This window comes from Balaenoptera borealis (genome assembly GCF_965194805.1).
Source record: "Balaenoptera borealis genome assembly, contig: HAP1_SCAFFOLD_754, whole genome shotgun sequence".
NCBI lineage: Eukaryota > Metazoa > Chordata > Mammalia > Artiodactyla > Balaenopteridae > Balaenoptera > Balaenoptera borealis.
Window position 1 is genome coordinate 156164 of NW_028123447.1, and position 144179 is coordinate 300342.

At 43.3% G+C, this 144179-nt stretch overlaps 17 pseudogenes across 17 annotated transcripts; all 17 read left to right on the forward strand.

Moving 5' to 3' along the window:
* Nucleotides 1-3422: 3422 nt before the first annotated feature.
* Nucleotides 3423-4850, forward strand: LOC309621598 (E3 ubiquitin-protein ligase makorin-1 pseudogene; annotated as a pseudogene). The gene has a single exon. The product of its transcript is annotated as an E3 ubiquitin-protein ligase makorin-1 pseudogene (transcript).
* A 4921-nt stretch (nt 4851-9771) lies between these two features.
* LOC309621616 (E3 ubiquitin-protein ligase makorin-1 pseudogene) lies at nt 9772-11199 on the forward strand (annotated as a pseudogene). The gene has a single exon. The product of its transcript is annotated as an E3 ubiquitin-protein ligase makorin-1 pseudogene (transcript).
* A 4921-nt stretch (nt 11200-16120) lies between these two features.
* On the forward strand, nt 16121-17548 carry LOC309621596 (E3 ubiquitin-protein ligase makorin-1 pseudogene; annotated as a pseudogene). Its single transcript has one exon. The product of its transcript is annotated as an E3 ubiquitin-protein ligase makorin-1 pseudogene (transcript).
* Nucleotides 17549-22468: 4920 nt separating this feature from the next.
* Nucleotides 22469-23896, forward strand: LOC309621602 (E3 ubiquitin-protein ligase makorin-1 pseudogene; annotated as a pseudogene). Its single transcript has one exon. The product of its transcript is annotated as an E3 ubiquitin-protein ligase makorin-1 pseudogene (transcript).
* Nucleotides 23897-28817: 4921 nt separating this feature from the next.
* LOC309621597 (E3 ubiquitin-protein ligase makorin-1 pseudogene) lies at nt 28818-30253 on the forward strand (annotated as a pseudogene). Its single transcript has one exon. The product of its transcript is annotated as an E3 ubiquitin-protein ligase makorin-1 pseudogene (transcript).
* Nucleotides 30254-35166: 4913 nt separating this feature from the next.
* LOC309621620 (E3 ubiquitin-protein ligase makorin-1 pseudogene) lies at nt 35167-36602 on the forward strand (annotated as a pseudogene). The gene has a single exon. The product of its transcript is annotated as an E3 ubiquitin-protein ligase makorin-1 pseudogene (transcript).
* A 4913-nt stretch (nt 36603-41515) lies between these two features.
* LOC309621619 (E3 ubiquitin-protein ligase makorin-1 pseudogene) lies at nt 41516-42943 on the forward strand (annotated as a pseudogene). The gene has a single exon. The product of its transcript is annotated as an E3 ubiquitin-protein ligase makorin-1 pseudogene (transcript).
* A 5300-nt stretch (nt 42944-48243) lies between these two features.
* Nucleotides 48244-49670, forward strand: LOC309621621 (E3 ubiquitin-protein ligase makorin-1 pseudogene; annotated as a pseudogene). The gene has a single exon. The product of its transcript is annotated as an E3 ubiquitin-protein ligase makorin-1 pseudogene (transcript).
* Nucleotides 49671-55112: 5442 nt separating this feature from the next.
* On the forward strand, nt 55113-56354 carry LOC309621609 (E3 ubiquitin-protein ligase makorin-1 pseudogene; annotated as a pseudogene). Its single transcript has one exon. The product of its transcript is annotated as an E3 ubiquitin-protein ligase makorin-1 pseudogene (transcript).
* A 5256-nt stretch (nt 56355-61610) lies between these two features.
* On the forward strand, nt 61611-63038 carry LOC309621624 (E3 ubiquitin-protein ligase makorin-1 pseudogene; annotated as a pseudogene). The gene has a single exon. The product of its transcript is annotated as an E3 ubiquitin-protein ligase makorin-1 pseudogene (transcript).
* A 5258-nt stretch (nt 63039-68296) lies between these two features.
* Nucleotides 68297-69724, forward strand: LOC309621612 (E3 ubiquitin-protein ligase makorin-1 pseudogene; annotated as a pseudogene). Its single transcript has one exon. The product of its transcript is annotated as an E3 ubiquitin-protein ligase makorin-1 pseudogene (transcript).
* A 5257-nt stretch (nt 69725-74981) lies between these two features.
* Nucleotides 74982-76409, forward strand: LOC309621631 (E3 ubiquitin-protein ligase makorin-1 pseudogene; annotated as a pseudogene). Its single transcript has one exon. The product of its transcript is annotated as an E3 ubiquitin-protein ligase makorin-1 pseudogene (transcript).
* Nucleotides 76410-81666: 5257 nt separating this feature from the next.
* LOC309621614 (E3 ubiquitin-protein ligase makorin-1 pseudogene) lies at nt 81667-83094 on the forward strand (annotated as a pseudogene). The gene has a single exon. The product of its transcript is annotated as an E3 ubiquitin-protein ligase makorin-1 pseudogene (transcript).
* A 5256-nt stretch (nt 83095-88350) lies between these two features.
* On the forward strand, nt 88351-89778 carry LOC309621613 (E3 ubiquitin-protein ligase makorin-1 pseudogene; annotated as a pseudogene). The gene has a single exon. The product of its transcript is annotated as an E3 ubiquitin-protein ligase makorin-1 pseudogene (transcript).
* A 5256-nt stretch (nt 89779-95034) lies between these two features.
* LOC309621594 (E3 ubiquitin-protein ligase makorin-1 pseudogene) lies at nt 95035-96462 on the forward strand (annotated as a pseudogene). The gene has a single exon. The product of its transcript is annotated as an E3 ubiquitin-protein ligase makorin-1 pseudogene (transcript).
* A 5258-nt stretch (nt 96463-101720) lies between these two features.
* LOC309621622 (E3 ubiquitin-protein ligase makorin-1 pseudogene) lies at nt 101721-103148 on the forward strand (annotated as a pseudogene). Its single transcript has one exon. The product of its transcript is annotated as an E3 ubiquitin-protein ligase makorin-1 pseudogene (transcript).
* Nucleotides 103149-108405: 5257 nt separating this feature from the next.
* LOC309621599 (E3 ubiquitin-protein ligase makorin-1 pseudogene) lies at nt 108406-109833 on the forward strand (annotated as a pseudogene). The gene has a single exon. The product of its transcript is annotated as an E3 ubiquitin-protein ligase makorin-1 pseudogene (transcript).
* The last annotated feature ends 34346 nt before the right edge of the window (nt 109834-144179 follow it).

The following is a 144179-nucleotide window of genomic DNA, read 5'->3' on the forward strand; positions in this document are numbered from 1 at the left end:
AGAGAAGTAATGAGACATAAACTTAAAGGGCTTTTTCCTGGCACATTCCATTCTAGTTTACAACCTAGAACACCACTTCCATTAAGGCTCTGTTGCATTAGTAACCAGATTTGGTAAAGGAGAAATGCTGCCGCCTTGTGGCCGTTTCCCACAAGAGCGGCTTTACACCCACAGCTAATGGTCATTAACATTCAGAAGGACTCGGGGCCGTAAAGGACACCTGCCCTCAAAAATTGTGCTGAGGTAAGGAATGGACAAAACAATTCAAAACAGGCCAATTTTTCAAGAAGATAGTATGAAGAGTGAAGTTTTACTCCCTCTCTTTAAAAAAAAAAAGGAAAATGGATAAAAGCTCAACCTCAGGAAGTATTAGACTCATGCAATCTAATCTACAAAAAGGTTTCAACGCACACCAGTCGACTGACCATCAGCAAAAAGTCTACAAACAATAAATGCTGAAGGGGCTTTAGAGAACTCTGTACCCTCTACCTGCTGGTGAGACGTAAAGTCGTAACAGCCAACAATGAGAACAGAAAGGAGCTGCATTAAAAAGTAAAAATTGAGGTACCATTTAATCCAGCAGGCACGCCACTGGGCCTCTCACCTGAGAAGACCAGAATCGAGAAGACATAGGCTGCAAAAGCTGCACTGCAGCCTTATTCACAATAGCCAAGACAGTGAAGCAACCAAAATGTTCTTCAACAGGTGAATGGATAAAGAAGAAGTGGTCCATGTACACAATGGAATATTAGCCATGGAAAACAATGAAACACTGCTCTTTGAGGCACCACAGGTGAACCTGGGGATAATCACCAAACATGATGTAAGTCGGAAAGCAAAAGACCTATATCCTATGATATCACTTACAGGGGTTAGCTAATAACTGACACAAATGAACATATTTCCACAGAGAAAGACGCTCACAGAATTAGAAAACAAACTATGCTCATGTAAAAGGAAAGGTGGGGGGAATGGATAAATTAAGATTAGTGTTACTATACGTATACAAATACATATTATATACATTTATCAAAAAGACCGACCATATAGCAAGGGAGGTCTACAGAAAACGCTGTAATATTTTACATGGGAAGAGGATCTGTACAAGTGTAGACATATATAATGTACAAATGAACCAGATTCTGTACACCTAGGACAAACAATATTCTAAAATTTACCCCGATTAAAAAAAGTAAAAAAAAAAAACAAGAAGAAGTAATGAGACATAAACTTATGGGGGTTTCTCCTGGCACATTCCATTCTAATTTAAAACCTAGGAACACGACTTCCTGGAAGGCTCTGCTGCCTTGGTACCCAGATTTGGGAACGGAGAAATGATGCCTCCTTGTGGCCATTTCCCACAACAGCAGCTTTAAACACATTGCTAAAGGTCACTAAATATTCACCAAACTTGCATTTATTTAAATGACACCTGCCCTCCAAAAGTTCCTGGGGTCGAAAATCGACCAAAATTTCAAAAGAGGGCAACCTTTCAAGATGACAATTTCAAGAGGTATACTGTACTCACATTTTTTTTAACAGAAAACAAAAAGGCGAGGAAAAATGATGAATTTCAGGAATTTTTAAAGACATGCAAACCCAAATTACAAAAACCGATCAGCTCACAGCAGTCAGAATGGCCATTAGCAAAAATGCTGCAAACAATAAATGCTGAAGTGATTGTGGAGAGATGCTTACCCTCTCTTCTATGGGGGACGTGGTAAGAGCCACTAATGAAAACACAATGGAGGTGCTTTGAACATTGAGCTACAGGTCAATCATTCACACCCAGTGCTGGGCGTAACCCCTGAGAAATGAGAATCAAAAAGTCACAGGCTGGCAATCCTGCACTCCAGCAATATTTACCATAGCCAACACTTGGAAGCAACGAAAATATCCATCAATACAGGAATGCACCAAGAAGAAGTGGTCTATGTACACAATGGAATATTACTCCAATAAAAACTATAAATTAAATTTAAAAAACAAACAAAAGTAAGGAGACATCCGCTTTTGTGGGTTTATCCGGGCACATTCCACTCTAATTTATAACCGAGGAACACCACTGGCCGGGAGAGCTGTTTCCCTAGTTACCAGAGTGGGGAACGTAGAAAGGCTGCCATCCTCTGGCCGTTACCTGCAAAAGCAGCTTTAAAACCTGTGCTAATGCTCACTTCATATGAACAAGTATGGCAGGGCTGTAAATGAAACCTGCCCTCAAAATGTTTAGAGGGAGGTAAATGGCCAAAGCATTTCAAAATGTGACACATACTTTAAGAAAACACTTTGAAGAACTAAGCTGTAATCACAGATTGAAAAATAAAAGCACGTGCCTTAAAGCTCAATTTCAGCGGATTATGAGACACATGCAAATTCAACCACAAAGAGGTATTATCTCAAACCAGTCAGAATAACCATCAGCAAGAAAACTATAAACAATAAATGCTGAAGGTGTTGTGGAGAAATGCATACGCTCAACTTTAAGAGGGACGTAACTTGGAAAGAGCCACTAATGAGAACTGAATGGAGGTGCCTTTAAAAGGGAAATATTGAGCTACCATATGATCCAGCAGGCCCCTTCCTGGACCTATAACCTCCGAAGACAGAACTGGAAAGACACAGGCAGGCAAAACTGCACTGCACAGTATTACAATAGCCAAGATATGGAAGTAACCAAAAAGTCCACCAACAGATGGGGGGACAAAGAAGAACTGCTACATGTAGAGATGGAATATTAGCTAGCGAAAAAATGAAACAATGCCATTTGCAGCACCATAGATGCGTCTAGAAGGAATCACGCAACTTGTAGTAAGTGAGAAAACGAAAGACACATATCCTATCCTATCACTTGTAGGTGTTACCAAAAAATTGATACCAATGAAGATATTTCCACAGAGAAAGGCAATCACAGATTCATTAAACAAACTGATGGTTCACTAAATGGAAAGGTGTGAGGATTGGATACATTACGATATTGGGGTTAACAGAGATATACAAACACATGTGAAATACAGAATCACCAAAGACCTACAGAATACCAAGAGAAGACTACTCAACATTGTGTCATAACCTACATGGGAAAAGGATACGAAGAAGAAGAGATATATGTATATGTGTGAAAGAACCACATCTTGCACACCTAGAGCAAACAAAATCTTGTAATCAAATTTGCTGTGATAAAAAATAAAAATTTACTTAAAAATACGAACAAGAAGTAATGAGAAGGGGGTGCTCGGGCTCCGGCCCACAGTTCGAGCGGCGAGAGCACTCAGAGACACGACGCGGGCCAGAGGGGAGTGAGCGGGCGCCTCAGTGTCCTCCCCCTTCCCACCCTTCGCCTCGCCGCCTTCTCCCCCCTCAGCCGGACCGGAATTATGTGATCCCGGAAGTTCCGGCGCCACTGCTGTGTGGGATAAACAGTAATGGCGGAGGCTGCAGCTCCGGGAACAACAGCCAAAACATCAAGAGCAGGAGCGGCAGGGGCGGCGGTGGCAGCGGCCTCCCCCACCCCTATCCCCACAGTTACCTCCCCGTCCCTGCGGGCACGGGATTTGGCAGCGACGGCAGCGGCGGCGGCTGGACCAAACAGGTCACCTGCAGGTATTTCATGCATGGGGTTTGTAAGGAAGGAGATAACTGTCGATACTCACGTGACCTCTCTGAGAGTCCATATGGTGTAGTGTACAAGTATTTTCAGCGAGAGTACTGTATTTACGGAGACCGCTGCAAATATGAACACAGCAAGCCATTGCAACTGCTACAGCTCTAACTGCAAAGTCACCCCTTGCTGCTTCCTCAAGTCTCTCATCAGTAGTTGGACAGATTGGTGAAATGCATATGGGCGAAGCTGAGTCAAGAAATTCAAACTTTTCAACTGTAGGAGCTGGTTCAGAAGACTGGGTGAACGCCATTGAGTTTGTTCCTGGGCAGCCCTACTGTGGCCGTACTGCCTCTTCCTCCACTGAAGCACCCCTGCAGGGCTCAGTGACCAAGGAAGAATCAGAGAAGGAGCAAATTGCAGTGGAAACAAAGAAGCAGATCTGCCCCTATGCTGCAGTGGGAGAGTGCCGATATGGGGAGAACTGTGTGTATCTCCATGGAGACGCGTGTGATATGTGTGGGCTGCAGGTCCTCCATCCAGTGGATGCTGCCCAAAGATCACAACACATCAAATCTTGCATCGAGGCCCATGAGAAGGACATGGAGCTCTCGTTTGCTGTGCAGCACCGCAAGGACATGGTGTGTGGGATCTGCATGGAGGTGGTCTATGAGAAAGCCAACCCCCGCGAGCGCCGCTTCGGAATCCTCTCCAACTGCAACCACACCTACTGTCTCAAATGTATTCGCAAGTGGAGGAGTGCTAAGCAATTTGAGAGCAAGATCATAAAGTACTGCCCAGAATGCCGGATCACATCTAACATTGTCATTCCAAGTGAGTACTGGGTGGAGGAGAAAGAAGAGAAGCAGAAACTCATTCAGAAATACAAGGAGGCAATGAGCAACAAGGTGTGCAGGTATTTTGACGAAGGACGTGGGAGCTGCCCATTTGGAGGGAACTGCGTTTACAAGCATGCGTACCCTGATGCCATAGAGAGGAGCCACAGAGACAGAAAGTGGGAACATCAAGCACATACCGGGCCCAACGAACGAACCACTTCTGGGAGATCATTGAGGAGAGAGGGAAAGGCAACCCCTTTGACAACGACGAAGAAGAGGTTGTCACCTTTAAGCTGGGCGAGATGTTGCTTGTGCTTTTGGCTGCAGGTGGGGACGACGACCTGACAGACTCTGAAGACGAGTGGGACTTGTTTCACGATGAGCTGGAAGATTTTTATGACTTGGATCTATAGCAGCTTTGCTGGGCGTGTGAACTGGTCTGCTGAGCCTCAGACGGCAGCCCTCCCCACTGGTGGCAGCAGTGCCCGTGGTTCTCTTCTAGGCAGGCCTCTCAACTCCAGGTGCTGTCGTAATAATTTTTACCCAGGGCCTGTCTTCTCAATCCCTCACCTTTCCCCAAGGAGTGTGTTGTTTTCTCTGTTTAAAAAAGTTACAAAAATGAATCTTAAAGTTAGTTTTCTTGTAACATGAATTTAACGGTCAGACAGCGTGTAGGTTTGCTGCGTCATCTGTTTTCAGCCAGATTCACACGGTTCAAGGGTAGCATTTCTGGATTTCCAGTACTCATTTTTGAGGACCCCAGGTTCAAAAGTAACAGCATTGGCCCTGCTTTTGGGTCCAAGAATTGGGGTGATAGGTGAAGGATCTGAACTGTGGCGTGTAGCCTTCTGCTATAGACTTAGGCGGATGCTTGAGGTTTCTGGTGAATTCTGCACATCTGTGTTTCTATATCTGTCCCCTGCCCTGGAATCCCCACCCTGTGCACTCGTTCTGTGGTTTTCGTCTCTTGTTTAATTGCACACAAGTACTACTGCTGGGTAACCAGAACCAGGTGCGACTGTGTTGAGATTTTTACTGTGTTTAGCCTGATAGGAAAATGGTGAAAGAACACATATAAAGATATAGCGGAATAAAAGAAATGCAGAGTTGGAAGTTGACTCCCAAGGGCTGATAGACTTGGTACGTGTGAGTGTGTAACAAGCTTCTCTTCCCTGCATAGATGCAGTGTCTGTAGCCTTGGTGGAAAAACTCAAGTTTACTGGTTTCAGCCTCGTGTGGCAAATAGATCTTAAAGGACAAAGCAGTATATTGGTAGCTGTTAATAGAGCAGGGCTAGCTCTGTCTATATAAATAGGGAAATGGGCTTAGCCATAGAGGTTCAACTATCTGGTTATCTCATGGATTAACACAAACTGGGTCTCAGTTATACAGTTGTATTTAATGTTTTATGATCTCCTAGACTTTCTAGTCCAGGCACTTTTTGACAAACCTTTGTCCTCATTTGAGGGGTTTTGTTGTCGGGTTCTTGGGTCCGTTTGTGTGGGTATTTGCCTCATTCCATCCCTGAGCTTTGCAGCTAGACAGGTGTGATTCAAAACTATGTTCTAAGGTGTTTCCTGTAGTGGAGTAATTGGCTTGCAGTAGTAAGTCATGTTTTTCCACTAAAAGGGGACGGAGGGGTGGTAATCCACGAGATAAGCTAAAGTTAAATTGTTAGAAGAATTCCTTGATCAGAAAATATAAATTTGCGTTTTGTTGCTCTATTTCCTGAAAGTGACTTGGAGATGCCCCTGATTTGTCCATCTACTGCTTTGATTCCTTGGATACCACTCATACTTTCACGTTAAGCAAAAACAAGTAATTCTTGCAGGGGTCTCTGTCTTTTTCAGCAGCCCTTTTGTAAGACGCACTTTTCCCATATAAAACAATTTTTAACCGCCCCCCCACCCAAAAAGAGAAGTAATGAGACATAAACTTAAAGGGCTTTTTCCTGGCACATTCCATTCTAGTTTACAACCTAGAACACCACTTCCATTAAGGCTCTGTTGCATTAGTAACCAGATTTGGTAAAGGAGAAATGCTGCCGCCTTGTGGCCGTTTCCCACAAGAGCGGCTTTACACCCACAGCTAATGGTCATTAACATTCAGAAGGACTCGGGGCCGTAAAGGACACCTGCCCTCAAAAATTGTGCTGAGGTAAGGAATGGACAAAACAATTCAAAACAGGGAATTTTTCAAGAAGATAGTATGAAGAGTGAAGTTTTACTCCCTCTCTTTAAAAAAAAAAGGAAAATGGATAAAAGCTCAACCTCAGGAAGTATTAGACTCATGCAATCTAATCTACAAAAAGGTTTCAACGCACACCAGTCGACTGACCATCAGCAAAAAGTCTACAAACAATAAATGCTGAAGGGGCTTTAGAGAACTGTGTACCCTCTACCTGCTGGTGAGACGTAAAGTCGTAACAGCCAACAATGAGAACAGAAAGGAGCTGCATTAAAAAGTAAAAATTGAGGTACCATTTAATCCAGCAGGCACGCCACTGGGCCTCTCACCTGAGAAGACCAGAATCGAGAAGACATAGGCTGCAAAAGCTGCACTGCAGCCTTATTCACAATAGCCAAGACAGTGAAGCAACCAAAATGTTCTTCAACAGGTGAATGGATAAAGAAGAAGTGGTCCATGTACACAATGGAATATTAGCCATGGAAAACAATGAAACACTGCTCTTTGAGGCACCACAGGTGAACCTGGGGATAATCACCAAACATGATGTAAGTCGGAAAGCAAAAGACCTATATCCTATGATATCACTTACAGGGGTTAGCTAATAACTGACACAAATGAACATATTTCCACAGAGAAAGACGCTCACAGAATTAGAAAACAAACTATGCTCATGTAAAAGGAAAGGTGGGGGGAATGGATAAATTAAGATTAGTGTTACTATACGTATACAAATACATATTATATACATTTATCAAAAAGACCGACCATATAGCAAGGGAGGTCTACAGAAAACGCTGTAATATTTTACATGGGAAGAGGATCTGTACAAGTGTAGACATATATAATGTACAAATGAACCAGATTCTGTACACCTAGGACAAACAATATTCTAAAATTTACCCCGATTAAAAAAAGTAAAAAAAAAAAACAAGAAGAAGTAATGAGACATAAACTTATGGGGGTTTCTCCTGGCACATTCCATTCTAATTTAAAACCTAGGAACACGACTTCCTGGAAGGCTCTGCTGCCTTGGTACCCAGATTTGGGAACGGAGAAATGATGCCTCCTTGTGGCCATTTCCCACAACAGCAGCTTTAAACACATTGCTAAAGGTCACTAAATATTCACCAAACTTGCATTTATTTAAATGACACCTGCCCTCCAAAAGTTCCTGGGGTCGAAAATCGACCAAAATTTCAAAAGAGGGCAACCTTTCAAGATGACAATTTCAAGAGGTATACTGTACTCACATTTTTTTTAACAGAAAACAGAAAGGCGAGGAAAAATGATGAATTTCAGGAATTTTTAAAGACATGCAAACCCAAATTACAAAAACCGATCAGCTCACAGCAGTCAGAATGGCCATTAGCAAAAATGCTGCAAACAATAAATGCTGAAGTGATTGTGGAGAGATGCTTACCCTCTCTTCTATGGGGGACGTGGTAAGAGCCACTAATGAAAACACAATGGAGGTGCTTTGAACATTGAGCTACAGGTCAATCATTCACACCCAGTGCTGGGCGTAACCCCTGAGAAATGAGAATCAAAAAGTCACAGGCTGGCAATCCTGCACTCCAGCAATATTTACCATAGCCAACACTTGGAAGCAACGAAAATATCCATCAATACAGGAATGCACCAAGAAGAAGTGGTCTATGTACACAATGGAATATTACTCCAATAAAAACTATAAATTAAATTTAAAAAACAAACAAAAGTAAGGAGACATCCGCTTTTGTGGGTTTATCCGGGCACATTCCACTCTAATTTATAACCGAGGAACACCACTGGCCGGGAGAGCTGTTTCCCTAGTTACCAGAGTGGGGAACGTAGAAAGGCTGCCATCCTCTGGCCGTTACCTGCAAAAGCAGCTTTAAAACCTGTGCTAATGCTCACTTCATATGAACAAGTATGGCAGGGCTGTAAATGAAACCTGCCCTCAAAATGTTTAGAGGGAGGTAAATGGCCAAAGCATTTCAAAATGTGACACATACTTTAAGAAAACACTTTGAAGAACTAAGCTGTAATCACAGATTGAAAAATAAAAGCACGTGCCTTAAAGCTCAATTTCAGCGGATTATGAGACACATGCAAATTCAACCACAAAGAGGTATTATCTCAAACCAGTCAGAATAACCATCAGCAAGAAAACTATAAACAATAAATGCTGAAGGTGTTGTGGAGAAATGCATACGCTCAACTTTAAGAGGGACGTAACTTGGAAAGAGCCACTAATGAGAACTGAATGGAGGTGCCTTTAAAAGGGAAATATTGAGCTACCATATGATCCAGCAGGCCCCTTCCTGGACCTATAACCTCCGAAGACAGAACTGGAAAGACACAGGCAGGCAAAACTGCACTGCACAGTATTACAATAGCCAAGATATGGAAGTAACCAAAAAGTCCACCAACAGATGGGGGGACAAAGAAGAACTGCTACATGTAGAGATGGAATATTAGCTAGCGAAAAAATGAAACAATGCCATTTGCAGCACCATAGATGCGTCTAGAAGGAATCACGCAACTTGTAGTAAGTGAGAAAACGAAAGACACATATCCTATCCTATCACTTGTAGGTGTTACCAAAAAATTGATACCAATGAAGATATTTCCACAGAGAAAGGCAATCACAGATTCATTAAACAAACTGATGGTTCACTAAATGGAAAGGTGTGAGGATTGGATACATTACGATATTGGGGTTAACAGAGATATACAAACACATGTGAAATACAGAATCACCAAAGACCTACAGAATACCAAGAGAAGACTACTCAACATTGTGTCATAACCTACATGGGAAAAGGATACGAAGAAGAAGAGATATATGTATATGTGTGAAAGAACCACATCTTGCACACCTAGAGCAAACAAAATCTTGTAATCAAATTTGCTGTGATAAAAAATAAAAATTTACTTAAAAATACGAACAAGAAGTAATGAGAAGGGGGTGCTCGGGCTCCGGCCCACAGTTCGAGCGGCGAGAGCACTCAGAGACACGACGCGGGCCAGAGGGGAGTGAGCGGGCGCCTCAGTGTCCTCCCCCTTCCCACCCTTCGCCTCGCCGCCTTCTCCCCCCTCAGCCGGACCGGAATTATGTGATCCCGGAAGTTCCGGCGCCACTGCTGTGTGGGATAAACAGTAATGGCGGAGGCTGCAGCTCCGGGAACAACAGCCAAAACATCAAGAGCAGGAGCGGCAGGGGCGGCGGTGGCAGCGGCCTCCCCCACCCCTATCCCCACAGTTACCTCCCCGTCCCTGCGGGCACGGGATTTGGCAGCGACGGCAGCGGCGGCGGCTGGACCAAACAGGTCACCTGCAGGTATTTCATGCATGGGGTTTGTAAGGAAGGAGATAACTGTCGATACTCACGTGACCTCTCTGAGAGTCCATATGGTGTAGTGTACAAGTATTTTCAGCGAGAGTACTGTATTTACGGAGACCGCTGCAAATATGAACACAGCAAGCCATTGCAACTGCTACAGCTCTAACTGCAAAGTCACCCCTTGCTGCTTCCTCAAGTCTCTCATCAGTAGTTGGACAGATTGGTGAAATGCATATGGGCGAAGCTGAGTCAAGAAATTCAAACTTTTCAACTGTAGGAGCTGGTTCAGAAGACTGGGTGAACGCCATTGAGTTTGTTCCTGGGCAGCCCTACTGTGGCCGTACTGCCTCTTCCTCCACTGAAGCACCCCTGCAGGGCTCAGTGACCAAGGAAGAATCAGAGAAGGAGCAAATTGCAGTGGAAACAAAGAAGCAGATCTGCCCCTATGCTGCAGTGGGAGAGTGCCGATATGGGGAGAACTGTGTGTATCTCCATGGAGACGCGTGTGATATGTGTGGGCTGCAGGTCCTCCATCCAGTGGATGCTGCCCAAAGATCACAACACATCAAATCTTGCATCGAGGCCCATGAGAAGGACATGGAGCTCTCGTTTGCTGTGCAGCACCGCAAGGACATGGTGTGTGGGATCTGCATGGAGGTGGTCTATGAGAAAGCCAACCCCCGCGAGCGCCGCTTCGGAATCCTCTCCAACTGCAACCACACCTACTGTCTCAAATGTATTCGCAAGTGGAGGAGTGCTAAGCAATTTGAGAGCAAGATCATAAAGTACTGCCCAGAATGCCGGATCACATCTAACATTGTCATTCCAAGTGAGTACTGGGTGGAGGAGAAAGAAGAGAAGCAGAAACTCATTCAGAAATACAAGGAGGCAATGAGCAACAAGGTGTGCAGGTATTTTGACGAAGGACGTGGGAGCTGCCCATTTGGAGGGAACTGCGTTTACAAGCATGCGTACCCTGATGCCATAGAGAGGAGCCACAGAGACAGAAAGTGGGAACATCAAGCACATACCGGGCCCAACGAACGAACCACTTCTGGGAGATCATTGAGGAGAGAGGGAAAGGCAACCCCTTTGACAACGACGAAGAAGAGGTTGTCACCTTTAAGCTGGGCGAGATGTTGCTTGTGCTTTTGGCTGCAGGTGGGGACGACGACCTGACAGACTCTGAAGACGAGTGGGACTTGTTTCACGATGAGCTGGAAGATTTTTATGACTTGGATCTATAGCAGCTTTGCTGGGCGTGTGAACTGGTCTGCTGAGCCTCAGACGGCAGCCCTCCCCACTGGTGGCAGCAGTGCCCGTGGTTCTCTTCTAGGCAGGCCTCTCAACTCCAGGTGCTGTCGTAATAATTTTTACCCAGGGCCTGTCTTCTCAATCCCTCACCTTTCCCCAAGGAGTGTGTTGTTTTCTCTGTTTAAAAAAGTTACAAAAATGAATCTTAAAGTTAGTTTTCTTGTAACATGAATTTAACGGTCAGACAGCGTGTAGGTTTGCTGCGTCATCTGTTTTCAGCCAGATTCACACGGTTCAAGGGTAGCATTTCTGGATTTCCAGTACTCATTTTTGAGGACCCCAGGTTCAAAAGTAACAGCATTGGCCCTGCTTTTGGGTCCAAGAATTGGGGTAATAGGTGAAGGATCTGAACTGTGGCGTGTAGCCTTCTGCTATAGACTTAGGCGGATGCTTGAGGTTTCTGGTGAATTCTGCACATCTGTGTTTCTATATCTGTCCCCTGCCCTGGAATCCCCACCCTGTGCACTCGTTCTGTGGTTTTCGTCTCTTGTTTAATTGCACACAAGTACTACTGCTGGGTAACCAGAACCAGGTGCGACTGTGTTGAGATTTTTACTGTGTTTAGCCTGATAGGAAAATGGTGAAAGAACACATATAAAGATATAGCGGAATAAAAGAAATGCAGAGTTGGAAGTTGACTCCCAAGGGCTGATAGACTTGGTACGTGTGAGTGTGTAACAAGCTTCTCTTCCCTGCATAGATGCAGTGTCTGTAGCCTTGGTGGAAAAACTCAAGTTTACTGGTTTCAGCCTCGTGTGGCAAATAGATCTTAAAGGACAAAGCAGTATATTGGTAGCTGTTAATAGAGCAGGGCTAGCTCTGTCTATATAAATAGGGAAATGGGCTTAGCCATAGAGGTTCAACTATCTGGTTATCTCATGGATTAACACAAACTGGGTCTCAGTTACACAGTTGTATTTAATGTTTTATGATCTCCTAGACTTTCTAGTCCAGGCACTTTTTGACAAACCTTTGTCCTCATTTGAGGGGTTTTGTTGTCGGGTTCTTGGGTCCGTTTGTGTGGGTATTTGCCTCATTCCATCCCTGAGCTTTGCAGCTAGACAGGTGTGATTCAAAACTATGTTCTAAGGTGTTTCCTGTAGTGGAGTAATTGGCTTGCAGTAGTAAGTCATGTTTTTCCACTAAAAGGGGACGGAGGGGTGGTAATCCACGAGATAAGCTAAAGTTAAATTGTTAGAAGAATTCCTTGATCAGAAAATATAAATTTGCGTTTTGTTGCTCTATTTCCTGAAAGTGACTTGGAGATGCCCCTGATTTGTCCATCTACTGCTTTGATTCCTTGGATACCACTCATACTTTCACGTTAAGCAAAAACAAGTAATTCTTGCAGGGGTCTCTGTCTTTTTCAGCAGCCCTTTTGTAAGACGCACTTTTCCCATATAAAACAATTTTTAACCGCCCCCCCACCCAAAAAGAGAAGTAATGAGACATAAACTTAAAGGGCTTTTTCCTGGCACATTCCATTCTAGTTTACAACCTAGAACACCACTTCCATTAAGGCTCTGTTGCATTAGTAACCAGATTTGGTAAAGGAGAAATGCTGCCGCCTTGTGGCCGTTTCCCACAAGAGCGGCTTTACACCCACAGCTAATGGTCATTAACATTCAGAAGGACTCGGGGCCGTAAAGGACACCTGCCCTCAAAAATTGTGCTGAGGTAAGGAATGGACAAAACAATTCAAAACAGGGAATTTTTCAAGAAGATAGTATGAAGAGTGAAGTTTTACTCCCTCTCTTTAAAAAAAAAAGGAAAATGGATAAAAGCTCAACCTCAGGAAGTATTAGACTCATGCAATCTAATCTACAAAAAGGTTTCAACGCACACCAGTCGACTGACCATCAGCAAAAAGTCTACAAACAATAAATGCTGAAGGGGCTTTAGAGAACTGTGTACCCTCTACCTGCTGGTGAGACGTAAAGTCGTAACAGCCAACAATGAGAACAGAAAGGAGCTGCATTAAAAAGTAAAAATTGAGGTACCATTTAATCCAGCAGGCACGCCACTGGGCCTCTCACCTGAGAAGACCAGAATCGAGAAGACATAGGCTGCAAAAGCTGCACTGCAGCCTTATTCACAATAGCCAAGACAGTGAAGCAACCAAAATGTTCTTCAACAGGTGAATGGATAAAGAAGAAGTGGTCCATGTACACAATGGAATATTAGCCATGGAAAACAATGAAACACTGCTCTTTGAGGCACCACAGGTGAACCTGGGGATAATCACCAAACATGATGTAAGTCGGAAAGCAAAAGACCTATATCCTATGATATCACTTACAGGGGTTAGCTAATAACTGACACAAATGAACATATTTCCACAGAGAAAGACGCTCACAGAATTAGAAAACAAACTATGCTCATGTAAAAGGAAAGGTGGGGGGAATGGATAAATTAAGATTAGTGTTACTATACGTATACAAATACATATTATATACATTTATCAAAAAGACCGACCATATAGCAAGGGAGGTCTACAGAAAACGCTGTAATATTTTACATGGGAAGAGGATCTGTACAAGTGTAGACATATATAATGTACAAATGAACCAGATTCTGTACACCTAGGACAAACAATATTCTAAAATTTACCCCGATTAAAAAAAGTAAAAAAAAAAAACAAGAAGAAGTAATGAGACATAAACTTATGGGGGTTTCTCCTGGCACATTCCATTCTAATTTAAAACCTAGGAACACGACTTCCTGGAAGGCTCTGCTGCCTTGGTACCCAGATTTGGGAACGGAGAAATGATGCCTCCTTGTGGCCATTTCCCACAACAGCAGCTTTAAACACATTGCTAAAGGTCACTAAATATTCACCAAACTTGCATTTATTTAAATGACACCTGCCCTCCAAAAGTTCCTGGGGTCGAAAATCGACCAAAATTTCAAAAGAGGGCAACCTTTCAAGATGACAATTTCAAGAGGTATACTGTACTCACATTTTTTTTAACAGAAAACAAAAAGGCGAGGAAAAATGATGAATTTCAGGAATTTTTAAAGACATGCAAACCCAAATTACAAAAACCGATCAGCTCACAGCAGTCAGAATGGCCATTAGCAAAAATGCTGCAAACAATAAATGCTGAAGTGATTGTGGAGAGATGCTTACCCTCTCTTCTATGGGGGACGTGGTAAGAGCCACTAATGAAAACACAATGGAGGTGCTTTGAACATTGAGCTACAGGTCAATCATTCACACCCAGTGCTGGGCGTAACCCCTGAGAAATGAGAATCAAAAAGTCACAGGCTGGCAATCCTGCACTCCAGCAATATTTACCATAGCCAACACTTGGAAGCAACGAAAATATCCATCAATACAGGAATGCACCAAGAAGAAGTGGTCTATGTACACAATGGAATATTACTCCAATAAAAACTATAAATTAAATTTAAAAAACAAACAAAAGTAAGGAGACATCCGCTTTTGTGGGTTTATCCGGGCACATTCCACTCTAATTTATAACCGAGGAACACCACTGGCCGGGAGAGCTGTTTCCCTAGTTACCAGAGTGGGGAACGTAGAAAGGCTGCCATCCTCTGGCCGTTACCTGCAAAAGCAGCTTTAAAACCTGTGCTAATGCTCACTTCATATGAACAAGTATGGCAGGGCTGTAAATGAAACCTGCCCTCAAAATGTTTAGAGGGAGGTAAATGGCCAAAGCATTTCAAAATGTGACACATACTTTAAGAAAACACTTTGAAGAACTAAGCTGTAATCACAGATTGAAAAATAAAAGCACGTGCCTTAAAGCTCAATTTCAGCGGATTATGAGACACATGCAAATTCAACCACAAAGAGGTATTATCTCAAACCAGTCAGAATAACCATCAGCAAGAAAACTATAAACAATAAATGCTGAAGGTGTTGTGGAGAAATGCATACGCTCAACTTTAAGAGGGACGTAACTTGGAAAGAGCCACTAATGAGAACTGAATGGAGGTGCCTTTAAAAGGGAAATATTGAGCTACCATATGATCCAGCAGGCCCCTTCCTGGACCTATAACCTCCGAAGACAGAACTGGAAAGACACAGGCAGGCAAAACTGCACTGCACAGTATTACAATAGCCAAGATATGGAAGTAACCAAAAAGTCCACCAACAGATGGGGGGACAAAGAAGAACTGCTACATGTAGAGATGGAATATTAGCTAGCGAAAAAATGAAACAATGCCATTTGCAGCACCATAGATGCGTCTAGAAGGAATCACGCAACTTGTAGTAAGTGAGAAAACGAAAGACACATATCCTATCCTATCACTTGTAGGTGTTACCAAAAAATTGATACCAATGAAGATATTTCCACAGAGAAAGGCAATCACAGATTCATTAAACAAACTGATGGTTCACTAAATGGAAAGGTGTGAGGATTGGATACATTACGATATTGGGGTTAACAGAGATATACAAACACATGTGAAATACAGAATCACCAAAGACCTACAGAATACCAAGAGAAGACTACTCAACATTGTGTCATAACCTACATGGGAAAAGGATACGAAGAAGAAGAGATATATGTATATGTGTGAAAGAACCACATCTTGCACACCTAGAGCAAACAAAATCTTGTAATCAAATTTGCTGTGATAAAAAATAAAAATTTACTTAAAAATACGAACAAGAAGTAATGAGAAGGGGGTGCTCGGGCTCCGGCCCACAGTTCGAGCGGCGAGAGCACTCAGAGACACGACGCGGGCCAGAGGGGAGTGAGCGGGCGCCTCAGTGTCCTCCCCCTTCCCACCCTTCGCCTCGCCGCCTTCTCCCCCCTCAGCCGGACCGGAATTATGTGATCCCGGAAGTTCCGGCGCCACTGCTGTGTGGGATAAACAGTAATGGCGGAGGCTGCAGCTCCGGGAACAACAGCCAAAACATCAAGAGCAGGAGCGGCAGGGGCGGCGGTGGCAGCGGCCTCCCCCACCCCTATCCCCACAGTTACCTCCCCGTCCCTGCGGGCACGGGATTTGGCAGCGACGGCAGCGGCGGCGGCTGGACCAAACAGGTCACCTGCAGGTATTTCATGCATGGGGTTTGTAAGGAAGGAGATAACTGTCGATACTCACGTGACCTCTCTGAGAGTCCATATGGTGTAGTGTACAAGTATTTTCAGCGAGAGTACTGTATTTACGGAGACCGCTGCAAATATGAACACAGCAAGCCATTGCAACTGCTACAGCTCTAACTGCAAAGTCACCCCTTGCTGCTTCCTCAAGTCTCTCATCAGTAGTTGGACAGATTGGTGAAATGCATATGGGCGAAGCTGAGTCAAGAAATTCAAACTTTTCAACTGTAGGAGCTGGTTCAGAAGACTGGGTGAACGCCATTGAGTTTGTTCCTGGGCAGCCCTACTGTGGCCGTACTGCCTCTTCCTCCACTGAAGCACCCCTGCAGGGCTCAGTGACCAAGGAAGAATCAGAGAAGGAGCAAATTGCAGTGGAAACAAAGAAGCAGATCTGCCCCTATGCTGCAGTGGGAGAGTGCCGATATGGGGAGAACTGTGTGTATCTCCATGGAGACGCGTGTGATATGTGTGGGCTGCAGGTCCTCCATCCAGTGGATGCTGCCCAAAGATCACAACACATCAAATCTTGCATCGAGGCCCATGAGAAGGACATGGAGCTCTCGTTTGCTGTGCAGCACCGCAAGGACATGGTGTGTGGGATCTGCATGGAGGTGGTCTATGAGAAAGCCAACCCCCGCGAGCGCCGCTTCGGAATCCTCTCCAACTGCAACCACACCTACTGTCTCAAATGTATTCGCAAGTGGAGGAGTGCTAAGCAATTTGAGAGCAAGATCATAAAGTACTGCCCAGAATGCCGGATCACATCTAACATTGTCATTCCAAGTGAGTACTGGGTGGAGGAGAAAGAAGAGAAGCAGAAACTCATTCAGAAATACAAGGAGGCAATGAGCAACAAGGTGTGCAGGTATTTTGACGAAGGACGTGGGAGCTGCCCATTTGGAGGGAACTGCGTTTACAAGCATGCGTACCCTGATGCCATAGAGAGGAGCCACAGAGACAGAAAGTGGGAACATCAAGCACATACCGGGCCCAACGAACGAACCACTTCTGGGAGATCATTGAGGAGAGAGGGAAAGGCAACCCCTTTGACAACGACGAAGAAGAGGTTGTCACCTTTAAGCTGGGCGAGATGTTGCTTGTGCTTTTGGCTGCAGGTGGGGACGACGACCTGACAGACTCTGAAGACGAGTGGGACTTGTTTCACGATGAGCTGGAAGATTTTTATGACTTGGATCTATAGCAGCTTTGCTGGGCGTGTGAACTGGTCTGCTGAGCCTCAGACGGCAGCCCTCCCCACTGCTGGCAGCAGTGCCCGTGGTTCTCTTCTAGGCAGGCCTCTCAACTCCAGGTGCTGTCGTGATAATTTTTACCCAGGGCCTGTCTTCTCAATCCCTCACCTTTCCCCAAGGAGTGTGTTGTTTTCTCTGTTTAAAAAAGTTACAAAAATGAATCTTAAAGTTAGTTTTCTTGTAACATGAATTTAAAGGTCAGACAGCGTGTAGGTTTGCTGCGTCATCTGTTTTCAGCCAGATTCACACGGTTCAAGGGTAGCATTTCTGGATTTCCAGTACTCATTTTTGAGGACCCCAGGTTCAAAAGTAACAGCATTGGCCCTGCTTTTGGGTCCAAGAATTGGGGTGATAGGTGAAGGATCTGAACTGTGGCGTGTAGCCTTCTGCTATAGACTTAGGCGGATGCTTGAGGTTTCTGGTGAATTCTGCACATCTGTGTTTCTATATCTGTCCCCTGCCCTGGAATCCCCACCCTGTGCACTCGTTCTGTGGTTTTCGTCTCTTGTTTAATTGCACACAAGTACTACTGCTGGGTAACCAGAACCAGGTGCGACTGTGTTGAGATTTTTACTGTGTTTAGCCTGATAGGAAAATGGTGAAAGAACACATATAAAGATATAGCGGAATAAAAGAAATGCAGAGTTGGAAGTTGACTCCCAAGGGCTGATAGACTTGGTACGTGTGAGTGTGTAACAAGCTTCTCATCCCTGCATAGATGCAGTGTCTGTAGCCTTAGTGGAAAAACTCAAGTTTACTAGTTTCAGCCTCGTGTGGCAAATAGATCTTAAAGGACAAAGCAGTATATTGGTAGCTGTTAATAGAGCAGGGCTACCTCTGTCTATATAAATAGGGAAATGGGCTTAGCCATAGAGGTTCAACTATCTGGTTATCTCATGTATTAATACAAACTGGGTCTCAGTTACACAGTTGTATTTAATGTTTTATGATCTCCTAGACTTTCTAGTCCAGGCACTTTTTGACAAACCTTTGTCCTCATTTGAGGGGTTTTGTTGTCGGGTTCTTGGGTCCGTTTGTGTGGGTATTTGCCTCATTCCATCCCTGAGCTTTGCAGCTAGACAGGTGTGATTCAAAACTATGTTCTAAGGTGTTTCCTGTAGTGGAGTAATTGGTTTGCAGTAGTAAGTCATGTTTTTCCACTAAAAGGGGACGGAGGGGTGGTAATCCACGAGATAAGCTAAAGTTAAATTGTTAGAAGAATTCCTTGATCAGAAAATATAAATTTGCGTTTTGTTGCTCTATTTCCTGAAAGTGACTTGGAGATGCCCCTGATTTGTCCATCTACTGCTTTGATTCCTTGGATACCACTCATACTTTCACGTTAAGCAAAAACAAGTAATTCTTGCAGGGGTCTCTGTCTTTTTCAGCAGCCCTTTTGTAAGACGCACTTTTCCCATATAAAACAATTTTTAACCGCCCCCCCACCCAAAAAGAGAAGTAATGAGACATAAACTTAAAGGGCTTTTTCCTGGCACATTCCATTCTAGTTTACAACCTAGAACACCACTTCCATTAAGGCTCTGTTGCATTAGTAACCAGATTTGGTAAAGGAGAAATGCTGCCACCTTGTGGCCGTTTCCCGCAAGAGCGGCTTTACACCCACAGCTAATGGTCATTAACATTCAGAAGGACTCGGGGCCGTAAAGGACACCTGCCCTCAAAAATTGTGCTGAGGTAAGGAATGGACAAAACAATTCAAAACAGGCCAATTTTTCAAGAAGATAGTATGAAGAGTGAAGTTTTACTCCCTCTCTTTAAAGAAAAAGGAAAATGAATAAAAGCTCAACCTCAGGAAGTATTAGACTCATGCAATCTAATCTACAAAAAGGTTTCAATGCACACCAGTCGACTGACCATCAGCAAAAAGTCTACAAACAATAAATGCTGAAGGGGCTTTAGAGAACTGTGTACCCTCTACCTGCTGGTGAGACGTAAAGTCGTAACAGCCAACAATGAGAACAGAATGGAGCTGTATTCAAAAGTAAAAATTGAGGTACCATTTAATCCAGCAGGCACACCACTGGGCCTCTCACCTGAGAAGACCAGAATCGAGAAGATATAGGCTGCAAAAGCTGCACAGCAGCCTTATTCACAATAGCCAAGATAGTGAAGCAACCAAAATGTTCTTCAACAGGTGAATGGATAAAGAAGAAGTGGTCCATGTACACAATGGAATATTAGCCATGGAAAACAATGAAACACTGCTCTATGAGGCACCACAGGTGAACCTGGGGATAATCACCAAACATGATGTAAGTCGGAAAGCAACAGACCTATGTCCTATGATATCACTTACAGGGGTTAGCTAATAACTGACACAAATGAACATATTTCCACAGAGAAAGACGCTCACAGAATTAGAAAACAAACTATGCTCATGTAAAAGGAAAGGTGGGGGAAATGGATAAATTAAGATTAGTGTTACTATACGTATACAAATACATATTATATACATTTATCAAAAAGACCGACCATATAGCAAGGGAGGTCTACAGAACACTCTGTAATATTTTACATGGGAAGAGGATCTGTACAAGGATAGACATATATAATGTACAAATGAACCAGATTCTGTACACCTAGGACAAACAATATTGTAAAATTTATCCCGATTAAAAAAAGTAAAAAAAAAAACAAGAAGAAGTAATGAGACATAAACTTATGGGGGTTTCTCCTGGCACATTCCATTCTAATTTAAAACCTAGGAACACGACTTCCTGGAAGGCTCTGCTGCCTTGGTACCCAGATTTGGGAACGGAGAAATGATGCCTCCTTGTGGCCATTTCCCACAACAGCAGCTTTAAACACATTGCTAAAGGTCACTAAATATTCACCAAACTTGCATTTATTTAAATGACACCTGCCCTCCAAAAGTTCCTGGGGTCGAAAATCGACCAAAATTTCAAAAGAGGGCAACCTTTCAAGATGACAATTTCAAGAGGTATACTGTACTCACATTTTTTTTAACAGAAAACAAAAAGGCGAGGAAAAATGATGAATTTCAGGAATTTTTAAAGACATGCAAACCCAAATTACAAAAACCGATCAGCTCACAGCAGTCAGAATGGCCATTAGCAAAAATGCTGCAAACAATAAATGCTGAAGTGATTGTGGAGAGATGCTTACCCTCTCTTCTATGGGGGACGTGGTAAGAGCCACTAATGAAAACACAATGGAGGTGCTTTGAACATTGAGCTACAGGTCAATCATTCACACCCAGTGCTGGGCGTAACCCCTGAGAAATGAGAATCAAAAAGTCACAGGCTGGCAATCCTGCACTCCAGCAATATTTACCATAGCCAACACTTGGAAGCAACGAAAATATCCATCAATACAGGAATGCACCAAGAAGAAGTGGTCTATGTACACAATGGAATATTACTCCAATAAAAACTATAAATTAAATTTAAAAAACAAACAAAAGTAAGGAGACATCCGCTTTTGTGGGTTTATCCGGGCACATTCCACTCTAATTTATAACCGAGGAACACCACTGGCCGGGAGAGCTGTTTCCCTAGTTACCAGAGTGGGGAACGTAGAAAGGCTGCCATCCTCTGGCCGTTACCTGCAAAAGCAGCTTTAAAACCTGTGCTAATGCTCACTTCATATGAACAAGTATGGCAGGGCTGTAAATGAAACCTGCCCTCAAAATGTTTAGAGGGAGGTAAATGGCCAAAGCATTTCAAAATGTGACACATACTTTAAGAAAACACTTTGAAGAACTAAGCTGTAATCACAGATTGAAAAATAAAAGCACGTGCCTTAAAGCTCAATTTCAGCGGATTATGAGACACATGCAAATTCAACCACAAAGAGGTATTATCTCAAACCAGTCAGAATAACCATCAGCAAGAAAACTATAAACAATAAATGCTGAAGGTGTTGTGGAGAAATGCATACGCTCAACTTTAAGAGGGACGTAACTTGGAAAGAGCCACTAATGAGAACTGAATGGAGGTGCCTTTAAAAGGGAAATATTGAGCTACCATATGATCCAGCAGGCCCCTTCCTGGACCTATAACCTCCGAAGACAGAACTGGAAAGACACAGGCAGGCAAAACTGCACTGCACAGTATTACAATAGCCAAGATATGGAAGTAACCAAAAAGTCCACCAACAGATGGGGGGACAAAGAAGAACTGCTACATGTAGAGATGGAATATTAGCTAGCGAAAAAATGAAACAATGCCATTTGCAGCACCATAGATGCGTCTAGAAGGAATCACGCAACTTGTAGTAAGTGAGAAAACGAAAGACACATATCCTATCCTATCACTTGTAGGTGTTACCAAAAAATTGATACCAATGAAGATATTTCCACAGAGAAAGGCAATCACAGATTCATTAAACAAACTGATGGTTCACTAAATGGAAAGGTGTGAGGATTGGATACATTACGATATTGGGGTTAACAGAGATATACAAACACATGTGAAATACAGAATCACCAAAGACCTACAGAATACCAAGAGAAGACTACTCAACATTGTGTCATAACCTACATGGGAAAAGGATACGAAGAAGAAGAGATATATGTATATGTGTGAAAGAACCACATCTTGCACACCTAGAGCAAACAAAATCTTGTAATCAAATTTGCTGTGATAAAAAATAAAAATTTACTTAAAAATACGAACAAGAAGTAATGAGAAGGGGGTGCTCGGGCTCCGGCCCACAGTTCGAGCGGCGAGAGCACTCAGAGACACGACGCGGGCCAGAGGGGAGTGAGCGGGCGCCTCAGTGTCCTCCCCCTTCCCACCCTTCGCCTCGCCGCCTTCTCCCCCCTCAGCCGGACCGGAATTATGTGATCCCGGAAGTTCCGGCGCCACTGCTGTGTGGGATAAACAGTAATGGCGGAGGCTGCAGCTCCGGGAACAACAGCCAAAACATCAAGAGCAGGAGCGGCAGGGGCGGCGGTGGCAGCGGCCTCCCCCACCCCTATCCCCACAGTTACCTCCCCGTCCCTGCGGGCACGGGATTTGGCAGCGACGGCAGCGGCGGCGGCTGGACCAAACAGGTCACCTGCAGGTATTTCATGCATGGGGTTTGTAAGGAAGGAGATAACTGTCGATACTCACGTGACCTCTCTGAGAGTCCATATGGTGTAGTGTACAAGTATTTTCAGCGAGAGTACTGTATTTACGGAGACCGCTGCAAATATGAACACAGCAAGCCATTGCAACTGCTACAGCTCTAACTGCAAAGTCACCCCTTGCTGCTTCCTCAAGTCTCTCATCAGTAGTTGGACAGATTGGTGAAATGCATATGGGCGAAGCTGAGTCAAGAAATTCAAACTTTTCAACTGTAGGAGCTGGTTCAGAAGACTGGGTGAACGCCATTGAGTTTGTTCCTGGGCAGCCCTACTGTGGCCGTACTGCCTCTTCCTCCACTGAAGCACCCCTGCAGGGCTCAGTGACCAAGGAAGAATCAGAGAAGGAGCAAATTGCAGTGGAAACAAAGAAGCAGATCTGCCCCTATGCTGCAGTGGGAGAGTGCCGATATGGGGAGAACTGTGTGTATCTCCATGGAGACGCGTGTGATATGTGTGGGCTGCAGGTCCTCCATCCAGTGGATGCTGCCCAAAGATCACAACACATCAAATCTTGCATCGAGGCCCATGAGAAGGACATGGAGCTCTCGTTTGCTGTGCAGCACCGCAAGGACATGGTGTGTGGGATCTGCATGGAGGTGGTCTATGAGAAAGCCAACCCCCGCGAGCGCCGCTTCGGAATCCTCTCCAACTGCAACCACACCTACTGTCTCAAATGTATTCGCAAGTGGAGGAGTGCTAAGCAATTTGAGAGCAAGATCATAAAGTACTGCCCAGAATGCCGGATCACATCTAACATTGTCATTCCAAGTGAGTACTGGGTGGAGGAGAAAGAAGAGAAGCAGAAACTCATTCAGAAATACAAGGAGGCAATGAGCAACAAGGTGTGCAGGTATTTTGACGAAGGACGTGGGAGCTGCCCATTTGGAGGGAACTGCGTTTACAAGCATGCGTACCCTGATGCCATAGAGAGGAGCCACAGAGACAGAAAGTGGGAACATCAAGCACATACCGGGCCCAACGAACGAACCACTTCTGGGAGATCATTGAGGAGAGAGGGAAAGGCAACCCCTTTGACAACGACGAAGAAGAGGTTGTCACCTTTAAGCTGGGCGAGATGTTGCTTGTGCTTTTGGCTGCAGGTGGGGACGACGACCTGACAGACTCTGAAGACGAGTGGGACTTGTTTCACGATGAGCTGGAAGATTTTTATGACTTGGATCTATAGCAGCTTTGCTGGGCGTGTGAACTGGTCTGCTGAGCCTCAGACGGCAGCCCTCCCCACTGCTGGCAGCAGTGCCCATGGTTCTCTTCTAGGCAGGCCTCTCAACTCCAGGTGCTGTCGTAATAATTTTTACCCAGGGCCTGTCTTCTCAATCCCTCACCTTTCCCCAAGGAGTGTGTTGTTTTCTCTGTTTAAAAAAGTTACAAAAATGAATCTTAAAGTTAGTTTTCTTGTAACATGAATTTAACGGTCAGACAGCGTGTAGGTTTGCTGCGTCATCTGTTTTCAGCCAGATTCACACGGTTCAAGGGTAGCATTTCTGGATTTCCAGTACTCATTTTTGAGGACCCCAGGTTCAAAAGTAACAGCATTGGCCCTGCTTTTGGGTCCAAGAATTGGGGTAATAGGTGAAGGATCTGAACTGTGGCGTGTAGCCTTCTGCTATAGACTTAGGCGGATGCTTGAGGTTTCTGGTGAATTCTGCACATCTGTGTTTCTATATCTGTCCCCTGCCCTGGAATCCCCACCCTGTGCACTCGTTCTGTGGTTTTCGTCTCTTGTTTAATTGCACACAAGTACTACTGCTGGGTAACCAGAACCAGGTGCGACTGTGTTGAGATTTTTACTGTGTTTAGCCTGATAGGAAAATGGTGAAAGAACACATATAAAGATATAGCGGAATAAAATAAATGCAGAGTTGGAAGTTGACTCCCAAGGGCTGATAGACTTGGTACGTGTGAGTGTGTAACAAGCTTCTCTTCCCTGCATAGATGCAGTGTCTGTAGCCTTGGTGGAAAAACTCAAGTTTACTGGTTTCAGCCTCGTGTGGCAAATAGATCTTAAAGGACAAAGCAGTATATTGGTAGCTGTTAATAGAGCAGGGCTAGCTCTGTCTATATAAATAGGGAAATGGGCTTAGCCATAGAGGTTCAACTATCTGGTTATCTCATGGATTAACACAAACTGGGTCTCAGTTACACAGTTGTATTTAATGTTTTATGATCTCCTAGACTTTCTAGTCCAGGCACTTTTTGACAAACCTTTGTCCTCATTTGAGGGGTTTTGTTGTCGGGTTCTTGGGTCCGTTTGTGTGGGTATTTGCCTCATTCCATCCCTGAGCTTTGCAGCTAGACAGGTGTGATTCAAAACTATGTTCTAAGGTGTTTCCTGTAGTGGAGTAATTGGCTTGCAGTAGTAAGTCATGTTTTTCCACTAAAAGGGGACGGAGGGGTGGTAATCCACGAGATAAGCTAAAGTTAAATTGTTAGAAGAATTCCTTGATCAGAAAATATAAATTTGCGTTTTGTTGCTCTATTTCCTGAAAGTGACTTGGAGATGCCCCTGATTTGTCCATCTACTGCTTTGATTCCTTGGATACCACTCATACTTTCACGTTAAGCAAAAACAAGTAATTCTTGCAGGGGTCTCTGTCTTTTTCAGCAGCCCTTTTGTAAGACGCACTTTTCCCATATAAAACAATTTTTAACCGCCCCCCCACCCAAAAAGAGAAGTAATGAGACATAAACTTAAAGGGCTTTTTCCTGGCACATTCCATTCTAGTTTACAACCTAGAACACCACTTCCATTAAGGCTCTGTTGCATTAGTAACCAGATTTGGTAAAGGAGAAATGCTGCCGCCTTGTGGCCGTTTCCCACAAGAGCGGCTTTACACCCACAGCTAATGGTCATTAACATTCAGAAGGACTCGGGGCCGTAAAGGACACCTGCCCTCAAAAATTGTGCTGAGGTAAGGAATGGACAAAACAATTCAAAACAGGCCAATTTTTCAAGAAGATAGTATGAAGAGTGAAGTTTTACTCCCTCTCTTTAAAAAAAAAGGAAAATGGATAAAAGCTCAACCTCAGGAAGTATTAGACTCATGCAATCTAATCTACAAAAAGGTTTCAACGCACACCAGTCGACTGACCATCAGCAAAAAGTCTACAAACAATAAATGCTGAAGGGGCTTTAGAGAACTGTGTACCCTCTACCTGCTGGTGAGACGTAAAGTCGTAACAGCCAACAATGAGAACAGAAAGGAGCTGCATTAAAAAGTAAAAATTGAGGTACCATTTAATCCAGCAGGCACGCCACTGGGCCTCTCACCTGAGAAGACCAGAATCGAGAAGACATAGGCTGCAAAAGCTGCACTGCAGCCTTATTCACAATAGCCAAGACAGTGAAGCAACCAAAATGTTCTTCAACAGGTGAATGGATAAAGAAGAAGTGGTCCATGTTCACAATGGAATATTAGCCATGGAAAACAATGAAACACTGCTCTTTGAGGCACCACAGGTGAACCTGGGGATAATCACCAAACATGATGTAAGTCGGAAAGCAAAAGACCTATATCCTATGATATCACTTACAGGGGTTAGCTAATAACTGACACAAATGAACATATTTCCACAGAGAAAGACGCTCACAGAATTAGAAAACAAACTATGCTCATGTAAAAGGAAAGGTGGGGGGAATGGATAAATTAAGATTAGTGTTACTATACGTATACAAATACATATTATATACATTTATCAAAAAGACCGACCATATAGCAAGGGAGGTCTACAGAAAACGCTGTAATATTTTACATGGGAAGAGGATCTGTACAAGTGTAGACATATATAATGTACAAATGAACCAGATTCTGTACACCTAGGACAAACAATATTCTAAAATTTACCCCGATTAAAAAAAGTAAAAAAAAAAAAGAAGAAGAAGTAATGAGACATAAACTTATGGGGGTTTCTCCTGGCACATTCCATTCTAATTTAAAACCTAGGAACACGACTTCCTGGAAGGCTCTGCTGCCTTGGTACCCAGATTTGGGAACGGAGAAATGATGCCTCCTTGTGGCCATTTCCCACAACAGCAGCTTTAAACACATTGCTAAAGGTCACTAAATATTCACCAAACTTGCATTTATTTAAATGACACCTGCCCTCCAAAAGTTCCTGGGGTCGAAAATCGACCAAAATTTCAAAAGAGGGCAACCTTTCAAGATGACAATTTCAAGAGGTATACTGTACTCACATTTTTTTTAACAGAAAACAAAAAGGCGAGGAAAAATGATGAATTTCAGGAATTTTTAAAGACATGCAAACCCAAATTACAAAAACCGATCAGCTCACAGCAGTCAGAATGGCCATTAGCAAAAATGCTGCAAACAATAAATGCTGAAGTGATTGTGGAGAGATGCTTACCCTCTCTTCTATGGGGGACGTGGTAAGAGCCACTAATGAAAACACAATGGAGGTGCTTTGAACATTGAGCTACAGGTCAATCATTCACACCCAGTGCTGGGCGTAACCCCTGAGAAATGAGAATCAAAAAGTCACAGGCTGGCAATCCTGCACTCCAGCAATATTTACCATAGCCAACACTTGGAAGCAACGAAAATATCCATCAATACAGGAATGCACCAAGAAGAAGTGGTCTATGTACACAATGGAATATTACTCCAATAAAAACTATAAATTAAATTTAAAAAACAAACAAAAGTAAGGAGACATCCGCTTTTGTGGGTTTATCCGGGCACATTCCACTCTAATTTATAACCGAGGAACACCACTGGCCGGGAGAGCTGTTTCCCTAGTTACCAGAGTGGGGAACGTAGAAAGGCTGCCATCCTCTGGCCGTTACCTGCAAAAGCAGCTTTAAAACCTGTGCTAATGCTCACTTCATATGAACAAGTATGGCAGGGCTGTAAATGAAACCTGCCCTCAAAATGTTTAGAGGGAGGTAAATGGCCAAAGCATTTCAAAATGTGACACATACTTTAAGAAAACACTTTGAAGAACTAAGCTGTAATCACAGATTGAAAAATAAAAGCACGTGCCTTAAAGCTCAATTTCAACGGATTATGAGACACATGCAAATTCAACCACAAAGAGGTATTATCTCAAACCAGTCAGAATAACCATCAGCAAGAAAACTATAAACAATAAATGCTGAAGGTGTTGTGGAGAAATGCATACGCTCAACTTTAAGAGGGACGTAACTTGGAAAGAGCCACTAATGAGAACTGAATGGAGGTGCCTTTAAAAGGGAAATATTGAGCTACCATATGATCCAGCAGGCCCCTTCCTGGACCTATAACCTCCGAAGACAGAACTGGAAAGACACAGACAGGCAAAACTGCACTGCACAGTATTACAATAGCCAAGATATGGAAGTAACCAAAAAGTCCACCAACAGATGGGGGGACAAAGAATAACTGCTACATGTAGAGATGGAATATTAGCTAGCGAAAAAATGAAACAATGCCATTTGCAGCACCATAGATGAGTCTAGAAGGAATCACGCAACTTGTAGTAAGTGAGAAAACGAAAGACACATATCCTATCCTATCACTTGTAGGTGTTACCAAAAAATTGATACCAATGAAGATATTTCCACAGGGAAAGGCAATCACAGATTCATTAAACAAACTGATGGTTCACTAAATGGAAAGGTGTGAGGATTGGATACATTACGATATTGGGGTTAACAGAGATATACAAACACATGTGAAATACAGAATCACCAAAGACCTACAGAATACCAAGAGAAGACTACTCAACATTGTGTCATAACCTACATGGGAAAAGGATACGAAGAAGAAGAGATATATGTATATGTGTGAAAGAACCACATCTTGCACACCTAGAGCAAACAAAATCTTGTAATCAAATTTGCTGTGATAAAAAATAAAAATTTACTTAAAAATACGAACAAGAAGTAATGAGAAGGGGGTGCTCGGGCTCCGGCCCACAGTTCGAGCGGCGAGAGCACTCAGAGACACGACGCGGGCCAGAGGGGAGTGAGCGGGCGCCTCAGTGTCCTCCCCCTTCCCACCCTTCACCTCGCCGCCTTCTCCCCCCTCAGCCGGACCGGAATTATGTGATCCCGGAAGTTCCGGCGCCACTGCTGTGTGGGATAAACAGTAATGGCGGAGGCTGCAGCTCCGGGAACAACAGCCAAAACATCAAGAGCAGGAGCGGCAGGGGCGGCGGTGGCAGCGGCCTCCCCCACCCCTATCCCCACAGTTACCTCCCCGTCCCTGCGGGCACGGGATTTGGCAGCGACGGCAGCGGCGGCGGCTGGACCAAACAGGTCACCTGCAGGTATTTCATGCATGGGGTTTGTAAGGAAGGAGATAACTGTCGATACTCACGTGACCTCTCTGAGAGTCCATATGGTGTAGTGTACAAGTATTTTCAGCGAGAGTACTGTATTTACGGAGACCGCTGCAAATATGAACACAGCAAGCCATTGCAACTGCTACAGCTCTAACTGCAAAGTCACCCCTTGCTGCTTCCTCAAGTCTCTCATCAGTAGTTGGACAGATTGGTGAAATGCATATGGGCGAAGCTGAGTCAAGAAATTCAAACTTTTCAACTGTAGGAGCTGGTTCAGAAGACTGGGTGAACGCCATTGAGTTTGTTCCTGGGCAGCCCTACTGTGGCCGTACTGCCTCTTCCTCCACTGAAGCACCCCTGCAGGGCTCAGTGACCAAGGAAGAATCAGAAAAGGAGCAAATTGCAGTGGAAACAAAGAAGCAGATCTGCCCCTATGCTGCAGTGGGAGAGTGCCGATATGGGGAGAACTGTGTGTATCTCCATGGAGACGCGTGTGATATGTGTGGGCTGCAGGTCTTCCATCCAGTGGATGCTGCCCAAAGATCACAACACATCAAATCTTGCATCGAGGCCCATGAGAAGGACATGGAGCTCTCGTTTGCTGTGCAGCACCGCAAGGACATGGTGTGTGGGATCTGCATGGAGGTGGTCTATGAGAAAGCCAACCCCCGCGAGCGCCGCTTCGGAATCCTCTCCAACTGCAACCACACCTACTGTCTCAAATGTATTTGCAAGTGGAGGAGTGCTAAGCAATTTGAGAGCAAGATCATAAAGTACTGCCCAGAATGCCGGATCACATCTAACATTGTCATTCCAAGTGAGTACTGGGTGGAGGAGAAAGAAGAGAAGCAGAAACTCATTCAGAAATACAAGGAGGCAATGAGCAACAAGGTGTGCAGGTATTTTGACGAAGGACGTGGGAGCTGCCCATTTGGAGGGAACTGCGTTTACAAGCATGCGTACCCTGATGCCATAGAGAGGAGCCACAGAGACAGAAAGTGGGAACATCAAGCACATACCGGGCCCAACGAACGAACCACTTCTGGGAGATCATTGAGGAGAGAGGGAAAGGCAACCCCTTTGACAACGACGAAGAAGAGGTTGTCACCTTTAAGCTGGGCGAGATGTTGCTTATGCTTTTGGCTGCAGGTGGGGACGACGACCTGACAGACTCTGAAGACGAGTGGGACTTGTTTCACGATGAGCTGGAAGATTTTTATGACTTGGATCTATAGCAGCTTTGCTGGGCGTGTGAACTGGTCTGCTGAGCCTCAGACGGCAGCCCTCCCCACTGCTGGCAGCAGTGCCCGTGGTTCTATTCTAGGCAGGCCTCTCAACTCCAGGTGCTGTCGTAATAATTTTTACCCAGGGCCTGTCTTCTCAATCCCTCACCTTTCCCCAAGGAGTGTGTTGTTTTCTCTGTTTAAAAAAGTTACAAAAATGAATCTTAAAGTTAGTTTTCTTGTAACATGAATTTAACGGTCAGACAGCGTGTAGGTTTGCTGCGTCATCTGTTTTCAGCCAGATTCACACGGTTCAAGGGTAGCATTTCTGGATTTCCAGTACTCATTTTTGAGGACCCCAGGTTCAAAAGTAACAGCATTGGCCCTGCTTTTGGGTCCAAGAATTGGGGTAATAGGTGAAGGATCTGAACTGTGGCGTGTAGCCTTCTGCTATAGACTTAGGCGGATGCTTGAGGTTTCTGGTGAATTCTGCACATCTGTGTTTCTATATCTGTCCCCTGCCCTGGAATCCCCACCCTGTGCACTCGTTCTGTGGTTTTCGTCTCTTGTTTAATTGCACACAAGTACTACTGCTGGGTAACCAGAACCAGGTGCGACTGTGTTGAGATTTTTACTGTGTTTAGCCTGATAGGAAAATGGTGAAAGAACACATATAAAGATATAGCGGAATAAAATAAATGCAGAGTTGGAAGTTGACTCCCAAGGGCTGATAGACTTGGTACGTGTGAGTGTGTAACAAGCTTCTCTTCCCTGCATAGATGCAGTGTCTGTAGCCTTGGTGGAAAAACTCAAGTTTACTGGTTTCAGCCTCGTGTGGCAAATAGATCTTAAAGGACAAAGCAGTATATTGGTAGCTGTTAATAGAGCAGGGCTAGCTCTGTCTATATAAATAGGGAAATGGGCTTAGCCATAGAGGTTCAACTATCTGGTTATCTCATGGATTAACACAAACTGGGTCTCAGTTACACAGTTGTATTTAATGTTTTATGATCTCCTAGACTTTCTAGTCCAGGCACTTTTTGACAAACCTTTGTCCTCATTTGAGGGGTTTTGTTGTCGGGTTCTTGGGTCCGTTTGTGTGGGTATTTGCCTCATTCCATCCCTGAGCTTTGCAGCTAGACAGGTGTGATTCAAAACTATGTTCTAAGGTGTTTCCTGTAGTGGAGTAATTGGCTTGCAGTAGTAAGTCATGTTTTTCCACTAAAAGGGGACGGAGGGGTGGTAATCCACGAGATAAGCTAAAGTTAAATTGTTAGAAGAATTCCTTGATCAGAAAATATAAATTTGCGTTTTGTTGCTCTATTTCCTGAAAGTGACTTGGAGATGCCCCTGATTTGTCCATCTACTGCTTTGATTCCTTGGATACCACTCATACTTTCACGTTAAGCAAAAACAAGTAATTCTTGCAGGGGTCTCTGTCTTTTTCAGCAGCCCTTTTGTAAGACGCACTTTTCCCATATAAAACAATTTTTAACCGCCCCCCCACCCAAAAAGAGAAGTAATGAGACATAAACTTAAAGGGCTTTTTCCTGGCACATTCCATTCTAGTTTACAACCTAGAACACCACTTCCATTAAGGCTCTGTTGCATTAGTAACCAGATTTGGTAAAGGAGAAATGCTGCCGCCTTGTGGCCGTTTCCCACAAGAGCGGCTTTACACCCACAGCTAATGGTCATTAACATTCAGAAGGACTCGGGGCCGTAAAGGACACCTGCCCTCAAAAATTGTGCTGAGGTAAGGAATGGACAAAACAATTCAAAACAGGCCAATTTTTCAAGAAGATAGTATGAAGAGTGAAGTTTTACTCCCTCTCTTTAAAAAAAAAGGAAAATGGATAAAAGCTCAACCTCAGGAAGTATTAGACTCATGCAATCTAATCTACAAAAAGGTTTCAACGCACACCAGTCGACTGACCATCAGCAAAAAGTCTACAAACAATAAATGCTGAAGGGGCTTTAGAGAACTGTGTACCCTCTACCTGCTGGTGAGACGTAAAGTCGTAACAGCCAACAATGAGAACAGAAAGGAGCTGCATTAAAAAGTAAAAATTGAGGTACCATTTAATCCAGCAGGCACGCCACTGGGCCTCTCACCTGAGAAGACCAGAATCGAGAAGACATAGGCTGCAAAAGCTGCACTGCAGCCTTATTCACAATAGCCAAGACAGTGAAGCAACCAAAATGTTCTTCAACAGGTGAATGGATAAAGAAGAAGTGGTCCATGTTCACAATGGAATATTAGCCATGGAAAACAATGAAACACTGCTCTTTGAGGCACCACAGGTGAACCTGGGGATAATCACCAAACATGATGTAAGTCGGAAAGCAAAAGACCTATATCCTATGATATCACTTACAGGGGTTAGCTAATAACTGACACAAATGAACATATTTCCACAGAGAAAGACGCTCACAGAATTAGAAAACAAACTATGCTCATGTAAAAGGAAAGGTGGGGGGAATGGATAAATTAAGATTAGTGTTACTATACGTATACAAATACATATTATATACATTTATCAAAAAGACCGACCATATAGCAAGGGAGGTCTACAGAAAACGCTGTAATATTTTACATGGGAAGAGGATCTGTACAAGTGTAGACATATATAATGTACAAATGAACCAGATTCTGTACACCTAGGACAAACAATATTCTAAAATTTACCCCGATTAAAAAAAGTAAAAAAAAAAAAGAAGAAGAAGTAATGAGACATAAACTTATGGGGGTTTCTCCTGGCACATTCCATTCTAATTTAAAACCTAGGAACACGACTTCCTGGAAGGCTCTGCTGCCTTGGTACCCAGATTTGGGAACGGAGAAATGATGCCTCCTTGTGGCCATTTCCCACAACAGCAGCTTTAAACACATTGCTAAAGGTCACTAAATATTCACCAAACTTGCATTTATTTAAATGACACCTGCCCTCCAAAAGTTCCTGGGGTCGAAAATCGACCAAAATTTCAAAAGAGGGCAACCTTTCAAGATGACAATTTCAAGAGGTATACTGTACTCACATTTTTTTTAACAGAAAACAAAAAGGCGAGGAAAAATGATGAATTTCAGGAATTTTTAAAGACATGCAAACCCAAATTACAAAAACCGATCAGCTCACAGCAGTCAGAATGGCCATTAGCAAAAATGCTGCAAACAATAAATGCTGAAGTGATTGTGGAGAGATGCTTACCCTCTCTTCTATGGGGGACGTGGTAAGAGCCACTAATGAAAACACAATGGAGGTGCTTTGAACATTGAGCTACAGGTCAATCATTCACACCCAGTGCTGGGCGTAACCCCTGAGAAATGAGAATCAAAAAGTCACAGGCTGGCAATCCTGCACTCCAGCAATATTTACCATAGCCAACACTTGGAAGCAACGAAAATATCCATCAATACAGGAATGCACCAAGAAGAAGTGGTCTATGTACACAATGGAATATTACTCCAATAAAAACTATAAATTAAATTTAAAAAACAAACAAAAGTAAGGAGACATCCGCTTTTGTGGGTTTATCCGGGCACATTCCACTCTAATTTATAACCGAGGAACACCACTGGCCGGGAGAGCTGTTTCCCTAGTTACCAGAGTGGGGAACGTAGAAAGGCTGCCATCCTCTGGCCGTTACCTGCAAAAGCAGCTTTAAAACCTGTGCTAATGCTCACTTCATATGAACAAGTATGGCAGGGCTGTAAATGAAACCTGCCCTCAAAATGTTTAGAGGGAGGTAAATGGCCAAAGCATTTCAAAATGTGACACATACTTTAAGAAAACACTTTGAAGAACTAAGCTGTAATCACAGATTGAAAAATAAAAGCACGTGCCTTAAAGCTCAATTTCAACGGATTATGAGACACATGCAAATTCAACCACAAAGAGGTATTATCTCAAACCAGTCAGAATAACCATCAGCAAGAAAACTATAAACAATAAATGCTGAAGGTGTTGTGGAGAAATGCATACGCTCAACTTTAAGAGGGACGTAACTTGGAAAGAGCCACTAATGAGAACTGAATGGAGGTGCCTTTAAAAGGGAAATATTGAGCTACCATATGATCCAGCAGGCCCCTTCCTGGACCTATAACCTCCGAAGACAGAACTGGAAAGACACAGACAGGCAAAACTGCACTGCACAGTATTACAATAGCCAAGATATGGAAGTAACCAAAAAGTCCACCAACAGATGGGGGGACAAAGAATAACTGCTACATGTAGAGATGGAATATTAGCTAGCGAAAAAATGAAACAATGCCATTTGCAGCACCATAGATGAGTCTAGAAGGAATCACGCAACTTGTAGTAAGTGAGAAAACGAAAGACACATATCCTATCCTATCACTTGTAGGTGTTACCAAAAAATTGATACCAATGAAGATATTTCCACAGGGAAAGGCAATCACAGATTCATTAAACAAACTGATGGTTCACTAAATGGAAAGGTGTGAGGATTGGATACATTACGATATTGGGGTTAACAGAGATATACAAACACATGTGAAATACAGAATCACCAAAGACCTACAGAATACCAAGAGAAGACTACTCAACATTGTGTCATAACCTACATGGGAAAAGGATACGAAGAAGAAGAGATATATGTATATGTGTGAAAGAACCACATCTTGCACACCTAGAGCAAACAAAATCTTGTAATCAAATTTGCTGTGATAAAAAATAAAAATTTACTTAAAAATACGAACAAGAAGTAATGAGAAGGGGGTGCTCGGGCTCCGGCCCACAGTTCGAGCGGCGAGAGCACTCAGAGACACGACGCGGGCCAGAGGGGAGTGAGCGGGCGCCTCAGTGTCCTCCCCCTTCCCACCCTTCACCTCGCCGCCTTCTCCCCCCTCAGCCGGACCGGAATTATGTGATCCCGGAAGTTCCGGCGCCACTGCTGTGTGGGATAAACAGTAATGGCGGAGGCTGCAGCTCCGGGAACAACAGCCAAAACATCAAGAGCAGGAGCGGCAGGGGCGGCGGTGGCAGCGGCCTCCCCCACCCCTATCCCCACAGTTACCTCCCCGTCCCTGCGGGCACGGGATTTGGCAGCGACGGCAGCGGCGGCGGCTGGACCAAACAGGTCACCTGCAGGTATTTCATGCATGGGGTTTGTAAGGAAGGAGATAACTGTCGATACTCACGTGACCTCTCTGAGAGTCCATATGGTGTAGTGTACAAGTATTTTCAGCGAGAGTACTGTATTTACGGAGACCGCTGCAAATATGAACACAGCAAGCCATTGCAACTGCTACAGCTCTAACTGCAAAGTCACCCCTTGCTGCTTCCTCAAGTCTCTCATCAGTAGTTGGACAGATTGGTGAAATGCATATGGGCGAAGCTGAGTCAAGAAATTCAAACTTTTCAACTGTAGGAGCTGGTTCAGAAGACTGGGTGAACGCCATTGAGTTTGTTCCTGGGCAGCCCTACTGTGGCCGTACTGCCTCTTCCTCCACTGAAGCACCCCTGCAGGGCTCAGTGACCAAGGAAGAATCAGAAAAGGAGCAAATTGCAGTGGAAACAAAGAAGCAGATCTGCCCCTATGCTGCAGTGGGAGAGTGCCGATATGGGGAGAACTGTGTGTATCTCCATGGAGACGCGTGTGATATGTGTGGGCTGCAGGTCTTCCATCCAGTGGATGCTGCCCAAAGATCACAACACATCAAATCTTGCATCGAGGCCCATGAGAAGGACATGGAGCTCTCGTTTGCTGTGCAGCACCGCAAGGACATGGTGTGTGGGATCTGCATGGAGGTGGTCTATGAGAAAGCCAACCCCCGCGAGCGCCGCTTCGGAATCCTCTCCAACTGCAACCACACCTACTGTCTCAAATGTATTTGCAAGTGGAGGAGTGCTAAGCAATTTGAGAGCAAGATCATAAAGTACTGCCCAGAATGCCGGATCACATCTAACATTGTCATTCCAAGTGAGTACTGGGTGGAGGAGAAAGAAGAGAAGCAGAAACTCATTCAGAAATACAAGGAGGCAATGAGCAACAAGGTGTGCAGGTATTTTGACGAAGGACGTGGGAGCTGCCCATTTGGAGGGAACTGCGTTTACAAGCATGCGTACCCTGATGCCATAGAGAGGAGCCACAGAGACAGAAAGTGGGAACATCAAGCACATACCGGGCCCAACGAACGAACCACTTCTGGGAGATCATTGAGGAGAGAGGGAAAGGCAACCCCTTTGACAACGACGAAGAAGAGGTTGTCACCTTTAAGCTGGGCGAGATGTTGCTTATGCTTTTGGCTGCAGGTGGGGACGACGACCTGACAGACTCTGAAGACGAGTGGGACTTGTTTCACGATGAGCTGGAAGATTTTTATGACTTGGATCTATAGCAGCTTTGCTGGGCGTGTGAACTGGTCTGCTGAGCCTCAGACGGCAGCCCTCCCCACTGCTGGCAGCAGTGCCCGTGGTTCTATTCTAGGCAGGCCTCTCAACTCCAGGTGCTGTCGTAATAATTTTTACCCAGGGCCTGTCTTCTCAATCCCTCACCTTTCCCCAAGGAGTGTGTTGTTTTCTCTGTTTAAAAAAGTTACAAAAATGAATCTTAAAGTTAGTTTTCTTGTAACATGAATTTAACGGTCAGACAGCGTGTAGGTTTGCTGCGTCATCTGTTTTCAGCCAGATTCACACGGTTCAAGGGTAGCATTTCTGGATTTCCAGTACTCATTTTTGAGGACCCCAGGTTCAAAAGTAACAGCATTGGCCCTGCTTTTGGGTCCAAGAATTGGGGTGATAGGTGAAGGATCTGAACTGTGGCGTGTAGCCTTCTGCTATAGACTTAGGCGGATGCTTGAGGTTTCTGGTGAATTCTGCACATCTGTGTTTCTATATCTGTCCCCTGCCCTGGAATCCCCACCCTGTGCACTCGTTCTGTGGTTTTCGTCTCTTGTTTAATTGCACACAAGTACTACTGCTGGGTAACCAGAACCAGGTGCGACTGTGTTGAGATTTTTACTGTGTTTAGCCTGATAGGAAAATGGTGAAAGAACACATATAAAGATATAGCGGTATAAAATAAATGCAGAGTTGGAAGTTGATTCCCAAGGGCTGATAGACTTGGTACGTGTGAGTGTGTAACAAGCTTCTCATCCCTGCATAGATGCAGTGTCTGTAGCCTTAGTGGAAAAACTCAAGTTTACTGGTTTCAGCCTCGTGTGGCAAATAGATCTTAAAGGACAAAGCAGTATATTGGTAGCTGTTAATAGAGCAGGGCTAGCTCTGTCTATATAAATAGGGAAATGGGCTTAGCCATAGAGGTTCAACTATCTGGTTATCTCATGGATTAACACAAACTGGGTCTCAGTTACACAGTTGTATTTAATGTTTTATGATCTCCTAGACTTTCTTGTCCAGGCACTTTTTGACAAACCTTTGTCCTCATTTGAGGGGTTTTGTTGTCGGGTTCTTGGGTCCGTTTGTGTGGGTATTTGCCTCATTCCATCCCTGAGCTTTGCAGCTAGACAGGTGTGATTCAAAACTATGTTCTAAGGTGTTTCCTGTAGTGGAGTAATTGGTTTGCAGTAGTAAGTCATGTTTTTCCACTAAAAGGGGACGGAGGGGTGGTAATCCACGAGATACGCTAAAGTTAAATTGTTAGAAGAATTCCTTGATCAGAAAATATAAATTTGCGTTTTGTTGCTCTATTTCCTGAAAGTGACTTGGAGATGCCCCTGATTTGTCCATCTACTGCTTTGATTCCTTGGATACCACTCATACTTTCACGTTAAGCAAAAACAAGTAATTCTTGCAGGGGTCTCTGTCTTTTTCAGCAGCCCTTTTGTAAGACGCACTTTTCCCATATAAAACAATTTTTAACCGCCCCCCCACCCAAAAAGAGAAGTAATGAGACATAAACTTAAAGGGCTTTTTTCTGGCACATTCCATTCTAGTTTACAACCTAGAACACCACTTCCATTAAGGCTCTGTTGCATTAGTAACCAGATTTGGTAAAGGAGAAATGCTGCCGCCTTGTGGCCGTTTCCCACAAGAGCGGCTTTACACCCACAGCTAATGGTCATTAACATTCAGAAGGACTCGGGGCCGTAAAGGACACCTGCCCTCAAAAATTGTGCTGAGGTAAGGAATGGACAAAACAATTCAAAACAGGCCAATTTTTCAAGAAGATAGTATGAAGAGTGAAGTTTTACTCCCTCTCTTTAAAAAAAAAGGAAAATGGATAAAAGCTCAACCTCAGGAAGTATTAGACTCATGCAATCTAATCTACAAAAAGGTTTCAACGCACACCAGTCGACTGACCATCAGCAAAAAGTCTACAAACAATAAATGCTGAAGGGGCTTTAGAGAACTGTGTACCCTCTACCTGCTGGTGAGACGTAAAGTCGTAACAGCCAACAATGAGAACAGAAAGGAGCTGCATTAAAAAGTAAAAATTGAGGTACCATTTAATCCAGCAGGCACGCCACTGGGCCTCTCACCTGAGAAGACCAGAATCGAGAAGACATAGGCTGCAAAAGCTGCACTGCAGCCTTATTCACAATAGCCAAGACAGTGAAGCAACCAAAATGTTCTTCAACAGGTGAATGGATAAAGAAGAAGTGGTCCATGTACACAATGGAATATTAGCCATGGAAAACAATGAAACACTGCTCTTTGAGGCACCACAGGTGAACCTGGGGATAATCACCAAACATGATGTAAGTCGGAAAGCAAAAGACCTATATCCTATGATATCACTTACAGGGGTTAGCTAATAACTGACACAAATGAACATATTTCCACAGAGAAAGACGCTCACAGAATTAGAAAACAAACTATGCTCATGTAAAAGGAAAGGTGGGGGGAATGGATAAATTAAGATTAGTGTTACTATACATATACAAATACATATTATATACATTTATCAAAAAGACCGACCATATAGCAAGGGAGGTCTACAGAAAACGCTGTAATATTTTACATGGGAAGAGGATCTGTACAAGTGTAGACATATATAATGTACAAATGAACCAGATTCTGTACACCTAGGACAAACAATATTCTAAAATTTACCCCGATTAAAAAAAGTAAAAAAAAAAAACAAGAAGAAGTAATGAGACATAAACTTATGGGGGTTTCTCCTGGCACATTCCATTCTAATTTAAAACCTAGGAACACGACTTCCTGGAAGGCTCTGCTGCCTTGGTACCCAGATTTGGGAACGGAGAAATGATGCCTCCTTGTGGCCATTTCCCACAACAGCAGCTTTAAACACATTGCTAAAGGTCACTAAATATTCACCAAACTTGCATTTATTTAAATGACACCTGCCCTCCAAAAGTTCCTGGGGTCGAAAATCGACCAAAATTTCAAAAGAGGGCAACCTTTCAAGATGACAATTTCAAGAGGTATACTGTACTCACATTTTTTTTAACAGAAAACAAAAAGGCGAGGAAAAATGATGAATTTCAGGAATTTTTAAAGACATGCAAACCCAAATTACAAAAACCGATCAGCTCACAGCAGTCAGAATGGCCATTAGCAAAAATGCTGCAAACAATAAATGCTGAAGTGATTGTGGAGAGATGCTTACCCTCTCTTCTATGGGGGACGTGGTAAGAGCCACTAATGAAAACACAATGGAGGTGCTTTGAACATTGAGCTACAGGTCAATCATTCACACCCAGTGCTGGGCGTAACCCCTGAGAAATGAGAATCAAAAAGTCACAGGCTGGCAATCCTGCACTCCAGCAATATTTACCATAGCCAACACTTGGAAGCAACGAAAATATCCATCAATACAGGAATGCACCAAGAAGAAGTGGTCTATGTACACAATGGAATATTACTCCAATAAAAACTATAAATTAAATTTAAAAAACAAACAAAAGTAAGGAGACATCCGCTTTTGTGGGTTTATCCGGGCACATTCCACTCTAATTTATAACCGAGGAACACCACTGGCCGGGAGAGCTGTTTCCCTAGTTACCAGAGTGGGGAACGTAGAAAGGCTGCCATCCTCTGGCCGTTACCTGCAAAAGCAGCTTTAAAACCTGTGCTAATGCTCACTTCATATGAACAAGTATGGCAGGGCTGTAAATGAAACCTGCCCTCAAAATGTTTAGAGGGAGGTAAATGGCCAAAGCATTTCAAAATGTGACACATACTTTAAGAAAACACTTTGAAGAACTAAGCTGTAATCACAGATTGAAAAATAAAAGCACGTGCCTTAAAGCTCAATTTCAACGGATTATGAGACACATGCAAATTCAACCACAAAGAGGTATTATCTCAAACCAGTCAGAATAACCATCAGCAAGAAAACTATAAACAATAAATGCTGAAGGTGTTGTGGAGAAATGCATACGCTCAACTTTAAGAGGGACGTAACTTGGAAAGAGCCACTAATGAGAACTGAATGGAGGTGCCTTTAAAAGGGAAATATTGAGCTACCATATGATCCAGCAGGCCCCTTCCTGGACCTATAACCTCCTAAGACAGAACTGGAAAGACACAGGCAGGCAAAACTGCACTGCACAGTATTACAATAGCCAAGATATGGAAGTAACCAAAAAGTCCACCAACAGATGGGGGGACAAAGAAGAACTGCTACATGTAGAGATGGAATATTAGCTAGCGAAAAAATGAAACAATGCCATTTGCAGCACCATAGATGAGTCTAGAAGGAATCACGCAACTTGTAGTAAGTGAGAAAACGAAAGACACATATCCTATCGTATCACTTGTAGGTGTTACCAAAAAATTGATACCAATGAAGATATTTCCACAGAGAAAGGCAATCACAGATTCATTAAACAAACTGATGGTTCACTAAATGGAAAGGTGTGAGGATTGGATACATTACGATATTGGGGTTAACAGAGATATACAAACACATGTGAAATACAGAATCACCAAAGACCTACAGAATACCAAGAGAAGACTACTCAACATTGTGTCATAACCTACATGGGAAAAGGATACGAAGAAGAAGAGATATATGTATATGTGTGAAAGAACCACATCTTGCACACCTAGAGCAAACAAAATCTTGTAATCAAATTTGCTGTGATAAAAAATAAAAATTTACTTAAAAATACGAACAAGAAGTAATGAGAAGGGGGTGCTCGGGCTCCGGCCCACAGTTCGAGCGGCGAGAGCACTCAGAGACACGACGCGGGCCAGAGGGGAGTGAGCGGGCGCCTCAGTGTCCTCCCCCTTCCCACCCTTCGCCTCGCCGCCTTCTCCCCCCTCAGCCGGACCGGAATTATGTGATCCCGGAAGTTCCGGCGCCACTGCTGTGTGGGATAAACAGTAATGGCGGAGGCTGCAGCTCCGGGAACAACAGCCAAAACATCAAGAGCAGGAGCGGCAGGGGCGGCGGTGGCAGCGGCCTCCCCCACCCCTATCCCCACAGTTACCTCCCCGTCCCTGCGGGCACGGGATTTGGCAGCGACGGCAGCGGCAGCGGCTGGACCAAACAGGTCACCTGCAGGTATTTCATGCATGGGGTTTGTAAGGAAGGAGATAACTGTCGATACTCACGTGACCTCTCTGAGAGTCCATATGGTGTAGTGTACAAGTATTTTCAGCGAGAGTACTGTATTTACGGAGACCGCTGCAAATATGAACACAGCAAGCCATTGCAACTGCTACAGCTCTAACTGCAAAGTCACCCCTTGCTGCTTCCTCAAGTCTCTCATCAGTAGTTGGACAGATTGGTGAAATGCATATGGGCGAAGCTGAGTCAAGAAATTCAAACTTTTCAACTGTAGGAGCTGGTTCAGAAGACTGGGTGAACGCCATTGAGTTTGTTCCTGGGCAGCCCTACTGTGGCCGTACTGCCTCTTCCTCCACTGAAGCACCCCTGCAGGGCTCAGTGACCAAGGAAGAATCAGAGAAGGAGCAAATTGCAGTGGAAACAAAGAAGCAGATCTGCCCCTATGCTGCAGTGGGAGAGTGCCGATATGGGGAGAACTGTGTGTATCTCCATGGAGACGCGTGTGATATGTGTGGGCTGCAGGTCCTCCATCCAGTGGATGCTGCCCAAAGATCACAACACATCAAATCTTGCATCGAGGCCCATGAGAAGGACATGGAGCTCTCGTTTGCTGTGCAGCACAGCAAGGACATGGTGTGTGGGATCTGCATGGAGGTGGTCTATGAGAAAGCCAACCCCCGCGAGCGCCGCTTCGGAATCCTCTCCAACTGCAACCACACCTACTGTCTCAAATGTATTCGCAAGTGGAGGAGTGCTAAGCAATTTGAGAGCAAGATCATAAAGTACTGCCCAGAATGCCGGATCACATCTAACATTGTCATTCCAAGTGAGTACTGGGTGGAGGAGAAAGAAGAGAAGCAGAAACTCATTCAGAAATACAAGGAGGCAATGAGCAACAAGGTGTGCAGGTATTTTGACGAAGGACGTGGGAGCTGCCCATTTGGAGGGAACTGCGTTTACAAGCATGCGTACCCTGATGCCATAGAGAGGAGCCACAGAGACAGAAAGTGGGAACATCAAGCACATACCGGGCCCAACGAACGAACCACTTCTGGGAGATCATTGAGGAGAGAGGGAAAGGCAACCCCTTTGACAACGACGAAGAAGAGGTTGTCACCTTTAAGCTGGGCGAGATGTTGCTTGTGCTTTTGGCTGCAGGTGGGGACGACGACCTGACAGACTCTGAAGACGAGTGGGACTTGTTTCACGATGAGCTGGAAGATTTTTATGACTTGGATCTATAGCAGCTTTGCTGGGCGTGTGAACTGGTCTGCTGAGCCTCAGACGGCAGCCCTCCCCACTGCTGGCAGCAGTGCCCGTGGTTCTCTTCTAGGCAGGCCTCTCAACTCCAGGTGCTGTCGTAATAATTTTTACCCAGGGCCTGTCTTCTCAATCCCTCACCTTTCCCCAAGGAGTGTGTTGTTTTCTCTGTTTAAAAAAGTTACAAAAATGAAAAAAAAAAAAAAAAAAAAAAAAAAAAAAAAGTTACAAAAATGAATCTTAAAGTTAGTTTTCTTGTAACATGAATTTAACGGTCAGACAGCGTGTAGGTTTGCTGCGTCATCTGTTTTCAGCCAGATTCACACGGTTCAAGGGTAGCATTTCTGGATTTCCAGTACTCATTTTTGAGGACCCCAGGTTCAAAAGTAACAGCATTGGCCCTGCTTTTGGGTCCAAGAATTGGGGTGATAGGTGAAGGATCTGAACTGTGGCGTGTAGCCTTCTGCTATAGACTTAGGCGGATGCTTGAGGTTTCTGGTGAATTCTGCACATCTGTGTTTCTATATCTGTCCCCTGCCCTGGAATCCCCACCCTGTGCACTCGTTCTGTGGTTTTCGTCTCTTGTTTAATTGCACACAAGTACTACTGCTGGGTAACCAGAACCACGTGCGACTGTGTTGAGATTTTTACTGTGTTTAGCCTGATAGGAAAATGGTGAAAGAACACATATAAAGATATAGCGGAATAGGGGCTTCCCTGGTGGCGCAGTGGTTGAGAATCTGCCTGCCAATGCAGGGGACACGGGTTCGAGCCCTGGTCTGGGAAGATCCCACATGCCGCGGAGCAACTGGGCCCGTGAGCCACAACTACTGAGCCTGCGCGTCTGGAGCCTGTGCTCTGCGACAAGAGAGGCCGCGATAGTGAGAGGCCCGCGCACCGCGATGAAGAGTGGCCCCCACTCGCCACAACTAGAGAAAGCCCTCGCACAGAAACGAAGACCCAACACAGCCAAAAATAAATATAAAAATTAATTAATTAATTAATTAATTAATTTAAAAAAAAAAGATATAGCGGAATAAAATAAATGCAGAGTTGGAAGTTGACTCCCAAGGGCTGATAGACTTGGTATGTGTGTGTGTGTAACAAGCTTCTCATCCCTGCATAGATGCAGTGTCTGTAGCCTTAGTGGAAAAACTCAAGTTTACTGGTTTCAGCCTCGTGTGGCAAATAGATCTTAAAGGACAAAGCAGTATATTGGCAGCTGTTAATAGAGCAGGGCTAGCTCTGTCTATATAAATAGGGAAATGGGCTTAGCCATAGAGGTTCAACTATCTGGTTATCTCATGGATTAACACAAACTGGGTCTCAGTTACACAGTTGTATTTAATGTTTTATGATCTCCTAGACTTTCTAGTCCAGGCACTTTTTGACAAACCTTTGTCCTCATTTGAGGGGTTTTGTTGTCGGGTTCTTGGGTCCGTTTGTGTGGGTATTTGCCTCATTCCATCCCTGAGCTTTGCAGCTAGACAGGTGTGATTCAAAACTATGTTCTAAGGTGTTTCCTGTAGTGGAGTAATTGGTTTGCAGTAGTAAGTCATGTTTTTCCACTAAAAGGGGACGGAGGGGTGGTAATCCACGAGATACGCTAAAGTTAAATTGTTAGAAGAATTCCTTGATCAGAAAATATAAATTTGCGTTTTGTTGCTCTATTTCCTGAAAGTAACTTGGAGATGCCCCTGATTTGTCCATCTACTGCTTTGATTCCTTGGATACCACTCATACTTTCACGTTAAGCAAAAACAAGTAATTCTTGCAGGGGTCACTGTCTTTTTCAGCAGCCCTTTTGTAAGACGCACTTTTCCCATATAAAACAATTTTTAACCGCCCCCCCACCCAAAAAAAGAAGTAATGAGACATAAACTTAAAGGGCTTTTTCCTGGCACATTCCATTCTAGTTTACAACCTAGAACACCACTTCCATTAAGGCTCTGTTGCATTAGTAACCAGATTTGGTAAAGGAGAAATGCTGCCGCCTTGTGGCCGTTTCCCGCAAGAGCGGCTTTACACCCACAGCTAATGGTCATTAACATTCAGAAGGACTCGGGGCCGTAAAGGACACCTGCCCTCAAAAATTGTGCTGAGGTAAGGAATGGACAAAACAATTCAAAACAGGCCAATTTTTCAAGAAGATAGTATGAAGAGTGAAGTTTTACTCCCTCTCTTTAAAAAAAAAGGAAAATGAATAAAAGCTCAACCTCAGGAAGTATTAGACTCATGCAATCTAATCTACAAAAAGGTTTCAACGCACACCAGTCGACTGACCATCAGCAAAAAGTCTACAAACAATAAATGCTGAAGGGGCTTTAGAGAACTGTGTACCCTCTACCTGTTGGTGAGACGTAAAGTCGTAACAGCCAACAATGAGAACAGAAAGGAGCTGTATTCAAAAGTAAAAATTGAGGTACCATTTAATCCAGCAGGCACACCACTGGGCCTCTCACCTGAGAAGACCAGAATCGAGAAGATATAGGCTGCAAAAGCTGCACAGCAGCCTTATTCACAATAGCCAAGATAGTGAAGCAACCAAAATGTTCTTCAACAGGTGAATGGATAAAGAAGAAGTGGTCCATGTACACAATGGAATATTAGCCATGGAAAACAATGAAACACTGCTCTTTGAGGCACCACAGGTGAACCTGGGGATAATCACCAAACATGATGTAAGTCGGAAAGCAAAAGACCTATGTCCTATGATATCACTTACAGGGGTTAGCTAATAACTGACACAAATGAACATATTTCCACAGAGAAAGACGCTCACAGAATTAGAAAACAAACTATGCTCATGTAAAAGGAAAGGTGGGGGGAATGGATAAATTAAGATTAGTGTTACTATACGTATACAAATACATATTATATACATTTATCAAAAAGACCGACCATATAGCAAGGGAGGTCTACAGAACACTCTGTAATATTTTACATGGGAAGAGGATCTGTACAAGGATAGACATATATAATGTACAAATGAACCAGATTCTGTACACCTAGGACAAACAATATTCTAAAATTTACCCCGATTAAAAAAAGTAAAAAAAAAAACCAAGAAGAAGTAATGAGACATAAACGTATGGGGGTTTCTCCTGGCACATTCCATTCTAATTTAAAACCTAGGAACATGACTTCCTGGAAGGCTCTGCTGCTGCCTTGGTACCCAGATTTGGGAAAGGAGAAATGATGCCTCCTTGTGGCCATTTCCCACAACAGCAGCTTTAAACACATTGCTAAAGGTCACTAAATATTCACCAAACTTGCATTTATTTAAATGACACCTGCCCTCCAAAAGTTCCTGGGGTCGAAAATCGACCAAAATTTCAAAAGAGGGCAACCTTTCAAGATGACAATTTCAAGAGGTATATTGTACTCACATTTTTTTTTAACAGAAAACAAAAAGGCGAGGAAAAATGATGAATTTTAGGAATTTTTAAAGACATGCAAACCCAAATTACAAAAACCGACCAGCTCACAGCAGTCAGAATGGCCATTAGCAAAAATGCTGCAAACAATAAATGCTGAAGTGATTGTGGAGAGATGCTTACCCTCTCTTCTATGGGGGACGTGGTAAGAGCCACTAATGAAAACACAATGGAGGTGCTTTGAACATTGAGCTACAGGTCAATCATTCACACCCAGTGCTGGGCATAACCCCTGAGAAATGAGAATCAAAAAGTCACAGGCTGGCAATCCTGCACTCCAGCAATACTTACCATAGCCAACACTTGGAAGCAACGAAAATATCCATCAATACAGGAATGCACCAAGAAGAAGTGGTCTATGTACACAATGGAATATTACTCCAATAAAAACTATAAATTAAATTTAAAAAACAAACAAAAGTAAGGAGACATCCGCTTTTGTGGGTTTATCCGGGCACATTCCACTCTAATTTATAACCGAGGAACACCACTGGCCGAGAGGGCTGTTTCCCTAGTTACCAGAGTGGGGAACGTAGAAAGGCTGCCGTCCTCTGGCCATTACCTGCAAAAGCAGCTTTAAAACCTGTGCTAATGCTCACTTCATATGAACAAGTATGGCAGGGCTGTAAATGAAACCTGCCCTCAAAGTGTTTAGAGGGAGGTAAATGGCCAAAGCATTTCAAAATGTGACACATACTTTAAGAAAACACTTTGAAGAACTAAGCTGTAATCACAGATTGAAAAATAAAAGCACGTGCCTTAAAGCTCAATTTCAACGGATTATGAGACACATGCAAATTCAACCACAAAGAGGTATTATCTCAAACCAGTCAGAATAACCATCAGCAAGAAAACTATAAACAATAAATGCTGAAGGTGTTGTGGAGAAATGCATACGCTCAACTTTAAGAGGGACGTAACTTGGAAAGAGCCACTAATGAGAACTGAATGGAGGTGCCTTTAAAAGGGAAATATTGAGCTACCATATGATCCAGCAGGCCCCTTCCTGGACCTATAACCTCTGAAGACAGAACTGGAAAGACACAGGCAGGCAAAACTGCACTGCACAGTATTACAATAGCCAAGATATGGAAGTAACCAAAAAGTCCACCAACAGATGGGGGGACAAAGAAGAACTGCTACATGTAGAGGTGGAATATTAGCTAGCGAAAAAATGAAACAATGCCATTTGCAGCACCATAGATGAGACTAGAAGTAATCACGCATCTTGTAGTAAGTGAGAAAGCGAAAGACACATATCCTATCCTATCACTTGTAGGTGTTACCATAAAATTGATACCAATGAAGATATTTCCACAGAGAAAGGCAATCACAGATTCATTAAACAAACTTATGGTTCACCAAATGGAAAGGTGTGAGGATTGGATACGTTACGATATTGGGGTTAACAGAGATATACAAACACATGTGAAATACAGAATCACCAAAGACCTACAGAATACCAAGAGAAGACTACTCAACATTGTGTCATAACCTACATGGGAAAAGGATACGAAGAAGAAGAGATATATGTATATGTGTGAAAGAACCACATCTTGCACACCTAGAGCAAACAAAATCTTGCAATCAAATTTGCTGTGATAAAAAATAAAAATTTACTTAAAAATACGAACAAGAAGTAATGAGAAGGGGGTGCTCGGGCTCCGGCCCGCAGTTCGAGCGGCGAGAGCACTCAGAGACACGACGCGGGCCAGAGGGGAGTGAGCGGGCGCCTCAGTGTCCTCCCCCTTCCCACCCTTCGCCTCGCCGCCTTCTCCCCCCTCAGCCGGACCGGAATTATGTGATCCCGGAAGTTCCGGCGCCACTGCTGTGTGGGATAAACAGTAATGGCGGAGGCTGCAGCTCCGGGAACAACAGCCAAAACATCAAGAGCAGGAGCGGCAGGGGCGGCGGTGGCAGCGGCCTCCCCCACCCCTATCCCCACAGTCACCTCCCCGTCCCTGCAGGCACGGGATTTGGCAGCGACGGCAGCGGCGGCGGCTGGATCAAACAGGTCACCTGCAGGTATTTCATGCATGGGGTTTGTAAGGAAGGAGATAACTGTCGATACTCACGTGACCTCTCTGAGAGTCCATATGGTGTAGTGTACAAGTATTTTCAGCGAGAGTACTGTATTTACGGAGACCGCTGCAAATATGAACACAGCAAGCCATTGCAACTGCTACAGCTCTAACTGCAAAGTCACCCCTTGCTGCTTCCTCAAGTCTCTCATCAGTAGTTGGACAGATTGTTGAAATGCATATGGGCGAAGCTGAGTCAAGAAATTCAAACTTTTCAACTGTAAGAAGGGTTCAGAAGACTGGGTGAACGCCATTGAGTTTGTTCCTGGGCAGCCCTACTGTGGCCGTACTGCCCCTTCCTCCACTGAAGCACCCCTGCAGGGCTCAGTGACCAAGGAAGAATCAGAGAAGGAGCAAATTGCAGTGGAAACAAAGAAGCAGATCTGCCCCTATGCTGCAGTGGGAGAGTGCCGATATGGGGAGAACTGTGTGTATCTCCATGGAAACGCGTGTGATATGTGTGGGCTGCAGGTCTTCCATCCAGTGGATGCTGCCCAAAGATCACAACACATCAAATCTTGCATCGAGGCCCATGAGAAGGACATGGAGCTCTCGTTTGCTGTGCAGCACAGCAAGGACATGGTGTGTGGGATCTGCATGGAGGTGGTCTATGAGAAAGCCAACCCCCGCGAGCACCGCTTCGGAATCCTCTCCAACTGCAACCACACCTACTGTCTCAAGTGTATTCGCAAGTGGAGGAGTGCTAAGCAATTTGAGAGCAAGATCATAAAGTACTGCCCAGAATGCCGGATCACATCTAACATTGTCATTCCAAGTGAGTACTGGGTGGAGGAGAAAGAAGAGAAGCAGAAACTCATTCAGAAATACAAGGAGGCAATGAGCAACAAGGTGTGCAGGTATTTTGACGAAGGACGTGGGAGCTGCCCATTTGGAGGGAACTGCGTTTACAAGCATGTGTACCCTGATGCCATAGAGAGGAGCCACAGAGACAGAAAGTGGGAACATCAAGCACATACCGGGCCCAACGAAGGAACCACTTCTGGGAGCTCATTGAGGAGAGAGAGAACGGCAACCCCTTTGACAACGACGAAGAAGAGGTTGTCACCTTTAAGCTGGGCGAGATGTTGCTTGTGCTTTTGGCTGCAGGTGGGGACGACGACCTGACAGACTCTGAAGACGAGTGGGACTTGTTTCACGATGAGCTGGAAGATTTTTATGACTTGGATCTATAGCAGCTTTGCTGGGCGTGTGAACTGGTCTGCTGAGCCTCAGACGGCAGCCCTCCCCGCTGGTGGCAGCAGTGCCCGTGGTTCTCTTCTAGGCAGGCCTCTCAACTCCAGGTGCTGTCGTGATAATTTTTACCCAGGGCCTGTCTTCTCAATCCCTCACCTTTCCCCGAGGAGTATGTTGTTTTCTCTGTTTAAATAAGTTACAAAGGTGAATCTTAAAGTTAGTTTTCTTGTAACATGAATTTAACGGTCAGACAGAGTGTAGGTTTGCTGCGTCATCTGTTTTCAGCCAGATTTACACAGTTCAAGGGTAGCATTTCTGGATTTCCAGTACTCATTTTTGAGGACCCCAGGTTCAAAAGTAACAGCATTGGCCCTGCTTTTGGGTCCAAGAATTGGGGTGATAGGTGAAGGATCTGAACTGTGGCATGTAGCCTTCTGCTATAGACTTAGGCGGATGCTTGAGGTTTCTGGTGAATTCTGCACATCTGTGTTTTTATATCTGTTCCCTGCCCTGGAATCCCCACCCTGTGCACTCGTTCTGTGGTTTTCGTCTCTTGTTTAATTGCACACAAGTACTACTGCTGGGTAACCAGAACCAGGTGCGACTGTGTTGAGATTTTTACTGTGTTTAGCCTGATAGGAAAATGGTGAAAGAACACATATAAAGATATAGCGGAATAGGGGCTTCCCTGGTGGCGCAGTGGTTGAGAATCTGCCTGCCAATGCAGGGGACACGGGTTCGAGCCCTGGTCTGGGAAGATCCCACATGCCGCGGAGCAACTGGGCCCGTGAGCCACAACTACTGAGCCTGTGCGTCTGGAGCCTGTGCTCTGCGACAAGAGAGGCCGCGATAGTGAGAGGCCCGCGCACCGCGATGAAGAGTGGCCCCCACTCACCACAACTAGAGAAAGCCCTCGCACAGAAACGAAGACCCAACACAGCCAAAAATAAATATAAAAATAAATAAATAAATTAATTAATTAATTAAAAAAAAAAAAAGATATAGCGGAATAAAATAAATGCAGAGTTGGAAGTTGACTCCCAAGGGCTGATAGACTTGGTATGTGTGTGTGTGTAACAAGCTTCTCATCCCTGCATAGATGCAGTGTCTGTAGCCTTAGTGGAAAAACTCAAGTTTACTGGTTTCAGCCTCGTGTGGCAAATAGATCTTAAAGGACAAAGCAGTATATTGGCAGCTGTTAATAGAGCAGGGCTAGCTCTGTCTATATAAATAGGGAAATGGGCTTAGCCATAGAGATTCAACTATCTGGTTATCTCATGTATTAATACAAACTGGGTCTCAGTTACACAGTTGTATTTAATGTTTTATGATCTCCTAGACTTTCTAGTCCAGGCACTTTTTGACAAACCTTTGTCCTCATTTGAGGGGTTTTGTTGTCGGGTTCTTGGGTCCGTTTGTGTGGGTATTTGCCTCATTCCATCCCTGAGCTTTGCAGCTAGACAGGTGTGATTCAAAACTATGTTCTAAGGTGTTTCCTGTAGTGGAGTAATTGGTTTGCAGTAGTAAGTCATGTTTTTCCACTAAAAGGGGACGGAGGGGTGGTAATCCACGAGATACGCTAAAGTTAAATTGTTAGAAGAATTCCTTGATCAGAAAATATAAATTTGCGTTTTGTTGCTCTATTTCCTGAAAGTAACTTGGAGATGCCCCTGATTTGTCCATCTACTGCTTTGATTCCTTGGATACCACTCATACTTTCACGTTAAGCAAAAACAAGTAATTCTTGCAGGGGTCACTGTCTTTTTCAGCAGCCCTTTTGTAAGACGCACTTTTCCCATATAAAACAATTTTTAACCGCCCCCCCACCCAAAAAAAGAAGTAATGAGACATAAACTTAAAGGGCTTTTTCCTGGCACATTCCATTCTAGTTTACAACCTAGAACACCACTTCCATTAAGGTTCTGTTGCATTAGTAACCAGATTTGGTAAAGGAGAAATGCTGCCGCCTTGTGGCCGTTTCCCGCAAGAGCGGCTTTACACCCACAGCTAATGGTCATTAACATTCAGAAGGACTCGGGGCCGTAAAGGACACCTGCCCTCAAAAATTGTGCTGAGGTAAGGAATGGACAAAACAATTCAAAACAGGCCAATTTTTCAAGAAGATAGTATGAAGAGTGAAGTTTTACTCCCTCTCTTTAAAAAAAAAAGGAAAATGAATAAAAGCTCAACCTCAGGAAGTATTAGACTCATGCAATCTAATCTACAAAAAGGTTTCAACGCACACCAGTCGACTGACCATCAGCAAAAAGTCTACAAACAATAAATGCTGAAGGGGCTTTAGAGAACTGTGTACCCTCTACCTGTTGGTGAGACGTAAAGTCGTAACAGCCAACAATGAGAACAGAAAGGAGCTGTATTCAAAAGTAAAAATTGAGGTACCATTTAATCCAGCAGGCACACCACTGGGCCTCTCACCTGAGAAGACCAGAATCGAGAAGATATAGGCTGCAAAAGCTGCACAGCAGCCTTATTCACAATAGCCAAGATAGTGAAGCAACCAAAATGTTCTTCAACAGGTGAATGGATAAAGAAGAAGTGGTCCATGTACACAATGGAATATTAGCCATGGAAAACAATGAAACACTGCTCTTTGAGGCACCACAGGTGAACCTGGGGATAATCACCAAACATGATGTAAGTCGGAAAGCAAAAGACCTATGTCCTATGATATCACTTACAGGGGTTAGCTAATAACTGACACAAATGAACATATTTCCACAGAGAAAGACGCTCACAGAATTAGAAAACAAACTATGCTCATGTAAAAGGAAAGGTGGGGGGAATGGATAAATTAAGATTAGTGTTACTATACGTATACAAATACATATTATATACATTTATCAAAAAGACCGACCATATAGCAAGGGAGGTCTACAGAACACTCTGTAATATTTTACATGGGAAGAGGATCTGTACAAGGATAGACATATATAATGTACAAATGAACCAGATTCTGTACACCTAGGACAAACAATATTCTAAAATTTACCCCGATTAAAAAAAGTAAAAAAAAAACCAAGAAGAAGTAATGAGACATAAACGTATGGGGGTTTCTCCTGGCACATTCCATTCTAATTTAAAACCTAGGAACATGACTTCCTGGAAGGCTCTGCTGCTGCCTTGGTACCCAGATTTGGGAACGGAGAAATGATGCCTCCTTGTGGCCATTTCCCACAACAGCAGCTTTAAACACATTGCTAAAGGTCACTAAATATTCACCAAACTTGCATTTATTTAAATGACACCTGCCCTCCAAAAGTTCCTGGGGTCGAAAATCGACCAAAATTTCAAAAGAGGGCAACCTTTCAAGATGACAATTTCAAGAGGTATATTGTACTCACATTTTTTTTAACAGAAAACAAAAAGGCGAGGAAAAATGATGAATTTTAGGAATTTTTAAAGACATGCAAACCCAAATTACAAAAACCGACCAGCTCACAGCAGTCAGAATGGCCATTAGCAAAAATGCTGCAAACAATAAATGCTGAAGTGATTGTGGAGAGATGCTTACCCTCTCTTCTATGGGGGACGTGGTAAGAGCCACTAATGAAAACACAATGGAGGTGCTTTGAACATTGAGCTACAGGTCAATCATTCACACCCAGTGCTGGGCGTAACCCCTGAGAAATGAGAATCAAAAAGTCACAGGCTGGCAATCCTGCACTCCAGCAATATTTACCATAGCCAACACTTGGAAGCAACGAAAATATCCATCAATACAGGAATGCACCAAGAAGAAGTGGTCTATGTACACAATGGAATATTACTCCAATAAAAACTATAAATTAAATTTAAAAAACAAACAAAAGTAAGGAGACATCCGCTTTTGTGGGTTTATCCGGGCACATTCCACTCTAATTTATAACCGAGGAACACCACTGGCCGGGAGGGCTGTTTCCCTAGTTACCAGAGTGGGGAACGTAGAAAGGCTGCCGTCCTCTGGCCATTACCTGCAAAAGCAGCTTTAAAACCTGTGCTAATGCTCACTTCATATGAACAAGTACGGCAGGGCTGTAAATGAAACCTGCCCTCAAAATGTTTAGAGGGAGGTAAATGGCCAAAGCATTTCAAAATGTGACACATACTTTAAGAAAACACTTTGAAGAACTAAGCTGTAATCACAGATTGAAAAATAAAAGCACGTGCCTTAAAGCTCAATTTCAACGGATTATGAGACACATGCAAATTCAACCACAAAGAGGTATTATCTCAAACCAGTCAGAATAACCATCAGCAAGAAAACTATAAACAATAAATGCTGAAGGTGTTGTGGAGAAATGCATACGCTCAACTTTAAGAGGGACGTAACTTGGAAAGAGCCACTAATGAGAACTGAATGGAGGTGCCTTTAAAAGGGAAATATTGAGCTACCATATGATCCAGCAGGCCCCTTCCTGGACCTATAACCTCTGAAGACAGAACTGGAAAGACACAGGCAGGCAAAACTGCACTGCACAGTATTACAATAGCCAAGATATGGAAGTAACCAAAAAGTCCACCAACAGATGGGGGGACAAAGAAGAACTGCTACATGTAGAGATGGAATATTAGCTAGCGAAAAAATGAAACAATGCCATTTGCAGCACCATAGATGAGTCTAGAAGGAATCACGCAACTTGTAGTAAGTGAGAAAGCGAAAGACACATATCCTATCGTATCACTTGTAGGTGTTACCAAAAAATTGATACCAATGAAGATATTTCCACAGAGAAAGGCAATCACAGATTCATTAAACAAACTGATGGTTCACTAAATGGAAAGGTGTGAGGATTGGATACATTACGATATTGGGGTTAACAGAGATATACAAACACATGTGAAATACAGAATCACCAAAGACCTACAGAATACCAAGAGAAGACTACTCAACATTGTGTCATAACCTACATGGGAAAAGGATACGAAGAAGAAGAGATATATGTATATGTGTGAAAGAACCACATCTTGCACACCTAGAGCAAACAAAATCTTGTAATCAAATTTGCTGTGATAAAAAATAAAAATTTACTTAAAAATACGAACAAGAAGTAATGAGAAGGGGGTGCTCGGGCTCCGGCCCACAGTTCGAGCGGCGAGAGCACTCAGAGACACGACGCGGGCCAGAGGGGAGTGAGCGGGCGCCTCAGTGTCCTCCCCCTTCCCACCCTTCGCCTCGCCGCCTTCTCCCCCCTCAGCCGGACCGGAATTATGTGATCCCGGAAGTTCCGGCGCCACTGCTGTGTGGGATAAACAGTAATGGCGGAGGCTGCAGGTCCGGGAACAACAGCCAAAACATCAAGAGCAGGAGCGGCAGGGGCGGCGGTGGCAGCGGCCTCCCCCACCCCTATCCCCACAGTCACCTCCCCGTCCCTGCAGGCACGGGATTTGGCAGCGACGGCAGCGGCGGCGGCTGGATCAAACAGGTCACCTGCAGGTATTTCATGCATGGGGTTTGTAAGGAAGGAGATAACTGTCGATACTCACGTGACCTCTCTGAGAGTCCATATGGTGTAGTGTACAAGTATTTTCAGCGAGAGTACTGTATTTACGGAGACCGCTGCAAATATGAACACAGCAAGCCATTGCAACTGCTACAGCTCTAACTGCAAAGTCACCCCTTGCTGCTTCCTCAAGTCTCTCATCAGTAGTTGGACAGATTGTTGAAATGCATATGGGCGAAGCTGAGTCAAGAAATTCAAACTTTTCAACTGTAAGAAGGGTTCAGAAGACTGGGTGAACGCCATTGAGTTTGTTCCTGGGCAGCCCTACTGTGGCCGTACTGCCCCTTCCTCCACTGAAGCACCCCTGCAGGGCTCAGTGACCAAGGAAGAATCAGAGAAGGAGCAAATTGCAGTGGAAACAAAGAAGCAGATCTGCCCCTATGCTGCAGTGGGAGAGTGCCGATATGGGGAGAACTGTGTGTATCTCCATGGAAACGCGTGTGATATGTGTGGGCTGCAGGTCTTCCATCCAGTGGATGCTGCCCAAAGATCACAACACATCAAATCTTGCATCGAGGCCCATGAGAAGGACATGGAGCTCTCGTTTGCTGTGCAGCACAGCAAGGACATGGTGTGTGGGATCTGCATGGAGGTGGTCTATGAGAAAGCCAACCCCCGCGAGCACCGCTTCGGAATCCTCTCCAACTGCAACCACACCTACTGTCTCAAGTGTATTCGCAAGTGGAGGAGTGCTAAGCAATTTGAGAGCAAGATCATAAAGTACTGCCCAGAATGCCGGATCACATCTAACATTGTCATTCCAAGTGAGTACTGGGTGGAGGAGAAAGAAGAGAAGCAGAAACTCATTCAGAAATACAAGGAGGCAATGAGCAACAAGGTGTGCAGGTATTTTGACGAAGGACGTGGGAGCTGCCCATTTGGAGGGAACTGCGTTTACAAGCATGTGTACCCTGATGCCATAGAGAGGAGCCACAGAGACAGAAAGTGGGAACATCAAGCACATACCGGGCCCAACGAAGGAACCACTTCTGGGAGCTCATTGAGGAGAGAGAGAACGGCAACCCCTTTGACAACGACGAAGAAGAGGTTGTCACCTTTAAGCTGGGCGAGATGTTGCTTGTGCTTTTGGCTGCAGGTGGGGACGACGACCTGACAGACTCTGAAGACGAGTGGGACTTGTTTCACGATGAGCTGGAAGATTTTTATGACTTGGATCTATAGCAGCTTTGCTGGGCGTGTGAACTGGTCTGCTGAGCCTCAGACGGCAGCCCTCCCCGCTGGTGGCAGCAGTGCCCGTGGTTCTCTTCTAGGCAGGCCTCTCAACTCCAGGTGCTGTCGTGATAATTTTTACCCAGGGCCTGTCTTCTCAATCCCTCACCTTTCCCCGAGGAGTATGTTGTTTTCTCTGTTTAAATAAGTTACAAAGGTGAATCTTAAAGTTAGTTTTCTTGTAACATGAATTTAACGGTCAGACAGAGTGTAGGTTTGCTGCGTCATCTGTTTTCAGCCAGATTTACACAGTTCAAGGGTAGCATTTCTGGATTTCCAGTACTCATTTTTGAGGACCCCAGGTTCAAAAGTAACAGCATTGGCCCTGCTTTTGGGTCCAAGAATTGGGGTGATAGGTGAAGGATCTGAACTGTGGCATGTAGCCTTCTGCTATAGACTTAGGCGGATGCTTGAGGTTTCTGGTGAATTCTGCACATCTGTGTTTTTATATCTGTTCCCTGCCCTGGAATCCCCACCCTGTGCACTCGTTCTGTGGTTTTCGTCTCTTGTTTAATTGCACACAAGTACTACTGCTGGGTAACCAGAACCAGGTGCGACTGTGTTGAGATTTTTACTGTGTTTAGCCTGATAGGAAAATGGTGAAAGAACACATATAAAGATATAGCGGAATAGGGGCTTCCCTGGTGGCGCAGTGGTTGAGAATCTGCCTGCCAATGCAGGGGACACGGGTTCGAGCCCTGGTCTGGGAAGATCCCACATGCCGCGGAGCAACTGGGCCCGTGAGCCACAACTACTGAGCCTGTGCGTCTGGAGCCTGTGCTCTGCGACAAGAGAGGCCGCGATAGTGAGAGGCCCGCGCACCGCGATGAAGAGTGGCCCCCACTCGCCACAACTAGAGAAAGCCCTCGCACAGAAACGAAGACCCAACACAGCCAAAAATAAATATAAAAATAAATAAATAAATTAATTAATTAATTAAAAAAAAAAAAGATATAGCGGAATAAAATAAATGCAGAGTTGGAAGTTGACTCCCAAGGGCTGATAGACTTGGTATGTGTGTGTGTGTAACAAGCTTCTCATCCCTGCATAGATGCAGTGTCTGTAGCCTTAGTGGAAAAACTCAAGTTTACTGGTTTCAGCCTCGTGTGGCAAATAGATCTTAAAGGACAAAGCAGTATATTGGCAGCTGTTAATAGAGCAGGGCTAGCTCTGTCTATATAAATAGGGAAATGGGCTTAGCCATAGAGGTTCAACTATCTGGTTATCTCATGTATTAATACAAACTGGGTCTCAGTTACACAGTTGTATTTAATGTTTTATGATCTCCTAGACTTTCTAGTCCAGGCACTTTTTGACAAACCTTTGTCCTCATTTGAGGGGTTTTGTTGTCGGGTTCTTGGGTCCGTTTGTGTGGGTATTTGCCTCATTCCATCCCTGAGCTTTGCAGCTAGACAGGTGTGATTCAAAACTATGTTCTAAGGTGTTTCCTGTAGTGGAGTAATTGGTTTGCAGTAGTAAGTCATGTTTTTCCACTAAAAGGGGACGGAGGGGTGGTAATCCACGAGATACGCTAAAGTTAAATTGTTAGAAGAATTCCTTGATCAGAAAATATAAATTTGCGTTTTGTTGCTCTATTTCCTGAAAGTAACTTGGAGATGCCCCTGATTTGTCCATCTACTGCTTTGATTCCTTGGATACCACTCATACTTTCACGTTAAGCAAAAACAAGTAATTCTTGCAGGGGTCACTGTCTTTTTCAGCAGCCCTTTTGTAAGACGCACTTTTCCCATATAAAACAATTTTTAACCGCCCCCCCACCCAAAAAAAGAAGTAATGAGACATAAACTTAAAGGGCTTTTTCCTGGCACATTCCATTCTAGTTTACAACCTAGAACACCACTTCCATTAAGGTTCTGTTGCATTAGTAACCAGATTTGGTAAAGGAGAAATGCTGCCGCCTTGTGGCCGTTTCCCGCAAGAGCGGCTTTACACCCACAGCTAATGGTCATTAACATTCAGAAGGACTCGGGGCCGTAAAGGACACCTGCCCTCAAAAATTGTGCTGAGGTAAGGAATGGACAAAACAATTCAAAACAGGCCAATTTTTCAAGAAGATAGTATGAAGAGTGAAGTTTTACTCCCTCTCTTTAAAAAAAAAAGGAAAATGAATAAAAGCTCAACCTCAGGAAGTATTAGACTCATGCAATCTAATCTACAAAAAGGTTTCAACGCACACCAGTCGACTGACCATCAGCAAAAAGTCTACAAACAATAAATGCTGAAGGGGCTTTAGAGAACTGTGTACCCTCTACCTGTTGGTGAGACGTAAAGTCGTAACAGCCAACAATGAGAACAGAAAGGAGCTGTATTCAAAAGTAAAAATTGAGGTACCATTTAATCCAGCAGGCACACCACTGGGCCTCTCACCTGAGAAGACCAGAATCGAGAAGATATAGGCTGCAAAAGCTGCACAGCAGCCTTATTCACAATAGCCAAGATAGTGAAGCAACCAAAATGTTCTTCAACAGGTGAATGGATAAAGAAGAAGTGGTCCATGTACACAATGGAATATTAGCCATGGAAAACAATGAAACACTGCTCTTTGAGGCACCACAGGTGAACCTGGGGATAATCACCAAACATGATGTAAGTCGGAAAGCAAAAGACCTATGTCCTATGATATCACTTACAGGGGTTAGCTAATAACTGACACAAATGAACATATTTCCACAGAGAAAGACGCTCACAGAATTAGAAAACAAACTATGCTCATGTAAAAGGAAAGGTGGGGGGAATGGATAAATTAAGATTAGTGTTACTATACGTATACAAATACATATTATATACATTTATCAAAAAGACCGACCATATAGCAAGGGAGGTCTACAGAACACTCTGTAATATTTTACATGGGAAGAGGATCTGTACAAGGATAGACATATATAATGTACAAATGAACCAGATTCTGTACACCTAGGACAAACAATATTCTAAAATTTACCCCGATTAAAAAAAGTAAAAAAAAAACCAAGAAGAAGTAATGAGACATAAACGTATGGGGGTTTCTCCTGGCACATTCCATTCTAATTTAAAACCTAGGAACATGACTTCCTGGAAGGCTCTGCTGCTGCCTTGGTACCCAGATTTGGGAACGGAGAAATGATGCCTCCTTGTGGCCATTTCCCACAACAGCAGCTTTAAACACATTGCTAAAGGTCACTAAATATTCACCAAACTTGCATTTATTTAAATGACACCTGCCCTCCAAAAGTTCCTGGGGTCGAAAATCGACCAAAATTTCAAAAGAGGGCAACCTTTCAAGATGACAATTTCAAGAGGTATATTGTACTCACATTTTTTTTAACAGAAAACAAAAAGGCGAGGAAAAATGATGAATTTTAGGAATTTTTAAAGACATGCAAACCCAAATTACAAAAACCGACCAGCTCACAGCAGTCAGAATGGCCATTAGCAAAAATGCTGCAAACAATAAATGCTGAAGTGATTGTGGAGAGATGCTTACCCTCTCTTCTATGGGGGACGTGGTAAGAGCCACTAATGAAAACACAATGGAGGTGCTTTGAACATTGAGCTACAGGTCAATCATTCACACCCAGTGCTGGGCGTAACCCCTGAGAAATGAGAATCAAAAAGTCACAGGCTGGCAATCCTGCACTCCAGCAATATTTACCATAGCCAACACTTGGAAGCAACGAAAATATCCATCAATACAGGAATGCACCAAGAAGAAGTGGTCTATGTACACAATGGAATATTACTCCAATAAAAACTATAAATTAAATTTAAAAAACAAACAAAAGTAAGGAGACATCCGCTTTTGTGGGTTTATCCGGGCACATTCCACTCTAATTTATAACCGAGGAACACCACTGGCCGGGAGGGCTGTTTCCCTAGTTACCAGAGTGGGGAACGTAGAAAGGCTGCCGTCCTCTGGCCATTACCTGCAAAAGCAGCTTTAAAACCTGTGCTAATGCTCACTTCATATGAACAAGTACGGCAGGGCTGTAAATGAAACCTGCCCTCAAAATGTTTAGAGGGAGGTAAATGGCCAAAGCATTTCAAAATGTGACACATACTTTAAGAAAACACTTTGAAGAACTAAGCTGTAATCACAGATTGAAAAATAAAAGCACGTGCCTTAAAGCTCAATTTCAACGGATTATGAGACACATGCAAATTCAACCACAAAGAGGTATTATCTCAAACCAGTCAGAATAACCATCAGCAAGAAAACTATAAACAATAAATGCTGAAGGTGTTGTGGAGAAATGCATACGCTCAACTTTAAGAGGGACGTAACTTGGAAAGAGCCACTAATGAGAACTGAATGGAGGTGCCTTTAAAAGGGAAATATTGAGCTACCATATGATCCAGCAGGCCCCTTCCTGGACCTATAACCTCTGAAGACAGAACTGGAAAGACACAGGCAGGCAAAACTGCACTGCACAGTATTACAATAGCCAAGATATGGAAGTAACCAAAAAGTCCACCAACAGATGGGGGGACAAAGAAGAACTGCTACATGTAGAGATGGAATCTTAGCTAGCGAAAAAATGAAACAATGCCATTTGCAGCACCATAGATGAGTCTAGAAGGAATCACGCAACTTGTAGTAAGTGAGAAAGCGAAAGACACATATCCTATCGTATCACTTGTAGGTGTTACCAAAAAATTGATACCAATGAAGATATTTCCACAGAGAAAGGCAATCACAGATTCATTAAACAAACTGATGGTTCACTAAATGGAAAGGTGTGAGGATTGGATACATTACGATATTGGGGTTAACAGAGATATACAAACACATGTGAAATACAGAATCACCAAAGACCTACAGAATACCAAGAGAAGACTACTCAACATTGTGTCATAACCTACATGGGAAAAGGATACGAAGAAGAAGAGATATATGTATATGTGTGAAAGAACCACATCTTGCACACCTAGAGCAAACAAAATCTTGTAATCAAATTTGCTGTGATAAAAAATAAAAATTTACTTAAAAATATGAACAAGAAGTAATGAGAAGGGGGTGCTCGGGCTCCGGCCCGCAGTTCGAGCGGCGAGAGCACTCAGAGACACGACGCGGGCCAGAGGGGAGTGAGCGGGCGCCTCAGTGTCCTCCCCCTTCCCACCCTTCGCCTCGCCGCCTTCTCCCCCCTCAGCCGGACCGGAATTATGTGATCCCGGAAGTTCCGGCGCCACTGCTGTGTGGGATAAACAGTAATGGCGGAGGCTGCAGGTCCGGGAACAACAGCCAAAACTTCAAGAGCAGGAGCGGCAGGGGCGGCGGTGGCAGCGGCCTCCCCCACCCCTATCCCCACAGTCACCTCCCCGTCCCTGCAGGCACGGGATTTGGCAGCGACGGCAGCGGCGGCGGCTGGATCAAACAGGTCACCTGCAGGTATTTCATGCATGGGGTTTGTAAGGAAGGAGATAACTGTCGATACTCACGTGACCTCTCTGAGAGTCCATATGGTGTAGTGTACAAGTATTTTCAGCGAGAGTACTGTATTTACGGAGACCGCTGCAAATATGAACACAGCAAGCCATTGCAACTGCTACAGCTCTAACTGCAAAGTCACCCCTTGCTGCTTCCTCAAGTCTCTCATCAGTAGTTGGACAGATTGTTGAAATGCATATGGGCGAAGCTGAGTCAAGAAATTCAAACTTTTCAACTGTAGGAGCGGGTTCAGAAGACTGGGTGAACGCCATTGAGTTTGTTCCTGGGCAGCCCTACTGTGGCCGTACTGCCCCTTCCTCCACTGAAGCACCCCTGCAGGGCTCAGTGACCAAGGAAGAATCAGAGAAGGAGCAAATTGCAGTGGAAACAAAGAAGCAGATCTGCCCCTATGCTGCAGTGGGAGAGTGCCGATATGGGGAGAACTGTGTGTATCTCCATGGAAACGCGTGTGATATGTGTGGGCTGCAGGTCTTCCATCCAGTGGATGCTGCCCAAAGATCACAACACATCAAATCTTGCATCGAGGCCCATGAGAAGGACATGGAGCTCTCGTTTGCTGTGCAGCACAGCAAGGACATGGTGTGTGGGATCTGCATGGAGGTGGTCTATGAGAAAGCCAACCCCCGCGAGCACCGCTTCGGAATCCTCTCCAACTGCAACCACACCTACTGTCTCAAGTGTATTCGCAAGTGGAGGAGTGCTAAGCAATTTGAGAGCAAGATCATAAAGTACTGCCCAGAATGCCGGATCACATCTAACATTGTCATTCCAAGTGAGTACTGGGTGGAGGAGAAAGAAGAGAAGCAGAAACTCATTCAGAAATACAAGGAGGCAATGAGCAACAAGGTGTGCAGGTATTTTGACGAAGGACGTGGGAGCTGCCCATTTGGAGGGAACTGCGTTTACAAGCATGTGTACCCTGATGCCATAGAGAGGAGCCACAGAGACAGAAAGTGGGAACATCAAGCACATACCGGGCCCAACGAAGGAACCACTTCTGGGAGCTCATTGAGGAGAGAGAGAACGGCAACCCCTTTGACAACGACGAAGAAGAGGTTGTCACCTTTAAGCTGGGCGAGATGTTGCTTGTGCTTTTGGCTGCAGGTGGGGACGACGACCTGACAGACTCTGAAGACGAGTGGGACTTGTTTCACGATGAGCTGGAAGATTTTTATGACTTGGATCTATAGCAGCTTTGCTGGGCGTGTGAACTGGTCTGCTGAGCCTCAGACGGCAGCCCTCCCCGCTGGTGGCAGCAGTGCCCGTGGTTCTCTTCTAGGCAGGCCTCTCAACTCCAGGTGCTGTCGTGATAATTTTTACCCAGGGCCTGTCTTCTCAATCCCTCACCTTTCCCCGAGGAGTATGTTGTTTTCTCTGTTTAAATAAGTTACAAAGGTGAATCTTAAAGTTAGTTTTCTTGTAACATGAATTTAACGGTCAGACAGAGTGTAGGTTTGCTGCGTCATCTGTTTTCAGCCAGATTTACACAGTTCAAGGGTAGCATTTCTGGATTTCCAGTACTCATTTTTGAGGACCCCAGGTTCAAAAGTAACAGCATTGGCCCTGCTTTTGGGTCCAAGAATTGGGGTGATAGGTGAAGGATCTGAACTGTGGCATGTAGCCTTCTGCTATAGACTTAGGCGGATGCTTGAGGTTTCTGGTGAATTCTGCACATCTGTGTTTTTATATCTGTTCCCTGCCCTGGAATCCCCACCCTGTGCACTCGTTCTGTGGTTTTCGTCTCTTGTTTAATTGCACACAAGTACTACTGCTGGGTAACCAGAACCAGGTGCGACTGTGTTGAGATTTTTACTGTGTTTAGCCTGATAGGAAAATGGTGAAAGAACACATATAAAGATATAGCGGAATAGGGGCTTCCCTGGTGGCGCAGTGGTTGAGAATCTGCCTGCCAATGCAGGGGACACGGGTTCGAGCCCTGGTCTGGGAAGATCCCACATGCCGCGGAGCAACTGGGCCCGTGAGCCACAACTACTGAGCCTGTGCGTCTGGAGCCTGTGCTCTGCGACAAGAGAGGCCGCGATAGTGAGAGGCCCGCGCACCGCGATGAAGAGTGGCCCCCACTCGCCACAACTAGAGAAAGCCCTCGCACAGAAACGAAGACCCAACACAGCCAAAAATAAATATAAAAATAAATAAATAAATAAATTAATTAATTAAAAAAAAAAAAAAGATATAGCGGAATAAAATAAATGCAGAGTTGGAAGTTGACTCCCAAGGGCTGATAGACTTGGTATGTGTGTGTGTGTAACAAGCTTCTCATCCCTGCATAGATGCAGTGTCTGTAGCCTTAGTGGAAAAACTCAAGTTTACTGGTTTCAGCCTCGTGTGGCAAATAGATCTTAAAGGACAAAGCAGTATATTGGCAGCTGTTAATAGAGCAGGGCTAGCTCTGTCTATATAAATAGGGAAATGGGCTTAGCCATAGAGGTTCAACTATCTGGTTATCTCATGTATTAATACAAACTGGGTCTCAGTTACACAGTTGTATTTAATGTTTTATGATCTCCTAGACTTTCTAGTCCAGGCACTTTTTGACAAACCTTTGTCCTCATTTGAGGGGTTTTGTTGTCGGGTTCTTGGGTCCGTTTGTGTGGGTATTTGCCTCATTCCATCCCTGAGCTTTGCAGCTAGACAGGTGTGATTCAAAACTATGTTCTAAGGTGTTTCCTGTAGTGGAGTAATTGGTTTGCAGTAGTAAGTCATGTTTTTCCACTAAAAGGGGACGGAGGGGTGGTAATCCACGAGATACGCTAAAGTTAAATTGTTAGAAGAATTCCTTGATCAGAAAATATAAATTTGCGTTTTGTTGCTCTATTTCCTGAAAGTAACTTGGAGATGCCCCTGATTTGTCCATCTACTGCTTTGATTCCTTGGATACCACTCATACTTTCACGTTAAGCAAAAACAAGTAATTCTTGCAGGGGTCACTGTCTTTTTCAGCAGCCCTTTTGTAAGACGCACTTTTCCCATATAAAACAATTTTTAACCGCCCCCCCACCCAAAAAAAGAAGTAATGAGACATAAACTTAAAGGGCTTTTTCCTGGCACATTCCATTCTAGTTTACAACCTAGAACACCACTTCCATTAAGGCTCTGTTGCATTAGTAACCAGATTTGGTAAAGGAGAAATGCTGCCGCCTTGTGGCCGTTTCCCGCAAGAGCGGCTTTACACCCACAGCTAATGGTCATTAACATTCAGAAGGACTCGGGGCCGTAAAGGACACCTGCCCTCAAAAATTGTGCTGAGGTAAGGAATGGACAAAACAATTCAAAACAGGCCAATTTTTCAAGAAGATACTATGAAGAGTGAAGTTTTACTCCCTCTCTTTAAAAAAAAAAGGAAAATGAATAAAAGCTCAACCTCAGGAAGTATTAGACTCATGCAATCTAATCTACAAAAAGGTTTCAACGCACACCAGTCGACTGACCATCAGCAAAAAGTCTACAAACAATAAATGCTGAAGGGGCTTTAGAGAACTGTGTACCCTCTACCTGTTGGTGAGACGTAAAGTCGTAACAGCCAACAATGAGAACAGAAAGGAGCTGTATTCAAAAGTAAAAATTGAGGTACCATTTAATCCAGCAGGCACACCACTGGGCCTCTCACCTGAGAAGACCAGAATCGAGAAGATATAGGCTGCAAAAGCTGCACAGCAGCCTTATTCACAATAGCCAAGATAGTGAAGCAACCAAAATGTTCTTCAACAGGTGAATGGATAAAGAAGAAGTGGTCCATGTACACAATGGAATATTAGCCATGGAAAACAATGAAACACTGCTCTTTGAGGCACCACAGGTGAACCTGGGGATAATCACCAAACATGATGTAAGTCGGAAAGCAAAAGACCTATGTCCTATGATATCACTTACAGGGGTTAGCTAATAACTGACACAAATGAACATATTTCCACAGAGAAAGACGCTCACAGAATTAGAAAACAAACTATGCTCATGTAAAAGGAAAGGTGGGGGGAATGGATAAATTAAGATTAGTGTTACTATACGTATACAAATACATATTATATACATTTATCAAAAAGACCGACCATATAGCAAGGGAGGTCTACAGAACACTCTGTAATATTTTACATGGGAAGAGGATCTGTACAAGGATAGACATATATAATGTACAAATGAACCAGATTCTGTACACCTAGGACAAACAATATTCTAAAATTTACCCCGATTAAAAAAAGTAAAAAAAAAACCAAGAAGAAGTAATGAGACATAAACGTATGGGGGTTTCTCCTGGCACATTCCATTCTAATTTAAAACCTAGGAACATGACTTCCTGGAAGGCTCTGCTGCTGCCTTGGTACCCAGATTTGGGAACGGAGAAATGATGCCTCCTTGTGGCCATTTCCCACAACAGCAGCTTTAAACACATTGCTAAAGGTCACTAAATATTCACCAAACTTGCATTTATTTAAATGACACCTGCCCTCCAAAAGTTCCTGGGGTCGAAAATCGACCAAAATTTCAAAAGAGGGCAACCTTTCAAGATGACAATTTCAAGAGGTATATTGTACTCACATTTTTTTTAACAGAAAACAAAAAGGCGAGGAAAAATGATGAATTTTAGGAATTTTTAAAGACATGCAAACCCAAATTACAAAAACCGACCAGCTCACAGCAGTCAGAATGGCCATTAGCAAAAATGCTGCAAACAATAAATGCTGAAGTGATTGTGGAGAGATGCTTACCCTCTCTTCTATGGGGGACGTGGTAAGAGCCACTAATGAAAACACAATGGAGGTGCTTTGAACATTGAGCTACAGGTCAATCATTCACACCCAGTGCTGGGCGTAACCCCTGAGAAATGAGAATCAAAAAGTCACAGGCTGGCAATCCTGCACTCCAGCAATATTTACCATAGCCAACACTTGGAAGCAACGAAAATATCCATCAATACAGGAATGCACCAAGAAGAAGTGGTCTATGTACACAATGGAATATTACTCCAATAAAAACTATAAATTAAATTTAAAAAACAAACAAAAGTAAGGAGACATCCGCTTTTGTGGGTTTATCCGGGCACATTCCACTCTAATTTATAACCGAGGAACACCACTGGCCGGGAGGGCTGTTTCCCTAGTTACCAGAGTGGGGAACGTAGAAAGGCTGCCGTCCTCTGGCCATTACCTGCAAAAGCAGCTTTAAAACCTGTGCTAATGCTCACTTCATATGAACAAGTACGGCAGGGCTGTAAATGAAACCTGCCCTCAAAATGTTTAGAGGGAGGTAAATGGCCAAAGCATTTCAAAATGTGACACATACTTTAAGAAAACACTTTGAAGAACTAAGCTGTAATCACAGATTGAAAAATAAAAGCACGTGCCTTAAAGCTCAATTTCAACGGATTATGAGACACATGCAAATTCAACCACAAAGAGGTATTATCTCAAACCAGTCAGAATAACCATCAGCAAGAAAACTATAAACAATAAATGCTGAAGGTGTTGTGGAGAAATGCATACGCTCAACTTTAAGAGGGACGTAACTTGGAAAGAGCCACTAATGAGAACTGAATGGAGGTGCCTTTAAAAGGGAAATATTGAGCTACCATATGATCCAGCAGGCCCCTTCCTGGACCTATAACCTCTGAAGACAGAACTGGAAAGACACAGGCAGGCAAAACTGCACTGCACAGTATTACAATAGCCAAGATATGGAAGTAACCAAAAAGTCCACCAACAGATGGGGGGACAAAGAAGAACTGCTACATGTAGAGATGGAATCTTAGCTAGCGAAAAAATGAAACAATGCCATTTGCAGCACCATAGATGAGTCTAGAAGGAATCACGCAACTTGTAGTAAGTGAGAAAGCGAAAGACACATATCCTATCGTATCACTTGTAGGTGTTACCAAAAAATTGATACCAATGAAGATATTTCCACAGAGAAAGGCAATCACAGATTCATTAAACAAACTGATGGTTCACTAAATGGAAAGGTGTGAGGATTGGATACTTTACGATATTGGGGTTAACAGAGATATACAAACACATGTGAAATACAGAATCACCAAAGACCTACAGAATACCAAGAGAAGACTACTCAACATTGTGTCATAACCTACATGGGAAAAGGATACGAAGAAGAAGAGATATATGTATATGTGTGAAAGAACCACATCTTGCACACCTAGAGCAAACAAAATCTTGTAATCAAATTTGCTGTGATAAAAAATAAAAATTTACTTAAAAATACGAACAAGAAGTAATGAGAAGGGGGTGCTCGGGCTCCGGCCCGCAGTTCGAGCGGCGAGAGCACTCAGAGACACGACGCGGGCCAGAGGGGAGTGAGCGGGCGCCTCAGTGTCCTCCCCCTTCCCACCCTTCGCCTCGCCGCCTTCTCCCCCCTCAGCCGGACCGGAATTATGTGATCCCGGAAGTTCCGGCGCCACTGCTGTGTGGGATAAACAGTAATGGCGGAGGCTGCAGGTCCGGGAACAACAGCCAAAACTTCAAGAGCAGGAGCGGCAGGGGCGGCGGTGGCAGCGGCCTCCCCCACCCCTATCCCCACAGTCACCTCCCCGTCCCTGCAGGCACGGGATTTGGCAGCGACGGCAGCGGCGGCGGCTGGATCAAACAGGTCACCTGCAGGTATTTCATGCATGGGGTTTGTAAGGAAGGAGATAACTGTCGATACTCACGTGACCTCTCTGAGAGTCCATATGGTGTAGTGTACAAGTATTTTCAGCGAGAGTACTGTATTTACGGAGACCGCTGCAAATATGAACACAGCAAGCCATTGCAACTGCTACAGCTCTAACTGCAAAGTCACCCCTTGCTGCTTCCTCAAGTCTCTCATCAGTAGTTGGACAGATTGTTGAAATGCATATGGGCGAAGCTGAGTCAAGAAATTCAAACTTTTCAACTGTAGGAGCGGGTTCAGAAGACTGGGTGAACGCCATTGAGTTTGTTCCTGGGCAGCCCTACTGTGGCCGTACTGCCCCTTCCTCCACTGAAGCACCCCTGCAGGGCTCAGTGACCAAGGAAGAATCAGAGAAGGAGCAAATTGCAGTGGAAACAAAGAAGCAGATCTGCCCCTATGCTGCAGTGGGAGAGTGCCGATATGGGGAGAACTGTGTGTATCTCCATGGAAACGCGTGTGATATGTGTGGGCTGCAGGTCTTCCATCCAGTGGATGCTGCCCAAAGATCACAACACATCAAATCTTGCATCGAGGCCCATGAGAAGGACATGGAGCTCTCGTTTGCTGTGCAGCACCGCAAGGACATGGTGTGTGGGATCTGCATGGAGGTGGTCTATGAGAAAGCCAACCCCCGCGAGCACCGCTTCGGAATCCTCTCCAACTGCAACCACACCTACTGTCTCAAGTGTATTCGCAAGTGGAGGAGTGCTAAGCAATTTGAGAGCAAGATCATAAAGTACTGCCCAGAATGCCGGATCACATCTAACATTGTCATTCCAAGTGAGTACTGGGTGGAGGAGAAAGAAGAGAAGCAGAAACTCATTCAGAAATACAAGGAGGCAATGAGCAACAAGGTGTGCAGGTATTTTGACGAAGGACGTGGGAGCTGCCCATTTGGAGGGAACTGCGTTTACAAGCATGTGTACCCTGATGCCATAGAGAGGAGCCACAGAGACAGAAAGTGGGAACATCAAGCACATACCGGGCCCAACGAAGGAACCACTTCTGGGAGCTCATTGAGGAGAGAGAGAACGGCAACCCCTTTGACAACGACGAAGAAGAGGTTGTCACCTTTAAGCTGGGCGAGATGTTGCTTGTGCTTTTGGCTGCAGGTGGGGACGACGACCTGACAGACTCTGAAGACGAGTGGGACTTGTTTCACGATGAGCTGGAAGATTTTTATGACTTGGATCTATAGCAGCTTTGCTGGGCGTGTGAACTGGTCTGCTGAGCCTCAGACGGCAGCCCTCCCCGCTGGTGGCAGCAGTGCCCGTGGTTCTCTTCTAGGCAGGCCTCTCAACTCCAGGTGCTGTCGTGATAATTTTTACCCAGGGCCTGTCTTCTCAATCCCTCACCTTTCCCCGAGGAGTATGTTGTTTTCTCTGTTTAAATAAGTTACAAAGGTGAATCTTAAAGTTAGTTTTCTTGTAACATGAATTTAACGGTCAGACAGAGTGTAGGTTTGCTGCGTCATCTGTTTTCAGCCAGATTTACACAGTTCAAGGGTAGCATTTCTGGATTTCCAGTACTCATTTTTGAGGACCCCAGGTTCAAAAGTAACAGCATTGGCCCTGCTTTTGGGTCCAAGATTTGGGGTGATAGGTGAAGGATCTGAACTGTGGCATGTAGCCTTCTGCTATAGACTTAGGCGGATGCTTGAGGTTTCTGGTGAATTCTGCACATCTGTGTTTTTATATCTGTTCCCTGCCCTGGAATCCCCACCCTGTGCACTCGTTCTGTGGTTTTCGTCTCTTGTTTAATTGCACACAAGTACTACTGCTGGGTAACCAGAACCAGGTGCGACTGTGTTGAGATTTTTACTGTGTTTAGCCTGATAGGAAAATGGTGAAAGAACACATATAAAGATATAGCGGAATAGGGGCTTCCCTGGTGGCGCAGTGGTTGAGAATCTGCCTGCCAATGCAGGGGACACGGGTTCGAGCCCTGGTCTGGGAAGATCCCACATGCCGCGGAGCAACTGGGCCCGTGAGCCACAACTACTGAGCCTGTGCGTCTGGAGCCTGTGCTCTGCGACAAGAGAGGCCGCGATAGTGAGAGGCCCGCGCACCGCGATGAAGAGTGGCCCCCACTCGCCACAACTAGAGAAAGCCCTCGCACAGAAACGAAGACCCAACACAGCCAAAAATAAATATAAAAATAAATAAATAAATTAATTAATTAATTAAAAAAAAAAAAAGATATAGCGGAATAAAATAAATGCAGAGTTGGAAGTTGACTCCCAAGGGCTGATAGACTTGGTATGTGTGTGTGTGTAACAAGCTTCTCATCCCTGCATAGATGCAGTGTCTGTAGCCTTAGTGGAAAAACTCAAGTTTACTGGTTTCAGCCTCGTGTGGCAAATAGATCTTAAAGGACAAAGCAGTATATTGGCAGCTGTTAATAGAGCAGGGCTAGCTCTGTCTATATAAATAGGGAAATGGGCTTAGCCATAGAGGTTCAACTATCTGGTTATCTCATGTATTAATACAAACTGGGTCTCAGTTACACAGTTGTATTTAATGTTTTATGATCTCCTAGACTTTCTAGTCCAGGCACTTTTTGACAAACCTTTGTCCTCATTTGAGGGGTTTTGTTGTCGGGTTCTTGGGTCCGTTTGTGTGGGTATTTGCCTCATTCCATCCCTGAGCTTTGCAGCTAGACAGGTGTGATTCAAAACTATGTTCTAAGGTGTTTCCTGTAGTGGAGTAATTGGTTTGCAGTAGTAAGTCATGTTTTTCCACTAAAAGGGGACGGAGGGGTGGTAATCCACGAGATACGCTAAAGTTAAATTGTTAGAAGAATTCCTTGATCAGAAAATATAAATTTGCGTTTTGTTGCTCTATTTCCTGAAAGTAACTTGGAGATGCCCCTGATTTGTCCATCTACTGCTTTGATTCCTTGGATACCACTCATACTTTCACGTTAAGCAAAAACAAGTAATTCTTGCAGGGGTCACTGTCTTTTTCAGCAGCCCTTTTGTAAGACGCACTTTTCCCATATAAAACAATTTTTAACCGCCCCCCCACCCAAAAAAAGAAGTAATGAGACATAAACTTAAAGGGCTTTTTCCTGGCACATTCCATTCTAGTTTACAACCTAGAACACCACTTCCATTAAGGTTCTGTTGCATTAGTAACCAGATTTGGTAAAGGAGAAATGCTGCCGCCTTGTGGCCGTTTCCCGCAAGAGCGGCTTTACACCCACAGCTAATGGTCATTAACATTCAGAAGGACTCGGGGCCGTAAAGGACACCTGCCCTCAAAAATTGTGCTGAGGTAAGGAATGGACAAAACAATTCAAAACAGGCCAATTTTTCAAGAAGATAGTATGAAGAGTGAAGTTTTACTCCCTCTCTTTAAAAAAAAAAGGAAAATGAATAAAAGCTCAACCTCAGGAAGTATTAGACTCATGCAATCTAATCTACAAAAAGGTTTCAACGCACACCAGTCGACTGACCATCAGCAAAAAGTCTACAAACAATAAATGCTGAAGGGGCTTTAGAGAACTGTGTACCCTCTACCTGTTGGTGAGACGTAAAGTCGTAACAGCCAACAATGAGAACAGAAAGGAGCTGTATTCAAAAGTAAAAATTGAGGTACCATTTAATCCAGCAGGCACACCACTGGGCCTCTCACCTGAGAAGACCAGAATCGAGAAGATATAGGCTGCAAAAGCTGCACAGCAGCCTTATTCACAATAGCCAAGATAGTGAAGCAACCAAAATGTTCTTCAACAGGTGAATGGATAAAGAAGAAGTGGTCCATGTACACAATGGAATATTAGCCATGGAAAACAATGAAACACTGCTCTTTGAGGCACCACAGGTGAACCTGGGGATAATCACCAAACATGATGTAAGTCGGAAAGCAAAAGACCTATGTCCTATGATATCACTTACAGGGGTTAGCTAATAACTGACACAAATGAACATATTTCCACAGAGAAAGACGCTCACAGAATTAGAAAACAAACTATGCTCATGTAAAAGGAAAGGTGGGGGGAATGGATAAATTAAGATTAGTGTTACTATACGTATACAAATACATATTATATACATTTATCAAAAAGACCGACCATATAGCAAGGGAGGTCTACAGAACACTCTGTAATATTTTACATGGGAAGAGGATCTGTACAAGGATAGACATATATAATGTACAAATGAACCAGATTCTGTACACCTAGGACAAACAATATTCTAAAATTTACCCCGATTAAAAAAAGTAAAAAAAAAACCAAGAAGAAGTAATGAGACATAAACGTATGGGGGTTTCTCCTGGCACATTCCATTCTAATTTAAAACCTAGGAACATGACTTCCTGGAAGGCTCTGCTGCTGCCTTGGTACCCAGATTTGGGAACGGAGAAATGATGCCTCCTTGTGGCCATTTCCCACAACAGCAGCTTTAAACACATTGCTAAAGGTCACTAAATATTCACCAAACTTGCATTTATTTAAATGACACCTGCCCTCCAAAAGTTCCTGGGGTCGAAAATCGACCAAAATTTCAAAAGAGGGCAACCTTTCAAGATGACAATTTCAAGAGGTATATTGTACTCACATTTTTTTTAACAGAAAACAAAAAGGCGAGGAAAAATGATGAATTTTAGGAATTTTTAAAGACATGCAAACCCAAATTACAAAAACCGACCAGCTCACAGCAGTCAGAATGGCCATTAGCAAAAATGCTGCAAACAATAAATGCTGAAGTGATTGTGGAGAGATGCTTACCCTCTCTTCTATGGGGGACGTGGTAAGAGCCACTAATGAAAACACAATGGAGGTGCTTTGAACATTGAGCTACAGGTCAATCATTCACACCCAGTGCTGGGCGTAACCCCTGAGAAATGAGAATCAAAAAGTCACAGGCTGGCAATCCTGCACTCCAGCAATATTTACCATAGCCAACACTTGGAAGCAACGAAAATATCCATCAATACAGGAATGCACCAAGAAGAAGTGGTCTATGTACACAATGGAATATTACTCCAATAAAAACTATAAATTAAATTTAAAAAACAAACAAAAGTAAGGAGACATCCGCTTTTGTGGGTTTATCCGGGCACATTCCACTCTAATTTATAACCGAGGAACACCACTGGCCGGGAGGGCTGTTTCCCTAGTTACCAGAGTGGGGAACGTAGAAAGGCTGCCGTCCTCTGGCCATTACCTGCAAAAGCAGCTTTAAAACCTGTGCTAATGCTCACTTCATATGAACAAGTACGGCAGGGCTGTAAATGAAACCTGCCCTCAAAATGTTTAGAGGGAGGTAAATGGCCAAAGCATTTCAAAATGTGACACATACTTTAAGAAAACACTTTGAAGAACTAAGCTGTAATCACAGATTGAAAAATAAAAGCACGTGCCTTAAAGCTCAATTTCAACGGATTATGAGACACATGCAAATTCAACCACAAAGAGGTATTATCTCAAACCAGTCAGAATAACCATCAGCAAGAAAACTATAAACAATAAATGCTGAAGGTGTTGTGGAGAAATGCATACGCTCAACTTTAAGAGGGACGTAACTTGGAAAGAGCCACTAATGAGAACTGAATGGAGGTGCCTTTAAAAGGGAAATATTGAGCTACCATATGATCCAGCAGGCCCCTTCCTGGACCTATAACCTCTGAAGACAGAACTGGAAAGACACAGGCAGGCAAAACTGCACTGCACAGTATTACAATAGCCAAGATATGGAAGTAACCAAAAAGTCCACCAACAGATGGGGGGACAAAGAAGAACTGCTACATGTAGAGGTGGAATCTTAGCTAGCGAAAAAATGAAACAATGCCATTTGCAGCACCATAGATGAGACTAGAAGTAATCACGCATCTTGTAGTAAGTGAGAAAGCGAAAGTCACATATCCTATCCTATCACTTGTAGGTGTTACCAAAAAATTGATACCAATGAAGATATTTCCACAGAGAAAGGCAATCACAGATTCATTAAACAAACTTATGGTTCACCAAATGGAAAGGTGTGAGGATTGGATACGTTACGATATTGGGGTTAACAGAGATATACAAGCACATGTGAAATACAGAATCACCAAAGACCTACAGAATACCAAGAGAAGACTACTCAACATTGTGTCATAACCTACATGGGAAAAGGATACGAAGAAGAAGAGATATATGTATATGTGTGAAAGAACCACATCTTGCACACCTAGAGCAAACAAAATCTTGTAATCAAATTTGCTGTGATAAAAAATAAAAATTTACTTAAAAATACGAACAAGAAGTAATGAGAAGGGGGTGCTCGGGCTCCGGCCCGCAGTTCGAGCGGCGAGAGCACTCAGAGACACGACGCGGGCCAGAGGGGAGTGAGCGGGCGCCTCAGTGTCCTCCCCCTTCCCACCCTTCGCCTCGCCGCCTTCTCCCCCCTCAGCCGGACCGGAATTATGTGATCCCGGAAGTTCCGGCGCCACTGCTGTGTGGGATAAACAGTAATGGCGGAGGCTGCAGGTCCGGGAACAACAGCCAAAACTTCAAGAGCAGGAGCGGCAGGGGCGGCGGTGGCAGCGGCCTCCCCCACCCCTATCCCCACAGTCACCTCCCCGTCCCTGCAGGCACGGGATTTGGCAGCGACGGCAGCGGCGGCGGCTGGATCAAACAGGTCACCTGCAGGTATTTCATGCATGGGGTTTGTAAGGAAGGAGATAACTGTCGATACTCACGTGACCTCTCTGAGAGTCCATATGGTGTAGTGTACAAGTATTTTCAGCGAGAGTACTGTATTTACGGAGACCGCTGCAAATATGAACACAGCAAGCCATTGCAACTGCTACAGCTCTAACTGCAAAGTCACCCCTTGCTGCTTCCTCAAGTCTCTCATCAGTAGTTGGACAGATTGTTGAAATGCATATGGGCGAAGCTGAGTCAAGAAATTCAAACTTTTCAACTGTAGGAGCGGGTTCAGAAGACTGGGTGAACGCCATTGAGTTTGTTCCTGGGCAGCCCTACTGTGGCCGTACTGCCCCTTCCTCCACTGAAGCACCCCTGCAGGGCTCAGTGACCAAGGAAGAATCAGAGAAGGAGCAAATTGCAGTGGAAACAAAGAAGCAAATCTGCCCCTATGCTGCAGTGGGAGAGTGCCGATATGGGGAGAACTGTGTGTATCTCCATGGAAACGCGTGTGATATGTGTGGGCTGCAGGTCTTCCATCCAGTGGATGCTGCCCAAAGATCACAACACATCAAATCTTGCATCGAGGCCCATGAGAAGGACATGGAGCTCTCGTTTGCTGTGCAGCACCGCAAGGACATGGTGTGTGGGATCTGCATGGAGGTGGTCTATGAGAAAGCCAACCCCCGCGAGCACCGCTTCGGAATCCTCTCCAACTGCAACCACACCTACTGTCTCAAGTGTATTCGCAAGTGGAGGAGTGCTAAGCAATTTGAGAGCAAGATCATAAAGTACTGCCCAGAATGCCGGATCACATCTAACATTGTCCTTCCAAGTGAGTACTGGGTGGAGGAGAAAGAAGAGAAGCAGAAACTCATTCAGAAATACAAGGAGGCAATGAGCAACAAGGTGTGCAGGTATTTTGACGAAGGACGTGGGAGCTGCCCATTTGGAGGGAACTGCGTTTACAAGCATGTGTACCCTGATGCCATAGAGAGGAGCCACAGAGACAGAAAGTGGGAACATCAAGCACATACCGGGCCCAACGAAGGAACCACTTCTGGGAGCTCATTGAGGAGAGAGAGAACGGCAACCCCTTTGACAACGACGAAGAAGAGGTTGTCACCTTTAAGCTGGGCGAGATGTTGCTTGTGCTTTTGGCTGCAGGTGGGGACGACGACCTGACAGACTCTGAAGACGAGTGGGACTTGTTTCACGATGAGCTGGAAGATTTTTATGACTTGGATCTATAGCAGCTTTGCTGGGCGTGTGAACTGGTCTGCTGAGCCTCAGACGGCAGCCCTCCCCGCTGGTGGCAGCAGTGCCCGTGGTTCTCTTCTAGGCAGGCCTCTCAACTCCAGGTGCTGTCGTGATAATTTTTACCCAGGGCCTGTCTTCTCAATCCCTCACCTTTCCCCGAGGAGTATGTTGTTTTCTCTGTTTAAATAAGTTACAAAGGTGAATCTTAAAGTTAGTTTTCTTGTAACATGAATTTAACGGTCAGACAGAGTGTAGGTTTGCTGCGTCATCTGTTTTCAGCCAGATTTACACAGTTCAAGGGTAGCATTTCTGGATTTCCAGTACTCATTTTTGAGGACCCCAGGTTCAAAAGTAACAGCATTGGCCCTGCTTTTGGGTCCAAGATTTGGGGTGATAGGTGAAGGATCTGAACTGTGGCATGTAGCCTTCTGCTATAGACTTAGGCGGATGCTTGAGGTTTCTGGTGAATTCTGCACATCTGTGTTTTTATATCTGTTCCCTGCCCTGGAATCCCCACCCTGTGCACTCGTTCTGTGGTTTTCGTCTCTTGTTTAATTGCACACAAGTACTACTGCTGGGTAACCAGAACCAGGTGCGACTGTGTTGAGATTTTTACTGTGTTTAGCCTGATAGGAAAATGGTGAAAGAACACATATAAAGATATAGCGGAATAGGGGCTTCCCTGGTGGCGCAGTGGTTGAGAATCTGCCTGCCAATGCAGGGGACACGGGTTCGAGCCCTGGTCTGGGAAGATCCCACATGCCGCGGAGCAACTGGGCCCGTGAGCCACAACTACTGAGCCTGTGCGTCTGGAGCCTGTGCTCTGCGACAAGAGAGGCCGCGATAGTGAGAGGCCCGCGCACCGCGATGAAGAGTGGCCCCCACTCGCCACAACTAGAGAAAGCCCTCGCACAGAAACGAAGACCCAACACAGCCAAAAATAAATATAAAAATAAATAAATAAATTAATTAATTAATTAAAAAAAAAAAAAGATATAGCGGAATAAAATAAATGCAGAGTTGGAAGTTGACTCCCAAGGGCTGATAGACTTGGTATGTGTGTGTGTGTAACAAGCTTCTCATCCCTGCATAGATGCAGTGTCTGTAGCCTTAGTGGAAAAACTCAAGTTTACTGGTTTCAGCCTCGTGTGGCAAATAGATCTTAAAGGACAAAGCAGTATATTGGCAGCTGTTAATAGAGCAGGGCTAGCTCTGTCTATATAAATAGGGAAATGGGCTTAGCCATAGAGGTTCAACTATCTGGTTATCTCATGTATTAATACAAACTGGGTCTCAGTTACACAGTTGTATTTAATGTTTTATGATCTCCTAGACTTTCTAGTCCAGGCACTTTTTGACAAACCTTTGTCCTCATTTGAGGGGTTTTGTTGTCGGGTTCTTGGGTCCGTTTGTGTGGGTATTTGCCTCATTCCATCCCTGAGCTTTGCAGCTAGACAGGTGTGATTCAAAACTATGTTCTAAGGTGTTTCCTGTAGTGGAGTAATTGGTTTGCAGTAGTAAGTCATGTTTTTCCACTAAAAGGGGACGGAGGGGTGGTAATCCACGAGATACGCTAAAGTTAAATTGTTAGAAGAATTCCTTGATCAGAAAATATAAATTTGCGTTTTGTTGCTCTATTTCCTGAAAGTAACTTGGAGATGCCCCTGATTTGTCCATCTACTGCTTTGATTCCTTGGATACCACTCATACTTTCACGTTAAGCAAAAACAAGTAATTCTTGCAGGGGTCACTGTCTTTTTCAGCAGCCCTTTTGTAAGACGCACTTTTCCCATATAAAACAATTTTTAACCGCCCCCCCACCCAAAAAAAGAAGTAATGAGACATAAACTTAAAGGGCTTTTTCCTGGCACATTCCATTCTAGTTTACAACCTAGAACACCACTTCCATTAAGGTTCTGTTGCATTAGTAACCAGATTTGGTAAAGGAGAAATGCTGCCGCCTTGTGGCCGTTTCCCGCAAGAGCGGCTTTACACCCACAGCTAATGGTCATTAACATTCAGAAGGACTCGGGGCCGTAAAGGACACCTGCCCTCAAAAATTGTGCTGAGGTAAGGAATGGACAAAACAATTCAAAACAGGCCAATTTTTCAAGAAGATAGTATGAAGAGTGAAGTTTTACTCCCTCTCTTTAAAAAAAAAAGGAAAATGAATAAAAGCTCAACCTCAGGAAGTATTAGACTCATGCAATCTAATCTACAAAAAGGTTTCAACGCACACCAGTCGACTGACCATCAGCAAAAAGTCTACAAACAATAAATGCTGAAGGGGCTTTAGAGAACTGTGTACCCTCTACCTGTTGGTGAGACGTAAAGTCGTAACAGCCAACAATGAGAACAGAAAGGAGCTGTATTCAAAAGTAAAAATTGAGGTACCATTTAATCCAGCAGGCACACCACTGGGCCTCTCACCTGAGAAGACCAGAATCGAGAAGATATAGGCTGCAAAAGCTGCACAGCAGCCTTATTCACAATAGCCAAGATAGTGAAGCAACCAAAATGTTCTTCAACAGGTGAATGGATAAAGAAGAAGTGGTCCATGTACACAATGGAATATTAGCCATGGAAAACAATGAAACACTGCTCTTTGAGGCACCACAGGTGAACCTGGGGATAATCACCAAACATGATGTAAGTCGGAAAGCAAAAGACCTATGTCCTATGATATCACTTACAGGGGTTAGCTAATAACTGACACAAATGAACATATTTCCACAGAGAAAGACGCTCACAGAATTAGAAAACAAACTATGCTCATGTAAAAGGAAAGGTGGGGGGAATGGATAAATTAAGATTAGTGTTACTATACGTATACAAATACATATTATATACATTTATCAAAAAGACCGACCATATAGCAAGGGAGGTCTACAGAACACTCTGTAATATTTTACATGGGAAGAGGATCTGTACAAGGATAGACATATATAATGTACAAATGAACCAGATTCTGTACACCTAGGACAAACAATATTCTAAAATTTACCCCGATTAAAAAAAGTAAAAAAAAAACCAAGAAGAAGTAATGAGACATAAACGTATGGGGGTTTCTCCTGGCACATTCCATTCTAATTTAAAACCTAGGAACATGACTTCCTGGAAGGCTCTGCTGCTGCCTTGGTACCCAGATTTGGGAACGGAGAAATGATGCCTCCTTGTGGCCATTTCCCACAACAGCAGCTTTAAACACATTGCTAAAGGTCACTAAATATTCACCAAACTTGCATTTATTTAAATGACACCTGCCCTCCAAAAGTTCCTGGGGTCGAAAATCGACCAAAATTTCAAAAGAGGGCAACCTTTCAAGATGACAATTTCAAGAGGTATATTGTACTCACATTTTTTTTAACAGAAAACAAAAAGGCGAGGAAAAATGATGAATTTTAGGAATTTTTAAAGACATGCAAACCCAAATTACAAAAACCGACCAGCTCACAGCAGTCAGAATGGCCATTAGCAAAAATGCTGCAAACAATAAATGCTGAAGTGATTGTGGAGAGATGCTTACCCTCTCTTCTATGGGGGACGTGGTAAGAGCCACTAATGAAAACACAATGGAGGTGCTTTGAACATTGAGCTACAGGTCAATCATTCACACCCAGTGCTGGGCGTAACCCCTGAGAAATGAGAATCAAAAAGTCACAGGCTGGCAATCCTGCACTCCAGCAATATTTACCATAGCCAACACTTGGAAGCAACGAAAATATCCATCAATACAGGAATGCACCAAGAAGAAGTGGTCTATGTACACAATGGAATATTACTCCAATAAAAACTATAAATTAAATTTAAAAAACAAACAAAAGTAAGGAGACATCCGCTTTTGTGGGTTTATCCGGGCACATTCCACTCTAATTTATAACCGAGGAACACCACTGGCCGAGAGGGCTGTTTCCCTAGTTACCAGAGTGGGGAACGTAGAAAGGCTGCCGTCCTCTGGCCATTACCTGCAAAAGCAGCTTTAAAACCTGTGCTAATGCTCACTTCATATGAACAAGTACGGCAGGGCTGTAAATGAAACCTGCCCTCAAAATGTTTAGAGGGAGGTAAATGGCCAAAGCATTTCAAAATGTGACACATACTTTAAGAAAACACTTTGAAGAACTAAGCTGTAATCACAGATTGAAAAATAAAAGCACGTGCCTTAAAGCTCAATTTCAACGGATTATGAGACACATGCAAATTCAACCACAAAGAGGTATTATCTCAAACCAGTCAGAATAACCATCAGCAAGAAAACTATAAACAATAAATGCTGAAGGTGTTGTGGAGAAATGCATACGCTCAACTTTAAGAGGGACGTAACTTGGAAAGAGCCACTAATGAGAACTGAATGGAGGTGCCTTTAAAAGGGAAATATTGAGCTACCATATGATCCAGCAGGCCCCTTCCTGGACCTATAACCTCTGAAGACAGAACTGGAAAGACACAGGCAGGCAAAACTGCACTGCACAGTATTACAATAGCCAAGATATGGAAGTAACCAAAAAGTCCACCAACAGATGGGGGGACAAAGAAGAACTGCTACATGTAGAGGTGGAATCTTAGCTAGCGAAAAAATGAAACAATGCCATTTGCAGCACCATAGATGAGACTAGAAGTAATCACGCATCTTGTAGTAAGTGAGAAAGCGAAAGTCACATATCCTATCCTATCACTTGTAGGTGTTACCAAAAAATTGATACCAATGAAGATATTTCCACAGAGAAAGGCAATCACAGATTCATTAAACAAACTTATGGTTCACCAAATGGAAAGGTGTGAGGATTGGATACGTTACGATATTGGGGTTAACAGAGATATACAAGCACATGTGAAATACAGAATCACCAAAGACCTACAGAATACCAAGAGAAGACTACTCAACATTGTGTCATAACCTACATGGGAAAAGGATACGAAGAAGAAGAGATATATGTATATGTGTGAAAGAACCACATCTTGCACACCTAGAGCAAACAAAATCTTGTAATCAAATTTGCTGTGATAAAAAATAAAAATTTACTTAAAAATACGAACAAGAAGTAATGAGAAGGGGGTGCTCGGGCTCCGGACCACAGTTCGAGCGGCGAGAGCACTCAGAGACACGACGCGGGCCAGAGGGGAGTGAGCGGGCGCCTCAGTGTCCTGCCCCTTCCCACCCTTCGCCTCGCCGCCTTCTCCCCCCTCAGCCGGACCGGAATTATGTGATCCCGGAAGTTCCGGCGCCACTGCTGTGTGGGATAAACAGTAATGGCGGAGGCTGCAGCTCCGGGAACAACAGCCAAAACATCAAGAGCAGGAGTGGCAGGGGCGGCGGTGGCAGCGGCCTCCCCCACCCCTATCCCCACAGTCACCTCCCCGTCCCTGCAGGCACGGGATTTGGCAGCGACGGCAGCGGCGGCGGCTGGATCAAACAGGTCACCTGCAGGTATTTCATGCATGGGGTTTGTAAGGAAGGAGATAACTGTCGATACTCACGTGACCTCTCTGAGAGTCCATATGGTGTAGTGTACAAGTATTTTCAGCGAGAGTACTGTATTTATGGAGACCGCTGCAAATATGAACACAGCAAGCCATTGCAACTGCTACAGCTCTAACTGCAAAGTCACCCCTTGCTGCTTCCTCAAGTCTCTCATCAGTAGTTGGACAGATTGTTGAAATGCATATGGGCGAAGCTGAGTCAAGAAATTCAAACTTTTCAACTGTAGGAGCGGGTTCAGAAGACTGGGTGAACGCCATTGACTTTGTTCCTGGGCAGCCCTACTGTGGCCGTACTGCCTCTTCCTCCACTGAAGCACCCCTGCAGGGCTCAGTGACCAAGGAAGAATCAGAGAAGGAGCAAATTGCAGTGGAAACAAAGAAGCAGATCTGCCCCTATGCTGCAGTGGGAGAGTGCCGATATGGGGAGAACTGTGTGTATCTCCATGGAAACGCGTGTGATATGTGTGGGCTGCAGGTCTTCCATCCAGTGGATGCTGCCCAAAGATCACAACACATCAAATCTTGCATCGAGGCCCATGAGAAGGACATGGAGCTCTCGTTTGCTGTGCAGCACAGCAAGGACATGGTGTGTGGGATCTGCATGGAGGTGGTCTATGAGAAAGCCAACCCCCGCGAGCACCGCTTCGGAATCCTCTCCAACTGCAACCACACCTACTGTCTCAAGTGTATTCGCAAGTGGAGGAGTGCTAAGCAATTTGAGAGCAAGATCATAAAGTACTGCCCAGAATGCCGGATCACATCTAACATTGTCATTCCAAGTGAGTACTGGGTGGAGGAGAAAGAAGAGAAGCAGAAACTCATTCAGAAATACAAGGAGGCAATGAGCAACAAGGTGTGCAGGTATTTTGACGAAGGACGTGGGAGCTGCCCATTTGGAGGGAACTGCGTTTACAAGCATGTGTACCCTGATGCCATAGAGAGGAGCCACAGAGACAGAAAGTGGGAACATCAAGCACATACCGGGCCCAACGAAGGAACCACTTCTGGGAGCTCATTGAGGAGAGAGAGAACGGCAACCCCTTTGACAACGACGAAGAAGAGGTTGTCACCTTTAAGCTGGGCGAGATGTTGCTTGTGCTTTTGGCTGCAGGTGGGGACGACGACCTGACAGACTCTGAAGACGAGTGGGACTTGTTTCACGATGAGCTGGAAGATTTTTATGACTTGGATCTATAGCAGCTTTGCTGGGCGTGTGAACTGGTCTGCTGAGCCTCAGACGGCAGCCCTCCCCGCTGGTGGCAGCAGTGCCCGTGGTTCTCTTCTAGGCAGGCCTCTCAACTCCAGGTGCTGTCGTGATAATTTTTACCCAGGGCCTGTCTTCTCAATCCCTCACCTTTCCCCGAGGAGTATGTTGTTTTCTCTGTTTAAATAAGTTACAAAGGTGAATCTTAAAGTTAGTTTTCTTGTAACATGAATTTAACGGTCAGACAGAGTGTAGGTTTGCTGCGTCATCTGTTTTCAGCCAGATTTACACAGTTCAAGGGTAGCATTTCTGGATTTCCAGTACTCATTTTTGAGGACCCCAGGTTCAAAAGTAACAGCATTGGCCCTGCTTTTGGGTCCAAGAATTGGGGTGATAGGTGAAGGATCTGAACTGTGGCATGTAGCCTTCTGCTATAGACTTAGGCGGATGCTTGAGGTTTCTGGTGAATTCTGCACATCTGTGTTTTTATATCTGTTCCCTGCCCTGGAATCCCCACCCTGTGCACTCGTTCTGTGGTTTTCGTCTCTTGTTTAATTGCACACAAGTACTACTGCTGGGTAACCAGAACCAGGTGCGACTGTGTTGAGATTTTTACTGTGTTTAGCCTGATAGGAAAATGGTGAAAGAACACATATAAAGATATAGCGGAATAGGGGCTTCCCTGGTGGCGCAGTGGTTGAGAATCTGCCTGCCAATGCAGGGGACACGGGTTCGAGCCCTGGTCTGGGAAGATCCCACATGCCGCGGAGCAACTGGGCCCGTGAGCCACAACTACTGAGCCTGTGCGTCTGGAGCCTGTGCTCTGCGACAAGAGAGGCCGCGATAGTGAGAGGCCCGCGCACCGCGATGAAGAGTGGCCCCCACTCACCACAACTAGAGAAAGCCCTCGCACAGAAACGAAGACCCAACACAGCCAAAAATAAATATAAAAATAAATAAATAAATTAATTAATTAATTAAAAAAAAAAAAGATATAGCGGAATAAAATAAATGCAGAGTTGGAAGTTGACTCCCAAGGGCTGATAGACTTGGTATGTGTGTGTGTGTAACAAGCTTCTCATCCCTGCATAGATGCAGTGTCTGTAGCCTTAGTGGAAAAACTCAAGTTTACTGGTTTCAGCCTCGTGTGGCAAATAGATCTTAAAGGACAAAGCAGTATATTGGCAGCTGTTAATAGAGCAGGGCTAGCTCTGTCTATATAAATAGGGAAATGGGCTTAGCCATAGAGGTTCAACTATCTGGTTATCTCATGTATTAATACAAACTGGGTCTCAGTTACACAGTTGTATTTAATGTTTTATGATCTCCTAGACTTTCTAGTCCAGGCACTTTTTGACAAACCTTTGTCCTCATTTGAGGGGTTTTGTTGTCGGGTTCTTGGGTCCGTTTGTGTGGGTATTTGCCTCATTCCATCCCTGAGCTTTGCAGCTAGACAGGTGTGATTCAAAACTATGTTCTAAGGTGTTTCCTGTAGTGGAGTAATTGGTTTGCAGTAGTAAGTCATGTTTTTCCACTAAAAGGGGACGGAGGGGTGGTAATCCACGAGATACGCTAAAGTTAAATTGTTAGAAGAATTCCTTGATCAGAAAATATAAATTTGCGTTTTGTTGCTCTATTTCCTGAAAGTAACTTGGAGATGCCCCTGATTTGTCCATCTACTGCTTTGATTCCTTGGATACCACTCATACTTTCACGTTAAGCAAAAACAAGTAATTCTTGCAGGGGTCACTGTCTTTTTCAGCAGCCCTTTTGTAAGACGCACTTTTCCCATATAAAACAATTTTTAACCGCCCCCCCACCCAAAAAAAGAAGTAATGAGACATAAACTTAAAGGGCTTTTTCCTGGCACATTCCATTCTAGTTTACAACCTAGAACACCACTTCCATTAAGGTTCTGTTGCATTAGTAACCAGATTTGGTAAAGGAGAAATGCTGCCGCCTTGTGGCCGTTTCCCGCAAGAGCGGCTTTACACCCACAGCTAATGGTCATTAACATTCAGAAGGACTCGGGGCCGTAAAGGACACCTGCCCTCAAAAATTGTGCTGAGGTAAGGAATGGACAAAACAATTCAAAACAGGCCAATTTTTCAAGAAGATAGTATGAAGAGTGAAGTTTTACTCCCTCTCTTTAAAAAAAAAAGGAAAATGAATAAAAGCTCAACCTCAGGAAGTATTAGACTCATGCAATCTAATCTACAAAAAGGTTTCAACGCACACCAGTCGACTGACCATCAGCAAAAAGTCTACAAACAATAAATGCTGAAGGGGCTTTAGAGAACTGTGTACCCTCTACCTGTTGGTGAGACGTAAAGTCGTAACAGCCAACAATGAGAACAGAAAGGAGCTGTATTCAAAAGTAAAAATTGAGGTACCATTTAATCCAGCAGACACACCACTGGGCCTCTCACCTGAGAAGACCAGAATCGAGAAGATATAGGCTGCAAAAGCTGCACAGCAGCCTTATTCACAATAGCCAAGATAGTGAAGCAACCAAAATGTTCTTCAACAGGTGAATGGATAAAGAAGAAGTGGTCCATGTACACAATGGAATATTAGCCATGGAAAACAATGAAACACTGCTCTTTGAGGCACCACAGGTGAACCTGGGGATAATCACCAAACATGATGTAAGTCGGAAAGCAAAAGACCTATGTCCTATGATATCACTTACAGGGGTTAGCTAATAACTGACACAAATGAACATATTTCCACAGAGAAAGACGCTCACAGAATTAGAAAACAAACTATGCTCATGTAAAAGGAAAGGTGGGGGGAATGGATAAATTAAGATTAGTGTTACTATACGTATACAAATACATATTATATACATTTATCAAAAAGACCGACCATATAGCAAGGGAGGTCTACAGAACACTCTGTAATATTTTACATGGGAAGAGGATCTGTACAAGGATAGACATATATAATGTACAAATGAACCAGATTCTGTACACCTAGGACAAACAATATTCTAAAATTTACCCCGATTAAAAAAAGTAAAAAAAAAACCAAGAAGAAGTAATGAGACATAAACGTATGGGGGTTTCTCCTGGCACATTCCATTCTAATTTAAAACCTAGGAACATGACTTCCTGGAAGGCTCTGCTGCTGCCTTGGTACCCAGATTTGGGAACGGAGAAATGATGCCTCCTTGTGGCCATTTCCCACAACAGCAGCTTTAAACACATTGCTAAAGGTCACTAAATATTCACCAAACTTGCATTTATTTAAATGACACCTGCCCTCCAAAAGTTCCTGGGGTCGAAAATCGACCAAAATTTCAAAAGAGGGCAACCTTTCAAGATGACAATTTCAAGAGGTATATTGTACTCACATTTTTTTTAACAGAAAACAAAAAGGCGAGGAAAAATGATGAATTTTAGGAATTTTTAAAGACATGCAAACCCAAATTACAAAAACCGACCAGCTCACAGCAGTCAGAATGGCCATTAGCAAAAATGCTGCAAACAATAAATGCTGAAGTGATTGTGGAGAGATGCTTACCCTCTCTTCTATGGGGGACGTGGTAAGAGCCACTAATGAAAACACAATGGAGGTGCTTTGAACATTGAGCTACAGGTCAATCATTCACACCCAGTGCTGGGCGTAACCCCTGAGAAATGAGAATCAAAAAGTCACAGGCTGGCAATCCTGCACTCCAGCAATATTTACCATAGCCAACACTTGGAAGCAACGAAAATATCCATCAATACAGGAATGCACCAAGAAGAAGTGGTCTATGTACACAATGGAATATTACTCCAATAAAAACTATAAATTAAATTTAAAAAACAAACAAAAGTAAGGAGACATCCGCTTTTGTGGGTTTATCCGGGCACATTCCACTCTAATTTATAACCGAGGAACACCACTGGCCGGGAGGGCTGTTTCCCTAGTTACCAGAGTGGGGAACGTAGAAAGGCTGCCGTCCTCTGGCCATTACCTGCAAAAGCAGCTTTAAAACCTGTGCTAATGCTCACTTCATATGAACAAGTACGGCAGGGCTGTAAATGAAACCTGCCCTCAAAATGTTTAGAGGGAGGTAAATGGCCAAAGCATTTCAAAATGTGACACATACTTTAAGAAAACACTTTGAAGAACTAAGCTGTAATCACAGATTGAAAAATAAAAGCACGTGCCTTAAAGCTCAATTTCAACGGATTATGAGACACATGCAAATTCAACCACAAAGAGGTATTATCTCAAACCAGTCAGAATAACCATCAGCAAGAAAACTATAAACAATAAATGCTGAAGGTGTTGTGGAGAAATGCATACGCTTAACTTTAAGAGGGACGTAACTTGGAAAGAGCCACTAATGAGAACTGAATGGAGGTGCCTTTAAAAGGGAAATATTGAGCTACCATATGATCCAGCAGGCCCCTTCCTGGACCTATAACCTCTGAAGACAGAACTGGAAAGACACAGGCAGGCAAAACTGCACTGCACAGTATTACAATAGCCAAGATATGGAAGTAACCAAAAAGTCCACCAACAGATGGGGGGACAAAGAAGAACTGCTACATGTAGAGATGGAATCTTAGCTAGCGAAAAAATGAAACAATGCCATTTGCAGCACCATAGATGAGTCTAGAAGGAATCACGCAACTTGTAGTAAGTGAGAAAGCGAAAGACACATATCCTATCGTATCACTTGTAGGTGTTACCAAAAAATTGATACCAATGAAGATATTTCCACAGAGAAAGGCAATCACAGATTCATTAAACAAACTGATGGTTCACTAAATGGAAAGGTGTGAGGATTGGATACATTACGATATTGGGGTTAACAGAGATATACAAACACATGTGAAATACAGAATCACCAAAGACCTACAGAATACCAAGAGAAGACTACTCAACATTGTGTCATAACCTACATGGGAAAAGGATACGAAGAAGAAGAGATATATGTATATGTGTGAAAGAACCACATCTTGCACACCTAGAGCAAACAAAATCTTGTAATCAAATTTGCTGTGATAAAAAATAAAAATTTACTTAAAAATACGAACAAGAAGTAATGAGAAGGGGGTGCTCGGGCTCCGGCCCACAGTTCGAGCGGCGAGAGCACTCAGAGACACGACGCGGGCCAGAGGGGAGTGAGCGGGCGCCTCAGTGTCCTCCCCCTTCCCACCCTTCGCCTCGCCGCCTTCTCCCCCCTCAGCCGGACCGGAATTATGTGATCCCGGAAGTTCCGGCGCCACTGCTGTGTGGGATAAACAGTAATGGCGGAGGCTGCAGCTCCGGGAACAACAGCCAAAACATCAAGAGCAGGAGCGGCAGGGGCGGCGGTGGCAGCGGCCTCCCCCACCCCTATCCCCACAGTCACCTCCCCGTCCCTGCAGGCACGGGATTTGGCAGCGACGGCAGCGGCGGCGGCTGGATCAAACAGGTCACCTGCAGGTATTTCATGCATGGGGTTTGTAAGGAAGGAGATAACTGTCGATACTCACGTGACCTCTCTGAGAGTCCATATGGTGTAGTGTACAAGTATTTTCAGCGAGAGTACTGTATTTACGGAGACCGCTGCAAATATGAACACAGCAAGCCATTGCAACTGCTACAGCTCTAACTGCAAAGTCACCCCTTGCTGCTTCCTCAAGTCTCTCATCAGTAGTTGGACAGATTGTTGAAATGCATATGGGCGAAGCTGAGTCAAGAAATTCAAACTTTTCAACTGTAGGAGCGGGTTCAGAAGACTGGGTGAACGCCATTGAGTTTGTTCCTGGGCAGCCCTACTGTGGCCGTACTGCCCCTTCCTCCACTGAAGCACCCCTGCAGGGCTCAGTGACCAAGGAAGAATCAGAGAAGGAGCAAATTGCAGTGGAAACAAAGAAGCAGATCTGCCCCTATGCTGCAGTGGGAGAGTGCCGATATGGGGAGAACTGTGTGTATCTCCATGGAAACGCGTGTGATATGTGTGGGCTGCAGGTCTTCCATCCAGTGGATGCTGCCCAAAGATCACAACACATCAAATCTTGCATCGAGGCCCATGAGAAGGACATGGAGCTCTCGTTTGCTGTGCAGCACAGCAAGGACATGGTGTGTGGGATCTGCATGGAGGTGGTCTATGAGAAAGCCAACCCCCGCGAGCACCGCTTCGGAATCCTCTCCAACTGCAACCACACCTACTGTCTCAAGTGTATTCGCAAGTGGAGGAGTGCTAAGCAATTTGAGAGCAAGATCATAAAGTACTGCCCAGAATGCCGGATCACATCTAACATTGTCCTTCCAAGTGAGTACTGGGTGGAGGAGAAAGAAGAGAAGCAGAAACTCATTCAGAAATACAAGGAGGCAATGAGCAACAAGGTGTGCAGGTATTTTGACGAAGGACGTGGGAGCTGCCCATTTGGAGGGAACTGCGTTTACAAGCATGTGTACCCTGATGCCATAGAGAGGAGCCACAGAGACAGAAAGTGGGAACATCAAGCACATACCGGGCCCAACGAAGGAACCACTTCTGGGAGCTCATTGAGGAGAGAGAGAACGGCAACCCCTTTGACAACGACGAAGAAGAGGTTGTCACCTTTAAGCTGGGCGAGATGTTGCTTGTGCTTTTGGCTGCAGGTGGGGACGACGACCTGACAGACTCTGAAGACGAGTGGGACTTGTTTCACGATGAGCTGGAAGATTTTTATGACTTGGATCTATAGCAGCTTTGCTGGGCGTGTGAACTGGTCTGCTGAGCCTCAGACGGCAGCCCTCCCCGCTGGTGGCAGCAGTGCCCGTGGTTCTCTTCTAGGCAGGCCTCTCAACTCCAGGTGCTGTCGTGATAATTTTTACCCAGGGCCTGTCTTCTCAATCCCTCACCTTTCCCCGAGGAGTATGTTGTTTTCTCTGTTTAAATAAGTTACAAAGGTGAATCTTAAAGTTAGTTTTCTTGTAACATGAATTTAACGGTCAGACAGAGTGTAGGTTTGCTGCGTCATCTGTTTTCAGCCAGATTTACACAGTTCAAGGGTAGCATTTCTGGATTTCCAGTACTCATTTTTGAGGACCCCAGGTTCAAAAGTAACAGCATTGGCCCTGCTTTTGGGTCCAAGAATTGGGGTGATAGGTGAAGGATCTGAACTGTGGCATGTAGCCTTCTGCTATAGACTTAGGCGGATGCTTGAGGTTTCTGGTGAATTCTGCACATCTGTGTTTTTATATCTGTTCCCTGCCCTGGAATCCCCACCCTGTGCACTCGTTCTGTGGTTTTCGTCTCTTGTTTAATTGCACACAAGTACTACTGCTGGGTAACCAGAACCAGGTGCGACTGTGTTGAGATTTTTACTGTGTTTAGCCTGATAGGAAAATGGTGAAAGAACACATATAAAGATATAGCGGAATAGGGGCTTCCCTGGTGGCGCAGTGGTTGAGAATCTGCCTGCCAATGCAGGGGACACGGGTTCGAGCCCTGGTCTGGGAAGATCCCACATGCCGCGGAGCAACTGGGCCCGTGAGCCACAACTACTGAGCCTGTGCGTCTGGAGCCTGTGCTCTGCGACAAGAGAGGCCGCGATAGTGAGAGGCCCGCGCACCGCGATGAAGAGTGGCCCCCACTCACCACAACTAGAGAAAGCCCTCGCACAGAAACGAAGACCCAACACAGCCAAAAATAAATATAAAAATAAATAAATAAATTAATTAATTAATTAAAAAAAAAAAAGATATAGCGGAATAAAATAAATGCAGAGTTGGAAGTTGACTCCCAAGGGCTGATAGACTTGGTATGTGTGTGTGTGTAACAAGCTTCTCATCCCTGCATAGATGCAGTGTCTGTAGCCTTAGTGGAAAAACTCAAGTTTACTGGTTTCAGCCTCGTGTGGCAAATAGATCTTAAAGGACAAAGCAGTATATTGGCAGCTGTTAATAGAGCAGGGCTAGCTCTGTCTATATAAATAGGGAAATGGGCTTAGCCATAGAGGTTCAACTATCTGGTTATCTCATGTATTAATACAAACTGGGTCTCAGTTACACAGTTGTATTTAATGTTTTATGATCTCCTAGACTTTCTAGTCCAGGCACTTTTTGACAAACCTTTGTCCTCATTTGAGGGGTTTTGTTGTCGGGTTCTTGGGTCCGTTTGTGTGGGTATTTGCCTCATTCCATCCCTGAGCTTTGCAGCTAGACAGGTGTGATTCAAAACTATGTTCTAAGGTGTTTCCTGTAGTGGAGTAATTGGTTTGCAGTAGTAAGTCATGTTTTTCCACTAAAAGGGGACGGAGGGGTGGTAATCCACGAGATACGCTAAAGTTAAATTGTTAGAAGAATTCCTTGATCAGAAAATATAAATTTGCGTTTTGTTGCTCTATTTCCTGAAAGTAACTTGGAGATGCCCCTGATTTGTCCATCTACTGCTTTGATTCCTTGGATACCACTCATACTTTCACGTTAAGCAAAAACAAGTAATTCTTGCAGGGGTCACTGTCTTTTTCAGCAGCCCTTTTGTAAGACGCACTTTTCCCATATAAAACAATTTTTAACCGCCCCCCCACCCAAAAAAAGAAGTAATGAGACATAAACTTAAAGGGCTTTTTCCTGGCACATTCCATTCTAGTTTACAACCTAGAACACCACTTCCATTAAGGTTCTGTTGCATTAGTAACCAGATTTGGTAAAGGAGAAATGCTGCCGCCTTGTGGCCGTTTCCCGCAAGAGCGGCTTTACACCCACAGCTAATGGTCATTAACATTCAGAAGGACTCGGGGCCGTAAAGGACACCTGCCCTCAAAAATTGTGCTGAGGTAAGGAATGGACAAAACAATTCAAAACAGGCCAATTTTTCAAGAAGATAGTATGAAGAGTGAAGTTTTACTCCCTCTCTTTAAAAAAAAAAGGAAAATGAATAAAAGCTCAACCTCAGGAAGTATTAGACTCATGCAATCTAATCTACAAAAAGGTTTCAACGCACACCAGTCGACTGACCATCAGCAAAAAGTCTACAAACAATAAATGCTGAAGGGGCTTTAGAGAACTGTGTACCCTCTACCTGTTGGTGAGACGTAAAGTCGTAACAGCCAACAATGAGAACAGAAAGGAGCTGTATTCAAAAGTAAAAATTGAGGTACCATTTAATCCAGCAGACACACCACTGGGCCTCTCACCTGAGAAGACCAGAATCGAGAAGATATAGGCTGCAAAAGCTGCACAGCAGCCTTATTCACAATAGCCAAGATAGTGAAGCAACCAAAATGTTCTTCAACAGGTGAATGGATAAAGAAGAAGTGGTCCATGTACACAATGGAATATTAGCCATGGAAAACAATGAAACACTGCTCTTTGAGGCACCACAGGTGAACCTGGGGATAATCACCAAACATGATGTAAGTCGGAAAGCAAAAGACCTATGTCCTATGATATCACTTACAGGGGTTAGCTAATAACTGACACAAATGAACATATTTCCACAGAGAAAGACGCTCACAGAATTAGAAAACAAACTATGCTCATGTAAAAGGAAAGGTGGGGGGAATGGATAAATTAAGATTAGTGTTACTATACGTATACAAATACATATTATATACATTTATCAAAAAGACCGACCATATAGCAAGGGAGGTCTACAGAACACTCTGTAATATTTTACATGGGAAGAGGATCTGTACAAGGATAGACATATATAATGTACAAATGAACCAGATTCTGTACACCTAGGACAAACAATATTCTAAAATTTACCCCGATTAAAAAAAGTAAAAAAAAAACCAAGAAGAAGTAATGAGACATAAACGTATGGGGGTTTCTCCTGGCACATTCCATTCTAATTTAAAACCTAGGAACATGACTTCCTGGAAGGCTCTGCTGCTGCCTTGGTACCCAGATTTGGGAACGGAGAAATGATGCCTCCTTGTGGCCATTTCCCACAACAGCAGCTTTAAACACATTGCTAAAGGTCACTAAATATTCACCAAACTTGCATTTATTTAAATGACACCTGCCCTCCAAAAGTTCCTGGGGTCGAAAATCGACCAAAATTTCAAAAGAGGGCAACCTTTCAAGATGACAATTTCAAGAGGTATATTGTACTCACATTTTTTTTAACAGAAAACAAAAAGGCGAGGAAAAATGATGAATTTTAGGAATTTTTAAAGACATGCAAACCCAAATTACAAAAACCGACCAGCTCACAGCAGTCAGAATGGCCATTAGCAAAAATGCTGCAAACAATAAATGCTGAAGTGATTGTGGAGAGATGCTTACCCTCTCTTCTATGGGGGACGTGGTAAGAGCCACTAATGAAAACACAATGGAGGTGCTTTGAACATTGAGCTACAGGTCAATCATTCACACCCAGTGCTGGGCGTAACCCCTGAGAAATGAGAATCAAAAAGTCACAGGCTGGCAATCCTGCACTCCAGCAATATTTACCATAGCCAACACTTGGAAGCAACGAAAATATCCATCAATACAGGAATGCACCAAGAAGAAGTGGTCTATGTACACAATGGAATATTACTCCAATAAAAACTATAAATTAAATTTAAAAAACAAACAAAAGTAAGGAGACATCCGCTTTTGTGGGTTTATCCGGGCACATTCCACTCTAATTTATAACCGAGGAACACCACTGGCCGGGAGGGCTGTTTCCCTAGTTACCAGAGTGGGGAACGTAGAAAGGCTGCCGTCCTCTGGCCATTACCTGCAAAAGCAGCTTTAAAACCTGTGCTAATGCTCACTTCATATGAACAAGTACGGCAGGGCTGTAAATGAAACCTGCCCTCAAAATGTTTAGAGGGAGGTAAATGGCCAAAGCATTTCAAAATGTGACACATACTTTAAGAAAACACTTTGAAGAACTAAGCTGTAATCACAGATTGAAAAATAAAAGCACGTGCCTTAAAGCTCAATTTCAACGGATTATGAGACACATGCAAATTCAACCACAAAGAGGTATTATCTCAAACCAGTCAGAATAACCATCAGCAAGAAAACTATAAACAATAAATGCTGAAGGTGTTGTGGAGAAATGCATACGCTCAACTTTAAGAGGGACGTAACTTGGAAAGAGCCACTAATGAGAACTGAATGGAGGTGCCTTTAAAAGGGAAATATTGAGCTACCATATGATCCAGCAGGCCCCTTCCTGGACCTATAACCTCTGAAGACAGAACTGGAAAGACACAGGCAGGCAAAACTGCACTGCACAGTATTACAATAGCCAAGATATGGAAGTAACCAAAAAGTCCACCAACAGATGGGGGGACAAAGAAGAACTGCTACATGTAGAGATGGAATCTTAGCTAGCGAAAAAATGAAACAATGCCATTTGCAGCACCATAGATGAGTCTAGAAGGAATCACGCAACTTGTAGTAAGTGAGAAAGCGAAAGACACATATCCTATCGTATCACTTGTAGGTGTTACCAAAAAATTGATACCAATGAAGATATTTCCACAGAGAAAGGCAATCACAGATTCATTAAACAAACTGATGGTTCACTAAATGGAAAGGTGTGAGGATTGGATACATTACGATATTGGGGTTAACAGAGATATACAAACACATGTGAAATACAGAATCACCAAAGACCTACAGAATACCAAGAGAAGACTACTCAACATTGTGTCATAACCTACATGGGAAAAGGATACGAAGAAGAAGAGATATATGTATATGTGTGAAAGAACCACATCTTGCACACCTAGAGCAAACAAAATCTTGTAATCAAATTTGCTGTGATAAAAAATAAAAATTTACTTAAAAATACGAACAAGAAGTAATGAGAAGGGGGTGCTCGGGCTCCGGCCCGCAGTTCGAGCGGCGAGAGCACTCAGAGACACGACGCGGGCCAGAGGGGAGTGAGCGGGCGCCTCAGTGTCCTCCCCCTTCCCACCCTTCGCCTCGCCGCCTTCTCCCCCCTCAGCCGGACCGGAATTATGTGATCCCGGAAGTTCCGGCGCCACTGCTGTGTGGGATAAACAGTAATGGCGGAGGCTGCAGCTCCGGGAACAACAGCCAAAACATCAAGAGCAGGAGCGGCAGGGGCGGCGGTGGCAGCGGCCTCCCCCACCCCTATCCCCACAGTCACCTCCCCGTCCCTGCAGGCACGGGATTTGGCAGCGACGGCAGCGGCGGCGGCTGGATCAAACAGGTCACCTGCAGGTATTTCATGCATGGGGTTTGTAAGGAAGGAGATAACTGTCGATACTCACGTGACCTCTCTGAGAGTCCATATGGTGTAGTGTACAAGTATTTTCAGCGAGAGTACTGTATTTACGGAGACCGCTGCAAATATGAACACAGCAAGCCATTGCAACTGCTACAGCTCTAACTGCAAAGTCACCCCTTGCTGCTTCCTCAAGTCTCTCATCAGTAGTTGGACAGATTGTTGAAATGCATATGGGCGAAGCTGAGTCAAGAAATTCAAACTTTTCAACTGTAGGAGCGGGTTCAGAAGACTGGGTGAACGCCATTGAGTTTGTTCCTGGGCAGCCCTACTGTGGCCGTACTGCCCCTTCCTCCACTGAAGCACCCCTGCAGGGCTCAGTGACCAAGGAAGAATCAGAGAAGGAGCAAATTGCAGTGGAAACAAAGAAGCAGATCTGCCCCTATGCTGCAGTGGGAGAGTGCCGATATGGGGAGAACTGTGTGTATCTCCATGGAAACGCGTGTGATATGTGTGGGCTGCAGGTCTTCCATCCAGTGGATGCTGCCCAAAGATCACAACACATCAAATCTTGCATCGAGGCCCATGAGAAGGACATGGAGCTCTCGTTTGCTGTGCAGCACAGCAAGGACATGGTGTGTGGGATCTGCATGGAGGTGGTCTATGAGAAAGCCAACCCCCGCGAGCACCGCTTCGGAATCCTCTCCAACTGCAACCACACCTACTGTCTCAAGTGTATTCGCAAGTGGAGGAGTGCTAAGCAATTTGAGAGCAAGATCATAAAGTACTGCCCAGAATGCCGGATCACATCTAACATTGTCATTCCAAGTGAGTACTGGGTGGAGGAGAAAGAAGAGAAGCAGAAACTCATTCAGAAATACAAGGAGGCAATGAGCAACAAGGTGTGCAGGTATTTTGACGAAGGACGTGGGAGCTGCCCATTTGGAGGGAACTGCGTTTACAAGCATGTGTACCCTGATGCCATAGAGAGGAGCCACAGAGACAGAAAGTGGGAACATCAAGCACATACCGGGCCCAACGAAGGAACCACTTCTGGGAGCTCATTGAGGAGAGAGAGAACGGCAACCCCTTTGACAACGACGAAGAAGAGGTTGTCACCTTTAAGCTGGGCGAGATGTTGCTTGTGCTTTTGGCTGCAGGTGGGGACGACGACCTGACAGACTCTGAAGACGAGTGGGACTTGTTTCACGATGAGCTGGAAGATTTTTATGACTTGGATCTATAGCAGCTTTGCTGGGCGTGTGAACTGGTCTGCTGAGCCTCAGACGGCAGCCCTCCCCGCTGGTGGCAGCAGTGCCCGTGGTTCTCTTCTAGGCAGGCCTCTCAACTCCAGGTGCTGTCGTGATAATTTTTACCCAGGGCCTGTCTTCTCAATCCCTCACCTTTCCCCGAGGAGTATGTTGTTTTCTCTGTTTAAATAAGTTACAAAGGTGAATCTTAAAGTTAGTTTTCTTGTAACATGAATTTAACGGTCAGACAGAGTGTAGGTTTGCTGCGTCATCTGTTTTCAGCCAGATTTACACAGTTCAAGGGTAGCATTTCTGGATTTCCAGTACTCATTTTTGAGGACCCCAGGTTCAAAAGTAACAGCATTGGCCCTGCTTTTGGGTCCAAGATTTGGGGTGATAGGTGAAGGATCTGAACTGTGGCATGTAGCCTTCTGCTATAGACTTAGGCGGATGCTTGAGGTTTCTGGTGAATTCTGCACATCTGTGTTTTTATATCTGTTCCCTGCCCTGGAATCCCCACCCTGTGCACTCGTTCTGTGGTTTTCGTCTCTTGTTTAATTGCACACAAGTACTACTGCTGGGTAACCAGAACCAGGTGCGACTGTGTTGAGATTTTTACTGTGTTTAGCCTGATAGGAAAATGGTGAAAGAACACATATAAAGATATAGCGGAATAGGGGCTTCCCTGGTGGCGCAGTGGTTGAGAATCTGCCTGCCAATGCAGGGGACACGGGTTCGAGCCCTGGTCTGGGAAGATCCCACATGCCGCGGAGCAACTGGGCCCGTGAGCCACAACTACTGAGCCTGTGCGTCTGGAGCCTGTGCTCTGCGACAAGAGAGGCCGCGATAGTGAGAGGCCCGCGCACCGCGATGAAGAGTGGCCCCCACTCGCCACAACTAGAGAAAGCCCTCGCACAGAAACGAAGACCCAACACAGCCAAAAATAAATATAAAAATAAATAAATAAATTAATTAATTAATTAAAAAAAAAAAAAAGATATAGCGGAATAAAATAAATGCAGAGTTGGAAGTTGACTCCCAAGGGCTGATAGACTTGGTATGTGTGTGTGTGTAACAAGCTTCTCATCCCTGCATAGATGCAGTGTCTGTAGCCTTAGTGGAAAAACTCAAGCTTACTGGTTTCAGCCTCGTGTGGCAAATAGATCTTAAAGGACAAAGCAGTATATTGGCAGCTGTTAATAGAGCAGGGCTAGCTCTGTCTATATAAATAGGGAAATGGGCTTAGCCATAGAGGTTCAACTATCTGGTTATCTCATGTATTAATACAAACTGGGTCTCAGTTACACAGTTGTATTTAATGTTTTATGATCTCCTAGACTTTCTAGTCCAGGCACTTTTTGACAAACCTTTGTCCTCATTTGAGGGGTTTTGTTGTCGGGTTCTTGGGTCCGTTTGTGTGGGTATTTGCCTCATTCCATCCCTGAGCTTTGCAGCTAGACAGGTGTGATTCAAAACTATGTTCTAAGGTGTTTCCTGTAGTGGAGTAATTGGTTTGCAGTAGTAAGTCATGTTTTTCCACTAAAAGGGGACGGAGGGGTGGTAATCCACGAGATACGCTAAAGTTAAATTGTTAGAAGAATTCCTTGATCAGAAAATATAAATTTGCGTTTTGTTGCTCTATTTCCTGAAAGTAACTTGGAGATGCCCCTGATTTGTCCATCTACTGCTTTGATTCCTTGGATACCACTCATACTTTCACGTTAAGCAAAAACAAGTAATTCTTGCAGGGGTCACTGTCTTTTTCAGCAGCCCTTTTGTAAGACGCACTTTTCCCATATAAAACAATTTTTAACCGCCCCCCCACCCAAAAAAAGAAGTAATGAGACATAAACTTAAAGGGCTTTTTCCTGGCACATTCCATTCTAGTTTACAACCTAGAACACCACTTCCATTAAGGCTCTGTTGCATTAGTAACCAGATTTGGTAAAGGAGAAATGCTGCCGCCTTGTGGCCGTTTCCCGCAAGAGCGGCTTTACACCCACAGCTAATGGTCATTAACATTCAGAAGGACTCGGGGCCGTAAAGGACACCTGCCCTCAAAAATTGTGCTGAGGTAAGGAATGGACAAAACAATTCAAAACAGGCCAATTTTTCAAGAAGATAGTATGAAGAGTGAAGTTTTACTCCCTCTCTTTAAAAAAAAAAGGAAAATGAATAAAAGCTCAACCTCAGGAAGTATTAGACTCATGCAATCTAATCTACAAAAAGGTTTCAACGCACACCAGTCGACTGACCATCAGCAAAAAGTCTACAAACAATAAATGCTGAAGGGGCTTTAGAGAACTGTGTACCCTCTACCTGTTGGTGAGACGTAAAGTCGTAACAGCCAACAATGAGAACAGAAAGGAGCTGTATTCAAAAGTAAAAATTGAGGTACCATTTAATCCAGCAGGCACACCACTGGGCCTCTCACCTGAGAAGACCAGAATCGAGAAGATATAGGCTGCAAAAGCTGCACAGCAGCCTTATTCACAATAGCCAAGATAGTGAAGCAACCAAAATGTTCTTCAACAGGTGAATGGATAAAGAAGAAGTGGTCCATGTACACAATGGAATATTAGCCATGGAAAACAATGAAACACTGCTCTTTGAGGCACCACAGGTGAACCTGGGGATAATCACCAAACATGATGTAAGTCGGAAAGCAAAAGACCTATGTCCTATGATATCACTTACAGGGGTTAGCTAATAACTGACACAAATGAACATATTTCCACAGAGAAAGACGCTCACAGAATTAGAAAACAAACTATGCTCATGTAAAAGGAAAGGTGGGGGGAATGGATAAATTAAGATTAGTGTTACTATACGTATACAAATACATATTATATACATTTATCAAAAAGACCGACCATATAGCAAGGGAGGTCTACAGAACACTCTGTAATATTTTACATGGGAAGAGGATCTGTACAAGGATAGACATATATAATGTACAAATGAACCAGATTCTGTACACCTAGGACAAACAATATTCTAAAATTTACCCCGATTAAAAAAAGTAAAAAAAAAACCAAGAAGAAGTAATGAGACATAAACGTATGGGGGTTTCTCCTGGCACATTCCATTCTAATTTAAAACCTAGGAACATGACTTCCTGGAAGGCTCTGCTGCTGCCTTGGTACCCAGATTTGGGAACGGAGAAATGATGCCTCCTTGTGGCCATTTCCCACAACAGCAGCTTTAAACACATTGCTAAAGGTCACTAAATATTCACCAAACTTGCATTTATTTAAATGACACCTGCCCTCCAAAAGTTCCTGGGGTCGAAAATCGACCAAAATTTCAAAAGAGGGCAACCTTTCAAGATGACAATTTCAAGAGGTATATTGTACTCACATTTTTTTTAACAGAAAACAAAAAGGCGAGGAAAAATGATGAATTTTAGGAATTTTTAAAGACATGCAAACCCAAATTACAAAAACCGACCAGCTCACAGCAGTCAGAATGGCCATTAGCAAAAATGCTGCAAACAATAAATGCTGAAGTGATTGTGGAGAGATGCTTACCCTCTCTTCTATGGGGGACGTGGTAAGAGCCACTAATGAAAACACAATGGAGGTGCTTTGAACATTGAGCTACAGGTCAATCATTCACACCCAGTGCTGGGCGTAACCCCTGAGAAATGAGAATCAAAAAGTCACAGGCTGGCAATCCTGCACTCCAGCAATATTTACCATAGCCAACACTTGGAAGCAACGAAAATATCCATCAATACAGGAATGCACCAAGAAGAAGTGGTCTATGTACACAATGGAATATTACTCCAATAAAAACTATAAATTAAATTTAAAAAACAAACAAAAGTAAGGAGACATCCGCTTTTGTGGGTTTATCCGGGCACATTCCACTCTAATTTATAACCGAGGAACACCACTGGCCGGGAGGGCTGTTTCCCTAGTTACCAGAGTGGGGAACGTAGAAAGGCTGCCGTCCTCTGGCCATTACCTGCAAAAGCAGCTTTAAAACCTGTGCTAATGCTCACTTCATATGAACAAGTACGGCAGGGCTGTAAATGAAACCTGCCCTCAAAATGTTTAGAGGGAGGTAAATGGCCAAAGCATTTCAAAATGTGACACATACTTTAAGAAAACACTTTGAAGAACTAAGCTGTAATCACAGATTGAAAAATAAAAGCACGTGCCTTAAAGCTCAATTTCAACGGATTATGAGACACATGCAAATTCAACCACAAAGAGGTATTATCTCAAACCAGTCAGAATAACCATCAGCAAGAAAACTATAAACAATAAATGCTGAAGGTGTTGTGGAGAAATGCATACGCTCAACTTTAAGAGGGACGTAACTTGGAAAGAGCCACTAATGAGAACTGAATGGAGGTGCCTTTAAAAGGGAAATATTGAGCTACCATATGATCCAGCAGGCCCCTTCCTGGACCTATAACCTCTGAAGACAGAACTGGAAAGACACAGGCAGGCAAAACTGCACTGCACAGTATTACAATAGCCAAGATATGGAAGTAACCAAAAAGTCCACCAACAGATGGGGGGACAAAGAAGAACTGCTACATGTAGAGATGGAATCTTAGCTAGCGAAAAAATGAAACAATGCCATTTGCAGCACCATAGATGAGTCTAGAAGGAATCACGCAACTTGTAGTAAGTGAGAAAGCGAAAGACACATATCCTATCGTATCACTTGTAGGTGTTACCAAAAAATTGATACCAATGAAGATATTTCCACAGAGAAAGGCAATCACAGATTCATTAAACAAACTGATGGTTCACTAAATGGAAAGGTGTGAGGATTGGATACATTACGATATTGGGGTTAACAGAGATATACAAACACATGTGAAATACAGAATCACCAAAGACCTACAGAATACCAAGAGAAGACTACTCAACATTGTGTCATAACCTACATGGGAAAAGGATACGAAGAAGAAGAGATATATGTATATGTGTGAAAGAACCACATCTTGCACACCTAGAGCAAACAAAATCTTGTAATCAAATTTGCTGTGATAAAAAATAAAAATTTACTTAAAAATACGAACAAGAAGTAATGAGAAGGGGGTGCTCGGGCTCCGGCCCGCAGTTCGAGCGGCGAGAGCACTCAGAGACACGACGCGGGCCAGAGGGGAGTGAGCGGGCGCCTCAGTGTCCTCCCCCTTCCCACCCTTCGCCTCGCCGCCTTCTCCCCCCTCAGCCGGACCGGAATTATGTGATCCCGGAAGTTCCGGCGCCACTGCTGTGTGGGATAAACAGTAATGGCGGAGGCTGCAGCTCCGGGAACAACAGCCAAAACTTCAAGAGCAGGAGCGGCAGGGGCGGCGGTGGCAGCGGCCTCCCCCACCCCTATCCCCACAGTCACCTCCCCGTCCCTGCAGGCACGGGATTTGGCAGCGACGGCAGCGGCGGCGGCTGGATCAAACAGGTCACCTGCAGGTATTTCATGCATGGGGTTTGTAAGGAAGGAGATAACTGTCGATACTCACGTGACCTCTCTGAGAGTCCATATGGTGTAGTGTACAAGTATTTTCAGCGAGAGTACTGTATTTACGGAGACCGCTGCAAATATGAACACAGCAAGCCATTGCAACTGCTACAGCTCTAACTGCAAAGTCACCCCTTGCTGCTTCCTCAAGTCTCTCATCAGTAGTTGGACAGATTGTTGAAATGCATATGGGCGAAGCTGAGTCAAGAAATTCAAACTTTTCAACTGTAGGAGCGGGTTCAGAAGACTGGGTGAACGCCATTGAGTTTGTTCCTGGGCAGCCCTACTGTGGCCGTACTGCCCCTTCCTCCACTGAAGCACCCCTGCAGGGCTCAGTGACCAAGGAAGAATCAGAGAAGGAGCAAATTGCAGTGGAAACAAAGAAGCAGATCTGCCCCTATGCTGCAGTGGGAGAGTGCCGATATGGGGAGAACTGTGTGTATCTCCATGGAAACGCGTGTGATATGTGTGGGCTGCAGGTCTTCCATCCAGTGGATGCTGCCCAAAGATCACAACACATCAAATCTTGCATCGAGGCCCATGAGAAGGACATGGAGCTCTCGTTTGCTGTGCAGCACCGCAAGGACATGGTGTGTGGGATCTGCATGGAGGTGGTCTATGAGAAAGCCAACCCCCGCGAGCACCGCTTCGGAATCCTCTCCAACTGCAACCACACCTACTGTCTCAAGTGTATTCGCAAGTGGAGGAGTGCTAAGCAATTTGAGAGCAAGATCATAAAGTACTGCCCAGAATGCCGGATCACATCTAACATTGTCATTCCAAGTGAGTACTGGGTGGAGGAGAAAGAAGAGAAGCAGAAACTCATTCAGAAATACAAGGAGGCAATGAGCAACAAGGTGTGCAGGTATTTTGACGAAGGACGTGGGAGCTGCCCATTTGGAGGGAACTGCGTTTACAAGCATGTGTACCCTGATGCCATAGAGAGGAGCCACAGAGACAGAAAGTGGGAACATCAAGCACATACCGGGCCCAACGAAGGAACCACTTCTGGGAGCTCATTGAGGAGAGAGAGAACGGCAACCCCTTTGACAACGACGAAGAAGAGGTTGTCACCTTTAAGCTGGGCGAGATGTTGCTTGTGCTTTTGGCTGCAGGTGGGGACGACGACCTGACAGACTCTGAAGACGAGTGGGACTTGTTTCACGATGAGCTGGAAGATTTTTATGACTTGGATCTATAGCAGCTTTGCTGGGCGTGTGAACTGGTCTGCTGAGCCTCAGACGGCAGCCCTCCCCGCTGGTGGCAGCAGTGCCCGTGGTTCTCTTCTAGGCAGGCCTCTCAACTCCAGGTGCTGTCGTGATAATTTTTACCCAGGGCCTGTCTTCTCAATCCCTCACCTTTCCCCGAGGAGTATGTTGTTTTCTCTGTTTAAATAAGTTACAAAGGTGAATCTTAAAGTTAGTTTTCTTGTAACATGAATTTAACGGTCAGACAGAGTGTAGGTTTGCTGCGTCATCTGTTTTCAGCCAGATTTACACAGTTCAAGGGTAGCATTTCTGGATTTCCAGTACTCATTTTTGAGGACCCCAGGTTCAAAAGTAACAGCATTGGCCCTGCTTTTGGGTCCAAGATTTGGGGTGATAGGTGAAGGATCTGAACTGTGGCATGTAGCCTTCTGCTATAGACTTAGGCGGATGCTTGAGGTTTCTGGTGAATTCTGCACATCTGTGTTTTTATATCTGTTCCCTGCCCTGGAATCCCCACCCTGTGCACTCGTTCTGTGGTTTTCGTCTCTTGTTTAATTGCACACAAGTACTACTGCTGGGTAACCAGAACCAGGTGCGACTGTGTTGAGATTTTTACTGTGTTTAGCCTGATAGGAAAATGGTGAAAGAACACATATAAAGATATAGCGGAATAGGGGCTTCCCTGGTGGCGCAGTGGTTGAGAATCTGCCTGCCAATGCAGGGGACACGGGTTCGAGCCCTGGTCTGGGAAGATCCCACATGCCGCGGAGCAACTGGGCCCGTGAGCCACAACTACTGAGCCTGTGCGTCTGGAGCCTGTGCTCTGCGACAAGAGAGGCCGCGATAGTGAGAGGCCCGCGCACCGCGATGAAGAGTGGCCCCCACTCGCCACAACTAGAGAAAGCCCTCGCACAGAAACGAAGACCCAACACAGCCAAAAATAAATATAAAAATAAATAAATAAATAAATAAATTAATTAAAAAAAAAAAAAGATATAGCGGAATAAAATAAATGCAGAGTTGGAAGTTGACTCCCAAGGGCTGATAGACTTGGTATGTGTGTGTGTGTAACAAGCTTCTCATCCCTGCATAGATGCAGTGTCTGTAGCCTTAGTGGAAAAACTCAAGTTTACTGGTTTCAGCCTCGTGTGGCAAATAGATCTTAAAGGACAAAGCAGTATATTGGCAGCTGTTAATAGAGCAGGGCTAGCTCTGTCTATATAAATAGGGAAATGGGCTTAGCCATAGAGGTTCAACTATCTGGTTATCTCATGTATTAATACAAACTGGGTCTCAGTTACACAGTTGTATTTAATGTTTTATGATCTCCTAGACTTTCTAGTCCAGGCACTTTTTGACAAACCTTTGTCCTCATTTGAGGGGTTTTGTTGTCGGGTTCTTGGGTCCGTTTGTGTGGGTATTTGCCTCATTCCATCCCTGAGCTTTGCAGCTAGACAGGTGTGATTCAAAACTATGTTCTAAGGTGTTTCCTGTAGTGGAGTAATTGGTTTGCAGTAGTAAGTCATGTTTTTCCACTAAAAGGGGACGGAGGGGTGGTAATCCACGAGATACGCTAAAGTTAAATTGTTAGAAGAATTCCTTGATCAGAAAATATAAATTTGCGTTTTGTTGCTCTATTTCCTGAAAGTAACTTGGAGATGCCCCTGATTTGTCCATCTACTGCTTTGATTCCTTGGATACCACTCATACTTTCACGTTAAGCAAAAACAAGTAATTCTTGCAGGGGTCACTGTCTTTTTCAGCAGCCCTTTTGTAAGACGCACTTTTCCCATATAAAACAATTTTTAACCGCCCCCCCACCCAAAAAAAGAAGTAATGAGACATAAACTTAAAGGGCTTTTTCCTGGCACATTCCATTCTAGTTTACAACCTAGAACACCACTTCCATTAAGGTTCTGTTGCATTAGTAACCAGATTTGGTAAAGGAGAAATGCTGCCGCCTTGTGGCCGTTTCCCGCAAGAGCGGCTTTACACCCACAGCTAATGGTCATTAACATTCAGAAGGACTCGGGGCCGTAAAGGACACCTGCCCTCAAAAATTGTGCTGAGGTAAGGAATGGACAAAACAATTCAAAACAGGCCAATTTTTCAAGAAGATAGTATGAAGAGTGAAGTTTTACTCCCTCTCTTTAAAAAAAAAAGGAAAATGAATAAAAGCTCAACCTCAGGAAGTATTAGACTCATGCAATCTAATCTACAAAAAGGTTTCAACGCACACCAGTCGACTGACCATCAGCAAAAAGTCTACAAACAATAAATGCTGAAGGGGCTTTAGAGAACTGTGTACCCTCTACCTGTTGGTGAGACGTAAAGTCGTAACAGCCAACAATGAGAACAGAAAGGAGCTGTATTCAAAAGTAAAAATTGAGGTACCATTTAATCCAGCAGGCACACCACTGGGCCTCTCACCTGAGAAGACCAGAATCGAGAAGATATAGGCTGCAAAAGCTGCACAGCAGCCTTATTCACAATAGCCAAGATAGTGAAGCAACCAAAATGTTCTTCAACAGGTGAATGGATAAAGAAGAAGTGGTCCATGTACACAATGGAATATTAGCCATGGAAAACAATGAAACACTGCTCTTTGAGGCACCACAGGTGAACCTGGGGATAATCACCAAACATGATGTAAGTCGGAAAGCAAAAGACCTATGTCCTATGATATCACTTACAGGGGTTAGCTAATAACTGACACAAATGAACATATTTCCACAGAGAAAGACGCTCACAGAATTAGAAAACAAACTATGCTCATGTAAAAGGAAAGGTGGGGGGAATGGATAAATTAAGATTAGTGTTACTATACGTATACAAATACATATTATATACATTTATCAAAAAGACCGACCATATAGCAAGGGAGGTCTACAGAACACTCTGTAATATTTTACATGGGAAGAGGATCTGTACAAGGATAGACATATATAATGTACAAATGAACCAGATTCTGTACACCTAGGACAAACAATATTCTAAAATTTACCCCGATTAAAAAAAGTAAAAAAAAAACCAAGAAGAAGTAATGAGACATAAACGTATGGGGGTTTCTCCTGGCACATTCCATTCTAATTTAAAACCTAGGAACATGACTTCCTGGAAGGCTCTGCTGCTGCCTTGGTACCCAGATTTGGGAACGGAGAAATGATGCCTCCTTGTGGCCATTTCCCACAACAGCAGCTTTAAACACATTGCTAAAGGTCACTAAATATTCACCAAACTTGCATTTATTTAAATGACACCTGCCCTCCAAAAGTTCCTGGGGTCGAAAATCGACCAAAATTTCAAAAGAGGGCAACCTTTCAAGATGACAATTTCAAGAGGTATATTGTACTCACATTTTTTTTAACAGAAAACAAAAAGGCGAGGAAAAATGATGAATTTTAGGAATTTTTAAAGACATGCAAACCCAAATTACAAAAACCGACCAGCTCACAGCAGTCAGAATGGCCATTAGCAAAAATGCTGCAAACAATAAATGCTGAAGTGATTGTGGAGAGATGCTTACCCTCTCTTCTATGGGGGACGTGGTAAGAGCCACTAATGAAAACACAATGGAGGTGCTTTGAACATTGAGCTACAGGTCAATCATTCACACCCAGTGCTGGGCGTAACCCCTGAGAAATGAGAATCAAAAAGTCACAGGCTGGCAATCCTGCACTCCAGCAATATTTACCATAGCCAACACTTGGAAGCAACGAAAATATCCATCAATACAGGAATGCACCAAGAAGAAGTGGTCTATGTACACAATGGAATATTACTCCAATAAAAACTATAAATTAAATTTAAAAAACAAACAAAAGTAAGGAGACATCCGCTTTTGTGGGTTTATCCGGGCACATTCCACTCTAATTTATAACCGAGGAACACCACTGGCCGAGAGGGCTGTTTCCCTAGTTACCAGAGTGGGGAACGTAGAAAGGCTGCCGTCCTCTGGCCATTACCTGCAAAAGCAGCTTTAAAACCTGTGCTAATGCTCACTTCATATGAACAAGTACGGCAGGGCTGTAAATGAAACCTGCCCTCAAAATGTTTAGAGGGAGGTAAATGGCCAAAGCATTTCAAAATGTGACACATACTTTAAGAAAACACTTTGAAGAACTAAGCTGTAATCACAGATTGAAAAATAAAAGCACGTGCCTTAAAGCTCAATTTCAACGGATTATGAGACACATGCAAATTCAACCACAAAGAGGTATTATCTCAAACCAGTCAGAATAACCATCAGCAAGAAAACTATAAACAATAAATGCTGAAGGTGTTGTGGAGAAATGCATACGCTCAACTTTAAGAGGGACGTAACTTGGAAAGAGCCACTAATGAGAACTGAATGGAGGTGCCTTTAAAAGGGAAATATTGAGCTACCATATGATCCAGCAGGCCCCTTCCTGGACCTATAACCTCTGAAGACAGAACTGGAAAGACACAGGCAGGCAAAACTGCACTGCACAGTATTACAATAGCCAAGATATGGAAGTAACCAAAAAGTCCACCAACAGATGGGGGGACAAAGAAGAACTGCTACATGTAGAGGTGGAATCTTAGCTAGCGAAAAAATGAAACAATGCCATTTGCAGCACCATAGATGAGACTAGAAGTAATCACGCATCTTGTAGTAAGTGAGAAAGCGAAAGTCACATATCCTATCCTATCACTTGTAGGTGTTACCAAAAAATTGATACCAATGAAGATATTTCCACAGAGAAAGGCAATCACAGATTCATTAAACAAACTTATGGTTCACCAAATGGAAAGGTGTGAGGATTGGATACGTTACGATATTGGGGTTAACAGAGATATACAAACACATGTGAAATACAGAATCACCAAAGACCTACAGAATACCAAGAGAAGACTACTCAACATTGTGTCATAACCTACATGGGAAAAGGATACGAAGAAGAAGAGATATATGTATATGTGTGAAAGAACCACATCTTGCACACCTAGAGCAAACAAAATCTTGTAATCAAATTTGCTGTGATAAAAAATAAAAATTTACTTAAAAATACGAACAAGAAGTAATGAGAAGGGGGTGCTCGGGCTCCGGACCACAGTTCGAGCGGCGAGAGCACTCAGAGACACGACGCGGGCCAGAGGGGAGTGAGCGGGCGCCTCAGTGTCCTGCCCCTTCCCACCCTTCGCCTCGCCGCCTTCTCCCCCCTCAGCCGGACCGGAATTATGTGATCCCGGAAGTTCCGGCGCCACTGCTGTGTGGGATAAACAGTAATGGCGGAGGCTGCAGCTCCGGGAACAACAGCCAAAACATCAAGAGCAGGAGTGGCAGGGGCGGCGGTGGCAGCGGCCTCCCCCACCCCTATCCCCACAGTCACCTCCCCGTCCCTGCAGGCACGGGATTTGGCAGCGACGGCAGCGGCGGCGGCTGGATCAAACAGGTCACCTGCAGGTATTTCATGCATGGGGTTTGTAAGGAAGGAGATAACTGTCGATACTCACGTGACCTCTCTGAGAGTCCATATGGTGTAGTGTACAAGTATTTTCAGCGAGAGTACTGTATTTATGGAGACCGCTGCAAATATGAACACAGCAAGCCATTGCAACTGCTACAGCTCTAACTGCAAAGTCACCCCTTGCTGCTTCCTCAAGTCTCTCATCAGTAGTTGGACAGATTGTTGAAATGCATATGGGCGAAGCTGAGTCAAGAAATTCAAACTTTTCAACTGTAGGAGCGGGTTCAGAAGACTGGGTGAACGCCATTGACTTTGTTCCTGGGCAGCCCTACTGTGGCCGTACTGCCTCTTCCTCCACTGAAGCACCCCTGCAGGGCTCAGTGACCAAGGAAGAATCAGAGAAGGAGCAAATTGCAGTGGAAACAAAGAAGCAGATCTGCCCCTATGCTGCAGTGGGAGAGTGCCGATATGGGGAGAACTGTGTGTATCTCCATGGAAACGCGTGTGATATGTGTGGGCTGCAGGTCTTCCATCCAGTGGATGCTGCCCAAAGATCACAACACATCAAATCTTGCATCGAGGCCCATGAGAAGGACATGGAGCTCTCGTTTGCTGTGCAGCACAGCAAGGACATGGTGTGTGGGATCTGCATGGAGGTGGTCTATGAGAAAGCCAACCCCCGCGAGCACCGCTTCGGAATCCTCTCCAACTGCAACCACACCTACTGTCTCAAGTGTATTCGCAAGTGGAGGAGTGCTAAGCAATTTGAGAGCAAGATCATAAAGTACTGCCCAGAATGCCGGATCACATCTAACATTGTCATTCCAAGTGAGTACTGGGTGGAGGAGAAAGAAGAGAAGCAGAAACTCATTCAGAAATACAAGGAGGCAATGAGCAACAAGGTGTGCAGGTATTTTGACGAAGGACGTGGGAGCTGCCCATTTGGAGGGAACTGCGTTTACAAGCATGTGTACCCTGATGCCATAGAGAGGAGCCACAGAGACAGAAAGTGGGAACATCAAGCACATACCGGGCCCAACGAAGGAACCACTTCTGGGAGCTCATTGAGGAGAGAGAGAACGGCAACCCCTTTGACAACGACGAAGAAGAGGTTGTCACCTTTAAGCTGGGCGAGATGTTGCTTGTGCTTTTGGCTGCAGGTGGGGACGACGACCTGACAGACTCTGAAGACGAGTGGGACTTGTTTCACGATGAGCTGGAAGATTTTTATGACTTGGATCTATAGCAGCTTTGCTGGGCGTGTGAACTGGTCTGCTGAGCCTCAGACGGCAGCCCTCCCCGCTGGTGGCAGCAGTGCCCGTGGTTCTCTTCTAGGCAGGCCTCTCAACTCCAGGTGCTGTCGTGATAATTTTTACCCAGGGCCTGTCTTCTCAATCCCTCACCTTTCCCCGAGGAGTATGTTGTTTTCTCTGTTTAAATAAGTTACAAAGGTGAATCTTAAAGTTAGTTTTCTTGTAACATGAATTTAACGGTCAGACAGAGTGTAGGTTTGCTGCGTCATCTGTTTTCAGCCAGATTTACACAGTTCAAGGGTAGCATTTCTGGATTTCCAGTACTCATTTTTGAGGACCCCAGGTTCAAAAGTAACAGCATTGGCCCTGCTTTTGGGTCCAAGATTTGGGGTGATAGGTGAAGGATCTGAACTGTGGCATGTAGGCTTCTGCTATAGACTTAGGCGGATGCTTGAGGTTTCTGGTGAATTCTGCACATCTGTGTTTTTATATCTGTTCCCTGCCCTGGAATCCCCACCCTGTGCACTCGTTCTGTGGTTTTCATCTCTTGTTTAATTGCACACAAGTACTACTGCTGGGTAACCAGAACCAGGTGCGACTGTGTTGAGATTTTTACTGTGTTTAGCCTGATAGGAAAATGGTGAAAGAACACATATAAAGATATAGCGGAATAGGGGCTTCCCTGGTGGCGCAGTGGTTGAGAATCTGCCTGCCAATGCAGGGGACACGGGTTCGAGCCCTGGTCTGGGAAGATCCCACATGCCGCGGAGCAACTGGGCCCGTGAGCCACAACTACTGAGCCTGTGCGTCTGGAGCCTGTGCTCTGCGACAAGAGAGGCCGCGATAGTGAGAGGCCCGTGCACCACGATGAAGAGTGGCCCCCACTCGCCACAACTAGAGAAAGCCCTCGCACAGAAACGAAGACCCAACACAGCCAAAAATAAATATAAAAATAAATAAATAAATTAATTAATTAATTAAAAAAAAAAAAAGATATAGCGGAATAAAATAAATGCAGAGTTGGAAGTTGACTCCCAAGGGCTGATAGACTTGGTATGTGTGTGTGTGTAACAAGCTTCTCATCCCTGCATAGATGCAGTGTCTGTAGCCTTAGTGGAAAAACTCAAGCTTACTGGTTTCAGCCTCGTGTGGCAAATAGATCTTAAAGGACAAAGCAGTATATTGGCAGCTGTTAATAGAGCAGGGCTAGCTCTGTCTATATAAATAGGGAAATGGGCTTAGCCATAGAGGTTCAACTATCTGGTTATCTCATGTATTAATACAAACTGGGTCTCAGTTACACAGTTGTATTTAATGTTTTATGATCTCCTAGACTTTCTAGTCCAGGCACTTTTTGACAAACCTTTGTCCTCATTTGAGGGGTTTTGTTGTCGGGTTCTTGGGTCCGTTTGTGTGGGTATTTGCCTCATTCCATCCCTGAGCTTTGCAGCTAGACAGGTGTGATTCAAAACTATGTTCTAAGGTGTTTCCTGTAGTGGAGTAATTGGTTTGCAGTAGTAAGTCATGTTTTTCCACTAAAAGGGGACGGAGGGGTGGTAATCCACGAGATACGCTAAAGTTAAATTGTTAGAAGAATTCCTTGATCAGAAAATATAAATTTGCGTTTTGTTGCTCTATTTCCTGAAAGTAACTTGGAGATGCCCCTGATTTGTCCATCTACTGCTTTGATTCCTTGGATACCACTCATACTTTCACGTTAAGCAAAAACAAGTAATTCTTGCAGGGGTCACTGTCTTTTTCAGCAGCCCTTTTGTAAGACGCACTTTTCCCATATAAAACAATTTTTAACCGCCCCCCCACCCAAAAAAAGAAGTAATGAGACATAAACTTAAAGGGCTTTTTCCTGGCACATTCCATTCTAGTTTACAACCTAGAACACCACTTCCATTAAGGCTCTGTTGCATTAGTAACCAGATTTGGTAAAGGAGAAATGCTGCCGCCTTGTGGCCGTTTCCCGCAAGAGCGGCTTTACACCCACAGCTAATGGTCATTAACATTCAGAAGGACTCGGGGCCGTAAAGGACACCTGCCCTCAAAAATTGTGCTGAGGTAAGGAATGGACAAAACAATTCAAAACAGGCCAATTTTTCAAGAAGATAGTATGAAGAGTGAAGTTTTACTCCCTCTCTTTAAAAAAAAAGGAAAATGAATAAAAGCTCAACCTCAGGAAGTATTAGACTCATGCAATCTAATCTACAAAAAGGTTTCAACGCACACCAGTCGACTGACCATCAGCAAAAAGTCTACAAACAATAAATGCTGAAGGGGCTTTAGAGAACTGTGTACCCTCTACCTGTTGGTGAGACGTAAAGTCGTAACAGCCAACAATGAGAACAGAAAGGAGCTGTATTCAAAAGTAAAAATTGAGGTACCATTTAATCCAGCAGGCACACCACTGGGCCTCTCACCTGAGAAGACCAGAATCGAGAAGATATAGGCTGCAAAAGCTGCACAGCAGCCTTATTCACAATAGCCAAGATAGTGAAGCAACCAAAATGTTCTTCAACAGGTGAATGGATAAAGAAGAAGTGGTCCATGTACACAATGGAATATTAGCCATGGAAAACAATGAAACACTGCTCTTTGAGGCACCACAGGTGAACCTGGGGATAATCACCAAACATGATGTAAGTCGGAAAGCAAAAGACCTATGTCCTATGATATCACTTACAGGGGTTAGCTAATAACTGACACAAATGAACATATTTCCACAGAGAAAGACGCTCACAGAATTAGAAAACAAACTATGCTCATGGAAAAGGAAAGGTGAGGGGAATGGATAAATTAAGATTAGTGTTACTATACGTATACAAATACATATTATATACATTTATCAAAAAGACCGACCATATAGCAAGGGAGGTCTACAGAACACTCTGTAATATTTTACATGGGAAGAGGATCTGTACAAGGATAGACATATATAATGTACAAATGAACCAGATTCTGTACACCTAGGACAAACAATATTCTAAAATTTACCCCGATTAAAAAAAGTAAAAAAAAACCAAGAAGAAGTAATGAGACATAAACGTATGGGGGTTTCTCCTGGCACATTCCATTCTAATTTAAAACCTAGGAACATGACTTCCTGGAAGGCTCTGCTGCTGCCTTGGTACCCAGATTTGGGAACGGAGAAATGATGCCTCCTTGTGGCCATTTCCCACAACAGCAGCTTTAAACACATTGCTAAAGGTCACTAAATATTCACCAAACTTGCATTTATTTAAATGACACCTGCCCTCCAAAAGTTCCTGGGGTCGAAAATCGACCAAAATTTCAAAAGAGGGCAACCTTTCAAGATGACAATTTCAAGAGGTATATTGTACTCACATTTTTTTTTAACAGAAAACAAAAAGGCGAGGAAAAATGATGAATTTTAGGAATTTTTAAAGACATGCAAACCCAAATTACAAAAACCGACCAGCTCACAGCAGTCAGAATGGCCATTAGCAAAAATGCTGCAAACAATAAATGCTGAAGTGATTGTGGAGAGATGCTTACCCTCTCTTCTATGGGGGACGTGGTAAGAGCCACTAATGAAAACACAATGGAGGTGCTTTGAACATTGAGCTACAGGTCAATCATTCACACCCAGTGCTGGGCGTAACCCCTGAGAAATGAGAATCAAAAAGTCACAGGCTGGCAATCCTGCACTCCAGCAATATTTACCATAGCCAACACTTGGAAGCAACGAAAATATCCATCAATACAGGAATGCACCAAGAAGAAGTGGTCTATGTACACAATGGAATATTACTCCAATAAAAACTATAAATTAAATTTAAAAAACAAACAAAAGTAAGGAGACATCCGCTTTTGTGGGTTTATCCGGGCACATTCCACTCTAATTTATAACCGAGGAACACCACTGGCCGGGAGGGCTGTTTCCCTAGTTACCAGAGTGGGGAACGTAGAAAGGCTGCCGTCCTCTGGCCATTACCTGCAAAAGCAGCTTTAAAACCTGTGCTAATGCTCACTTCATATGAACAAGTACTGCAGGGCTGTAAATGAAACCTGCCCTCAAAATGTACAGAGAGAGGTAATGGCCAAAACTTTTCAAAATGTGACACATACTTTAAGAAAACACTTTGAAGAACTAAGCCGTAATCACAGATTGAAAAATAAAAAGCACGTGCCTTAAAGCTCAATTTCAACGGATTATGAGACACATGCAAATTCAACCACGAAGAGGTATCAGCACACACCAGTCAGAATAACCATCAGCAAGAAAACTATAAACAATAAATGCTGAAGGTGTTGTGGAGAAATGCATACGCTCAACTTTAAGAGGGACATAACTTGGAAAGGGCCACTAATGAGAACTGAATGGAGGTGCCTTTAAAAGGTAAACATTGAGCTACCATATGATCCAGCAGACCCCTTCCTGGACCTATAACCTCTGAAGACAGATTTGGAAAGACACAGGCAGGCAAATCTGCACTACACAGTATTACAATAGCCAAGATATGGAAGTATCCAAAAAATCCACCAACAGATGGGTGGACAAACAGGAACTGCTACATGTAGAGATGAAATATTAGCTATGGAAAAAATGAAACAATGCCATTTGCAGCACGATAGATGATTCTAGAAGTAATCATACAACTTGTAGTAAGTGAGAAAGCAAGACACATATCCTATCCTTTCGCTTATACGTGTTACCTAAAAATTGATACCAGTGAAGATATTTCCACAGAGAAAGGCAATCACAGATTCATTAAACAAACTTATGGTTCACCAAAGGGAAAGGTGTGAGGAATTGTATATATTAGGATATTGGCGTTAACATAGATATAGAAACACATGTGAAATATATAATAACCAAAGACCTATGAAATACCAAGGGAAGATTACTCAACACTGTGTCATAACCTACATGGGAAAACGATCCAAAGAAGAATAGATATATGTATATGTTTAAAAGAACCACATCTTGCACACCTAGAGGAAACAAAATATTTTAATCAAATTTGCTTTGATTAAAACTAAAAATTAAATTAAAAATAGAACAAGAAGTAATGCGACATAAACTTAAGGGGCTTTTTGCTGGCACATTGCATTCTAATTTACAACCAGAAGATGACTTCCATTAACGCTCTGTCCTCACTAATAAAGCAGCTTTATAATCAATGTTAAAGGTAACTTAAAAGAAGTCTCACTAATTATTGATAGGAACAAGAAACAAACAAAAGTAAAAATCTCACTGCAAAAAGTATACATAGAGAAAGAATAGTAGATCAAACACTTATTAAACTTCTGTAAAGAATAAAAGACAACAGTAGTATTTTTTTAAAAAAAGAGACGGCCCAAATAAATCTGAAATTGAAGAGATAATGTTACAACAGACACCACAAAAATGCAAAGTATCCTTATATACACACAGGGTAAGTCAGGGCTCAGACTGGACAGAGCCCACTCTCCATTCCCCTGTACATGACTTACAGGAGCCTCAGGAACTGAGGAGGGGGTCCCTGAAGAGAGGCACAAGATCGAATATGTTAGGCATTAACATGACTGCATTCATCTTAAACGTGACTGAACTACATTAACACGAGTTGATTTTGTCTTGTATGTACATCGGCACTTCTAGTCAGAACTGCAGATCTTTGGCTTCACCACCTCTACTGCCAGCATTAGCTTCACCTGCTGTGGACCGTCCCTATAGGATTTCTAGAACCACAAAGCATCAAAGCCTCACAGGACCCAGAGTCTGTGCGACTCCATGCAGAGTCTCAGAGTCTCAACTTCCCTCAGAGACTCAGAATCTCAACAGAAACCCCACTCTTGGAGGGCACACACAATGTAGTGTGCACATCAGGACCCAGTGGAAGGAGCAGTGACAACGTAGGAGAATGACCAGAACTACCTGCTAGTTTTAGAGGGTCTCCTGCAGAGGCAGGAGTTGGCTCTGGCTGTGGCTCACTGTGAGGACAATGACACTGGCAGCAGAAGTTCTGGGAAATACTCCTTGGCATAAGCCCACCCAGAGTCCACCATTAGCCCCAGCAAGAGCAAAGTAGGCTCCAGTGCTGGGTCGCCTCAGGCCAAACAACCAACAGGGAGGGAACCCAGCCCCATGCATCAGCAGACAAGTGGATTAAACTTTTTATTAAAGTTTTATGTAATCCACAGACAAGCAGATTAAAGCTCTGCCCACCAGAGCAACACTCAGCTCTACTCACCACCAGTCCCTCCCATCAGGAAGCTTGCACAAGCCTCTAAGATAGACTCATTCACTGGAGAGCAGACAGCAGAAGCAAGAAGAACTACAATTCTGCACCCTGTAGAAGGAAAGCCACATTCACAGAAAGATAGACAAAATGAAATGGCAGAGGACTTTATACCAGATCAAGGAAAAAGATAAAACCCCATAAAAACAACGAAATGAGGTGGAGATAGGCAACCTTCCAGAAAAAGAATTCAGAATAATGACAGTGAAGATGATCCAAGACCTTGGAAAAAGAATGGAGGCAAAGACTGACAAGATGCAAGAAATGCTTAACAAAGACCTAGAAGAATTAAGAAACAAACACCTAGAAGAATTAAAGAACAAACAAACAGAAATGAACAATACAATAACTGAAATGAAAAATACACTAGAAGGAATCAGTAGCAGAATAACTATGGCAGAAGAATGGACAAGTGACCTGGAAGACAGGAAGGTATAAATCACTGCCATGGAACAGAATAAAGAAAAAGAATGAAAATAAATGAAGACACCTTAAGAGACCTCTGGGACAACATTAAACACAACAACATTCACATTATAGGGGTCCCCAGAAGGAGAAGAGAGAGAGAAAGGACCCGAGAAAATACTGAAGAGATTATAGTCGAAATCTTCACTAGCATGGGAAAAGATATAGCCACCGAAGTCCAGGGAGTGCAGTGAGTCTCAGGCCGGATAAACCAAAGGAGAAAACTGCAGAGACAAATAGTAATCAAGTTGACAAAAATTAAAGACAAAGAAAAATTATTGAAAGCAACAAGGGAAAAATGACAAATATCATACAAGGAAACTCCCATAAGGTTAACAGCTGATTTCTCAGCAGAAAATCTACAAGCCAGAAGGGAGTGGCATGATAAACTTAAAGTGATGAAAGAGAAGAACCTACAACCAGGAGTTCTCCACCCAGCAAGGATCTCATTCAGGTTTGATGGAGAAATCAAAAGCTTTACAGACAAGCAAAAGCTAAGAGATTCAGCACCATGAAACCAGCTCTACAACAAATGCTAAAGGAACTTCTCTAAGTGGGAAACACAAGAGAAGAAAAGGACCCACAAAGACAAACCCATAACAATTAAGAAAATAGTAATAAGAACATACATATTGATAATTAAATTAAACGTGAAAGGATTAAATGCTCCAACCAAATGACACAGGCTCACTGAATAGATACAAAAGCAAGACCCATATATATGCTATCTACAAGAGACCCATTTCAGACCTAGGGACACATACAGACTGAAAGTGAGGGGATGGAAAAATATATTCCATGCAAATGAAAATCAAAAGAAAACTGGAGTAGCAATACTCATATCAGATAAAATAGATTTTAAAATAAAGAATGTTACAAGAGACAAGGAAGGACACTACATAATGATCAAGGGATCAATCCAAGAAGAAGATATAACAATTATAAATATATATGTACCCAACATAGAAGCACCTCAATATATAAGGCAACTGCTAACAGCTATAAAAGAGGAAATCGACAGTAACACAATAATAGCAGGGGAATTTAACAGCTCACTTACACCAATGGAGATCATCCAGACAGAAAATTAATAAGGAAACACAAGTTTAAATGACACAATAGACCAGATAGATTTAATGGATATTTATAGGACATTCCATCCAAAAACAGCAGATTACACATTCTTCTCAACTGCACACAGAACATTCTCCAGGATAGATCACATCTTGGGTCACAAATAAAGCCTCAGTAAATTTAAGAAAACTGAAATCATATCAAGCAGCTGTTCCAACCACAATGCTATGAGATTAGAAATCAATGACAGGGGAAAAAAAGTAAAAAACACAAACACATGGAGGCTAAACAATACGTTACTAAATAACCAAGAGATCACTGAAGAAATAAAAGAGGAAATCAAAAACTACCTAGAGACAAATGACAACAAAAACACCATGATCCAAAACCTATGGGATGCAGCAAAAGCAGTTCTAAGAGGGAAGTTTATCACAATACAAGCCTACCTCAAGAAACAAGAAAAATCTCAAATAAACAATCTAACCTTAAACCTAGAGGAAATAGAAAAAGAAGAACAAAACCCCAAGTTAGCAGAAGGAAAGAAATCATAAAGATCAGAGCAGAAATAAATGAAATAGAACCAAAGAAAACAATAGCAAAGATCAATAAAACTAAAAGCTGGTTCTCTGAGAAGATAAACAAAAATGATAAACCTTTAGCCAGACTCAAGAAAAAGAGGGAGAGGACTCAAATCAACAAAATTAGAAGTGAAAAAGGAGAAGTTACAACAGACACCACAGGAATACAAAGCATCCTAAGAGACTCCTACAAGAAACGCTATGCCAATAAAATGGATAACCTGGAAAAATGGACAAATTCTTAGAAAAGGATAACCTTCCAAGACTGAACCAGGAAGAAATAGACAATGTGAACAAACCTATCACAAGCAATGAAATTGAAACTGTGATTAAATATTTTCCAACAAACAAAAGCCCAGAACCAGATGGTATCACATGTGAATTCTATCAAACATTTAGAGAAGAGCTAACACCCAACCTTCTCAAACTCTTCAAAAAAATTGCAGGGGAACGAACACTCCCAAACTCATTCTATGAGGCCACCATCACCCTGTTACCAAAACCAGACAAAGATACTACAAGGAAAGAAATTTATAGACCAATATCACTGATGAATATAGATGTAAAAATCCTCAACAAAATACTAGCAAACAGAATCTAACAACATGTTATAAGGATCATACACCATGATCAAGTGGGGTTTATCCCAGGGATGCAAGGATTCTTCAATATACACAAATCAATCAATGTGATACACCACACTAACAAATTGTAGAATAAAAACCATATGATCATCTCAATAGATGCAGGAAAACATTTTGAGAAAATTCAACACCCATTTATGATAAAAACTCTGCAGAGTGTGGGCATAGAGGGAAACTACCTCAACATAATAAAGGCCATATATGACAAACCCACAGCAAACATCATTCTCAATGGTGAAAAACTGAAAGCATTTCCTCTACGATTACGAAGAAGACGAGGATGTCCACTCTCGCCACTATTATTCAACATAGTTTTGGAAGTCCTAACCGCAGCAAACAGAGAAGAAAAAGAAATAAAAGTAATAAAAATTGGAAAACAAGAAGTAAAATTGTTACTGTTTGCAGATGACATGATACCATAGATAGAGAATCCTAAAGATACCACCAGAAAACTACTAGAGCTAATCAATGAATTTGGTAAAGTTGCAGGAAACAAAATTAATGCACAGAAATCTTTTGCATTCCTATACACTAACAATGAAAGATCAGAAAGAGAAATTAAGGAAACAATCCCACTGCCACTGCAACATAAAGAATAAAATACCTAGGAATAAACCTACCTAAGGAAGTAAAAGACCTGTACTCAGAAAACTATAAGACACTGATGAAAGAAATCAAAGATGATATAAACAGATGGAGACATATACCATGTTCTTGGATTAGAAGAATCAATATTGTGAAAATGACTATACTGCCCAAAGCAATCTACAGATTCACTGCAATCCCTATCAAATTACCAGTGGCATTTTTCTACAGAACTAGAACAAAAAATCTGAAAATTTGTAGGGAGACACAGAAGACCCCGGATATCCAAAGCAGTCTTGAGGGAGAAAAAAAGAGGTGGAGGAATCAGACTTCCTGACTTCAGACTATACTACAAAGCTACAGTAATCAAGACAATATGGTACTGGCACAAAAACAGAAATATAGATTGATAGAACAGGATAGAAAGCCCAGAGGTAAACCCACGTACCTATGGTTAACTAACCTATGACAAAGGAGGCAAGGATATACAATGGAGAAAAGACAGTGTCTTCAGTAAGTGGTGCTGGGAAACCTGGACAGTTACATGTAAAAGAATGAAATTAGAACACTCCCTAACACCATACAGAAAAATAAACTCAAAATGGATTAGAGACCTAAATGTAAGACCAGAGACTATAAAACTCTTAGAGGAAAACATAAACAGAACACTCTATGACATCAATCACAGCAAGATCCTTTCTGACCCACCTCCTAGAGAAATGGAAATAAAAACCAAAATAAAAAAAATGGGACCTAATGAGACTTAAAATCTTTTGCACAGCAAAGGAAAACATAAACAGGACAAAAAGACAACCCTCAGAATGGGAGAAAATATTTTCAAATGAAGCAAATGACAAAGGATGAATCTCCAAAATTTACAAGCAGCTCATGGAGCTCAATATCACAAAAACAAACAACCCAATCCAAAAATGGGCAGAAGACCTAAACAGACATTTCTCCAAATAATATATACAGGTTGTGAACAAACACATGAAAGGATGCTGAACATCACTAATCATTAGAGAAATGCAAATCAAAACTACAGTGAGGTATCACCTCACACCAGTCAGAATGTCCATCATCAAAAAATCTACAAACAATAAATGCTGGAGAGGCATTTATTGGAGAAAAGGGAACCCTCTTGCACTGTTGGTTGGAATGAAAATTGATATAGCCCCTAGGGAGAATGGTATAGGGGTTCCTTAAAAACTAAAGTAGAACTACTGTATGACCCAGCAATTCCACTACTGGACATTTACCCTGAGAAAACCATAATTCAAAAAGAGTCATGTACCACAATGTTCATTGTAGCTCTATTTATAATAGCCAGGACATGGAAACAAACTAAGTGTCCATCAACAGATAAATGGATAAAGATGTGGCACATATATACAATGGAATATTACTCAGCCATAAAAAGAAACGAAATTGAGTTATTTGTAGTGAGGTGGATGGATCTAGAGTCTGTCCTACAGAGTGAAGTAAGTCAGAAAGAGAAAAACAAATACCATATGCTAACACATATATATGGAATCTAAAAATAATGTTTATGAAGAACCTAGGGGCAGGAAAGGATTAAGGACACAGACATAGAGAAAGGACTTGAGGACACGGGGAGGGGGAAGGGTAAGCTGGGACAAAGTGAGAGAGTGGCATGGACATTATATACTACCAAATGTAAAATCAGTAGCTACTGGGAAGGAGCTACATAGCACAGGGAGATCAGCTCGGTGTTTTATGACCACCTAAAGGGGTGGGATGAGGGGGTGAGAGGGAGGTGCAAGAGGGAGGGGATATGGTGTTATATGTATACATATAGCTGATTCACTTTTTTATACAGCAGAAACTAACACACAATTGTAAAGCATTTATACTCCAATAAAGACGTAAAAGAAAAAAAAAGAAAGCCCAGAGATAAACCTACACACCTATGGTCCACTAATCTATGACAAAGGAGGCAAGGATACACAATGGAGAAAACACAATCTCTTCAATAAGTGGTGCTGGGAAAAATGGACAGCTACATGTAAAAGATTGCAATTAGAACACTCCCTAAAACGATACACAAAAAATAAACTCAAAATGGATTAGAGGGGGCTTCCCTGGTGGCGCAGTGGTTGAGAATCTGCTTGCCAATGCAAGGGACATGGGTTTGAGCCCTGGTCTGGGAGGATCCCACATGCTATGGAGCAGCTGGGCCCGTGAGCCACAATTGCTCAGCCTGTGCGTCTGGAGCCTGTGCTCCGCAACAAAAGAGGCCGCAATAGTGAGAGGCCTGCGCACCGCGATGAAGAGTGGCCCCCGCTTGCCACAACTAGAGAAAGTCCTCACACAGAAACGAAGACCCAATACAGCCATAAAAAAATAAATAAATAAAAATAAATTTAAAAAAAGGATTAGAGACCAAAATGTAAAACTGGACACTATAAAACTTTTAGAGGAAAACATAGGAAGAATACTCTTTGACATAAATCACAGCAAGATCTTTTTTGATCCACCTCCTAGAGTAATGGAATAAAAAACAAAAATAAACAAATGGGACCAAATGAAACTTAAAAGCTTTTGCAAAGCAAAGGAAACTACAAACAAGACAAAAAGACAACCCTCAGAATGGGAGAAAATATTTGCAAACGAATCAATGGACAAAGGATTAATCTCCAATATATATAAACAGCTCATGCAGCTCAACAGTAAAAAAAAAATAAAACCCAATCCAAAAATGGGCAGATGACCTAAATAGACATTTGTCCCAAGAAGACATACAGATGGCCAAGAAGTACCTGAAAAGCTTCTCAAAATTACTAATTATTAGAAAAATATAAACCAGAACTACAATGAGGTATCACCTAACACCAGTTAGAATGGGCAGCATCAGAAAATCTACAAACAAATGCTGGAGAGGGTGTGGAGAAAAGGGATCCTTCTTGCACTATTTGTGGGAATGTAAATTGATACAGTCACTATGGAGAACACTATGGAGGTTCCTTAAAAAACTTAAAATAGAATTACCATATGACCCAACAATCCCACTACTGGGCATATACCCAGAGAAAACCATAATTCAAAAAGACACATTCACCACAATGTTCATTGAAGCACTATTTACAATAGCCACATCATGGAAGCAACCTAAATGCCCATAGACAGACGAATGGAAAAGACGAGGTACATACATAAAATGGAATATTACTCAGCCATAAAAAAGAATGAAATTGGGTCATTTGTAGAGACGTGGATAGATCTAGAGACTGTCATACAGAGTGAAGTAAGTCAGAAAGAGAAAAACAAATATCCCATATTAAAGCATACATGTGGAACCTAGAAAAATGGTACAGATGAACCAGTTTGCAAGGCAGAAATAGAGACACAAATGTAGAGAACAAATGTATTGACACCAAGGGGGGAAAGTGGTGGGGTGGTGGTGGTGGGATGAATTGGGAGACTGGGATTGACATATATACACTTATATGTATAAAATAGGTAACCAATAAGAATCTGCTGTATAAAAAAAATAAATAAAATAAAATTCAAAAATTGAAAAAATAAATATTTAAAAAAAAACAGAAAAAAAGTTCTTTCCTTCCCATAGACATATTTATATGAATGAATGATTTCCATGCTTATAACTATAAATACAAAAAGAGAAATAAAACCTACCTTGAACAATAAAAGAAAAAAAAACAGAACCCACTGGTCATACAGAGGAAAACCCTATCAGGGCACTTGCTCCAGTGGTAAACAATTCTGAAGTTGGTCAGAGGTGGGGAATCGTCTCCCATGCAGCCAGCAGCGCCCCCGCAAGGAGCGTCCTCATTGCAAAGCTGGGGGACCGTGAGGAGGCGTCTCTGAGTAAACGTGAGCTGAGCCTGAGGCCAGCTGCTGCTGAACTTTTCCCACCCTTCCCAGGTAAAACACCTGAATGTGTGCAAGGACTTTAAAGCCTAGAGGAAGGGGCTTGGAGTCACACCAGCGAGAGCACACAGGTCGACTTGGTGCCTGCAGGCCAGCCAGGATGGTCCTGGTCCCAGGCGCTCTTCTGGAATCTTTCCATTTCCCTGCCTGAGGTACCCCTCCTGTCCCGGCCCTGGCTGCTTTTTTCCTTCCTCACCTCTGCCCGGGGAGAAATTCCAGCAGCAGGTATGGGTGACACATCCTCTTCTTTAGCAGGTGGCAGCCCGGCAACTCCTGCAGAAAGTCCAGCAGAGCCCCACTCACACCAGGCCACCCATAGAGTTGTGGGCCCTACTCCCTCCCACCAGCCCAGCCCCGAGACTGCTGACGGAGCAGAGAATATGGCCTCAGGCACAGCTGCAGGGAGTCTTGCTGCCTGGAGGTGTGTTTATATTGACCTTAACCCAGGCACACCTGGGGAGGGCTGGCCGGCCAGGTCAGGCAATCCTCGCCCCTCAGGGGCTCACAGTTGCAGAAAATGGGCCTTGCTGCACCGACCAGGTCCAAGGAACAGGTGTACGGTCCTGAGAGTCAGCATAGACAAGGGGCTGCAGCCCTGGCTTGTTTTCTAATCATTTTATCTGGTCCATGAGTGGGAGACAACTTCAAGAAGATCCTCTCCTAATTAGAGATACCCAGGAGTCAGGAAGAGAAGGGGTGGTGGGTGGAGACAGGCCTGGTGCCCCAGCTGCAGTGGAAGGCTCAGGAAGACCAGGAGGATGGAGGCCGCACAGAGTGAAGCCCAGGGTCACAGACCTGTCGGAATTGCTGTTTGTTAGTTCAAGCCCTGCTCTGAGGTGCTCTGTGTCAGCTCTGACCGACAGGTGAGCTGGGGGTGCTCTGCAATGAGGGTTATGTGCACAGTTCCTGTGTGCCCATCCCTGCCGGGGTACCGACTCAGGTGAATTCCGTATTCTGGGAGGGGCCTGACCACGAGAGCCCCGTGAGCTGCTGGGTACCTGGTAAAGGACGCCAGGACACTCAGTGAAGCCACTGAGGATATACATCCAGTAGTTCCTAATTCCTACACACTGCTGGTCATTCTACCATCCACTAGGACATGCTATTCTGTATTAGACTTCAATGATGCTTTCTTCTGTATTCCATTAGTCCCAGAGTCACAAGAAATTTTGGCTTCTGAGTGGCAGGACTCATCATACAACAAAAACAATACTGCTGGTCCATCCTGCCCCAAGGGTTCAAAAATTCCCACACCATCTTTGGGGAAGCGTTAGCTAAAGACCTAAAAGATCTACCTCTGGAGAAGGGAACCCTCCTTCAATATGCAGATGACATTCTGATTGCCAGCCCTACTAAGGAGGCCTCTGAACTACCTAGTCAACAAAGGATAGAAGGTGTCCAAGAAAAAGATTGAAATATCACAGACTAAGGTGACCTGCCTGGACTTCATTCTCACAGAAGGTCGGAGAATCCCATCCCAGGAAAGGGAAGAAGCCATTTGCAGCCTTACCCTTCCTAAAACTAGAAGACAGCTTAGGGGTTCCTGGGGAGGCCGGGGTTTGCTGCATCTGGAGCCCTAAATACAGTCTAATAGCTGAGCCTCTACATGAAACACTGAAAGGAAACGATGATGATCCTTTTGGAATAGAATCCAGAAGCGGCCTTTCAAGAATGGAAAGATCAGTCAATTCAGACCCTTGCCCTGGACCTCCCTAATTTAACTAAACCCTTTGACCTTTACATTCCCGGTCGAAGGTAAATCGCCCTTGGAGTATCAGTGCAAAAACTGGGACCACTTGAAATGGAGCAACGCAAGAATGCCCTCCAGGGAGGAGAAACTACGGTCACCATGGGATTGGCCAGCCGCCCCATCCGGCCAGGATACTGGGGGTATCTAAAAACCTGGAGGGCTTCCCTGGTGGCACAGTGGTTGAGAGTCTGCCTGCCGGTGCGGGGGACGTGGGTTCGGCCCTGGTCTGGGAGGATCCCGCGTGCCGCAGAGTGGCTGGGCCCGTGAGCCATGGCTGCTGGGCCTGCACGTCTGGAGCCTGTGCTCCGCAACAGGAGAGGCTGCACCGCGATGAAGAGTGGCCCCCACTCGCCGTGGCTGGAGGGCCCTCGCACAGAAACGAAGACCCAACACAGCCAAAAATAAATAAATAAATAAATAAATTTATTTTAAAAACCTGGAAATCAGCAACCCACAAGGCCAGCTCCCTCCTAAGGGAAAAGGACCACACTGGGTGATCCTAAGCACCCACCATGCCCTGAAGTTGCAGGGAATGCTCCGTGGACACACTGACCTCGAGTGAGGAGGCCCTCCAACTCCAACCTCCAGAAAGACAACCTGGGGCAACGGGCCCCCATGACGACTCATGTGACCATCACTTGACCTGGAGCTTCTCTCAGAAAACAACAAGAGTGTGCCCCAAAAGAGCAGACTACTGCTTGTAGGACTTACTGCACCCAGAGGGTAGCTAATAAGCTTGGCGGGGGAACCGTAAATAACGCTGTCACCATAGAAAAGCCTACAGACACTGCGGTGACGGTGGCCAATGAGACCGACTGGACTCCTGGCTACTTCAAAAAGCCATTGACTCAGTGGCCATCATGTTCCTGGATCACGACCGGCCCTGGACTGTCTGGGAGTTGAGCAGGCAGGGCTCTGACACCTGGTGCTGTTTGTACGTTAATTCAGTGGCTTAATTGAAGAAAGCACAGACTACTGGTCAGAGCACCTAGGCTGGCAGAAACCGTCAGCCTAAGGTGGCCGAACAAATGTGGGGCGGGGTAAAACCGGCCCCCTGAGCATCTTGGTGCATCTCTTTCCTGGACCCTTAAAGGTCATTAGAATTTATAACACTTCCAATGCTGGTGCTCAGGCGAACGAGCAGTGAGAGAGGAGGCCTGGGGACAATCAACCTCACCTGGAGGCTGCTGGGGAGAAGTTCTGCCCTTCCCCCCGTGTATGAGGACTCCCAACTCAGCACAAAGCATTTGCAGAAGAGGGGTCTGCACCCTCAGTGCCCCAAGAATGAGGAATGGGACTAAAGGCAGAGGAGGGGTTTGTCACTGACAAAGCCCATTAAAAATTCCTGGGAGATAAAAATAGAATCTAGGCAATAAAATAAAGTCTAACCTTTTATTCCTTTGTGCTTTGTCTAATTTCACTTGCTGCTAGGTTTCCACATGCAGAGGTCCCACACCCGGCACTTCAGACCCGATTTTCTAGTGCAAAATGGCTGGGCTGACACCTCAGCTCGCGGGGCCCCGTGCAGACTCCGCCACATAGAGCCTGAGCCCCAGCCAACCCGGCCCTTGAGAGTTCCGCCCGCTCCCTCCCGCTGAGGCTGACGGGATCCATACACAGCAGCTCGGCCCACAGCCCGCGGGGGAGAGCACGCTCTCACCTCTCCATTCTCTGATCAAAATATAAAGTTTTCCTTTGTTTCTGAACCAAACTCAGTCTCGATCTGTTGGCTCCAATGACACTGGGCAGGGGGACCCTTGTTGGGGCTCACTCTGGAGGATCAGTAACAGAAATTGAGAACATTGTAACTTCAATGAACAGATGTGTGAGCCAAACTGTAATTAACATAGAGCAGTGTATAAGGCTCGTGTAAAATAAGATGTTTCTAACACTTCCATTTGATATTTCCATCACTTTATTTTAAGCAAGTTCAGTGGAGGGGTTTGTCTTATTTGTCAGGTCAACATTAGAGAAATGACGTGATTTCTTTCCAACGATGTACATCTAATAATCTTGGCTCAAGCTTCAATCTTGTTTTGAAGCTTCCCCAATGTTTTTCCATTGAAAATGATACCTCTCTTTCAGCTCCCCCATTTCTGAGAAGGATGAAATCTTATAACTTATTATTACCAAAGGGGAAACAAGGGAGGAGGGATAAATTAACAGGTTAGGATTAACACATACACACTGCTATGTATAAAATAGATCCTTAACAAGGAACTACTGTATAGCACAGGGAACTACACTCAATATTTTGTAATAACCTATAAGGGGAAATAATCTGGAAAAGAATAGATATCTATATCTACATCATCTATCAACGACAGATAAAATGTAACCTAAAGGAGGCCGATGTTGAGTGCTTCTGACCCTGAAGATTTCAATCATCTAAAGCTCAGACTCTGCATACTGCCCAAGGCCCTTAATGCACATACATGTACCCATAGCTTAAAATTTCCCAGTTTGGGGTTCGGGGAGACACTGATTTAGGAAAAATCCCTGGTGTTCTCCTTACATGAAAGGGACTCTATCTACAGCTAAAACATGCATGTGACATCCAGAAGATGGTACACTGTTTGATCAGGAAGAGTCTGGAAAAGACACGTCATCTCCTCATCTCCGGGTAGTCGGGTTCACACCTCCAGCCTCTTTCCTAACAATCTCCCCACTTGGGGATGTCAGCACCTTCAACATCCTGTTGTGCACAGTTTGGAATTTGTCCAGAGGATGAAGCAGAAGGAGGAGAAACAATGAGAGACAAGCCCTAGGTGTTCGGACAGGCACATGCCACTTTATTTTCCCATCAGGGAGACGAATTGACCAAAGGCTAAGATGGCCCACAGAAACAGAAGAGGGCTTGAGGAAATCCGCTGTTTTGTGGCAAGTTCCAAAAAAAAAAGCAAGTTAAAAAATGGACCTCAGGGGCACTAAAATTCACGAAACTGCACAGTTGAAAATATCTATCGTCGAAAAATGTCTTGAGGTAAGTCACCAAAAAGAACTTGTAAGCAAGGGAGAATTGCAGGAAAGGGATTTGAAGTGGTAGAAAGGACTCGCCATTAAAGCACATGAAAAGGGACTGAACATCACCGACGATGCAGTTGGCCAAAAAGGGCGTATGCGTTTTTTCTGAATATATTCAAGAAAAGGGCATACGCCATTTTCAGCCAACGAAACAGGTGGGCATTGCAAATCAACACTACAAAGATGTATCACTTCACATCAGCGATCCTCATAAAGTGTAAAAACCAGAAATGCAGGACAGGGCGAGGAGAAAAGGGAGCCCTGTGAGGCTGATAGTAGAAATGTAAATTGCCAACGGCCACTCTGGAGAAGTGTATTGTGTTTACTAAAACATCTAAAAAAATGAGCTACAGAGCAAAGGGCACTTCCACTCATGGGCATATATCTTGGGAAAAACAAAAATCGACAGGACACAGGCACCCCAACGTTTACCGCCTCTCTGTTTAAAAGAGCCTCGACTTTGATACAACCTAAATGTCCTTGGAAGAAAAAAATGGATAAAGAAGATGTGGTACTTATGTAGAGTGGAATATTACTCAGCCAGGAAATCAATGAAATAAGGCCAGTTGCAACAACTCGGAGGAGTTATGTACGATCATTCTAAGTGACATAAGTAAGAAAGAAAAAGACACATATCATAAGATATCACTTACAAGTGGAATCAAAAATGGCTACACATGAACTGAATTACAAAACAGAACAGAGTCACACATTTAGAAAACACACTTATGGCTGCTTAAGGGGAAAGGTGAGGTGGGTGACGCATAAAACAAGAGTTTGAAATTACCACAGATACCGTTCCATAAACCAATATGTAACAGACAGGACCTACTCATTGCTTAATGAACTGAACTCAACACACCCTATTCACCGCTAAAGAATATATTAAGTAGAAAGAATCTCAAAAAGTATTTATTGATATTGCTCTGTAAGTGAATCCAGTGCGTGGAAAGCGGCATAAACGCAGCAGTGAAAAGCAGCTAAACCCCATTATAAAAATAAACTACAAAAAAGAAGAAAAAACAAACACAGGGAAAGAGAGAAATTCTTACAAAATTCAATCAGGGGCTGTGATGCAACCTGGATTGACCACATCTAGACCCACAGCTGGATGAGACATAATGCTGGACACTCTTGGGGCTGAGAGGATTAGTGAGGTTGGGTGAGCAAATGCAGATGTTTTAAAGTAATACTGCATGGTACCCATTCCATGGGTTCCAAATCTCCAGGTTCAAGGGAATCTTCCTATAGCTAAAACATGCCTGGGAAACCCAGAGGATGGTACACCGTGTGATCGGGAAAGGTTTCTAGAACGCACCTCATTATTCATCTCCCCAGCATTCATCTGGTGCTTGGGTTCGCCATTTCAGCCTCTTTACTAACAATCTCCCCACTTGGAGAATCAGCACTTTTAACCTCCAGTTTCGAACAGTTTGCAAATTGTCCAGAGGATGAAGGGGAAGAGGGGGAACCAATGAGAGACTAGCTCTAGGTGTTGGGACAGGCACATGCCACTCTAATTTCCAGTCAGGAAGAAGAACTAACCACAGGCTCAGCCTGCCCCCTGGAACCAGAATAGGGCCTGAAGCAATCCTGCGGTTTTGCGGCCATCTCCCAAAAAACAGAGTTGAAAAATGGACCTCAGGGGCACTGCAATTCACAAACCTGCAGGGTTATAAATGATAACTCTCGTCCAGAAATATACTGAGGGAAGGCAACCAAGAGGATTTTAAAGCAAGGCAGAATCGCAGGCAACAGTTTTCAAGAGGTAGATTGGACTCGCCTTTAAACTACATGAAAAGCGGCAGAACATCGACAATGATGCAGTTGTCCAAAAAGGGCGTATGCGTTTTTTCCTGAATATATTCAGGAAAAAACGCATACACCCTTTTTGGCCAACCAAACAAGCGGACAATGCAAATCAGCACTACAAAGAAGTTTCACTTCGCATCCGTCAAGAGGCCCATCCTGAAAAAGTGTAAGAACCAGAAATGCATGACAGGCCATGGAGAAAACGGAGCCTTGTTACATTGATGGGCAGGATATAAAGTGGCAACGGCCACTCTGGAGAAGTGTATGTTGTTTCCTAAAACATCTAAAATACAGAGCTACAGAGCATACGGCACTTCCACTCATGGGCATATATCTTGGGAAAACCAAAACTTGACAGGACACAGGCACCCCTACGTTTAGTGCTATTCTGTTTAGAAATGCCTCAACTTGGGTACCACTTACATGTCCTTGGAAGGAAAAAATGGATAAAGAAGATGTGGTCCTTATATACAATGGAATATTACTCAGCAATTAAATCAATGAAATAAGGCCAGTTGCAGCAACTCGTTGAGACTGAGGTACGATCATTCTAAGTGACATAAGTCAGACATAAAAAGAGACTTATCATAAGGTATCACTTATAGATGGTATCTAAAAATGGCTACACATTAACTCAATTACAAAACAGAAACAGAGTCACACAATTAGAAAAGACACTTATGGCTGCTAAAGGAGAAAGGTGGGGTGGGGTGATGAATAAACCAGGAGGTTGAAGTTAGCATAGATACGGTTCCATAAACAAAATAGGTGATCGACAGGACCTACTGTATAGCTCAAAGAGCTGGACTCAGCACACTGTTGTCACCAGAAAAGGATATATAAGACTGGTAAGAATGTGTAAAAGAATTTATTGATGTCTCTCTTTAAGTGAATCAAGTGAATAGATGTAGAGCAGGAAGAAACACAGTATTGAAAATCAGCTATACCCCATTATAAAATTAAATAACAAGAACAACAACAACAAAAAAGACAGTGAGAGAGAGAGAAATTCTTACAAAATTTGTTAAAGGGCTGTGATGCAACCTAGACTGACCACATCTAGACACAAAGCTGGATGGGACCTAAGGCTCTACACTCGTTGGTCTGAGAGGCTTGGTGAGGATGGGAAAACAAATGCAGCCCTTTTAGAGTAATACTGCCTGGCCCCCATTCCGTGGGTCCCATATCTCCAGGTGCAGGTGACCCTTCCTACAGCTAAAACGTGAATGGGACATCCAGAGAATGGTACACCGTCTGTCCGGGAAGAGTTTGGAAAAGTCACCTCATCTCCACTTCTCCTGGTATTCGGGTTTCCCCCTCCAGCTCCTTTCATTAGAGTCTCCCCACTTTGGGAAGGCAGCACACTCAACAGCCGGTTTTGCACAGCCTGGAATTTTCTGGGTGAAGAAGGGGAATGGGGAGATGGAATGAGACACAAGCCCTAGACGTTTGGACAGGCATATGCGACTCTAGTTTCCTAATCTGGAAGAAGAATTTCCCTATCCTTCAGGTGCCCCAGTAACGGGAATGGGTCTGTAGAAATCCTGCCCCTTTGTGGCTGCTTCCCTAAACAACAAGTTGAAAACTGGTGCTCAGGGACACTGCAATTCACAAACATGCAGGGTTGTAATTGACACCTCTAATGGAGTCATTTCTTGAGCCAAGTATTCGTAAAGGCCTTGTAAACAAGGCAGAATTACAGGAAAGGGATTTCAAGAGGTAGTTTGCACTCGCCATCAAAGCACATGCAAAGCTGCTGAACATCGCCAATGATGCAGTTTGCCAAAAAGGCCGTATGTGTTATTCTTTAATATATTCAGGAAAAACCCTTACTCCATTTTTGGTTAACAAAACAGGCAGGCAATGTAAATTAATACTACAAAGAGGTATCACTTCACACCAGTCAGAATGGCCAACCTCACAAAGTGTAAAACCTGAAATGCAGGACAGGGCATGGAGAAAAGGGAACCCTGACAAGCGAATGGTGGGAATGTAAATTGCTAACAGCCACTCTGGAGAAGTGGGTGGTGAGTCCTTAAAAATCTAAAAACTAGAGCTTCAGAGCATATGGTGCTTCCACTCCTGGGCCTGTATCTTGGAAAAAACGTAAATTGACAGGACCCAGGCACTCCAAAATTTATGCAGCCCTGTTTACAAGAGCCTCTACTCGGAAGCTACCTAAAAGTCCTTGGAAGGAAGAATGGATAAAGAAATTATGGTAGATATGTACAATGGAATATTACTCAGCCATGAAATGAATGAAATAAGGCCATTTCGGGCCACTCAGAAGGACCTACATACATTCATACTAAGTGTCATAAATCAGGCAATGAAAAATATCATATGATATTACTTATCAGTGGAATCTAAAAATTGATAGAAAGGTACTATCTTACAACACAGAAGCAGAGTCCTAGACTTAGAACACAAACTTATGGTTACCAAACTGGAAAGGTGTGTTGGAGGCAAAAATTATGAGGTTGGAGTTAGTATATACATATTTACAGAGAGAAAACTTGTAATCAACATGGACCTGCTGTAGAGCACTTGGAACTCTTCTCAACACCCTGTAGTAACCTCAATGGGAAAATAATTCTAAAAAAAATATAGTCAACTCTGTATAAATGAATCATGTCGGTGTATATCAAAAACGAACACAACATGGTAAATCAACTATAGTCCATTATAAATTTAAAATTAAATTACAGAAAAGAAAAATGATCACTAAATTCGTTAGTCACTGTGAACGTGCAAGTGTCACATCCCTGGACACAGACCCAATTTTGTCCCAAGGCTGGACTGTTGTGGGCCTGAGGACCTCGGGAGGATATGCCAGCTAATTCGCCCCCCTTGAACATGTAGTACCTGGTCCCCTCTGCATGAGATCACAATCTCCATATCTAAGTGTGCCCTCATACTACTAAACCAACCCTCTGACACCTAAAGGATGGTGGACTCTCTGGGCTGGATGACATTTAGAAAATCACCTGGTCTCAACATATCCTGGTGTTTGGGTTCCGACCTCCAGACTCTTTCATTAGGGTCATCCCACTCTGCAACAGAGCACCCTCAAAAGGTGATTTTGCAGTGGTTTGTATTTGTTCGGAGGATGAAGGATAAGGGGGAAGAAGGAATGGGACAGAAGCCCTTACATGTTTGGTCAGGCACATTCCACATCTAAGGTTGTGTCAGTAACCAGACAGGGACAGTAGAAATCCTGCCACCTTCTGTTTCCCATAACAAAAACTCTAAAACTGGACCTTAGAGGCACTTCATATTCACAATGCCTGTGGAGCTGTAAATTACAACAGCCCTCAAAAAATGTCTTGGGGTAGGTAATCGAAATAGACTTCAAAACAAGGCAACCTTTCAATAACCCTTTTTCAAGGGGTAAATTTTACTCACACTGTTCAAAAAAAAAGCACATATGAAGATGCTCACCATTGCTTTATTTTAGACACATGCAAATCAGATGTACAAAGAAGTATCACCTCGAACCACTCAGAATAGCCATCATCACAATGTCTACAGACAAGAAATGCTTCCGAGGGTATGAAAAAAAGAGAAACTTACTACTTTTTTTTTTAAATCTGCGTTGGGTCTTTGTTGCTGCGCGTGGCTTTTCTATAGTTGCAACAAGCGGAAGCTACTCATCGTTGTGGTAGGCAGCCTTCTCTTTGTGGTGGCTCCTCTTGTTGTGGAGCACAGGATCTAGGCACACAGACTTCAGTAGTTGTGGCACGTGAGCTCAGTAGTTGTGGCTCGTGAGCTCTAGAGCGCAGACTCAGTAGTTGTGGCACACGGGCTTAGTTGCTCTGCAATGAGTGGGATCTTCCCGGGCCAGGGCTCCAACCTGTGTCCCCTGCACTGGCAGGTAGATTCTTATCCACTGCTCCACCAATACTATGCTATTGGTGGCAATGCCAATTGGTAACATTCACTATGGAGCACAGAATGGAGGTTACCAGAGTAAGGGGAAGCGGGAGGGATAAATTGGAAATTGGGATTGACATATACACACCACTATATATAAAAGAGATAACAAATAAGGGCCTACTGTATAGCACAGGGAACTCTACTCAATACTCTGTAATGACCTGTATGGGAAAGGAATCCCAAAAGGATTGTGTATATGTATAACTGATTCACTCTGCTGTGCAGCAGAAAGTAACACAACATTGTAAATCAACTATACTCCAAAAAAATTGAAATTGAAATGAAATGAAATAAAAGAAAATAAAATAGAGATACCAGATGATCCAGCAAGTTCACTCCTGTGTGCATATCTGGAGGAAAGCAAAAATCGAAAAGACACATCTTCCCCAACGTTCCCTGCAACACTCTTTACAATAGCGAAGACATGGAAGCAACCAAAATGTCCATCAACATATGAATATCGGTAAAGAATATGTGGTACATATATATAATGGAATATGACTCAGCCATTAAATAGAAGAAAATAATGCCAATTGCAGTAACATGGATGGACCTAGAGATGATTGTACTAAGTGAAGTAAGTCAGACAGAGTAAGACAAGTATTGTATGATATCACTTCTAGGTGGAACCTAAAAATTGATACAAATGAAATAAGTTACAAAACAGAGGCAGACTCACAGACTTGGAATACAAACTTATGGTTACCAAAGGGGAAAGGAGGGGGGTCGGGATAAATCAGGAACTTGGGGTAAACATATGAATACTACCCTATATAACATAGATAAGCAACAAGGACCTACCGGGAATACCTTTATCAGAAAAGAATCTGAAAAAGAATGAATAAATGCATATGTGTAACTGAGTCACTTGCTGTGCAGTTGAAATGAACACAACATTGTAAATCACCTATACTCCAATAAAATTTAAATTAAAAAATAAAGAAAATCACCTATATTTCAAAAGAAAAAAAGAATTCCCATCTATTTTTATGGATTGAGAGCTTACATTTTTAGTGCTCAATATTATCCCATTCCCAGAATATATTAATACTGTATCATTTCATTCACCTATTGGAGGACACCTTAGTTTCATTCACATTTTGGCAGTATTGAATTAGGTGCTATAAATAGCCATATGCAGGTTTTGGTCTGGACGTATGTTTTAAACCACTTTCAGTAAATATCCATGAGAACACTTGACGGATTGTACAGTAAGGGAATGTTCAATATTATAGCAAGTGTCAAGCAGACCACCAAAGTAGCTGTATTATTTTTCATTTCCACCAATAACAAATGACATTTCCTATTGTTCCACATCCCCTACAGAATTTGTTCTTGTCATTGTTCACATTTTAGCCATTCTAAGTGTTACATAGTGGTATGTAATTGTATTTTTAATTTGCTTTTTCATGACAGTATGTAATCTGGATTATTCTTCTGTATACTTATATGCATAGTGTCTATCTTCTTTGGTGAGGTGTACATAAAGTATATTGGTCCACATTTTATTTACGCTGCTTTCATTTTTTTCTACCGAATCTCTATTTATTTTATTTATTTTTGTGCCTTATTGCATTAGCAAGGACTTGGAGTAAAATATGGAAAAGGAGTCATGAAAGGGGATATCCTTGCTCTTACCTGAACTTAGTGGAAAAACTTCACGTTTTTGACCATTAATCATGATACAGGATAACAGTTTCCTGCAGATCTTTGTTATCAACTTGAGAAAGCTCCAGTATATTTCTTTAACTGAGAGTTTTTATGAAGAATGAGGGTTACATTTTTTCAAAGGTCTTCTGAATCTATTGATATGATAATGATTGTCTTTTGGGTGTTGATATGATGGATATAATTATTTGATTTTAGAATGTTGAACCAGCCTTGCATACCTGGGATTATTCCCTCTCATTCATGATATAAAATTCTCTCAAAATATTGTTGGATTCAATTTGTTAATATTTTGTTGAGGATTTTTGCATTGATGTTCCTGAGAGATATTGGTCAGTTTTCTTTACTATTCATATGTTCCTCTAACTTTGGATGTTGTGGTTTTAGTGTCAGACATTCATTTGGGGAGATTCTCAGTCTTTTTTAAAAAATACTTTCTGTTTTTGTTATCTTTATTCTCCTCCAGCTTTACCCATTAGGTATAGGTCACAGCATTTTTCATTGTTCCGCAATTACTGATTACTCTGTTCTGTTGATTTCGTTCCTGCCCATTTTCTCTTTTCTTTTGAGATTTAAAGGTTTCTCTAGATATGTCTTCAAGCCCACAGATATTTCTCCTCAGGCAGCTCTTTGACTGCTATAACAAAATACGAGAGACTTGGTAATTTATAAACAACAGAATTTTTTTTTCTCATAACTGTTGAGGCTGAAAAGTTCAAGAAAAAGTTACCAGGGGCTTCCCTGGTGGTGCAGTGGTTAAGAATCCACCTACAAATGCAGGGGACATGGGTTCGATCCCTGGTCCAGGAAGATCCCACATGCCATGGAACAACTAAGCCTGGGCACCACAAATACTGAGCCTGTGCTCTAGAGCCCGCAGGCCACAACTACTGAACCCGTGTGCAACAACAACTGAAACCAGCACGTCTAGAGCCTGTGCTCTGCAACAAGAGAAGCCACCCGATGAGAAGCCCGTGCACCACAACAAAGACCCAACGCAGCCAAAAAATTAATTAATTAATTAATTAATTAAAAAAAAACGAACAAGTTGCCAGCTGAATTAGTGTCTGGTGAGCGACCAATTTCTGGTTCATAATGTGGGGCTTCTGGCTCGGCAATGAAATCATGTAATGGGCATAAGATCTTCGGTGTGCTACATTTATCAGATCACTAATCCCATGTTTGAGATCTCTGGCCTCATGATCTAATCACCTCCCAAAAGGCCCATCTCCTAATATCATCAACATGGCAGCTGGGTTTCACAATTTTAAAATTAGAGGTACAAAATGTTTACACCATAACAGGGACCACAGAGTTAATTGATTTTTCCTTTCATGTGAAAGGTTTGCACATTTATATTTATTACATAATCCCCAAACCCTTGGGTTTTTTAAATTCTTTTCCCGTATAGGACAGTACAGACCATTGAAAAGAGTTCCCTGTGCTATAAAGCAGGTCCTTATCAATACTTATCTATTTTATATATAGTAGTGTGTATATGTCAGTCCCAATCTCCCAATTTATCCCTTCCCCACTTATCCCATGGTAACCATAAGTTTTTGTTCTATATCCATGACTCTATTTCTGTTGTGTAAATAAGTTCATTTGTACCTTTTATTTTTTTTTAGATTCCGCATATAAGCACTATCATATGATATCTGTCTTTCTGTGTCTGACTTGCTTCACTCAGTATAACAATCTCTAGGTCCATCCATGTTGCTACAAAACCCTTAATTGTTAAGGATAACTCTCAACTTTTTTCCAGTATCATCAGCAATTCTTTCTGGCAGACATGTGATAACACTTTTTAAACAGGGATATTGAGACCAAGGCTCCTGACCTGCAAACAAACAAAACATCATTCATATAGTGAAAACGTTGCACATCAAAGGATGAAAGCACTTGGTCTAAATCCCTTTACACCCACTGCTGAAAGAGGGCAGAGGAGTTTGACTCACTAATCTTCCTTACGTGCACTTCTTCCTAATGGGGTATTCCACCTAAAACTTAAAAGAAGCAGGAATTCATCATGGAACACACCAATCTCTACTACAGATTTTGAAGCAGCAAAAAAACAAAACAAAACAAAAACATGATGAATCCATCCAAAGGGTTCTGTCCACATTGTTACAATAGTTTCCCTCGCTCTGTGAACCCTTTTCAAACCCTATCACTTGAACCTACTTTTATTTTTTCAACAAAAATAATGTTAATCTGCAGTCGTATGCTCCAGTAATATTACACTATCCCTTGTGCAAGTATGTAGGGATTTGAGGAGCTATGGCAGGCTATCATGAGAGGTTGCCTAGAGTAATTAGGACATTTCATTTAATGTTAGCTCTTCTCCCTAAGATGTCTGTTACCTTCTTCTTTTTATAGCTACTAGCATTGAGAAAGTGACCAAGATAAGGCCCTTCTCATTTACTACCCATGAATGCAGCTGTGATTAACCCCACAGACCTTGGTGTTTCCAGAATCCCCTGAACCTACTGACCTTCCATGCATGGCATCACATAGATAAGGACGGTGACGTGTATACTTGTATAAAGCATGCTATAAAATTTTCGACTCTTCCCTTCCTCATAATTCCAAAGAATAGATTTCTTTGGATTTCTGCTTAATGCTGCTGGTGTTGGTACATAAGTTGAGGGAGGTATCAAGGCACACCAAAAGAGAGGGTAACTGCACAGAAAGTACAAGCAGGTACATTTCTGTGTAGTTTCAAGTAGCTTATTTGCTATATCAACCATGGTGACATGTTGACCCTTCCTCTTTCTAGAAGTAGTACAACAAACAAACATAAAGGATATATAGGCTGCTTCTTTTATTCCCACCACTCACAATTGATCTGCATTCACATATAGGACAATGAAGGGCCCTTACTACCGTCTTAACCAATACTGGAGAACTAGAGAATGTCCAGATTTTTCCAGGGATTATTTTCATATTCCCCAATCAGGCCTATGAAGGAATCTTACCTATTGTGTTTAATGAAGTAATATCTCTGACTGCGTCCCATCGTCACCAAAACTGGAAAGAAATTTGAAGGGTCTTAGATTTTACCATATTTGAAATTCCAATATTTTAGCCTGACACATTTTTGGATTTTAGAAAAAAATATTTTAAATGAGACAAAAAATCATTTTTATGACACAAAAAGACAGCAATAGTTTTATATTTTTATCTGTTCCACTTGCACACAAAAGTCTCATGGGGTTATGTAAAGCAGTCCTGTTGGGTGCTGTGCATGGTGCAAGTATGGATTAAAGCTTAGGAATCTTAAGCTTCAGTCACCTGAAACTTTTAAATTGGGATGCAAGCAATCCTGTCCAACATTTGAACAGAGCAAGACACTGTCTTTATTTTATTTGTCAGGTAATTAATCTGTCTTTTGCCCCAAGGAGAGAACCAAATGACATCTTCCATCAATGTGTTGTACAAAAATCTTTGAACAGAGAGTGCAAGCAGAGGCTGATACAAGATGTGAAAAAAAAGAGAGACCCTTGTGGCATTTTCTCCTAACTTATTGCAGTCTCCTATTTAAAATGTGGGAATAATCAATCTTCTGAGAAAAAAGGCCCAAGGAAGGTTTTTGCTTCTGTGGAATAATGGGATTGCTAAAGATTTCAGGAAGCAAGACGAATTAGTGACAATGACCATGAGAAATCAGAGAAAAGTCAGATCCATGGATGAAGTGATGTTTACCTCTGTGACTCAATGAGAAGTAGGAGCAAATGAAAAGAAAGCTGAATACAACATTTTCTGAATAGATGTAACATTTCAGCTGTCATAGAAAAATTAATACTCACTATGATACTACATATTTAGTAAAATTTAAAGCTTAATAATTAGATTTATTGAAGAAAGGAAAACATATTTGTGGTTTAGAATAAATAATGTGTTCTGCTACAGATAAGAAGACTACATAAATAAATAGAAATAAGACTAAATAAATAAATAAAGAGGAAAATAACTAATTAGATGTTATTAACATTAAAAACTGACACTCATCTAAAGAAAGAGAAGGAGAGACAGAAAGAGAGAAGAACTCATATCAAGCATATATAAAAAACTCCTAAATAAGAAGTCTTCCGATGTTAAAAAAAAAGAAGTCTTCAATAAGAAGATAATATATTAGCAAAAATGGGGTAAATATAACAAAAGATATTTCAAAAAAGAGTGTACAGAATGTTAAGTAAACATATCAAAAGATGCTGGGCTTCTTAGTAGTCAGTTAAAGCAAAAAAGTGATATCTGGAATTATCACTCACCAACCGGAAAGTTCAAATGAAAATGACAGGCATTATCAAGTTTGACAAGAATGTGTATAATCCTTGAATCTCATTCACTGCTGCCGAGGATGAAAAGTCATACAAATGTTTTGAAAATATTTAGAAATATCTAAAAAGATAAACACATGAAAGCTATGACTCAAATATTTTACTACTACATGTATACTGAACAATAATTTATACACACACCACCAAAACTCAAGTTCTTGAATTTACATACCAGTGCTATTCTCAATAGACACAAACTGAAAATCACTCATATTGTAATACACATTGGAATAAAGTAATTAATAGTTAAATGTTTACACTATGGAATCCTATGCAACAGTGGCAATGCATGATCACAACAACAGGCAACCATATAGGCATATTCACAAACAACATAAAATAAAAAAGCCCAATCCAAAAGTGACTTTACTGTGCCATAACATTTATATAAAATACAAAATACAGGTAAAGTGATCTTTTTGTGAGATATCAGAACAATATTAATCCTTAAGGGGAGTCACTAGAATGGGACCAGGGGGCCTCTGAGTATCCGGCAATTTTCCGTGTCTTTATCTAGAAGCTATGTATAGAGTGTATTCAGATTCTGAATTTTCTGAAATTTGTCATTTCCTTACAAACCATGCATGTTTTTAGTTGTTTTTTATACATAACCAAAAGTAAAAAAGATAGACTAGGGAAGGTAATTATATTAGCACTTTAATATCCATGCTTTTCAAGGTGGAAGTGAAAGGTATTAAATACTTGACATTGTGATTACTTCCTAAATGTAAAGTGAAAATTTGAGATTAATAAATAAGATATACTTCTTCACATATAATCCTTAAAGAGGAGAGGTAGAAAGGAGTATTATTTTTTTTATTTAACACAGAATCATTAAGATAGAAAATAATGAAAACAGACTAAGTTTAAAAAAGAGCACACTGAACTTCCCTGGTGGAAGAGTGGGTAAGAATTTGCCTGCCAATGCAGGGGACAGGGGTTCAATCCCTGGTCTGTGAAGATCCCACATGCCACAGAACAACTAAGCCCGTGTACCACAACTACTGAGCCTGCACTCTAGAGCCTGCAAGCAACAACTATTGAGCCTGCATGACACAACTACTGAAGCCCATGCACCTAGAGCCCATACTCCACAACAAAAGAAACCACAGCAAGGAGAAGCCCGTGCACTACAACAATAAGTACCCCTGCTTGACACAACTAGAGAAACACTGTGCAGCAACAAAGACCCAATGCAACCAAAAATAAATAAAATTAAATCTTTTGACTTCTGAGATGACTCACTCACGTGGCTGTAGGTAAGAGGTCTCAGTTTCTTGCCACATGGATCTCTCCTTAAGGCTGCTTGAGTGTCCTCATGACATGGCAGCAAGCTTACCCCAGGATGAGTGATCTAGCAGAAACCAAAGCAGAAGCTGCAATGTCTTTTATACCTTTGGAAGCTGCACTTTGTCATTTCTGCAATTTCTTATTAGTTAAACAGTCAGACCTTTTCAAGGGCGAGGAGCCACACAGGTGCATGAAGACTGGGAGATAATTAGGGGATAATTAGGGCCATCTTGGAGGCTGGCTACCAAAGTGGCTTAGTCGCTGAAGACTGAATTTTGTTTTCTTCACTTCTGGAGAGAAAATGGTCAGTAAATCCCATTGGTGGTCGTTGAGATGTACCAAAGCTACCTCTTGCTCTCACCCCTAGCTGCACAGCTGACAGGGTCTTGGTGCTCCGGCCAGGTGTCAAGACTGTGCCTCTGAGGTGGGAGAGCCAAGATCAGGACATTGGTCTACCAGAGACCTCTGGCACCTTGTAATATCAAATGGTGAAAGCTCTCTCAGAGACATCCGTCTCAACGCTAAGACCCAGCTCCACTCAAAGACCAGTAAGATCCAGTGCTGGACACGCCATGCCAAACAACTAGCAAGAGAGGAATGCACGCCCACCCATTAGCAGAGAGGCTGCCTAAAATCATAATAAGGTCACAGACACCCCAAAACACACCACCAGATGCGAAACTGCCCACCAGAAAGACAAGATTCAGACACACCCACCAGAACACAGGCACCAGTTCCCTACACCAGAAAGCCTACACAACCCACTGAAGCAACCTTAGCCACTGGGGGCGGACACCAAAAACAACAGGAACTACGAATCTGCAGCCTGCAAAAAGGAGACCCCAAACACAGTCCCCAAAGCCAAATGAGAAGACAGAGAAACACAAAGCAGATGAAGGAGCAAGGTAAAAACCCACCAGACCAAAAATATGTAGAGGATATAGGAAGTCTACCTGAAAAAGAATTCAAAGTAATGATAGTAAAGATGATCCCAAATCTTGGAACTGGAATGGAGAATATAAAAGAAACGTTTAACAAGGACCTTGAAGAACTAAAGAGCAAACAAGCAACGATGAACAACACAATAAATGGAATTAAAAATTCTCTAGAAGGAAACAATAGCAGAATAACTGAGGCAGAAGAATGGATGAATGACCTGGAAGATAAAATAGTGGAAATAACTACCGCAGAGTAGAATAAAGAAAAAAGAATGAAAATAATTGTGGACAATCTGAGACACCTCTGGGACAACATTAAACGCACCAACATTCGAATATAGGGGTCCCAGAAGTAGAAGAGAAAAAGAAAGAGACTGAGAAAATATTTGAAGAGATTATAGTTGAAAACTTCCCTAATATGGGAAAGGAAATGGTTAATCAAGTCCAAGAACCACAGAGAGTCCCATACAGGATAAACCCAAGGAGAAACATGCAAAAACATATATTAATCAAACTATCAAATATTAAATACAAAGAAAAAATATTAAAAACAGCAAGGGAAAAACAACAAATAACATAAAATGGAATCCCCATAAGGTTAACAGCTGATCTTTCAACAGAAACTCTGCAAGTCATAAGGGACTGGCAGGACATATTTACAGTGAAGAAAGGGAAAAAGCTAAAACCAAGGTTACTCGACCCAGCAAGGATCTCATTCAGATTCAAAAGAGAAATTAAAAGCTTTACAGACAAACAAAATCTAAGAGAATTCAGCACCACCAAACCAGCTTTACAACAAATGCTAAAGGAACTTCTCTAGGCAGGAAACACAAGAGAAGGAAAAGACATACAATAACAAACTCAAAACAATTAAGAAAATGGTAATATGAACATACATATCAATATTACCTTAAATGTAAATGGATTAAATGCTCCAACCAAAACACATAGACTGGCTGAATGGATCCGAAAACACGACCGGTATATATGCAGTCTACAAGAGACCCACTTCAGACCTAGGGACACATACAGACTGAAAGTGAGGGGATGGAATAAGATATTCCATGCAAATGGAAATCAAAAGAAAGCTAGAGTAGCAATACTCATATCACATAAAATGACTTTAAAATAAACAATGTTACAAGAGACAAGGAAGGACACTATATAATGATCAAGGGATCAATCCAAGAAGAAGATATAACAATTGCACATATTTATGCACCCAACATAGGCGCACCTCAATACATAAGGCAAATGCTAACAGCCATAGAAGGGGAAATCGACAGTGACACAATCATAGTAGGGGACTATAGCACCCCTCTTTCACCAATGAACATACCATCCAAAATGAAAATAAATAAGGAAACACAAGCTTTAAATGATACATTAAACAAGATGGACTTAATTGATATTTATAGGATATTCCATCCAAAAACAACAGAATACACTTTTTCTTAAGTGCTCGTGGAACATCCTCCAGGATAGATCATATCTTGGGTCACAAATCAAGCCTTGGTAAATTTAAGAAAATTGAAATCGTATCAAGTATCTTTTCCAACCACAATGCTATCAGACTACATATCAATTACAGGAAAAAATCTGTAAAAAAATACAAACACATGGACGCTAAACAATACACTACTTAATAACCAAGACATCACTGAAGAAATCAAAAAGGAAATAAAAAAATACCTAGAAACAAATGACAAAGAAAACATGACGACCCAAAACCTATGGGATGCAGCAAAAGCAGTTCTCAGAGGAAAGTTTATAGCAGTACAATCCTACCTCAAGAAACAAGAAACATCTCAAATAAACAAGCTAACCTTACACCTAAAGCAATTAGAGAAAAAAAAAAGAAAAACAAAGTCAGCAGAGGAAAGAAATCATAAAGATCAGATCAGAAATAAATGAAAAAGAAATGAAGGAAACAACAGCAAAGACCAAAAAACTAAAAGCTGGTTCTTTGAGAAGGTAAACAAAATTGATAAACCATTAGCCAGACTCATCAAGAAAAAAAGGGAGAAGACTCAAATCAATAGAATTACAAATGGAAAAGGAGAAGTAAC